Below are 122,665 nucleotides of genomic sequence, written 5' to 3'. Positions count from 1 at the left end.
CAGTGCTGTCTGCTAAAACTGGCCCTCTCTGGCCGCCGGGGAGCAAGACCTTGCCACGGACACCAGCACCTTTCTTGCCACAGCCAATTTTGCCTGGTGGGTTGTTGGGGCAGCCCTGGCACTGTGTGAGCTGTGCCCCTGTTCTTGCTGCGGGATGAGGGAGGAAAACGCCTTTGTCAGGGCAGCGATGGAAAGGGGGTCGCCTTCCCACTCCCTGGGGAGCCGGGACCACGGCTTTATGGGGGGGGTTGATGTGTTGGGGGGAAATGGGATCTGTTGGTGACACTGGGGAGGTGACGAAGCAAACCTGGCAGCAGAGAAGGACGCCCTGGGCTGCTGTCACCACCACTCCATGGCCAGTGTCGCTCCCACTGCCCAAGGATGAGCGCATTGCTGCTGCGCTGCCGAGGGCAGGTGCTGCCTGCGGGCTCTGTCGCTGCTGCTGCGTGGAACCTGCTCTGCACTTGGCCCTTGGCCCTGAGCTGCTCCGTGTGCCGGGCAACAGCAACACTGTCATGAGAGGGTGAGGGCAGGGAGTGGGTGGCAGCTTTTGGAGAGGCAGAGCAGCCGGCAAGCGCTCCAGGCCCAACAAGAGCGGTGCTTGCATCTGTGATGAGTGGGCAGGTTACTGTGCGCGCCTCCCCCGTTGCTGCAGAAGTGCCTTGAGTAATTTTGGGACGCTGCAAACAGCACGTGAGCCTCTGTGTGCTGGTGTGGGACCAGCTCTGAGGGGCAGAGCAGCTGGACACTGGCAGATCCTGGTTCTTGTGGGGTTGCCCTTCCCAAAGCTAAAGGACCTTGTCCCTCGCAGCTGCTGGCTCCTGCACCAGCTCCCACGGCTGAGGCAGCGGCAGGACCAGCAAGCACTGCCCTGCGCAACTGCACCGTTCATCAGCCTGGAGCTCCTGCGCTGAGATCGGGTGGCAGCCCGGCCCGACAGGCACCTCTCAGCCACTGCGCCCTGCCCTCAGGACCAGCTCCCACGCCAGAGGCTGTGACACAGGGAAATAGCCGTGCAGACAGCCGAGCTACCGCAGCACAAAATCTGGCTGTGGCTGCTGCTGGAGAGAAGGGAGGCACTTTGGAGGTGATGGAAACGGAGGAGCATGGTATGAGCAGGCACAGATGGGGGCTTGGTTTTGTTCTGGGAGTGTGTCTGAGAAGGATCGTAAAGCAAGAAGAACGGAGGAAAGAAAAGGAAAAGAGGAAGGAAGGGAGGAAAAAATAAGAAAATCATCAAAACCCCACTCCTTTTTATCCAAGCAGTCCCAAATAGCTTCGACCTGGATGAGCAGGGGAGGGCTGCAGAGGGCGCGGGGCACTGGTACCAGCCAGGGCTGCTGGTGCCCGGCCCCCCCGGGATGCTGCAGCACCTGCTCCCTCTGTGCCAGCTGGGGTCTGCGGGTCCTGCTGCGCTGCGGGGCTGGGGAGCGGTTTGGGTGGAGGAGGCGAATGCTCCAGCGCGGGGCTCAGCTCTGGCGGGCACAAAGCCGCTCACAGCCAGGCTGGTGCAGAGCAACCAGTGCTACCGGGAGAGGGCAACTCTTAGCAGGCTACACTTCAAGTGGAAGCTCAAATCTGCTGTGAAACAAGTTCAGAAAAGTCTGTGACTTCTTTTCCCTGAAAACTCTTAAGAAGCAAAATTGAGAAGAAAATGAACCTGCGACCTGGCCCTTTTCCAGGGGTGCCAGTGCTGGCTGCAGCCGCCAGCACCGCTCCAGAGCCCGCGCTGTGACAGATGGGCGCCCGTTTGGTGCAGGAGCAGCCTGTCTCGGCTCTCCGTCCCCACGGCTTGGTGCTAGCAGAGCCCTGCATCTCTCAGAATAGATATAGATCTCTATATATAGACTTCATCTGGTTCTATTAACATAAATATGATCACTTTAAAAATACACTTACTGTATTATGTACACTATGTACATGGGACCAGGGCGGGTGCCCGCAGGCACCCTGGCTGCCCTCGGCACCGCTTCCTGCGTGGTTCCTGGAACCGTTCACATTTGTTAAAAGCTCCTCAGTTTCTCTGGCATAAGAGATGCTGGGGGGGATGAGGGGTGACCCTGCAGCTGCTGCCAAAAGTAAGACGCCTTTAAACTAACCTGGCTGCCCTGCTGCTTGCACGTGGGGGCTGCAGCATGTGCTGGCGGGACAGGACGGGCTTTGGGCTGCAGGGGCCACAGGGCCAGTGCCTGGGCCAGCTGGGGGAGGTGGGAACCCTACAGCCCCTCGTGCAGGGTCCAGTTGGACCCCTGAGCTGGCACAGCAGGGCTGTCAAGACCAAGCAAACAGACTTTCATATGTTAAAAACTACACACAGATCCAGACATTCCTACAGCTCCACTGCAGTGTCTACAATTGCCTGGAGCTGGGTTTGGAGTGAAGCCCTGGGGACCAGCAGCGAGGTGAGGGAGCAAGTTGGGGTACAGACCCCCACATCCCGGCCAAGCACTGGTGCCCCGGGGGTCAGTGGCCCCCACGCAGCTCCAGGGGCTGGAGAGCAGCTCCAGCTCACGCTGCGCATGGCAGGGCCACCACCTGTGTCCGGACACCGCAGCTCCACGCTACGGCTGCAGCACAAGCACCAGGAGAGCACCAGGGCAGAGAGAGCCTGGAGTCTGAGGGAGGAGACAGGGAACACCCCCCACCCCAGGCTGGGGCTCCTGTTGTCGCAAAGTTGCTGCTTGCAGGCCCCACGCCCCCGAGGCTGCCCCCCACCCTCTGCCCCCTCCAAACCATCCGCTGCATCTCCAGCAGCTCAGCCCGGAGCCTCCAGCGACGGGCAGCACCGGCGGGGGGGGCGCTGTCCGGGCCCAGGCGCTGCCAGAGGCAGGAGAGGAAGGTCTGGTGAGGAAAGCTGGTGGCCTCTCTCTTCTCCCGGGACCAGGGTGTGAGCAGCGGGTACGGGACACGGGCGCATCCAGCCAAACTCCGCGCAGGGGCAGCAGCACGGCCAGATGCCCATCTTGGTGCAGCCGCCCTCCTGCCTGGCTGGGCTGCGAGCAGCGGTGCGGGGCTGGCCCTGCTGGGGACGGGTGGTGGCAGCAGCGCTGGGCTCTGGTGCTCAGTCCATGGAACAGTGTATATATTTATATATAAACAAGGACAGCAGTGCTGTGATGTTGCAATGAGGAACAGCTGCTCTGGTGCTGGATGCTCCCGGAAGATCTGGTGCTGCAGTTCGAATGGAGAGATCAGGGCATGGCCAAAGCCAGGTGAAGTTTCTGCACATCGGCTGCCATCAGGCCTCCCCTCCTCCCCTCCAGGAGCTCGGTGCAAAGGGGTGGCGGGGCTCTCAGCGTGCAGACAAACCTCTCTTGCGCGCCGTGTTTCAGGAGTAGATGGTGATGACCTCTCGGCCCCCACCACGCACAAGGAGTACTCGGTCCAGGTGCTCCGTCAGCACCTCAAGGAACTCCATGTCTGCACGACTGTCAAGGAGGACCAACACCACAATGGAACACAGGGACTGCCCCGTGCTATCCCTGTCCAGCCCCACGCCCAGGGAGCTGAGCCCGCGGCACAACAGCCCAGCATGGGGAGCTGGTGGGGTCAGGCCGGAGCTGCCCACCCGTGCGACAGGGACGGTGGCTGAGCCCAGCACACAGTTGAGCCCCATGGATCTGGCCACAGCCTCACAACGTGCCATCGTTCACATGTGCGGGTGTAATGTCACATGTCCCGCATGTGTCACCTCTGCCAGACAGGCAGGCTGGTGCCAACAATGGCTGTCAGAGACAGTGGGAGGTGTGTGGGGGGGTCAGGCTCAGTCACTGAACCTGGCAATGGACCATCACTCACCTGCAAGATCCAGCAGCCCTGGGGCAGTCGCATCCCCCGGCCCTCAGCCCACCCTGTGGAGAGGCGTCAGACACCCACCCCATGAGAAGGATACAGTTCTCATCCCCTTTCCGGTTACGGGGGGGCCCTGGCATGTTCAGCAGGACCAGCTTGGCATCCTGTGACTTCTTCACGATCACCTCGTTGAGCTTCACAGCCGTGTGCATCCTCCGCACGTTGGACTGGTTCCTGGGGGAGAGAGCGCGCATGGGCACAGGGATGGGCACAGCTGGCATCCAGCCCCACAGCAGAGCCAAGGGGCCATGGTGGGGACTGGCCTCCTGCCCCAGCGGGTCCAGGGCTGGGCTGCAGCATGAGCTCAGAGAGCAGTGAGAGCTTTGCCCAGCACAGCTGCTGGCAGCTCTGAGCCTGCGCTGGCGGCCATGAGCTGCATGGCCATGCATGGTGCCTGGGGCAGCAGCGCACCACACTGCGCTGGGCTGAGCTGGGCGGAAGCATACAGGAGAAGACACTGCAAGTGTCACCGTGGGCGCCCCAGCCCAGGCTTGTGGGATGCTGCCAGCAGCAGTGCAGGGCAGACGTGGCGCATGTGGTGGGGCACGCACAGTGCAGAGCCTGCGCGGGGCGGGCAGCCCTGGCCCCGCAGGCTGCCCGGGTGAACCGTCTCGCACGGTGCCGGCAGCAGCTGTTGCAGCACACTGAGCCGCCCTCGTGCACGGGGCAACCCCGATGGCGGCGGCCCAGCTCCCCCGCCCGGGACCCGGCACCCAGCCAAACCCAGACTTACAAGTTCTCCCACTCCCTGCCAGGATCACCACGAGGCCAAGGGAGAGAGAGAGAAAGAGAGAGAGAGGAGGTGAGTGCCGGTGCACGCCCCGCGTCCTGCAGCGCACACCGCACGGGTACCTCGCCCCCCACACGCACAGGGAGCACACCCACCCCCCCAGCCCCACACAGGCCAGAGCTCAGGGATCCCCGCCCCCTCAGAACAAGGACTGCACGGTGCTGCTGGGGAGGGCAGGGCTGGCTGAGGCCCAGAGCACGGGTGGGACAGGATGGCAGCATGCGGGGCCATACGGCTTCATGTTGAAGAAGTCCTTGATGCCCTCAGGGCTGACGGGGCTCTTGCTCTTGTTCTTCTCCGCAACAGACTTCTCCTTGGTCCAGGTGAGATGCACCTTCTCAGGGGCCGTCTCCACCTCATCCCCAGGTGACTGGGAGCTGCTGGAGAAGGTGGTGGCATTCTTGTCATGGATGAGCTGGACCTGCAGAGTGGAGAGGGGGATGGTGGGCAGGGGCCAGGGACAGTCGCCTGCCCGGGCCCCATCCTGGTGCAGCCCCTCACCTCCTCCTCCGGCTTCTCCTCGCCATCGCCCACCTGCTCCTCAGGGACATTCAGGCGCAGGCGCGTGTTGGCCGGGTTCTTGCGCCGGATGGAGCCACGGGACTCATCTGTGATGCTCTGGATCTGAGCAGGATGGGGTCAGCCGTGGGATGGGGCAGGAGAGGCCCTGGCTGGGCACACACCAGCCTGCAAGCCCCAGCACCCCAGCAGGATGAGTGCGCAGCCTGGGGGCAGCTCTGTCACCGGGGGGCCAGACCCAGCCAGGCTGTCCTGCGGCCTCACCTCCCGCTCCCGCTCGTTCTTGGTGAGGTGCATTTGCTTGAGGATCTGGGAGCGCTGCTCCATCACTAGCGTCTTCTCGTAGGTGTAGGCAGAGATGTCACTCTCGTGCTGCAGTAGGGAGACAGGAGAAACCATGGAGCAGAGCGAGCTGCACCCACCGCTCCCAGTCTGGCCATGCGAGTCCCTGTGAACCTGTGAGTCCCCACCTGGTGCTATGCCTCCCTGTGTCACAGTCTATCTGGCCCTCCCACAGGCAGCATCCCAGCCCGGAGCATGTGCCCCCATCCCAACACTCACCATCTCCACCACCTCCACCTCGGCAGTGATGCGCAGGTGGTACAGGAACGTGGTCAGGTCCTTCTTCATCTGGATGCTGTTATCGTCCATTTGTGCCACCGTGAAGATGCGCATCTTGCACTTGCGCCAGACCTGGGCAGGAGGGAGGGAGAGAGGCATGAGCACGAATAGGTGGGGACAGCCCCGGACCCCCACTCCACAGCATAGGGCCAAAGCTACCTTGTGGTGCCGCAGGAGGAAGGGCAGCAGCATGAGCATCCCCCCATCGTGGACGATCCACCACACGTCAATGTGGCCCTCTGAGAACCGTTCCTGGTTGCTTGGGAACATGGCGACATTCTTGGCCACCAACAAGGCCAGATGCCCGGCCGTGGTCTCTCGCACCAGCTCTGGGAGGCAAAGGGCCACGTCAGTCAGGGGGGCTCAGCCCTCCCCAGCCCAGCAGCCCCGTCCGTCCCTGCGCAGTGCCTACCAATGAAGTTCCTCCAGGTCTGGTGGTCCTCCTTCTGGCGCCAGCTGCGGGGCCAGCCCACCAGCACTGTGTTGTGCTGCAGCCCACCCAGCCCGCTGGACTGGATCAGGTGGGACATGCCATCCCGCAGGTTGGAGGAGATCACCACCTGGCAAAAGCCCTTCACCTTCTCTGCTTCCATCAGGCGGCGGATGGACTGGAGGTGGGAGAGGGGGGTCAGATGGAGCCAGGGATGGCAGGCACAGTGGCCACCAAGCCCCGGCAGCAGCACCCTGGCCAGGGGAGGTGTGGGGTGCCAGGCGGGGGGCACGGGGTGCAGGTCCCCATGGGGTGCCCGGGTCCCCCTGCCCCCGGGGAGGCTGGCAGCTCTGGGCAGGCAGCGGTGACACGGGTGGTGAGCAGCACAGGCACGTGGCTCTGCGCCGTGCAGAGCAGAGGGCGTCCCCGTGCCAGCGCTCTGACAGGCAATGGAGCGGCAATTAGAGTTATTTACTCAGAGAAATTATAACATGTCTGCATGGGAGAGAAGCTGTTTGCTTCCAGGGGCTTAATCTCATTAAAGTGCCGCCCAGCTGGTGCAGCGGTGCAGGGCAGGGGTGGCTCCTGCTTCAGCGAGGAAAGGCCCTCATCTCCTACCCTGCCTGGCACCAGATCCATGGGAAGCGTTGGGGCTGTCGTGCCCATGGGGTAGCTTAGAGACTGCTCAGCATGGCAGCCCCCGGCAGGCACGGTGCGGTGCCAAGCTGTGCCGTGACCTGCAGCAGCTGCGCAAGACTGGAACCAGTGCCCAGATGGTGCTGGTGTCTCTGGTGCCTGGGGAGGAGGGCAGGGGTCCCGAAGTCCCCAGGGTGCCCTGAGCACTGGTGAAGTGTGGAGTCTCCAGGCTCTGCCCTGTGTCACCCTGGATGCTCTCCTGGCCAGCCGGGGCCACCAGCTCTGGCCACAAGGCAGAAACACTCCTAGGGAAGCCTGTGGGCACCTTCTGCTGGCAGAGCCCTGCCCAGGGCAAGCAGCAGCGCGGCACGGGCAGCTCTCACCTCCTCTGCCCTCTGTGCCTGCGGGTGGTTGTCCAGGAAGGTCCCTTCAAGCACGGAGGCCACGATGGTGAGGCCCTTGCCAGCCTTGAGCTGCGACGTGAAGGACAGGAGCTGCGGGTGCACCACATTCTGCTCCTGATCCCCACGGACCAAGACCAGCAGCTGCGGCCTGCAAGGATGGTCCTGCGGTCAACACCTGTGCCGTGGCCCCCCGGCCCCCCAGCCCAGCTGCGCCTCACCTCCAGTTCTTGGTGTGGGGGGGGCCCTCCTCCAGCCGCAGCAGGGCGTAGCGGGCGGCACTCAGGGACAGTCCCCGGATCCCGTCACCCCACTCCTTCTCCGCCCTGCGGGAACAAGCAGCACGTCAGGGCTGCCCACGGCTCTGGGCACAGAGCACTGTGCCAGCACCCAGAGCGCCCCAGGGGCTGAGCAGCGACTGCCAGTGCTGCGCAGGGTCTGCGGTCCCATGGCCGCCCTTACCCACGGTACTCGATGTATTTGTAGATGAGGCCAGCGATCAGCATGGCGACCAGTGCGTAGTACCAGGAGCAGATGAACATCAGCGCCAGGCAGAGGCTCATGCCCAGGAAGGACAGAGTCCTGCAGAGAGTACCGTGCTGTCACAGCAACCCTGGCCCCCGCAGCTGTGCTGGGGTCTCCAGGGCAAAACATCCTGTCTTATCCATTCCTGTTCCATCTTGTCCCCGCTCACCAGTGGTAGTAGCGGAATCTGGGTCGCCAGTTGGGTGTCCGCAGCAGCGTCTGCACCGCGCACGCCAGGTTGACAAACATGTAGCACATGAGGAAAAACCTGCAGGAGAGAGCGTGAGGCTGAGCCGGGTGCGCTGGGCCAGCCTGGAGACACAGTCAGGCCCCGCTGAACCTCCCGGCCCCGGGGCAGTCACCGCCAGAGCGTGCCCCACTGCCAGACAGGGGAGCCAGGGCTGTGGAGCAGCCAGGTCCCAATAGCAGCCAAGGAGGGTCCATGGGCTCCCCCCTTCCTGGGTGGGGCTGGGGTGGCAGGAGTAAGGGCCATTGTGTCCCCCAGAGACCCGCGTGTGCCACCCGCCTGGTGAGGGTGAGGGGGCGCGCGCCTGTCGGCTGCTCGCGAAGGTGCAGGTGGACAGAGCATGCTGCCTACATGGAGAGGATGGGAGCCACCTCGTCCAGGGAGGCGATCAGGATCCCAATCTCGCAGATGCAGGCTGTGAGCAGCAGGGCCCACGTCGGCTCCCCATTGGCTTTGCCATGGCCGAAGACCTGGGAGCAGGATGGGGAGAGGGGAACATCAGGGCTCTGAAGTGCCAGTGCCACGCAACCCTGCACAAGGGTCCACGTCACAGCTCAGTGCCAGCCCTGGGAGCAGGGACCGGGACACAGGGGCTGCACGAGTGCCACTGCGAGCTGGCACATGTCCTGAGTCAGGTCTCCCCAGGCTGGTGGGACTCACCTCCTCTGCCAACATAGCCCCACTCCTGGCAGATCCCACAGCCCCTCCTGCATCCAGAACCACCTCTGCCTCCCTGGGACCCCCACCCAGGGACAAGCCCCAGCTTAGCCTGGCCACAGCCAGTGTGGAGTCGAGCACCTCATGCTCAGGACAGACACGCTGCCCATGGAGAACAGGTCCTTCTGCGGCTGGGGGGACATGGAGAGGGGACGGGTGCAAGGGCAGGGGCTGGGGGTGCATGTCTGGATGCATTAGAGGGCACAGGCAGCATGAGCGAGTGAGAGCTGGGGCTGGCAGGGCAAAGGAAGGAAGATAAAATTAGCCCTCTCTTCCCTGGGGGGAGCTGTCGGGTTGGATTTGGAGAGATGAGGTTGTGAGAACACATCTTCAGAGAGCAGATAAAATACGAAGCAGCACAGCAGCAGGGGGAGGCAATCCTGACCTTTCCCAGCACTCTCCTCCCACCGACACCACAGCCAAACACACCACAGCTGCCCAGCACCAGGCCAGTGCCGGCGGGACGGGCAGCTGCGCAGCTCTGGCTGGCAGTGGTGCCGGGAGGAGGCAGCACGGGTGCCCGCTGGTCTCCTGTGCTGGTGGGAGCCGCAGCCACCATAGGTGCTTGGGGCCAGCAGTGCTGAGCTCAGGGAACACCTACCCTGAGGAAGGGCACGATCCCGTCCCTGGAGATGGCTTGCAGGAGGCGGGGGGCTCCAGTGAGGCTCTGCAGTCCAGCCCCACACGTGGAGAAGAAGGAGCCAATGACAATGACCCATGGAGACGGCCATGCCAGGGTGCCAACCACCAGGTTCCCGTTGACAGCTTCACCAAACCTGTGGGGCACCAGAATCATCCGTGGCTCCAAACCGTGGCTGAGCCCCAACAGAACATCGCTGCAGCACAACCCAGCCCCCCGGGGCAGGTCGGCCACCGAGGGACACCGCCTGGGGGGGACAGGACCAGAGACAGGCCCGGCCCCAGCTGCCGATGGCCCCCACTCCCTGCGAGGGATGAGCAAGGGACAGAGGTGTCAGGTAGCTGGGGTCTGTCCCCATCCCCGACCTGTGGCACTGGGGCGGCCGAGGGGGAGGTGGGAGGCAGAGGCTCCCCATCCCCTGTGCCGAGAGGAGGCCAATTAAGGCTGCGTGCAGTCGGATCCTGTTTGTGTTGGTGCTGGCGACCCAGAAGTGTCACCTGCCGCGTGCAGCGAGCTGGGCTGCCCCAGATACGCAGGCAGCACAGGCAGCCCTGCCTGTTGACAAACACGCACGCTGCCTGCAGCCCCGGAGCGGGAGGGAGCACTGCGGATGTGCCGCAAAACACGGAGGGGATCGGTGCACACACGAGCCCCCAGCGCCTGTCACAAGCTCTGGCCCCCGAGAGCCCCCCCAAAACGGGAAATCACAGCACTTTCCGTCTGTCCCCCCACCGGCCCCGCGGTTGCCGCTGCCCCTGCCTGTTCCCTGGGGCTCCACCCACGCCGGCCCCGCACGACCCCAGGGACACTCACTTGTCGCGCAGGACGACCCCCTCGATGCACGCCCCGAAGAGCACGACGGAACTGATATCTGCCAGGCGGTCAAGGAGAGCTGGGGGGATGCAGAGGGTCCCCTGGCCCGGCGCACCCCCGAGTGCCCGCCCCATGCAGCGAGGAGCCCGCCCGCCCCCAGCCCCGGTGAGCTCTGAAGGATACAGACCGCGGAGGTGGTGGCGATGGCCAGGATGGTGCCCGTGGGGATGGACTTCTGGGCGTCCCGCAGGTCCCCGGAGCGGTTGGAGCCGGCCATGATGCCTGCGGAGGAGCAGACGGTGCCAGGCGGGCAGAGCCGCAGCCCTCGCCCGGCCGGGGCAGAGGGACAGCGGGGCAGAGGGACATTAGCTCGGCGGACGCTGGGACCGGCGCTGCCGCGGCTCGGGTCCCCCAGCCCACTCCCCGCCTGCCCCCAGCACTTGCCCCCGAGCCGTAGCCTGAGGCTACTCAAGGATTCAGCTCAAAACGCTCCTGACTGACTTGCTTCATGAACTCTTAATTAATCGAAGCAGGGGCAGGGAAGGGTCCGGCCCCGGCACTGCGCTGGGGGGTGGCCGGGCTGGGACGCAGCCGGCGCCGGCAGGTCCCGTGGCTCGACCCGCGGGACCGAGGGACACGCACCGTGCACAACGGGGACCTGCCGGGTCGCCGGCGTCCCGGTAGCGCCAGACCCCGCCAGCGACCGCCGTGCCCGGGGCAAGCCCTGGGAGGTCCCACCGGCTCCGGCGGAGCTGCAGGCGGGACGCGACGGCTGCGCCCTGCGGGGGCTCCGTGGCAGGATGGGGCGGGTGGGGCTCTGCTGCCCCCGGGGAGCTATAAATACCGGAGCCGCGGGACGTCAGCGCCGAGCGGCACCGTCAGATCTGTAGTGCAGGCGGCTGCGTGGGAGGCAGCGCCCCCGCCCCCCCCTCCGCCCCCCGCCACCGGCGCACGTGCGGCTCGGCGGAGCGGGCCCGGCGGCACGTGCGCGGGTCCCACCTGTGACCGAGGGGAAGTAGATGCCCACGAGCAGCGTGAAGTACGAGGTCATGTCGCTGAACACGTAGGGCTGGTCCATGTCCACCGGCGTGTCGGGGGGGCTCACGGACGGCAGCCCCCGCTTCTCCACGATCACGCCCTTGGTCAGGTACGAGCTCCACAGGTTCTCTGCGAGCAGCAGGAGGTCGGGGTGAGGATGCACCGGGGAGCGACCCGCAGCCGAGCTGCCCCCTCCCACCCCACAGCCCGAGGGGATGGAGTGTGGGGGCATCCTGCACTGCCACCCCCCGGCCTCGCTGAGCAGCCGGGGCCGCTGGCATCCAGTGAGCAAAAGACAGGGCGTCCCAGCCCACCACCGATGTGCAGAAACACCCAGGCTGGGGATGCGCCTGGCAGCACAGGTGGGAGCCTGGAGCAGGTACATCCTGCCGCTGGCATCATCCCTGCAAGATACTGGAGCAGCTGACATGGGATTGCAGTAGCAAATAATTAAGAGGGTAATATAATTAATGCTGATCAACACAGGTTTAAGGGAAGTGGATCGTGTCAAAGTAACTTGATAATGTTTTTGATGGGATTACGAGTGCAGGGCTGATGTCACAGGCTTAGTGTCCCTCCACGTGCTGCCTTGGCCACAGATCACAGTGAGAAACTGGAGCAGCAGAGAGCCATCAGCACCAGGGCACAGCACAGAGAGGACAACAGCATTGCAAAGAGGCTGGTGATTGAGTCCAGAAGGGCCCCACAAGGACCAGCCCTCAGCATCCAGCATCAAGCACACCTCTCCAGCTGTGTAACATCCCCTGCCCACTCCTAGGTGATAGACGGGCCTGGCAGCCACCACCAACACAACTCTGCCTGGCTTGTCCTCTCAGAAGGCACATTTCTCCCCATAGGGAGAGCCAGTGCCTTGGGCACAGCCAGCCTGACCTCTGCTGTGGCTGCACGGTGACACCCTGTCCCAAGACACTGCCAGCTCAGTCACCCTCGCCATCAGCCACCCCAGAACAGGGTCCTGGCTTTGCCAGGAGCATTCACTGTCTGCTACCCTAACAAAGACTACCCTGGCTGGACAGAGGGTCCATGTCCCCCCCCCTACAGGACTGTCACCAGCAGGAGCAGGCTGGGACTCCTTATCTGCCCCACAGGACCTCAGCATGGGACACAATTGCAATCAGAGCCTCCCAAACACCCAGTGAATGTGCTCCATCACATCTCCATGACACAGCCCAGCATCTGTAGCCCCAAGTGCTGTGTGATAAGCGACAGCCGAGCTCCCACACCTGGGTCTGTGCAGCCACCATGGGAGGGACAGGCTGGAGCAGCCGCAGAGCACAGCCTCATCACCGGGGGGACACATGGCCCTGTGCTGCCCTGTGGCAAGCACCAGCTGTGCCCAGGCACCCCAGACCCTCCCCAGCTCCATGGAAGCCACTGGATTTGAAGCTGCTGCAAGGTCAACGCACATACACCACATGCCGCACAGCCAGCACAGCTACCACCCAACACCCAGCCTGGCACCACAGGAGCACCCGGCCTGGCTGTTGCACTGAGGAAGGTCTAATCCTGCTCATGGCTGTGCAGGCAGGGAAGCCCAAAAAGGCTCTTTGGTCCTGAACCCGGACACCCATCCTGGCGTGGGAGCACCCAGAGCAGGTCCTGCCAGCACAGCCCCATGGAGCAGGGGTCTGCAAACACCCTTTGAGTGTGGCACTGAGCATCATCCTCCACTGCCCAGCCGCAGAGCATGAGCACCTGGCAAATGCACCAGCAGCTCCAGAAAAACAGGTCAAAAGTGGCTCCTCCCAGCCAATTCATGAGTTTTTCTGCGGCCCTGGCCACTCTCCTGGCACGGCTGTGGCCGCAGCAGCAAAGTGTCCCCAAGGGACAATCACTCCTCACAAAACCTCAGATCGATACCAGCCTTTCTCAAGCAGAGGGAGGATTTATTCCTCCCCAGCCTTTGGGCATCCTTCAGAGTCGAGCTGCTGCAGTCCAGCTGGCACAGACCACATGCGGGTGGCTGGAGCACCCAGCTTGGTCTTATGGTGCAGGAGCCCATCCTGCTGCCTGGTACGGCGTGAGCACAGCTCACCGTGCCCCAGGGGCAGAGCACCCATGGCAGGATCACCTACGGTGGGATCACCCACAGGAGGAATCACCCTCAGCAGGGATCACCCACAGCAGGATCACCTATGGCAGGGATCACCCTCAGCAGAGATCATCCACGGCAGGATCACCCATGGCAGGGGTCACCCTCAGCAGGGCTCACCCGCATACCCTCTCATCTGGACCCAGCACTGCCATCCGCCCGCCGGGTGGCTCCCCCAGCACTGGCTCCCCCAGCACTGGCTCCTCCAGCAGCAGGCACAGCCACTGCCCCAGCCACAGCTCCCCTGGGGCTTGTCCTGCACCTCCGTCCCCATGATCACGTCCCCACACCCACATTCCCACGCCTGCATGCCCACTCCTCCGCCCCCACGCTGTGCCCACCTTGGATGAGGCCACTGGCAGCGCCGGGGATGCCCTCAATTTCGGTCACGTTGTTCATGGTGAAGTACTCATCACAGGTGGCGTTGAGGAAGCGGGAGGTGCAGAAGAGCTCCCAGAGCTTGGAGCCCACTGTCTCATTCCCCTCCACCACCATCTTGGTGCAGAGGTCGAAGCCGTGGCGTGAGAGGGTCCTGTTGCCCAGGAGGCAGATCCTGGGGAGGGCAGGTGCTCAGCCGTGTGCCCGTGCACCCCGGCCTCGCCGCAGCTCCACGGGATGTTGTACTCACGGGAAGCTCGGTGGGTCGAAGGCTGACTTGATGACTCCAGCGTAGATGGCGAGGATGGAGAGGATGACACAGCCCAGGAAGACCAGGGCAAACTTGTTGACGTACTTGACCCCCACGAACACCACGGTGGCCATGCAGGTCAGCACACAGGTGCCATACACACGCATGTTGTTGAGCATTGCGGCTGCCTCCCCGCTGGCGTCCTCTGCCTTGAAGATGGCCATGGCTGGGAAAATGTAGGCCTGGGAGAGAGTCAGGGCATCAGCAACCAGCTGACAGCCCCAGGGAGGTGACCCCAGAGAAGGGTCCCTTAGCCCCACTATGAAGCCTCAGCTCCCTGCTGGGCTGCAAGACACAAGGCTGTCCTGCCAGGGCTTGAGCCATCAGCACCATGCAGGCGAAGAACCAGGCACGTACCAGCAGGATTTCAATGGTGCCCAGGATGTACATGGCGCCAGCAAAGGTGGTTCCCAGATAGAAGCAGAGCCCCACGGCCCCACCAAACTCGGGTCCCAGCGAGCGTGAGATCATGTAGTAGGAGCCACCCGCTGCCAGAGAGAGCAAAGTTGGGTCCCAGTCAGAGCCCAGCAGCAGCCCCAGCCCTGCCAGAGGTCCCAGAGGGCAGGACAGGGCCGGGGCAGCCCCAGACTCAGCTCCAGCAGGGAGCAGGGTGCAGTCTCCAGGGTCCCAGAGCAGCCGGAGCAATCACACAGGCAGAGCCATTCCCTAGGAGCCCAGCAGCCAGGTGTGATGGCCAAGGGGACACATGTCCCCTGGGATGCCAGACAGGTGCTGGAGCTGCAGGGACACAGGCCATGCCCTGCTCCATCCTCCCAGAGGAGCCCTTAGAGCTGGGTGGCCAGGATCGATGGTCCTGCCACAGCAGGATGATAAATAGCTTTAATTATACCCTGTGCTGGCGCTGCCAGAACCATGCCCAGTGCATCAGAGCTGCTGGGCCAGCACAGCTCACCCGCTCCCAGCTCTGGGGCTGGGCACACTCGGGGGGAGGCAGTCTGGGGGCACCCGCATGGCCAGAGCCCACCAGTGCCTCTCTGGGGATGGAGAGGGCACAGCAGTGTCCTCGTGTCCAGCACAGCTCGGGCAGGCTGGCGGGAGAGGCCACCCCACTGCCCAGCCCCTGGCAGCCCTGGCTCCCCATCCTCCTGCCGGCATCTCTCCCTGGCTCCCCTGCGGCCTCTCCAGTCTGGCGGAGGGAGGAGCCGCGGCTGGCGGCTCTCGCTGCCATCTGCACCTCGCGGCTCTGGGGACGGGTGGCAGCTCCAGCTCCACGCTCTCCCCAGGCGATGGGGAACCTGCGCGGGCTGGTGGCAGAAGGCCTGGGAGCGGCTGGTGGCGACATCCACCTTCCCGTGCACGGCACTGGCACAGCCCAGGGAGCGGGATGGCCTCAGGGGGTGCCCTCTGGGCAAAGCCCTTTGCCAAGCTCAGCCCAGCTCTCCGGTGGCACAGGGACTCCCACAGGCACCCAACCCAGCAGGAACCAGCTCCTTTTGCCCCAGCACACACACAGGCACTGGCGCAGCTCTACCTGGCACTACACCATTGGTGGCGATTGCACTCATGGAAATGGCAGTCAGCATTGTCTGCAGGAAGAAACACAGTGTCGGTACCCAGCAGAACTCTCTCGTCACTGGGGCAGAGGGACAGGGGAGCAGGAAGGGAGAGCTGGGGCTGTGCTGGGACATGGGGCTCTCCAGGGATGTGCTGGGACATGGGGCTCCCCAGGGCCGTGCTGGGACATGGGGCTCTCTGGGGCAATAACTGGGACATTCTGCTGGGCTGGGACACCCAAGGGATGGACGGAGGAAGGGAGGGAGGGAAGGAGGGATGGATGGAGGGAGGGAGGGATGGATGGCGGGAGGGATGGATGGGTGGTCAGGCAGGGTTGCTCACAGGCAGCATGGCAGGGGGGGCTGAGTCCCTCAGAGGAACCACAAGGGGCAGGGGGTCCCTGGGCTGCTCAGGACACTGCCTGCGTTCAGCCCCCACAGCCTCTGCCCTGGGGTCACTGTCGTGGTGTGATGGCTCACTACAACATGGCACACATGGCGAGGGCAGGGGACACCCCTGCCCGCACAGCAGCTCTGATCTGGGTCGCCATATGAGCACCATTCTGCTGCTGATTCCTTTGAGAAGCCAAAGGCTTCTCCTTGCTGTAAGTGGGGCAGGGGCAGGAGCAGGGGCAGGGCAGGGGCAAGGCAGGGCAGGCTGGCAAGGGTTGCACCTCTCTGCAGTCTGGCCAGCCCAGCTGGTGCAACTCCAGACCCGGGGGGTCGCGGAGGTCCCACTGGCTCCGTCACTCACACAGGAGCAGCAGAGGAAGACCATGCAGAAGGACTCCATGATGCCGGCGATCCCCACCACCCAGGTGAGGCGCAGGAAGAGGATGACCCCAAAGATGTTCTGGAGGCAGGGCAGGTAGACGCCCATGAAGGTGCCCATCCGCGGGGCCTGCGAGGGAGCAGGTGGTCAGCAGGGCTCACAGGCCTAGCTGGCAGAGGACAAGGGGTCCTGTTCCTGCAGTGCAGCCAGAGACCCCGGGTGACACTGCCCCCCGACAGGGGCCAGGGTACCTGGCTGTCCCCAGGGCAGCCTGTGGCCATGTCCCTTCCATGTCTCATACCTGCACTGGCTTCTTCTTGCCTCCGTCATTGTTCTCAGCCTCCTCGTGCTCCCGGCTGCCCTGTGGCAGGTTGGTGTAGTTGGCCAGCCCACTCAGCAGGGACGAGACCATGGGGCTTGTGTCCATCTCCTCCTGCAGAGAGCAGAGCCCCAAGCAATGAGGACAGTCCCTCGGGACCCCAGCCAGCCATGGGACATGATGACTTTGCCAGTTGCCACCTCACTGCCAGCCCTGCTGGGCACAGCTGTGGCAGTGGGGAGACCCTGGTCTGTGGGTCCAGGGTGTCATGGTGCCCAGGGCGCAGGTCAGGGTGTGGTGGGCCAGCTGTCCAGCTTAGCCCCCTCCCAAGGACCCTCCCTGCCTGGCCGCACACGTGCCCTACCTCGAAGAGGGCCATGTTCTTGCCATCGTACTCTTTGCCCTTCTCCAGGTCCGTGCTGTTGATGAAGGGGCTGCTCTCCTTAGGGTTGCCATCACCTGCAGAGATGCCACCAGGTCAGCCAGGCAGCCCCAGCCCATGCCAGGAGAGCATCTGCACTGCGGGGCTGCAGCTGAGGGGTCAGAGCTGCACCTCAGCTCTCGCAGGAGGGCTGCCACGGGCTTGGGCATTGTGCTCACACCTGATCCCAGGACAGGTGATGGCAGCCCCTGTGTCCCAGCTGCCAGCATCACCTCTTGTGCAAGGCACAGACAGGGGCCGCCTGTCCCCAGGAGCCACGTGCCACCCTGGCGCGTGCACCCGCCGGAGCGCATCCGCGCAGTGAGGTGAGCAGTGTGGATCCAGGGGGAATCCTCCCGGCAGGACAACTGGCAGCAATAACTCACAGCACAGGGCGGGTGAGGGGGCAGGATCTGGCCAGCTGCTCAGTGCAGGACGGTCCCGGCATGGTGCCTGGGAACATGGGCAAGCAGCTGGATGTCTGGTCCTGCTCCCCAGCATGCACCACAGGAGCAGGGGCTGTGGCCTTGCTGGCTGTGCCACAGGGTGTGGAGCCGTCCGGAGGTGCTGCCAGCTGAGGCAGGTGCTGCTGCTCTGCCGGGGCAGAGAAGCCACCTGCAGTGACACAGAGCCTGCAATGCTGCTGGGACAGGGCCGCGGCTGCTCGCTGCATTAACGACATTGTGCAGAAGAAACCTGGAGTCGGCTTAATAGCAAGGAAAACAGCCGAGCTGCAGAGCAGCAGAAATAAATCAGGCTGGAAATGGAGCAGCAGTGAAGATAGTGCCACGGGACTGGCACAGCCCTGAGCAGAGGCCCAGAAGGCACAGGGGCAGTGGCTGCAGATGGCCAGGGAGCCAAAAGACAAGGTGCTGGGCAAAGCGACAGCCCCCACAGCACAGGGAAACCTGAGCAGGCAGGCCTGGTGCCCAGCCCTGGGTGGGAGGAGAGAGGCTTCCCATGCACCCATCCCCAGCACCATGGCCCTGCAGCCAGGGCAGCTGCACAGCCTGTGGCAGCAGCACTGCCAAGCAGGTTGCCTGCATGGACAGGCTTATGGACCTGCTCCGCACCCTGGGCCCAGGGCAAGAGCTGTCCCCTCTGACAGCCTTGAGTACAGAACTCAGGAGCGCCCATGGGCACAGGGACAGCACAGGGGCCACCTGTGGGCCAGGGTGACACGGCCACTCACGCACTGTGACTGTCCTGGGACAGACCCCGGCCACCGTTTGGAGCAGCCCGGTCCTTTGAAGACCGCCTGCCTCCTGCCAGTTGACTCATATTTGGCATCCTGGGAGCCGGTTTGCCTGTGTGTGGTGGTGATTCACCATCTGCAATTTCCCCAGCGGATGTGGTGCTCCTGGCTGACCAGGAGGCGTAGCCCCAAGCACCACAGGTGACACCGACCCACAGGGTAACCCCGCACCTCCCATTGGTCCCCGGCCTCCTCTGGTGCCGGGCAGCGGGGTGGTAGTGTCCCTGACGGCTCAGGTAAACTGCAGGGCAGAGCCCACAGGCTCCTGTGCAGGAATGGCCTTGGCGGCAGCACACAGACACCCTGGTCTGCAGGTCTGGCCAGACTCACTCCAGGGCCCCCCTGGGCACACCCCCAGTGCCACGTGTTGCACCTCTGGCATGTGCCCAGCCCCATGTCCCCCACTGAAGGGTGCATGGGGGGTTCTCAGTCCGGACCCAATGTGTTCCTTTCTCCAGTTTTGTCTAAGGCGATGCTCCCAGTGCTCGTTAGGTAACAGCAGCGGCACAGGTTGTCCACTGCCTGCTCACCGTGGCTCTCGCCCACCCACACTGGCTCCAGGGACTGTGTGCATGTGAGATGTCCACTGTGAAAATGAGGATGCCCTGCAGGCTGATGGCGGGGCTCGTCCCCAGCACAGGGGCACGAGGGCACAGGACCAAGGGAGGCCAGAGCGCATCCCACCCACTGGGACTGAGCAGGACTGGGTGGCACCTTGGGGGCTGTGCTTGCAGCCTGGCGATGCCCGGGGACCCCACCGGGAGAGTGGAGCCCACAGGGGCCTCGCCTCACCGCCTGGTACCCGGCCGACGACATCACCGTGCTGGTTTCCATGGCAACGCCGAGCCACGGCCGCCTCGGCTCCCGCTCTTATGTAACGGCGCAGGCGACCGGACGACGGCCCCGCGCGGATCCGCGCCCCGGCCCCGTCCCGGCCCCCGCCCGCCCGACCCCGCGGGCTGGCACTGCCCGGCTCCGCACGGCAGACACCAGCAGCACCCGGCGTGCCGGCCGGCACCACAACAGCCCCCAAACCTCGCCGCCCCTCCAGCCCCCGCCGGCACCGCCCGTCCCCGGCACCGCAGGGACCTTGCGCGGGCACCGCTCGGGCCGGCCCGGGGCACGGTAGCCCGTCGCCCGGCGGTGCCGTCGGCAAGATCGGCACCGGGACAGGCCCCGAACTGGAGAGAGGTGGGGACACGGGGACCCCCGGCCACCCGCCTCGCCCCTGGCCCCGCAGGCTGGAAGGAGTTAAGTGCCAGGGCCGCGGGGTCCCAGGTGACGATGCGCTCCCCGCTCCATTTTGCCGCAGAGGGGCTGGTGCAGCATCTCCCCGGCAGCTGCCACAGGATTTGTGTGTCTGTGAAGGCAGAGGCAGCCAGGGCCACCGCAGCCCGCCCCGGGCAGGGTTCGCCCCGTCCCCACCCGCCACTGCCACGGCCGGTCCCTGCCCAGCCTTGGGGACCCGTGGGACACTGCCAGCTCCCCTTGAGTCCCCCCAGCGCCCGCCGAGTCTGCAGGTGCCCCGCTCTCTCCACACAGCCCGGGGACGGGTGGCAGGGGGGCAGGAGCGCAGGACGGGACGGGGCAGCCCGACGCGAGAGAGCTGGCGTGAGCGGAGCCGAGCCGAGCCGTGCCAGGCTTCGATCCGGGCGCACAGCCGCCCCCCTCCCCAGGGATCACTCAACATGAATCGGCCTTTTAATTTGCCGCGGCGGCTGGAAGGGCTAGCGGCGGGATTGCTGGCAGGAACCCGCAGCCCCGCTGTGGGCATCGCTCAGCCCCGCTCACGGCAGGCTTACCGCTAGCCCTGCCTGCCCGGGGCATCCCAAAGCCGGCCCCGCTGCCCGCCCGGCAGCCTGGGGACCCCAAAGCCGAGGGACCGTCCCTGCCTCCCCGGGAGCTCGCTCACCCCAACAGGGCAGCGCTCGGGCTGCAGCACCCGCCACAATGTGATCTCCTACTGGCTTTTGCTCAGCCCTAAATTGGGTTGGGAAGCGTCATGTCCCTTCTCCCAAATCCTCCCTAATCGCTTTACATGGCGCAGGGCACCGAGCACTGGCTGAGGGAGCCCAGGCAGCCAAACCCTACAGGCTAATTAACCAGAGCTGATGACGGGGCTGCTGCCTGCTCCCGCCTGGCCGCGGCCAGCCTGTCCCCTCCACGGCACACCGGCAGGGCCGGATTCCTCTCAGCCGCCGCGCATGGCGGGCCCTGGCCAGGGACATCGGGCTCTGGGGCTGCGGTGCCGCCTGTGGGGAGCACCGGGCAAGAGGAGACAGGCGAGGGCAGCCCCAGCCCCACACCCACCCTGTGCCTCCGTTGTGCTCCTGCAGAGCCCCAGGGCCTGCAGGCACAGGGGTGTCCTGGCACAGGGGTGCTGACAGCTCAGGGACCTCCTGCAGTGGCCCCTCCGCACCCCAGGGGTAGCAGCAGTGTGGTGGCTGCTCATGGCGCCTGGGGACGCCCCGGGACACTCCTGGAGGCGCACAGGGCACCTTGAATTTGCCAGAATGCTTGACAGCACTGGCTGGTGAGCAGCCTCCTCCCACTCCCTGGGGCTCTGCCTGCGGCCACAAGGAGCACCCCAGGGTGACCCCAGCAGCCCAGCGAGCACATAGGCGAGCACGTGGCCCTGGCTGATGTTCCCAGTTTCTGCTGTTTTGCAGGAGCTGCAGGACGGGGAAGCCATGGTGCTGTTATGTCACCCCCAGCCACCAAAGTGACTTGGCTGCACATCCACTGTTGGATGTGCTCTGGGTTGCTGGCCTGGAGGTGCCTAAGGCAGATGGGGATGGCTAAGGGGCTCTTATGGTGGCTGGCACGTCTGCTCCCACCCAGGCTTCCTTCTCCCCTGAGCAAGGGTGTCTGCCAGCTGCCCCTGGTAGGGTAACCCACAGACAGGCCACAGAGCACCAGCAGTCCCTGCAGAGGCAGGGACCACCGGTGGCCGGAGCAGCACTGGCTCATGCTGGCAGCACATGCGGCAGTGCCAGCTCCTGGCTGCAGCGCAGTGGTGGGGTGGGATGGGGTGGGGATGGGTGGGATGCTCCCCCTGCCCCAGGGCTGTGCTTTGCCCCTCTAGCTGGTGGGCACAGCGAATGGCCTTTTGCACTGGATTCTTTCACTGCCTGACCCAAATGGGAGCAACTGCTACTTCAGACCTATCCTCTTCCTTCCTAAACCCGGGATTATCCTTCCTTTGATCAGCTGGCCCTGCAGGCGCAGGATTTCCAGCACAGGCGCTTTGGCTGGCTGCGTTTAAACAGCTTCCCAGATTCCCCAACAGCCCGAACTCTGCCTTGGAAATGGCCACGAACACAAGCTCCAGCAAAGCCTCCCAATCCCAGGTCTGTGCTCCTTGGGCAGCCCAGTGCCTCCAGGCTGGAGCACCAGCATGGCAGCCTGCAGCGGGGCTGCAACTGACCTTTCCACACCCCCAAACAGAGCGATGTAAGCTGCCAGCCTGCACAGTGTGGACAGCAGCACTGCTTGCTCCCCACCACCTCCCCAGAGGGTCTGCCACCAGCCCAACCCTCACCAGGCTGCCAGGACTGGAGCCCTTCCAGCCCTTGTCATGGAGCTCTCACAGGCTGTCCAGAGCAGGTCCTGTGCGGGGACACTGCTTAGCCTTTCTGACAGATATGGCCTAAGTGGCACCGGGGCTTCAGTAGCTTCACTGGGCTCTGCAAGTTGCCAGCCGGCCAGTGCTGGAGCAGCCAGGATGCACGCAGCTGATCCTCGCTGGTATGCAACAGCTCTGCCACCCCCTGGGATGTCCATGGTCCCTCAGACAATCCCATGCAGGGCACTCAGTGAGACCCTTGGCAGGGGAGGCAATCGACCCCCCTGCAGCAGCTGGCCTTGGCATGTGTGCGGGGGCTCTACCATGCCCCTCCCTGCACATGCTCCCCTGCTCTCCCAAGCCCCCAAGGGCCTCCGCCACCTTCAGCCTCACAGGGTGCCATCTCAACTGGCCCCAACTAGGGGACAGTCTGCCTGATCCATCCCTAGTGGCACCGTGTCCAGCCCTCCTGCTAGACCCCAGCAAGGTAGAAACGCCTGCTGCTGTGCCACTGGCACTGCTGCGATGGAAATGCAGTGAGTGGGATGGAACCTGGTACTGCAGAGGGCAAGGGGAGGGTGACATCCCAGGGAAGGGCAAAACCAGAGGCCAGCTCGGCTCCCTCCAGCCCAGCAAGGTGCCCCCAGAAGACTCCTGCCAGCCCTGACCTTGAGTAGCACCATGAATAAACAAGCAAATAAACAGGCTCAGGTTCATGGAGCAGAGCGAACACCAAAAGCCTCTTGGTGGCTGTGCCCAGAGCCTCAATGCAGACAGCTGGGGACTTCTGCAGTGACTGCCAGAGCCAGTTGTCCCCTCGCAGCCCTCCTGGCTGGGGCTTTCAACCGATTTTGCAAGGGGACCTGTCAAGAGAACCTGGTGAGGGGCTGCAGGGGGTCAGAGAGGCACTGCAGGTGCCCTCGGGCACATCGCTGCATTTCCCTGGCTCCGACCCATCCCTGTGCCCAACAGAAGCACCTGCAGGAGCGGCTGCTGCACTGCCCCGGGTGCCCGCGTGCCTGGGGCGGGACGTGACCCTGCAGGGACCCCAGGACCCTCTGCAGCAGCTCGGCTGTTGGCGGGTGCCCCGGGGAGAGCTCAGCCTAAAGTACCAGCAGTCAGGCGGCTCCTGTCAGGGCCTGGCGGCCCCATAACCCGCGGGGCTGCAGCCCCGGCCCGTCGCCCGCCGTTCGCAGCGGCCCTGCCCGCCTGCACTGCGCCGGGGCTGCAGCGGGCCCGGCCGGGGTGGGCAGGAAACGGCCCAGATCCGGCTGGCAGCGCACGGTACAAGCGGGGCTGAGCGGAGCGGTCCCGGGCCGAGCGGCTCTGGCGGCCCCGGAGCAGGGCCCGGGCGGCCGCTTCAGCACCGCGGACAGCGGCGGCGGCCCTGGAGAAGGCAGTGGATACGGGGGCGCGGCGGGGGGGGCGGCTGCCGGGGATGGGGGGCGGCAGCACGGAGGAATGGGGGGGCGGCTGTCGGGATGGGGGAGCCGGTAGGGAGGGATGGGGGGGCGGCAGCCGGAGATGGGGGGGCGGCAGCAGGGAGGGCTGGGGGGGCGGCAGCGGGGGTGGGGGAGGCGCTAAAGAGGAATGGGGAGGAGGTGGTCGCGGGGGGGGGGTGGCGGCAGCCGGGCGCGGGGTCCCCTCCGGGGGTCCCGGGCTGGCGGGAGCGGGCCGGTGCAGCGGCCGCCGGGGACCGCCCGGGAGAGGGCGGGTGCCGGCGCCCGGCGCGATCGCCCAGCGCGCAGCCCGCAGCCCCCGTCCGGGAGGAGGCTCCCCGGTAAGCCCCGGGTACGGCTTGGATCTGCCGCGGGCGCTGCTCCAGCCGCTCCGCCGTTTTCCCGGGCTGCCGCAGCGGCGGGAGAGGGGCCGGGGCTGCGCGGAGGCGCCCGCCGCGGGGAGCCGCAGCCGCGAGTCGGCAGCGGGAGCGAGCAGCCCCGCACCGCCCGCCGCAGCCCCGCGGGGCCGCGGACCAAGAGCCGCCGTCGCGGGCGGCGGCGGTGCTGCCCGCCTCCTCCGCGGTGGGGTCCGGCGGCCGCGGCACCCCCAGCCTCCGCAGCCTCCGGCTCCGCGCCGCCTCTGCCACCCGCTCGGCGCCGAGCCCCGACCCCCAGCCCGGCGGGAGCGGTAGCCACGGGCTCTCCCGGTCCCGGTCCCCGATTCCTCACCTTGGCTAGCGCCGCCGTCGCCGTCCTCGCAGTCGGCCAGGTTGTTCAGCATGGCGCCGGCTGCCTGCGGCCGCACGCTGCTGCCCGGGAGCTGCGAGCACCGCGCTCCGCAGCCAGCCGCGTCCCCGCGCCGCCCCCCGCCGCCGCTGGGAGGGGGCTGCAGTGCGGAGGCGCCCGGGCTTTCGGCTCAGTGCTGCCGGCGGAGCCCAGCCCGGCCGCTCACTTCATCACGTATGCAGGAGGCATTGCCCCCGCCGCTGTGGGGAGGGGAGCAGCGGCGGGGGGAGGGCGCGAAGCAGAGCGCACGCCGCCTCCCGGCGGAGTCAGGCGGGGGGAGGAACTAGGGCACGGCAGCGCTGCGGGCCCGGCTGGCGCGGGCGGGACGGCCCCGCACTGGGCCCCGCACTGACCCCACACCCCGCCGCCAGCCCCGCACCGGCCACCGGCGAACCCCGGGACCGAGCACCCGGTTCGAGGTGTGCAGTGGGGCAGACCCAGCGCCTGTGGGCCCCACGGCTCCCCAAGGGACGCTGAGGCCTGGGGTCAGGGCAACACGGGCAGTCGCAGCTCCGACCTGGGTAGTGCCAGCCACACCGAGGATCCCTCTGCAGGCAGCAGGGCCCCGGACGGGAACGAAGTCGCCCTGCCCCAGCAGCAGGACCGGCCTGCAGCCACTGTCATCCAAGCCCACCCTGCGGAGAAGAGCGGTGGCCAGACCACCTGGCAGTAGAGCCAGCAGTCCGGCAGAAGCTGCAGCAGCCCTGCAGAGTGGGAAACACTGCCCACAGATGGAAGTGTGCTCAGCCTGATCCCCCCAGTGTCTCCAGGGGCCAGGGCTCGCAACACACCCAGGAACACCCTGGCACAGCTTCCCCTCAGACCTGCAGCCCGGCAGGTTGGGGGCTGACCCTGGAGAAGGGCTGCGAAGGGGCCAACCCTCGCGGGCCCCGCTGCCTCCCGCAGAGCACCCTGTCCTCGCAGCTCATTCCCCAGCAGGGCCGCAGGGTTCAGGGCCACACTCGGGCTGGGGGCTGCTGACAGGACCCTGCACTGACCCCGGGACCGCTTGCAGACCCCCTTCTCTCAAACACTTAATCCAGGAGGAGCCCAGAGCCGGAGCTGGCTGCAGCTGCCGGCATCTCCTCCAGAGCCGGCTGAGATCATGACAGCCCGCTGGCGTTAGTTACTTCTTGACGGCTATAATTAATTGTTTACTTTCTCCTGGTACGGGGCCAGCTGCTCTGCAGCGCAGAGGCTCCCCGGCCCTCACCTTGCGGGGCAGGAGGGCTCGGACCCCTCACAGCAGCCTCACTGGCAGCCCCAGCCCTGCCCTGCCCACTGCAGCCAGGACCCCTGGGCCTGGTGTCCCCCAGGAGCTGCACCAGCACAGCCCCAGCTCCACGGCAAACCGTGCAGGACGGCCGGCAGCATAGCCAGCACGGGCAGAGCGCTGACACCCCTCCCTCACTCGGCCTGTGGGTCCCTGTCCCTGCCCAGGACTCTGCGCACGGGCCGTGGGGGGTGGCGGCCCCTGCCCCGCCGCAGCAGCACCATCCTGTCAGCCCCGCATCCCTCAGCCTTGAGCGGGAGCCAGTGCTGGAGCAAGGGGCTGGCCCGCTCCCAAGGGACACGACTGCCCCCCCCAGCTGCCTGCACAGACAGGGCTGCAGGCAGGATGCAGTGGGCAGAGCTGCCCTGCCTGGCAGGTTCTCGGGGGTCTGCAAAGCCCACCCCTGCACAGGGACCATGGCTGGGCAGAGGGGCAGCGGGCCGGAGGCTGCGCAGGGGCCAGCCCGCCACGGCAAGTGCCGAGAGAGTGGTTTTGCGCAGGAGGCCGCAGCGCGTGGGCACGGCACAAGAGGGATTTTCCTGCTAAAACAGATGGGGGGAGGGAGCACGTGAAAGACCACTAATCCCCTAATCCCTGGATTATGGCTCCATTTCAGGGACTGGGATTTGACGGCAGCACAGGGGGGCTACGCTATCAATAACGTTTGCTTAGCCCATGCACACCACCATCAGGGGGGCATATTGGGGTGTCCCTGGGGCAGAGCCAGACCGAGGGGTCTCACCCCCCCAGCATAGCAGTGGCCTAACCCTGGCCTGTGAGTGTGACACCTTGGGACTGGGGTACATGGCCCCAGTCCATCAGGAGCAAAGAGGCTTGGCATGGCTTGGGCAGTGCCCATGCCTGGGGGCTGCAGGCAGCCCCACACCAGACCCTTCTCCAGAAAAAGGGGTCTGGCACGGGGGGCTGCAGGGAGTTTGAGGGCATGGGCAGAGGAACCAGGGATGGAAGGAGGCAGGTGGCTTTCCCTGGGCATGACAGGGAAGATCAGCTGCAAGTGGCCCCGGAGCCTGGGCACAGGCAGGATGCTGGCATGGGGCCAGGCACGGCATCAGTGCCCCACTTAACTGCAAGAGGCTGCCCAGGAATGACGAGGTAGAGCTGCGCAGCTCCTCTGGCAGGCCGAGGGGTTGGCACAGCGCAGCTGGACAACCCCTCACAACACCTCTGCACTCACCCCTGGGGTGGAGACTGCTGAGCTGTGTGACACCTCCAAGAGCCAGAGCCATTCCCGTACACACATCACCCCTGCAAACCGTACTGTATCACTCCAGACCCCACAGAGCTCCCCGAACATGTTCCAGTCTTCCTTGCACCCACCATGCCATGCAGAGCCCGGATGTGGGGAACTGTCCCTGCAGCCTTTCCTGGGGAAGGTGTCCTGGCAGCTGGCCGCAAGCCCTGTCCTGTCCTGTCAGCTGCAGCGATCACACCTCCCATGAGCAAGACACGTGCGGAGATGCTGGGAAACCTCCTGAGGGCACAGAGCGGGCAGCCAGGCAGTAGCCGGCTTGGGCAGCCGTGATGCAGAGATGCCAGTCAGCACACAGCGATCCCTGGGCACCGTCAGCAGCCTTCCCGATCCCCCACCCTGCCTGGATGGGACATCCTGTGGTCCCAGCTCTGCAGGGTGCTCCCGACAGCACCAGGGGCTTGAGAACACGAGGCCAGGCAGCCCTCGGGAGAAAGAAAAGTTGGGGTGGGAGACACCCCAGGAGGACATGAAGGGAGGGAGGGAGCCCGGAGGCACAGCAGGGCGTGGAGGGCAGCGACGCTTACATGCAACCAGGGGCCATGCAGATGATTTGCATTAGAGTGTGCCCTGCACCACTCTGTCCTGCCAGCCCCATGAGCCCAGGGGCACGTCCTGCAGCACCTTGGTGGGATGAAGGGGTCTTGCTTGATCTTGTCCAGACAAGTCAGAGCCCTGCCACCAGCATCAGGGCAAAAACAGAGCCTGGAGGTGACATGAGTGCCAGCTGAGACCTGCCACCAGCTTCAGCTGTGGGACAGGATGCGGAGGGAGGGGACAGTGCCCCATGTATCTGTGAGCGGAACACAGGCTGGTGCTGGGAGCTGGTGCAGCTGCCCAAGGCCAAGAGCAGAAGGGCAGCAGTGGGGCAGGCAGGAGGCCATGAGCTCCTATGTCACAAAATCCCCGCACCACACACAGCTGGCGAGGTGTCCCTGGCTGCCCTATCCAGATGTTTTGCCAGCCACAGGGCTGGGCAGCCTGGCCCATGAATCAGCCACGGGAGTGAGCCCCTCCCGCTGGGCCCCGCTCCCAGGCAGTGCAGCCAAGGAGCCCCCAGGCAGCCCCATGCTGGCTGGAGAGCCCCGGGGACGCCAGGCTGCCGCAGCTGAGGGCTGCAGGGCACGGTGCCGGCTGCGGAGCAGCTGCACAGCTATCGCTGGCTGCTCCCAACAGGGTTGGGCGCAGCAGCGCAGCTGGCTGAGTCTCTGGGGTGCCCCGTGTCCCACACAGCACCACTTGCCCAGCCCACATCTCCAGCCCCCAGCACCCCATGGTGGAGCAGCCTACGGTGGGTTCAGTGACACAGACAGGCCTTGGGAAGACACCATAGGCAGCAGTGGGGGCTTGGGCTGCCTCATTTCCTCCCGGGAGCAGTCCCACAACCCCTGTGCCACATGGTCTCTCCACAGCGCAGCCCCTTGGTGCTTTTAATGACATCTCCCAACAGTGGGGGCTGCAGGGGTCCTGCGCTGGCACCTGGTGGGGGGTTCTGCCCCACCTTTGCCCCCCGTCCTCCCAGGGAGCAGCCACATGGCCAGGACACAGCCACCACCCAAGCCCACGCTTCTCAGGTGCCCACCCTGCCCGGGGCTGGCCCCCAGCACAGCTGCCCCACACAGCCCTGCCCGCCCCACACAGCCCTGCTACAGCCCCACACAGCCCTGCTACAGCCCCGCTACAGCCCCACACAGCCCTGCTACAGCCCCACACAGCCCCGCTACAGCCCCACGGCCTCGCCTGCCCCTGGCAGGTCTGGGCGAGCAGCTGAACCCCCCAAGCATCAGGAGCCGCCGGCAGGGATGACACCGGGCCCGGTTTCCATGGCAACGAGAGAGGCTCCTTAACCAGTTGGTTGCCATGGCGACTGCCGCCGAGCCCGCCTGCCTCGGGACACGGAAGAGCTCCGCTCCAGGGATACCCCGCTGGCCCCCAACTCAGGGCCGCTGCCCCACGGCCAGAGTCCCGGGGCGGCGGGCAAGCTCCAGGGCCAGCGTCCCGGCGGGACCCAGCCCCGCACAGATGGGTCCCGGGGAAGGCCCACCCGAGCCCCCACGCCACGGGTTCTGGGAGAGACCCTCATGCGCGGCGGCCGCATCCGCGGGTCCTGCGAACGGCTGCGGGACGAGGGACCCGGCGGGGCGGGGCCGGGCGGGGCACACCCACCCGGTAGAGGCCGTAACGGCAGCGCCCCCTGGCGGTAGCGAGGCCCGGCACTGCCCCGGCCGACCCCGCACAGCCCCCGCACAGCCCCCGCGGCTGCACCGGCCCGACCCCCCGGCCCCGGCCGAGCTGCAGCAGCAACGTGCGCCCGGGCCCGGGAAGTCCCTTCCCGTGGCCGCCCGGCAGCCTCAGGTTGGCCCAGCCCGGGTCCGCAGGGCTGAAACCCCTTCGCAGTGCCGGCTGCATGGGGCCGCCCGTGGGCAGAGGCGACCGGGAGAGGCGGCAGCAAAGAGGCTCCACGGTCCCGCCACGGCGCAAGGAGTGCGGCACCGACCCGCCGGGCAGGCTGCCCCTGTGCAGGGCCAGCTGGGAGCGAGGCCCCACGGGGGCCGGGTGGTCCCGCAGCTCCAGCATCTGTGCCGGGTCCCCATGCTGCCGCGGCACGGTGCAGCACAGCCGGCTGCCGACCCACCTGCTCCAGCCCTGGGACCCGCTCCATGGTCCCTGTGTCTCCGTCATTGCAGCCCCACTGCCAGCCCCATGCGTGACACTAGGAAGGGCCAAGCAGCACCCAGCATCCACCTTGGACCTGGTCCCTCCCCGGTGCAGTGCAGGCAGCTCTGCCGTCTGTAGCCTCACACCAGCCCTGCGGGCACCCAGCCCCACAGCACCCCCTCCCATCCATACCCTGGGAGGCTGCGTCCGCAGCCCTGGGGCCACAGTGCAAAGTGGGACATGAATTGGAGCAGCCTGGGGTCTCTCCTCCATGTCCTCTGTGCCACCCCAGCTCCTCAGCACACACCCTGCCATGGCTGTGGCTGACCCATGGTGCAGGGTCCATCCTGGGGCGCCTGCCGGTAGGGCTGAGCCACTGACTGTCCTCTGCAAGGGCCAAGGTCACAGCTCAGCTGACGAGGGACATCGTTCCTGCACCTCCCCTGATGCAGCCCCTGTGCCATGCCCATCCCAGCTCCCCCCTGGCCAGGCCTGCTCCTTGCCCAGCCCACCTGGCCTCCCACTAGTAGATCAGCTGCCGAGCAGATAAGCTGATCCTGGAGGGCCACAGGCCCCGGCCGCGGCTCCAGCTCAGCACCGGCTGCTCTGCCCCCAGAGGAGCCCGTGGTCCTGGCCTAGCCACCCCGGGATGCCGTGGCGTGACAAGCACACCCGCTCGCCACCAAGTCCAGCCCCTCACCACCTGGCCATAGCCATGATGCCGCGGACCAGAGCCCACTCGCGGGAGCAGAGCCCGGCTGGGCCATTATGGTGTCCATCCAGCTGCTCGCTGCCTCCCACCAGTGCCCTTTGCCAAGGGCGCAAGGTCACAGCTCCACACAGCACGGTGCTGCCATCGGCTGGGTTTCTGGGATCGATACGGCTCCAGTGACAGCACAGCCTTGCTGCCAAGTCCCCCAGGCACTGTGAGGCGACAGCCTGCCGGCCCCAGCGCCGAAGCCCACTGCAGCCCAGTGGGCCGCCACCACCACCACCACGGGCTGGCGCAGCCTGTCCCCTCGCGCCTTGGGACCTGCAGCCCACCCTCCGTCACAGCTCCCCAGGGAGCAGCATGTAGCCTCACAACCCACAGCTGTCCCCCCATGTCAGCCGCAATCCCAGCTCTGTCCCGCTGCCAGTCCTGCGGGAGCAGGGCCTTGTTCCAAAAGATGATGGGGATGGCGATGGGGCAGAAGAGCTCCCTGAGGGGTGGGGGCAGCCCCTGGGGAGAGCCCAGGGATGAGGGGTCCTGCCCAGGCAGCTGAGATCCACTCCCCCCTCTGCACCCATGTCCCAAGCCCCGTAGCCCCACGCCAGCTCAACTCCAGGGGTCCCCGCAACCTCTGAGGTGCCCAGCTGACTTACAGCCGTCCTGAAGCCACTCTGCACACCCCCACGGTGCCCCGACGGCCCTGCCCTGCCCTGCTCCGCAGCCCTGTAACGGCCCCTGCCCTGCGAATCCTGCCCCGCCGCCCCTGCCCTGCACCGTGGACCCTCTTCACAGACCCTGTCCTGCCCACAGACCCTGATCCGCCGGCTCTGCCCCACAACCCCCCCCCCGGACCCTGCCCACGGACCTTGCCCCAGAGACCCTGCCCCACGCAGCCCCCCGGCCGTGCCCGGGCGCTCACCTCTGCCGTCGCGGCCGGGCAGGCGGTCGCTCCCCGCGGCGCGGTCGGGCCCGCGGGCGGGCGCAGGGCCGTGGCGGGGCAGCGCGGTGACGGTGAACCGCCGGCTCATGGCCCCGCCGCCTCCACAAGTGGCTCCGGGCCCCGGCGGCCGCCGAGCGCGGCCCCGCCGGGCGCTGACCGGGGTCCTAGTGCCCGCGGCACCGCCCGCCGCGCCGCCCCCGCGGCTGCAGGGCTGGCACGGCTGGGCCCGACTCGGATCGGCTGGGCACGGCTCGGCTCGGCTCGGGTCGACGGGACGAACCGCGAGTCGCTCTGCCCCGCCCGGTCCCGCAGCTCCCGTCGCACGGAGGGTGCTGGGACCGGACCCCGCGGGACAGGACGGGACCGCACTCTGCCCCCGCCCTGCGCGGAGCCGCGACTGCTAATTACAGCTAATTATAGCCTCGGGACTGCGGCCGCCCCACCCTGCCACGGCCCCGGCCCCGGCCCCGCTGCGCTCCTCGGGCCGCGCTGGGACGGGTCTGGACCGGCTAGGGCAGGAGGCACTCTGAAGGGGAGGCGGGGCACGGGGGCTGCACAGGGCGTGGGGCTGGTGGCGGGGGATGTTGGGACCGGGGCCGTCCTCCCTGGTGGGCCCCAGTGTCCCTTAGGGATCCCAGAGCCCTCTGCAGAAAGGGGGCTTGGCTGCAGCCCCCCCACCCAGTGCCCCCTTCCCCACCGACGCTGGCACCCCACACCTTAGGGCAATGCCCCCGGCCTGGCACCTCAGGTGTTTGCTATGCCATGGCCCCAGACAGCTAACAGAGCACTCGGAGGCTGTATCGAAAGGATTGTCTTTATTAAAAATGGGCAGGTGGAGGCTGGCAGAGTGGGCAGCAGGCAGAAGGCAGAGCCCCGAGCCCCTGCCTTGGCCAAGTCCCCGGGCACCACCTCCCAGCGGAGCCCAGCCTGACCCAGCACGGCTGGCTCAGGAGAAAGACAAAGTCGTTACAGATCTGTGTGCGGTTTGCACCAGGCAAACGCCTTTGTGCAGCACATCCGGCGCTGGCACAGGCGGCACTGTGCTTGCTGCAGCGAGAGTCCTGCTCCCCAGCCAGGGCACCGCAAGGGGCAACCCCAGGACTCCCTGTCCCTTCCTGCCAAGGAGACGGCAAAGCCGCCACCTCAGTGGGGGCTGCCCCACGGCTGCCGGGCTGTGCGGCCCCCAATGCCCCGGGGGGTCAGGCTGTGAGATGGGAACCGAGCGGTCGGGAGCAGTGGGCAGGGAGCAGTACACTGGCTGGAGCCAGGCAGCCAGTCAGGTCCTCAGTGCTCGGGGCACTGCAGGATGTCATACTTGACGTAGCCCACCCGGTCCACCTGGTAGCGCGGCGTCATTCTCCAGTAGAAGCTGCCCCGGCAGAAGTGGTACTTGTCTGGGTGAGGAGGGAGGTGGAAGGAGTGGAGGGTCAGCAGGTGGCCAGCCATGCGGGGATCCATCCCAGCAGCCACTCGAGGGGCACATGAGGATCTGGTCCCCTTATGGGCCCTGCCGGCCCCACCACAGGCACTGCAGGGCTGACGGTGTGCCCTGCCCCAGGGCCGATCCCCACGGTGCAGACCCTGCCCTGGGGGTGACAGCCTGGGGGTGACAGCACGGCCCCCACCCAACAGTCCCCACTCACCTTGGTAGAGGAAGACATTGTGTGCGTCGAGGGGGACACCGGTGAAGACATCATCAGTGGCACGGGGGTAGCCCTTGTCCACCCTCTGGACCTTAACATCCAACCTGTGGGGAGAGAAGAGCTGTGCTGAAGGCTGCTGGGATCCCCCCATCCCAGCCCCTCACTGCAGGGAGCCAGCGGGCACCGCTGTGGCAATCCAGAGCTGCTCACCTCCAGTAGCTCTCCCCACTGAAGAGCAGCACTTTGCCGCGGCCCCGCTGCAGGGCCCCCGAGATGCGGGCAGCTTCCTTCCCGATGCCCAGCTTCTCAATCCCGCGGGGGCCCTGCATGCTCTTGCCAGAAAACACCCAGAACTGCCGACCTGCAGCCGGGAGAGAACATGAGAATCAGCTGGCCCTGAGGGTGCCAGCACAGCACCAGGGTTGAGTGCGGCAGGAGCAGAGCTCACCAGCAAAGAAGAAGACCCTCTTGGTGAGTACATCCTGGAAAGCAGCATCGATGACAGCTGGGAGGCCGGGCCAGGTGTCTGCAACGGTGAAGGCACCCTGGATGCCTGACTTCCAGAAGGATGAGTGGGTCCAGTATTTCCTGGTGGGGAAGGTCAGCCGTGCTGGTAACCTTGGCCTGGCACAGCCCCCTGTCCCCCACACCGCTGGCACAGCCCCATGTCTCTCTGTTCCCCCTTGTCACCCTGGCACTCATCAGGGCAGGAGGTGCTGGGCACTGCCACTCACCCATTCTTGAAGAAATGCAGCTCCCCATTGATCTCTGTGATGGCATCAAAGTTCTTCTCCATGCAGGCATCCTGGCTGGGATCCACAGGAATGGGCTGGGCTGTGGGCTCCGGTGTCTGCTCTTCTTCCTCCTCCTCAGTGGTAGAGGCACTGCCAGCCTCAGTGGGCATAGGCTGGGGCTCCTCAGTGGGCATGGGCTGGGGCTCCTCGGTGGGCACGGGTGAAGGGGCAGTGGGCTCAGGGCCAGAGCCACGACCTGAGCAAAAACAGGGGAGGATGTAAGGCTGGGGGCTGGCCCAGCACAGCGGGACCCCCACCTCATCAGCTGCAGTGCAGCTGCTCACCATAGAGGTACTGGATGCCCTGGACATCATCTGGGTCCAGCTGGAAGTCCTGGACGTAGCGGTACATGGGGTACATCAGGGCCTCCCGCACACTGGAGTGGTCCAGCCCCAGTGAGTGCCCAAACTCATGGGCAGCCACCAGGAAGATGCTGTAACCTGGGAGAAAGTGCTGGTGAGACAGGACACACTGGCCAGGGACTGTGACACCCACAGGGTGGGTCTGGAGGGCACGGGCAGGGGGGCTGGTACCTCTGTCTGGGCAGAAGCCCCACTTCTTGTCGGTGTCATAGTTGCTGGTGGTGGCACACCAGAGCTTGCCGTCCTGCCGGCCCTCGCTGGTGCAGGCACTGTACGACCGCCCCAGGAAGGTGAAGGGGAAGACACACGGGTCCCCCTGGGAGTTGCCGCCAATCACCGCCGTGTCTGCAGCATAGTGTAGCGTCAGTGGGGCTGGCCCTGGCCATGCCAGAAGAACCCGGGACATCTCCAAAAGCCCTTGGGAGCCCACCCTGTGCACCAAGGCTGGGGATCAGCCACCCTGCGCACCCCTTCCCACTCGCACCTCGGTTGGGGCAGAAGCCGTATTTCTTGTCCTGGTCGAAGTTGGCGGTGGTGGCACACCAGCGGTAGCCGTCGGAGCGCCCGTCCGTGGTGCAGCTGTTGTAGGAGGTGCCGTCGAAGATGAAGGGGAAGACACAGGGGGACCCATCGCTGTTGCCACCATTGGTGTAGAGGACTGCAGGGCGAGGAAGGGTGAGGGTGGCCCCCAACACCCTTGACGCCAGGCAGGGGCTGCAGCCACGGCTGCCGCTACTCACGTTCGCTGGGGCAGAAGCCGTATTTCTTGTCCCGGTCGTAGCTGGCGGTGGTGGCACACCAGGGCAGCCCATCCGTGCGCCCCTCTGTGATGCACCGGGAGTAGGAGTGGCCCTCAAAGACGAAGGGGAAGTGGCAGTCGGCCCCATTGGCATTCCCGTGGCGGGTCTTCACCACTGCTCGAGAGAGGGGCAGCTCAGTGACAGGGCTGGTGTGGGCACCACCAGCCCCTCCCCTGACCCGCCAGGCCCTGCCCTTACCTAAGCCAGTTCCCAGCGTCCAGAACTCATCGTCATCAAAGTGGGCATCGCCCTGGATCCCCTGACCCGGAGGAAAGGCGTGCGCCAAGAGCCCATCCTTGCCATCAAAGGGGTACCCGTCCCCATGCTCTACGGGAACAAGCACTTTCAGAGCCAGCCCACTCAGAGGAGCCCCCACATGCCCCGTACGCACACGGACCCTGAGCACATGAGCCCTGTGCAGCCCCTGTGTGGCCGGAGGGACACGGGTGAGACCTCCAGGCAGGGCACATGTCCCCGCGGCTGAGCCGGGTCCTGGCCTTGCTACGGGACGTCACCTTGACTGCCAAACATGATCATGATGTCTGCCTCGCCGCTGTATATTTGGGTGAAGGTGAGGGGGGTCACGTCGCTCCACACTTTGAACGCCCGCTTGAAAGCATCATCGATGACAGCACGGTCCAGGTCAGGGGAGTAGTTCATCACCCTGCAGGGGGGTCAGCACTGCCAGGTCCCAGCTTGTGCCACAGGAGTGACTCTGCTCTGGGCATGCAGCTGGGATGTGTCCCCGTCCCGGGAGGGGACAGCAGTGCTGGCACGGCTGGGCAGAGCAGCCGGCCACTGCCCTTAGGCCAGGGCTCAGATGCTCTCCTGGGCACCAGGGAGCAGATGTTGCCCCTGTGCCGGCATGGCCAGCTCTGCTGAGACCCGGCTGTGCTGCCTGGCTCCGCCGAGGCTGCTGCCCTGCCTGCACCCTCAAGCCCGTCTGCATCGCCTGAGGACCATCGCCCCACGGGCATGAGCCTGATCTCCTGGGGCAGAGACTCACCGGTACGTCAGGTCCGTGTGTTCCCACTTGAGGTCCCCCTCGAAGGTGAGGAAGGTTCCCACGTCGGGGACACCGCAGCGGGGGGCTCGCATGGCCTCCAGCGTACCGGCATCCAGCTCCCCTGTCTCCTCCAGGCCCAGCTGCTTCTGCATCTTGCGCAGTGCCTTGGTCAGGGACACCTGCTTGTCACCTGTCCTCGCCTCCCCCTCCGTGGTGTAGCCGAAGCGCAGCAGGTAGTTCTGGGGAGGAAAGGCACCAGAGGGCTGAGCAGGGCAGGAGGGGGCTTGGGCAGCTCCGGGCAGCGCATACCCTGGTGCCCACCCCGAGGCCAGGCAGCCCCGGGGCACAGGGGGACGGGCAGCACTGAGCTTGGCCCACAGCGCCACGCTGCCGCTCCAGGAGCTGCTTGGGGTGCCAGGAGGGGCAGTCCGGCCGTGCTCCCCTCACCTCGGCCAGCTCCACATCTGACAGGCCACTGAGCAGCTCTCCAGGGAAGGTGACCACTGCCCGTGGCTTGTTCTGGAGAGGGGCTGCGCCACAGGAGAGGGCCAGCAGCCCCACGGCCAGTGGGGCCAGCAGGACAAGGGCCATGGTGGTGGCAGGAGGGCTGTGGCTGTGCTGGGTCCCTGCCGCTCTGCTCCTGGAGACGCTGGGCTCCCGCTCCTATTTATGCATCGGGGAGGCAGTGAGTCACCCTCAGACCCCCCAGCGCCGACTCACGCTTCCTTCCCACCGTGACGAAACGCACACTCAGGCTCCTCCGTTCCTGCCTTAACTGTTTCATCACCTTGTTTACTAAACACGCTGGGTCCCACGGCCATGCACGGTGTGAGGGACAGCGGCCGGGGGCTGTGCTGGGGTGCAGCACAGCCCGGCTGCCCCATGGCAGGGCAGCGGAGAGGGGCATCGTCCTGCCAGCTCCACGGCCGTGGTGGCAGCGGGGACAGCAGTGGGTCATGGAGGCCGGACAGGTACTCAGGACACTGCAGCCATGTCACTGCACCAGCCGACACCAAGCTTGCTAGCTGAGGGCTGATGCTGCCGGAGCTGGAGCTGTGGGGCCAGAGCAGCTGCCAGGGCTGCACAGGCAGAGCTGGCGGGAGAGCTGCCCAGAGCCCCAGCACCAGCATCTCCTCTGCACCAGAGCTGTGCACTAGCGCTCAGGCCCTCACCGGGACACAGCGTCCATCCCCACATCCCCACCACAGCTGCATCACCCTGGTGGGCAGAGCACTCCTGGCGCAGGGGGTCCCTGTGGCTTATCACCCCATGGCTACTTCCAAGCCCCTGACGGTGCCGTGGGACATGGGACATGGGGTGCCCTGTCCTTGCTGTTGGCTGTTTCGCAGGGCTCTGCTGACTCAAGTTCCCTGGCCCAGCACAAACCTCGCCATTGGTGTGTGTTTTCCTGCTTCTCCCAAAGTGCCGACGCTTGTGGGAACCCGAGTGGTGAAGGGGAAAGCAAACAGGGACAAGGAGCGAGGGGAAAACAGATGGCAAAGCGGAGAGAAAGGTGCAGTGTCAGCGAGAGAGGTGGGAGGGCCAGTGCAGCCCAGCAACACTGCCCAAGATACGGGTCCCAGGACAGGTCGCCCTACCCCAGCTCTTGCTAAGCCCAGCCTTGCGGGATCTCCTTGAGCCCTCAGCTGTCCCCAGCAGGACGATCTCCCCAGCGCAGCCCTGTTGCTGCCCTGCGCGTCCTGGGACCCCAGCCTGTGCCCCTGCAGCCACCCCCTCCCTGCATTGCCCTGGCTCTGGCTGAGCCAAACACACACCAGGGCCGCAGCCGGGCTCTCACAGGCAGTGCGAGCCCCCCCGGGAGGAATCGGAGCTGAGAAATTGCGGCGTTGCCTCACTCCCCGCCACAGCCATGCAAGAGCATCCCCGGTTCCCAGGCAGAGGAAGTTGCTCCATAAGCATCCGCTGTCCTGCGCCCCGATGTGACAAACACGTCTGGCCCATGGTGCCCGCACACAGCCCCCTCCTGCGGGACGCAGGCCATGGACCCCTCAGCCAGGCCACTCCCACTGTCTCCCCCCCGACGGGGTCCAGCCTGCTGCCCCTCATGTGCAGCCCAGCTCCTTGCAAGGCAGGAGGCAGCAGCTCCCCATGTGAGGATGGGACTCTGCCGGGGTGTCCCAAGGTCCCTGAGCAGCGCTGGCCGGAACGGGCTGGGAGTGAGCAATGGCAGCAGGAGCCGAGAGCCACGGCCCCGCACACCACGCAGCCCATCCCGCCAGCCCCCATGTGCCTGGCCCCGGCTGGCTCTGGGGTGCACTGGTGGGTCCGTGGCAAATGGCCCCAAGCACCCTCGTGCTGGACACCTGGGGTCCTAGGGGGGCTGCTGGCCACAGCTCTGCCTCTCGGCGCAGCCTCTCCCACTGACTCATGGCCCCGCTCGCCAGCTTCCTCATGGCACCAGCACGGGGGAATTTCTGGTGACTCTCTGGAGGCTCCGCAGGGAGCAGGGGCAGGGCTGGGGCAGGAGGGAAACCCCCGCATCTGCAGCACCAGCAGCCTCAGCGCTGGGCAGGGGAACTCCATGGGGACGGGCTGGCACTGCCAGCATGAGCCCCACAGGCACCCCCAGCCCTGCGCGGGGCAGCTCTGGCCAGGAGCGCGTTGTGGCACACCTCCCGGCACCGACAGGTGCCCAGGGTGCTCAGGGCAGCTACTGGTGGGAGAGCCGGGTGCTGGGGAGCAGGGACAGTGCAGGGGATGGCTTTTGGCTGCCAGGGACATCAGGACCACTGAAGGGCTCTGCCCAGCCTGTATCTGCACCGGGGCTCCGTTTGCACCCAGAGCCCCGCGAGGACGGATGATATGGAAAAACCCACGCAGACATCCTTGGTCCCAGCTTCTACCCGAGCCACGAGGCTGGCTGTCACCGCCGCGGCTGCCGAAAGGGGAAGGAACAGCCACGGTAGCCCCTTCCCACGCCCTTACTCATGATCACCATCAGGCAGACCCCTGTGGGAAACTGCTCTGGGACCCTGACTGGGGTGGACGACTGCCTGGGTCCCTGCCCACGGAGCTGACGGGACATGGTGGCACCGCTGCCATGCTGTGGGTCTCCAGATGGGCCAGCAGCGAGGTCTGGGGGTCCTGCATGGAGACAGGGACCCCCGAGCTGAGCCCGGACCCTCCCCAGCTCCACTCCCCCAGCTTAAGCAAGCAGAGTGGGGCTCAGCTGGGGAGGGTGCTGGCACCAGCCGGCCAGGGGAGAGGCCCGAGAGTCACAGTCATGGGGTGCACCAGGGTGGCAAAGCTGGAAGCAGAGCCCAGGAGCGGGTGGGCAAGGGGACACCCAGCTGTCACAGTCACTGCCCCGCAGCCGAGCACCCAAGGAGATGCGCGGGGAATGGTGGGGGATGCGGGAGCGAAGGGCAGGCCCTGGCAAGGGCCGGGCAGGAGCGCGGCAGTGTGCGGTGGCAAGGGGAAGCGGGGCTGAAGAGAGTCAGCATCTTGTGCGGGTGAGACAGCACCGGGTCGCAGAGAGCACAGCGCTGGCACCGTGGGGAGGCACGGCCAGTACAGAGGGCAGGGACCGTCCGGGCCTGGCAGACCCCATGGCACAGCCAGGAGCCCTGGCTGCCAGGCAGGGCACCAGCATGAGCCCCCAGCCCCAGCACAGCACCCTAAGTCCAGTGCTGCCCCATGCCACAGGCTCTGCAGTGCCCTGAGCCCAGGGAGCAGAGCTGCCACCCCCACCAGCACCCGCCTGCCCCACGGCGCACTGGCACCAGGATGCTTGGCGTGGGAGCAGGACTGAAGGCAAAGGGACCAGCTCTGCGTCAGAGGCTTGGAAGCCCCACTGCTCCTACTCAAGGGCTCCAGACAGAAACAACATTCCTGCACACACTTCCCGTATCTGCTGCTCCGCCGCCGGGCCGTGCATGGGCTGGGTCACATCCTCCAGCTGCGCCCAGGACCCTTCTTGGCAAAGTGTGCTGCATGCCACGGCCCCGCGCGCTGCCGGCCCCGCTTTGCCCCGTTCCACGTGTCCCCTGCTCTGCGGGTGCACCTGCTCGTCACCCTGCCCGTCCCTGCCAGACTCTGCCTGCCGGTGCCTCACCTGGGAAACTCCCCACCCCCTCACCAGCTTCTTGCAAATTGTTTGCCCGTTTGCCCAGGCGGGAGGCTCGTCCTGTCCCCAGCCCCAGTAGCGCTGCTCCCCACAGCTGCTCATCGGGGTGAGGATGAGGAGGATGACGCAGCCAGTGTCACCTCTGCCCTGCGGGCACTGAAACCAGTGCTGCAGTTTCACCACGCAGCAGCACCAATCCCAGCTCCTAACAGCACATGGTGGATCCCCCGGCTGTCACACGGCACCCAGGTGGGTGGCACAGTCACCCCCTGCATCAGGCTGGGACATCCCCCCTCCACACCTTCCCAAGCCCCTTGGCACCCTGCAAAACCCCATCTGCTGGGGTTCCCTGGGGACGCTGGAGCCGGGATCTCCCACCTGTGCTCTGCTCCTTGGGGTGGCGGGGCCGGCGCCCGGCCTGCTGGACACAGCCGTGCCGATGGCAGAGGGGACCCTGCGCCTCGCAGAGCCCGCACGGAGCCCTCGCTGTGCAGCACAGCCCTGCGCTCACCTGAGCTTGCACACCTCTGCCGGATGGGGAGGAAACCACACACCTCTGCCGGATGGGGAGGAAACCACACTCCTGGCTGCCAGGAAGTGCTCCGGTCAGGAAATCTGGGAAGAAACTGAAGAAACCAGTCAGCCTCTTTGAAGAAACTAGAGGCCTCTGAAATGGCTTTGGTTTTCGATCCAGATGGAAAACTGCCCAGACCGCTGCATCTGCCGGGGAGCAGCAGAGAGCCCGGCAGCCCCAGGCAGCCCCAGGCTCCAGGGAAGGGCTGCAAGAGCTCCCAACGCCGAGCGGCTCTTGTGTTTCATGACTTGCTTCACTCTAAACTCACCCCTTGAACCTCATCCCGGCTCAGCCTTTGCCTCCAACTTTGACCAACCCGTGTTCCACCGAGCTCTCCCTGGCTGCGGGAGGTTCAGACATGTCGGGGGGCACAGGGGCCGGGGGCTGCCCTGGCTCCCCCAGGCTGCATGGAGCAGCACTGAGACTTTGTCACCTGCGGCGGCTTTGGGAAGGGGTGTTCATGGGCAGCCCTGCTGCCACTGTCCTCTCAGGCACCCGGAGCCGTCCCCACCTGGGGGACCCGCAGGATCAGGCCCATCTCCTGCACCCCATGGAGGCTGGGAGGGGAGCAGGATGGGGCCGGGCGGCTGCGGGCTCCTGGCGGCACAGCTGCTGCGCCAGCACAGCACGGGTGGGCAGCGCTTTGTTCCCTGGGGGCGAGATGGGCACGGCAGCTGCCTGCTAAAACGGGAAGAGCAGCAATTGTGTGACAATGACGGCAAACCTGCCTGCCTGACCAGCGCACGGAGGGGACAGCGCGGCGCCAGGAACCCGCCGGTTGCCAGCAACAAAGCGGCTCAGGAATAAGAAGCGGGGGTTTGTAGAAGGTGAAATATGGGCAAAACTGGTTGTATTTAATTGTAAACTACAAGAAGCAGAAGGAAGAGTGGTAGATGCAACATGCTCGAATTTCAGTAAAACATTTGACAACTGTTCTAATGCTCGCTGCCAAATTAATTCAGAGCGGCTCACTTGTCAACACAGGCATATGGACAAAGCCCAGGCAGCCAGGGATGGCAAACAGCCCGACGGTCGGGAGCTGCCGGGCTGCACCACTGCAGGGTCTCCTAAAGCCCCTTCTGCAGGCATGGGTGCCATGGGAGAGGGGATGGCAGTTGCTGGGCTACAAGGACACAGGAGTGGCAGCTGCTGGGCCGCGGGGACATGGGGACAGCGATAGCTGCCGTGCTGCCAGGTAAGAAGGGCTGGAGAGCAGAGCCAGAGCCACCAGCCCTGGGGAGCTGCTGCATCCACAGCCCCATGGGCATGTCCCAGCACCTCGTGGCACAGCAACTCCACAGCCCGGCAACCTCCTCTCTGGGGCAGGGGGCACTGACCAGACCAGCAGCATAGCCAGAGCTGCCGTGGGGCTCAGGGCGGCTGTGCTGGGTCCTGGCAGGCCTGGGGGGCTGTGCAGGCCAGCAGCCCCCGTGGCAGCACTGAGGCCAAGCTGCCCCGCGCGTGCGATGGGACCGGCCTGGCACTGCACATACACAGCCTGCCTTGTTTTTTTTTACTTATATTTCAGTAATTTGCTGATTACCCTTTTTTAACTAACCAGCAGTGATGAATCAGCAGCGGAGGACAGGGTGGAAGCCAGCGGCCTTGGACCATGGTTCCGAGGTCTCAGGTTCTGGGAAGGAAACCACAGGATCCCTCCAGAAGGGAAAACAACAGCCAGCAGCAGCGGTGCATCTGGCAGTGCGGAGGGGCCAGCAGGATTGTAGCTGTTCCCGTCCAGCAGCTCCCAACCCAGCCTGGAGTGGCTGTCGGTGGCCCCAGAGCCTGGTGGCAACGGCAGCCACGGCTCTGGCTGGGCAGGATGAGATGAAAGGCAGCACACAGCTTGGCACCATTGCTGGGGCCACGGGCAGGAGGGCACCAAGGGCCCCGGGAGCACCAGGACACACGGACAGAGCAGGGACCCTCCACGGGCAGGGTGGCAGCGGAACACACGGACAGAGCTGGGCTCCAGTGAGCCACCTCCTGCCAGATCTCACTGGGGTCAGTGGCCTCAGCCTGGCCCTTCGGCAGCTCCTGAGCCTGCGGAGAGAGGGAGCAGCTCCTGCTATCTCGGGAGCGCCCCAGGGTCCATCACAGGGTGCCGCGGCAGATGGGTGTTTTCCTCCCATTGCACCCTGGCAGCGCAGAGCCCAGTGCCGCCAGCACCATGGGGACGCTGCTCCCCGGGCACACGCTGTCCTCCTCGCTGCCACTCCGGCACGGAGCGATCCCCCGGGAGCTTCCTCGGGAGCCGCCGGTGCTGGGAAGGATCCGGGCGGTGAAGCAATCTGGGGTGAAGAAAAACCCATTTCCTGCAGCAAGGGCTGTTTTGCTCAATGTTTTACAAAATGTGCTGATGCAACCGCCCGTCCCAGGTGGGATATAAACACCAGCCTGGTTGATGTGGATCCGTGCCTTGCAGCTACACAAACATTGCCAGCAATGTTTTCTTTAAAAAAGGAAACAAGGAGGAACAAACAGCGCGGACATAAAATCCCTGACTGCGGAAGGGCTCGGGTTGCGGGGGGGGCCTGCGCTGGGCCCTGCGCTCAGCACCGGCCACCACCTAATCTGGGACAATGACCGAGGCTGGGAGCCCACGGGCAGTGCAGGGGACAAACTGCCATGGGTACCAGCGTTCCCACCCTGGTACAAATCAGCTTCAGATCCCACGTGAGTCTTATCGCTTTGCTCTCCAGGCACAAGAGGTCGTGTTGTCATCTCAACCAGTTCCCAAAAGGCGTCTATCCTGGCGCTCCCCGCATCAAGATATTTGGACACACAACCAACGTGTGCCGCAGCCATTTTTGGATTCTTTTAAGCCTCTTGCCGACATTTCCTTGTTTTCTTTGGCCGTGAAAGGATTTCGGGCATGGGAGCTGCAATGGCAGAGCACTATCACAGGAGCTGTTCTTGGAAACTCCCTGCTTACCCCTGCCTGGGGCCTCGCAGTGTTTTTAAAAATAGCAGGTGACCATCCCAGCAAAGCTCCTGCTGGTACAGTGCTGTGAGGCAGAGGACACGGTACCTCTGCATGGAACAGGGAAGCTTTAGGAAACTTTCCACCAGTCGCGCCAGCATCAGGAGGGTCCGTGCGAGCCCCTGGAGCCACCATCCGTGGGGAATATCCCTCACCTGGCTCAGCGGCTGAGCACAGGCACAAAGAGAGGAACCTGCCAGGCCCATGGGATCCATTCCGTTCCCTTCACCCAAGAGGCAGCTTCTGCCAGGGGTTCCTCCTCGCCCCCCCAAAAGATGGAGCTTCCCCCAGCAGGGAGCACGGGGATGTCCCAGCACTCAGCCAGCACCAGCTCCCCTGGCCTGAGCCACAGAGAGGGGACATATGGGGAGGGGACAATGTCCACAGGGGCCTCTTGTGTCCTCCCAGCTTCACCTCCCCCACAGCAACTGCCAAGCTATGCAGGGTTGCTTGAAGAGGAGAAATAGGAAAAAAACAAACCAAACGCAGCTCCTTGGTCTCTCTCAGCTCAGACTCAACAGTGATGGCAGCAGTTGGCTGGGCACAGGGACTCAGCACCTGCGTCACCGTCAGGCACAGGGACTTGGCACCCGCATCACCGCTGGGCAGCGCTGCCGCAGCCTGGGGTGGGTCCCACTGGCGCTGCCTCCCTGGGACAGGGAGGGCACGAACCTGCCGAGTGTGGATGTAATTAGCTTGAAAACGAGCCAGAAGATGCAAGTGCACCAGGATGGTGGTTCAGCAGCACACAGTGCCACTGGGACACCTTGCCCGGGGCAGGAGGTGCTGGAGGGACTGAGGCAGCAGCAGTCTGGGTCTGGGGGGCTGGATCCGTCCCCCTCCCCTCACCCTGGAGACGCACCATGGCCAGATGCCAAGTGCTGGCCCGGCCCACCCACTGTCCAACACTGGCCCTCGGCTTTCTGGCAGGCCAGCTCTGCACTTGCAGACTGTGCCAGATGACACAGTCTGTCCTCCTGCCACTGGCACCGCGTCAGCACCAGCACTGTACCGGCCACTCTGGCCAGCAAGATCAGGCACCTGCCCGCCCAGAGCTGCTCTGCATGGAGCCGCAGTGCAGGTGATGCAGCCCAGTGGCCCCGGGGCCTGGCCAGGGCACGCAACCTCAGCCCCACACCCAGCGAGTGTGTCCGCGTACAAGGACCAAGCAACAGGTCCAGCCCAACATGTCCTGGCCTCAGGAGAGCACAGGCACAACACAGCTCCTTTCTTCCAAAAAACCCAACGTAAAGACGTTCTCAGTCAAGCACTGCAGCATGAGAAACCCCAGTGAGAGTGAGGAGCCGCCCGAGCTGGAGATGGTTAAAGCCGTTGGTGCGGAGCTGGGCCGAGCCTGGGGCTCTCTGCGCACAGCTGCACGCAGCTCCAGCGCTGGCACGCCGCGGTGCTGCCGTGAGCCGGGGCAGCTGCAGGCCCGAGCGCAGCCCTGCGAGGACACGGCGGCGGCAGGGGGGCTGGGAGCCCCGGCCAGGCCGGACCTGCCCCAGCCCGAGCGGGTGCGGGAGGTGCGGACAGTCCGGGCACCCATCGCCACCCACCTGCGGTGACGGTTCAGTCAGAGGGAACAGGGGACGGCAGCTGCTGTTCAACCGCAGAACCGCCAAGACAGCGACGTCTGGGCTCCCAAGGGAGAACGAACCCGCCCGGCCTGGCAGAGCTGGGGGAGAGCTCTGAACGGCCCGGGCTGTGCAGCCACCAGGCGGGCCCGGGCCCCTCATGGAACGCCCGGCGGAGCCTCCGCAGCTCGGCCGCGCCGCTCCAGCGCCGATCGGCGCCGCTGGGCCTGTGGACGGGATCAGGAGCCGAGCTGGGCCCCGTGCCCTCCGCGGGCACCGAGCGGCGGCGAAGCGCCGGGGCTGGGGGCACCGCAGGACAGGACAGGGCCGGGCGCGGTGCCGGTACCGCAGAGCCGCCCTCCCGGGACGGGACGGGGAGCGCTGGGGCTGCCGGCGGGAGGGCGCGGAGGGGCCGGACCCACCCGAGACCCCTGTCCCGTCACGGCCACTTCCGCCTTCTCGTCACGTGACGAATGCAACCGGCGCGACGCCGACGCTCAGGGCCCGGGCGCCGCTTCGTGACGCCATGACGCAGGGTCACTGCACCTTCCCCATGATGCTTCCGCGGAGAAAGTAGTCCCCCGGCGGGGCGCCGAGGCCTCCCCCAGCCCGCGGGCGGCTAGCTCGGTACCAGGAGGCTGCGACGGCGGCCGGAAGGAGCAGCGCGTCCCGGCAGCGGCGAGCGCTCAGGCCGGGTGTGGAGCCGGGGTAAGTAGACCCGGCGCGGGGCCCGCGCGGCCGTACCGCTGCGCGGCGCGAGGGCGGGGGACATGGCGGCCGCCGTGATGCCGGCCCCGGCGGAGGCGAGGCGAGGCCGCGGCGGGGCGGGTGAGGGCGCGGGCCGGCGGGCAGGCGGCAGCGGCGGGATCCCTCGCCCTGGCGCGGCGGCGGCTCCCTCCTCCCGGCGCACCGGGGCCGCCCCGGCGTGTGCGCGCGCGCGGAGGCAGCGGGGGGGACCCCGCAGCAAGATGGCGGCCGAGGGCCGGGCGGGGCCGCGGGGCATGACGGGAGCGGGGGCGCCGGGCGGTGCCGGGAGCCCCCGGGAGCGCGGCCCGTCCCGCCGGTTCGCTCGGGACCCCCGGCCATGGCGCCGCGGCCCCGCCGGCCCCTCCGCGGGCGCTCCGAAGGGCGGCCCGGGTCGCCGGACCGGGATGCGCGCAGCCGGGACCCCCCGGAGCGGTGGCGCTGACGGCGGCGGCCTCTCCCCGCAGGTGCGGCGTAGGCGGCCCTGGCCGGGCGGGCATGGAGGAGGATGCGGTGCCGAGCAGCAGCGACGCGGCCCCGCAGGCGGCGCGGGAGGAGCCCCCCGAGAGCGGCGTGGGCAGCTCCGAGGCCGTGTCTGCCGACAGCAGCGACGCCGCCGCCCCCGGGCCCCTGTCCCGGGCGGACGATTCCGGCGTGGGCCAGAGCTCCGACAGCGCCAGGGCCTCCGGGGTACGGGCTGACGGGGAGAGCATTGAGGGAGAGCAGCTGGTTCTGGCTCCAGAGTTTCCTCTGTGTGTTTCTGGACCCCAAGCTCCGCAGCAGCCCTGCAGCTCCGTGGGCGCTGTCACGACGGCCGGGTGTCTGGAACTCTCCTGGTAGCAGGAGCAGCCCTGGGGGCCTTGCCAGTGCCCAGCGAATTGCTCTGGTGCCTCTCCTGGCAGTTCCACAGTGACACACCAGTGCCCCTTGCTGTGCTGGCCCTCTTGACCCCATAAACGTCTCCTAGCTGAGCTCTTCTGGCCTTTCTTTTCCTGCTAGGAAGAGGTGTCAGAGAGCAGCTCCAGCACAGATGCTGTTCCCCGGATTTACCTACCAGACTCATCCTCTATCGCCCAGTCCACCTTGGTCTCCAGTGTGTCCACTGTGAGCCAGTCCATCATGGTGTCAGAGTCCCCGCAAGTCCTGGTCCACTCCAGCGTCATCACTGATGGAGCCACCATCGTTTCAGACTCCACTGCGTCCACTTCCTCAGACCTGGGCTCTGCCATCGACAAAATCATCGAGTCCACAATCGGGCCCGACATCATCCAGAGTGAGTGTGAGCCCTGGGCTGCTGGCGTGGCAGAGCTGCCGGCTCCTGCATCGGGCTGGGGAGGGGGCTGTGCTACGCCAGACCTCGGGAGGCGAGGGGGAGCATGGGCACGTGGACGTGTGCACCTCAATGTGTGGAGGCTTCACTTCTTGCCTTGCTACAATGGCTGGTGGTTTTGTTGAGGAGCCCGAGGCTGCTGGACGGCCCCTCACTGTGCACCAGTGCCAGCAGTGCCGGGGAGGCTCCGTCCCTGGAACTGGACCTTCCTCATCTCTTTTGTGCCTGAGCCTAGCAGAGCTGCAGTGACTCTGCAGTCCCCAATGCATGGCACTCACCTCTCTGCTCTCCTTTCCCTCCAGGCTGCATTGCTGTGACCAGTGTGGAGGATGGCGGTGCTGAGACGACACAGTACCTCATTCTGCAGGGCCCTGATGATGGTAAGGGAGCGCCCCAGCCCCTCTGCTGCGGAGCCTGTTTGCCAGATGGGGCTGCAGCGGGTGTTCCGAGTCCCTGGGATGCGCTGACCCTGGGAGCTTGTGCTCAGCCCCGTGCCCAGGTTTGGCTGCAGACTGTGTCAGAGAAGTTCCTCTTCCCTCAGTTTCCTGCAGCAGAGACTCAAGCATGAATTCCAGGAACTTTTCTAAACATTTATTTGCAAGACACAGCATAGAGCAGCTCGAGCTGGTGCCTCTTGAAGAGAGACACTCAGCAGAAATATGCTGGGACAATTCTACCCCCACAGTCCAAGCCCCACCATCTATGCGTCATGCTGGGCCAGTTGTAAAATTAGAGTCTGGGGTCCGCCTGCTCTTCACTGGATCTCTGCATTTTTGTCAGGCGGCTGTCAATCAAAATTCTGATCTTCAGCTGCTATTTTGCACCTCCAGCTGGAGAAAATAAGTTATTGGAAATGGGCAAAATATTGTTCTGTTTTGTCTTCTGTTAGAGGCGGTTCTGCCCCTTCCTTATCTCCGGGGCTGCAGCTCCCCTTATCTCCCAGCTCCAAGACCCTGTAGCCTATTTTATTTAGTGAAGCAGAATGTTCAGGGGTTCACAGCTCCCAGAAGTTCTGCTGAGCAAACTCTCTTTTGCCAAGGGAATTCTACAGAGCAGTTTCTGACCAGGTTCTCTGAGCAGCAGGCCACCCACTAGTGCAATAGCTGCGTTGGGCTGTCCCTGGCAGCATGGGCGGGTCAGGATCTGCGCCCCAGCTGAGCAAGTTCTGGTGTTTCAGGTGCCCCCATGGTGTCCCAGGTGGCCACCTCGGCTCTGGCCAGCAGCTTGGCGATAGAGGCTGCTGCTGATGGACCCACCTCCACATGCCTCGACCAGCCCGGCCCTTCGGAGCCTCCCAAGCGGCTGGAAGTGCTGGAGCTGCCGGCGCAGCCAGGTCGGGCCCGAGAGGTGGATGGTGAGGAGGAGCTGGAGCAGCCGGACATGGAGACCCTGGAGGAGATGATGGAGGTGGTGGTGGTGCAGCAGTTCAAGTGCAAGATGTGTCAGTACAAGAGTGTCTCCAAGAAAACGCTAATTAACCACATGAAAGAGCGGCACTTCCAGCCAGGTGTGTGCTGAGACCTGAGGAAAACTGATCTTCCTACAGATGGGCTCTGCCCTCTCTGAGGAAGAAACAAGGGGAGGAGTGTGAGCGCAAGGACATGTTCCCCGTATGGTCTGGTGAAGAGTTTTCGTTCTGTTCTCTGCGGCAGTGGGTTCAGCTCTGGCTTTGAAGAAGGGGCGTCCGCGAAAGGGGGGATCTGCTCCAAAGACTGCGGAGGAGGAGGTTGCTGAAGAAGAAGAAGAGGACGATATCATGGATGCTGGTGCTATTGATGACCCTGAAGGTAGGACATGTCTTCCCTGCATTTGACATAGCGTGGCCTTTTCTCAGGCTCTGATGTTTTGGGCACTTTCCTCCAGAGGACAGTGACTATAACCCAGCTGAGGATGAGCCCCGTGGGCGGCAGCCCAAGTACGGCCACACCGTCCCCACGTCCAGCGAGGAGAGGCCGCGGCGGCGCCCGGGGAGGCCCCGCAAGTTCCCTCGTCTAGAGGATGGGCCTGAAGGTGAGGCTGGAGCGGGGAGCGGTACAGGAGCTGCCGGGAGCTGCAGGGAGGGTGCGTGACTCGGCTGTGCTGTGTCCTTTGGAGCAGGAGGGGATGTGGAGCCCCTGGTGACATCCCAGAGCACACCGAGCCGTGAGCTGCAGAACGGGGAAGCTGCCAGTTCCTCTGGGCTGGAGAACGGCAGCGGCGAGAGCCTGGCGGAGCCCAGCATCAGCCAGTCCGACTCGGAGAACAAGGACCCATCCTCCAACGCCAGCCCCGAGGAGGCAGATGCGGTGCCGCGGCGGCGCGGGCGGCCCTCCCGCCGCTTCCTGGGCAAGAAATACCGCAAGTACATGGGGCGCAGGTGAGGGGGTGTGCCAGGCGGCGCTGGGCCCTCTGGCTGCTGCCCAGGGCCAGTCCAGCCCGGTCACGCCCCAGCGCTGAGCCCACTCCCACCCGCAGGTATTACTACAAGTCCCCCAAGCCTCTGATGCGGCCCTACCTGTGTCGGATCTGCGGCTCGCGGTTCCTCACGCACGACGATCTGCGTTTCCACGTTAACTCGCACGAGGCCAATGACCCGCAGCTCTTCAAGTGTCTGCAGTGCAGCTACCGCTCCAGGCGCTGGTCCTCACTCAAGGTGAGCGCTGTCCACCCTGCTCCCCGCGAAGGCAGCTGGAGGCCCGGGCTCATGCCCGTTCTGCTCCTCACAGGAACACATGTTCAACCACGTGGGCAGCAAGCCCTACAAGTGCGAGGAGTGCAGTTACACCAGCGTGTACAAGAAGGACGTCATCCGGCACTCCACGGTGCACAGCCGGGACAGGTGAGGAATGTGCCAGTCCAGAGACTGTCCTGCGGCCTGGCTGAGTGGCACTGACACTGTCCCTTCCTCTGCCCCCTTCCCAAAACGGGTAGTTTTGGTGTCTGGGTACAAGGGGGCTCAGAGCTGGGATGTGGCTCACACAAGGGGCTTTTCTTCTTTCTCTTGCAGGAAGAAGAGAGCTGATCCGGTGAGTCTGGGTGCCGTTGTCTCAGCACTGTTGTGCGGGAAGAGGCACATCTGGGTGTTCACAGCACGTGGGGCCTGGTTCAGGGCGGTGTTTCTGCGTCGGCTCAGGAAAAGCAGCGCAGGTCCTGCGGTGGGGAGAGGGGGGGTAGCTGCTCAGCCCCCCCAGCTGAGCTCATCCTCCTGCTCTCCCTCCAGCCCCCAAAGCTGAACTCCTTCCCATGCCCTGTCTGCAACCGCATCTACCCCATGCAGAAGAGGCTCACGCAGCACATGAAGACACACAGCACGGAGAAACCTCACATGTGTGACAAGGTGCGGGGGGCACAGCCTGGGGAAGGGCTGGCAGTGAGTAGGCCTGGATGGGAGGTGAACGTGGCTTTGCTTTCCTCCCCCACAGTGCGGGAAGTCCTTCAAGAAGCGCTACACCTTCAAGATGCACCTGCTGACGCACATCCAGGCCATCGCCAACCGCAGGTGGGAGGCTGGCGGCAGCTTGTGGCGTGCCCTCCGAGAGCCTGTGTCCTACTCCCCCTTGCAGGGGACAGAAGGTCCCTGCTGCCCTGGTGACATGTGGCTTTGTTGTTGTCCTGGCAGGTTCAAGTGCGAGTTCTGTGACTACATCTGCGAGGACAAGAAGGTCCTGCTGAACCACCAGCTGTCGCACATGAATGACAAGCCTTACAAGTGCAGCTTCTGCAAGTATTCCACCTTCCGGGAGGACTTTCTGGTCTCACACATGGCCATCAAGCACACGGGTGAGCAGAGCTGCCTGCCCCGCGCCCCCACATCCTGTGCCCCGCATCTGCCATCCCTCGTGGACCCCCGCCTGACCCCATGTCCTGCAGGGGGGAAGCCATTTGCCTGCGAGTTCTGCCACTTCACCACCAAGCACAAGAAGAACCTGCGCCTGCATGTGCAGTGCCGCCACGCTGACTCCTTCGAGGAGTGGGCACAGAGGCACCCTGAGGAGCCGCCCTGCCGCCGCCGCCCCTTCTTCACACTGCAGCAGATCGAGGAGCTGAAGCAGCAGCACAGCCAGGCTCCAGCCGAGCTGGGGGCCAGCCCACCGGTGAGTGCCGCTGCCCACGCCCCAGATCCTCCTGGTGCTCCCAGCACCGCGCTGTCAGTTCTCTCTCACACAGACGCCTCTTGGCCCCATCACACACTGCATGGTCCAGGCTGCCTCGGGAGCGGAGCCCCCCGTCCTCTCACAGGATTCCCTGGGAGGAGCCACGATAATTTACCAACAAGGTGAGTGAGCTCCTGGGGAAGGGGCGAGGATGGGGAGGAGGTGGGAACGTGTGCCTGACCCTCTCCTGACCTGGCAGACGTGGCTGGATCGGCAGCGCTGGCCACGCAGACTGCGCTGGATCTGCTGCTGAACATGAGTGCCCAGCGGGAGCTGCAGGTGAGGGGTCGTGCTGGGGGAGGCTGCCCAGCCCTGCTCCACTGCAGGGGTCTTCTGCAAAAGCCTCGCTGTCCTCGGCTGAGCTGCTGTCCCCGCACAGGTGGCAGTGGTGAAGCCGGATGATTCGGGGGAGGCGCAGCCCCCTCGTGAGCCGCAGGCACAGGAGGAGGGTGCAGAGATGGACTCTGAGGAGCAGCAGAAGCTGGTGACACTGCACGTGGCAGAGCGTGGGGACACGGTACAGGAGGCTTACGAGGAGGTGACCCTGGGTGGCTCGGAGCTGCAGCAGATCACTGTCCCGTTTGGCGGGACGGCCGAGTACAGCATCATTGCACCCGTCAGCGCAGAAGCCCCGGCTCCAGGCGCACTGTACAGGTCGGCCGTGCACAGCGCAGGGAGGCAGAGGCTCTGCCAACCTCAAGTGAGGAGCTTTAGTGGTGGGGATGAGGCGGATCCCCCCTGACACTGTCCTCTCCCGCAGCGAGGGGGAGAGCCCTGCAGAGACGTGCCACGCAGTCGTGGTGGGTGATGCCGTGATGGCAGAGGAGGCCCTGAAGGACGAGAACAGTCACTATATTGTGTCATCCGGTGCACTGGGGAGCCAGTTCCCTCCTGTTGAGGTAAGGAGCTGAGCCCTCTACCGTGGTGGGCAGAAGTGCACAGGTGTGACTGGGTGTTTCTCCCGCAGCCCGGCAGCGGGGACGCTGCCTTTCCCTCACCGATGGAGGGCCAGGAGGCACAGCGTGCTGGCGTCAAGTTGCCCCTGGTGCAGTGTGTCACCAGGCAGCTCCAGAAGGACTCGTCCTTGTCCCCAGCCTCCGAGGGGCAGGAAATCTCATCCCCAAAGGTCAAGTGGCCTGCGCTCCAAGGCGTGGCCAAGAAGCTCTTGTGCAAGGTTTCCACAGCCAAGAAGCTCTCATGCAAGATTTCCACAGCCAAAAAGTTTTCCTGCAAGATTTGCACAGCCATGTTCACAGGCAGAGCAGAGATGGAGAGTCACAAGAGAGCCCACGTTGGGCCCAGCACCTTCAAGTGTCCCGACTGCCCGTTCACGGCCGCGCTCTGGCCGGAGGTTCGGGTAGGTTCCCTGCACAGTCAGCCCTGGAATAAGAAGTTTGGAGAAACGGGCTCTCTGACCCCACACTTGTCCTTCTGTCCCCAGAGCCACATGGTCCAGCATGCCAGCCTGCGGCCACACAAGTGCCCCCACTGCAGCTTTGCCTCCAAGAACAAGAAGGACCTGCGCAGGCACATGCTGACACACACCAACGAGAAGCCCTTCGCCTGCCAGATCTGTGGGCAGAGGTGAGGGAAGCCGCTGGGTTGTTATTGCTTCGGGAGATCCCGTAGAGCTCCGAGGCTCCAGAGGAGACAGGACATGGGCAAAGCTGCCCCAAGCCTGCCCCTGCTAGAGGGGACCCTGCCCTGGGGAACAGTTCCTGCTGCAGGAGGACCCAGCTTTGTCTGCACAGGAGTGTTCAGAACTTGGGCACTGATGGGAACTGATGGGAACGTTCTGGGAGCAGGGGCAGGCTGTGCGCCAGTGACTGGGGTCTGTGCGGCGCACACAGCCCCTGTGCTGCCCGTGGCAAACTCCACCCCGCTCTGTTCCTCCTGTAGGTTCAACCGTAATGGGCATCTGAAGTTCCACATGCAGCGTTTGCACAGCGCGGAGGAGAAGCGGCCAGGGGCAGCTGCTGCCCAGCAGACCATCATCCTGAACAGTGACGAGGACACGCTGGCCACCCTGCAAAGTAAGAGGGTCCCTGTGAGCAGGGCTGGCTGTGGGGACTTGTCCAGGCTGTGGGGCAGGTTCTGTGCAGGTTTGATTTGCCCATGGCAGGGCCGGGGCAGGAGCTCTCCTGGCGAGGCACTGACTTGGGTGTCTGTGCAGAGCTGGGCCCCGGTCTTTCCCCAGGCAGGTCCCAGTTGCTGTGGGAGCAGGGGTGCTGCAAGCAGCTTAGGGCTGAAATAGGAAGTGGAGTTTGCAGCCTGACTTGGGGGTTGTGTTTTGCCTACAGTGACCTCTCGTATCCCTCGTGTTGGCAGTGCTTGTTTTAGTGTCTGACCGCGAGCAGAGCTATGAGCCTGTCTTGTGCTGCACGCTGGGGTGGGGGCTGCTGGGGAGCAGCACTGGTGGGACCCTGGCAGCGCCCATACACCAGCTCTCTCTGCGTTGCAGCGGCTCTGCAGGCCGGCCAGGCAGTGCTGGCTCCCGAGCAGCTGCAGCAGGCCCTGGGGCAGGAGCACATCATCGTTGCGCAGGAGCAGAGCGTCACCAGCCAGGTGAGTTGGGCCCATCAGTCTCATCCACCCCTCTGCGGCTGCTCCTGCCAGCTGCGTGGGCTCCCTGCTGGGGGCTGGCAGTCAGGCTCCCCCAACAGCACTGGGCTCCTGCTTACCTGCAGGAAGAGGCTACGTACATCCAAGAGATCACAACCACCGACGGACAGACCGTGCAGCACTTGGTGACCTCTGACAACCAGGTGAGGGGGACACATACAGGTTCTGCACAGCTGGAGCAGGGCAGAGAGGTGGGCTGGAAATGGGCACAAAAGATGGACAAGAACCAGCCCTGTGCTGGTGTGGAGGGTGGACAGTGGTGACCATTTGGGTGTGAATCCGTGTTTGCAGGTTCAGTACATCATAGCCCAGGATGGCGTACAGCACTTGCTTCCCCACGAGTACGTTGTGGTGCCAGAGGGACATCACATCCAGGTGAGCGCCAGCTGCTCCCTTTGCGTGGTGGATGGGGCTCAGTGTGGTGTTACCTGTGGGGCTTGTGCTTGCTCTGTTGAGTCACAACTACACTCAGAAGCAGGGATACCTGTGAGCCCTAACGCAGTGTCACCGTGGCTCTTGTCCTTAGGTACAGGACGGTCAGATCACCCACATCCAGTACGAGCAGGGTGGGCAGTTCCTCCCGGAGCCACAGGTGAGGGGTGGTGCTGTGGGACAGGCTCTGGGTGCACAGTGCGGAGGGAGGGAGTTGGAAGGAAAAGGGGATTGGTGACATGCTGCAGCGCCTGTGGCTCGACCCCTCCGCTTTGGTCACCCCCTGCAGATCCAGTACATGCCAGTCTCACCAGAGCAGCAGCTCGTCACCCAGGCACAGCTGGAGGCCGCTGCACACTCAGCAGTCTCAGGTAGGCCTGTGCAGGAGCTGCTGCGGCTGCCGCGGGCGCAGACACCCTGGTGTGCATGCAGAGCGAACAGCGCCCGGCTCCCCGCGCACACGTGGTGGCCCTTGTGCTGCTGTCATATGCCTGGAGACGGGCAAGTGTGGAGGGGGCCCGGGTGGAGGTGACTCTGACCCCCCCTCTCTCCGCAGCAGTGGCCGACGCAGCAATGGTGCAGGCGCAGGGCGTGTTCAGCGCCGAGGCCACGGCCGAACAGCTGCAGCAGCTGCAGCAGGGGATCCACTACGACGTCATCACACTGACGGACTAATGCTGGGCCACCCCGCTGGGCAGGACCGCGGCCAGGCAGGAGTCGCCTCAGCCAGCAGTTGCCTTATTGCTTCAGGGCTGCCAGCGCCGTGGCCATGTGCCATGGCCGTGTGCCGTGGGGTCCTGCGCATCCCCCGCACGGGCAGCCGTCTCCAGCAGAGACTGCTCTGTGGCGAGGCAGGCCACGCAGGATGGCGCTCTCTCGTTTGGACGGTCTTTATACCTGTTGCACTTGAGAGTCTGAAATACCTTTTCCTGGATCGCATCTGTGTGCGCCAAACGGGGATCAGCATCTGCCTGGCAGAGCCATGGGGCTGAGCGCAGCGATGGGGTGCAGTGTCAGGGCTGTGCAGCCGCGACCACGCACTCCCTGCTCTGCAGCACCGGGGGCAGGGGCAGCCACCCCCCTTGGCTACTCTGGCCTGCAGGCAGGCACCAGCGGGGCTTTGGACTGGAGGAACCGGAGCAGGGAGGTGGAAGATACTCTATTTTTCCTCTGAAGAGGGATGGACTCTGCAGTTGGTTCGTCGGTGGTTGTGGGAGGGGTTTGATTCTGACATTGTCAAGCTTTGACTCTGCTTATGAATAAAAAGGGATTGAAACCTGTGCATGCGTGGTGGGTCTGTGGTCCTGCAGGGTCCTGCTGCTACCTCCCGTGTGTCCCCGAGTGCTGGGGCCGGGCGGTTGCTGCACTGTGGCTGCCCTCCTGCCTGGGTGACCTTGACTCCAGCCATGAACCGGGCAGCTGGTGCCGGGCTGGGTTTGGGGCTGGAGTCATGATTTAATCGAGTGGTAAACAGCCCAAATCCCGTGTAACTCTGCCCCAAACTACACACGCTGCCCCTCCCTGAGCGGATTGTCTGGGAGTGTTTACATGTGATTATAACAGCTAATCTCGGAGTTTTAGTTCTGTGGTTTTGCATTAAAGCGATTATCCGTGGAGGGGAAAAAGGGCTGGAACCACCCAACTTCGGCAAGAGCTCCGTGAGGCCCGAGCCCGCGGCTGTGGGACTGCGGTGCCAGCGCTGGGCTGCTGGTCCAGCCCGTGCCGGAGACAGGGACAGCACTGGGGACAGCACTGCAGACACAGCCCGTGCTCTGCCTGGGGTGCCAGCAGCACCCTGGCTGCCAGTGGAGCTGCCACTGTCCCCAGGCTCAGGGCTGCAGGCACCCGGGGAAGGGAGGGGGTGGCCCCACACCTCCCTTGGGCCAGCAGCCATGTGGTTTGTGACTGTCCTGGCCACGTCCCACTGCCCTCAGTCTGCTGCAGCCCTGTCCGTGCCCGCCGTGTTAGTGTGTGCCTGTCCCTGTCCCTACTTGCTGTGCTGGTGTGCGACTGTCCCTGCTCACTGTGTTGGTGTGTAGCTGTCTGATCTAGATGATCTCCAGAGGTCCCTTCCAAGCCCAACCATTCTGTCCTTGTCCAGCTGTGCCCAACTCACCATGGCTGCCCGCAGCCCTCCCTGTCCAGCTGTGCAGCGCAGGGTTACGGCACGCTGTGGCAATCCGCAGGCGCTTTCCTAGATTACAGCCCCATTATCTAATAAAGCGGATCCGCAGCACTGATTAGGGCTGGAGGAGTCCCACGGGGACAAGGTTACGGGGCTGCTGTGGGGCCGTGGCCACGGCTGGTCCCAGCTATCCTGCCTGTCCCCTCCTGTCCAGTGACATGGGCTGCGGGGCTGAGGTGGATGGGACCAGCCCATGGTTGGGACAAGGCTGGGACGGGGCCAGGGCACAAGGGGAGCTCCAGGTGCTGCGAGGCTTGGCTGTGGGGTGCAAGGGGACATGGGGACTCAGCCCTCTCTGCCGACCCTGCCACCTTGGCCCTCGGACCTTGTGCTGTCACCGGGGGCCTGTGGGGAGCCCAGGGACACCACAGGGCTCATTAGCACCAGTGACCTTCCCCTTCCCGTCCCCAGCCAGCGCTAAGCGGGTTTGTTACATATTTAATATCCTGAGAGCGTTATTAGTCGGTATTTAATGACGGATACAACCTGTGGGATAATCCTGGGCTGAGCGGGTGGCGCAGCGGTAGGAGCCGGGCAGCTCGGGGGGTCGTGGGCTCCCGGGGCCCCTCACACAGCTGCCCCCCTACCCTGCCCACTCCGTCAGCAGTCAGGAACGCCGTGGACTCTGTGGGTCGCCCCTGGCAAAGGGTCCCTGGCCCCTTCCCCTTCGCTTCCCCCAGGAATCCAGGGGCTCAGATCTGGCCGAGCTGGAGGAGCAGCGGGTGCCAGGCAGCAACTCGCACCACCCGTGTCCTGCTGGGCCGGGCACAAGCTCCCTCACTAGCCCCCGGTGTGGGGGGCTCTGCTGACCCCTGCCCAGGGCCAGAGCAGCGCTGGGCTCAAGGACGGGGACTGATGACTCCTGGAACTGAAACAGAGCCAGGTGTGCGGTGTCCCAGCTGTGTCCCCGAGGCTGCGGGTGTCCATGGGGCCCACGTGGGTCCCGTGCACCAGCCCCCAGTGCCGCTGCAGCCCATTGCTGGGGCTGCGCAGGGTTGGGGCGCTGGGGGAGCCGGGGTCCTGGTGTGGGTCAGGGACACGTCCTGGCTGGTGACGGGCAGGTGGGGAGGACGGTCCCTACCCAACAATAGCAGGGGAGGGGGAGGCACCGGCTGCCCCGATCCCTGCTGCCTGTGGGTGCTAATACCCCCTAATCAGCTGTCAGTCACCATGGACCCCGGCAGCTATAAAACCCCCGCGAGTGGCTCCTCGGCTCCTCTCCGCAGCATGGCAACTCCTCGGGGCGAGGGAAGCTCACGCCAAGAGCTGGGGGGCTGCGGGGGACCGTGGGGTGCCCTGCAGAGGCACCCCCAAGCGCTGCTGCCCTGTCCCTGCCCCTGTCCCGTGCTGGGGGGCTACAGTCTGCTGCCACCCGCTCTCAGCCTGCTGGAGCCCTCGGTAAGTGCCACACAGCAGCTCCTGGGGGCCAGGACACGGGACTCCTCCTGGGATCGGGCTGTGAGGTGGTGGGGGGTCAGAGATGGGGAGCTGCTGTCCTGGGTCCCCTGCACACCCCTGGCATCCCCCTGTGACCCCCCACACCCTGGGTGTGCACAGTGCTGGGCACGGGAAAAGATGAGGATGGGCAGGACCCAACTCTTCCCCTTCCTGTGTGCAAAGGGATGAGCCCCCATGTCCCCCAGCCCCTTTCCTCTGGCCGCGGGTGCCCCCACCCCATCCTGCCCTGACACCCCTGTGTCCCCTTCAGGTGTCACCAGCCTACGAGGTGCCCCTGGGGCTGCTGCCCAGCGCGGGGCTCTGCCCGCCCTGCTGCCGGCAGCCCCTGCCCGCAGAGCCGGGGCGCACCAAGGCGGCGGCGGCACGGGAGAGCACCGGGGCGCTGAAGGCCTGGCTGGCGCGGCACCCCCGGAACCCCTACCCCAGCAAGGGGGAGAAGGTGATGCTGGCCCTGATCAGCCGGATGAGCCTCACCCAGGTCTCCACCTGGTTCGCTAACGCCCGCCGGCGCCTCAAGAAGGAGAACAAGGCCGGTTGGGCACCGCGCGGCGCCTCGGACAGCGAGGACAGCGAGGGGGAGGGGGCCCCATCGGGTGCCCCCCAGGTCCCCAGCCCTGGGCAGGACAGGTGCGGGGGCAGCCCCGAGGTAGGGCCAGGCCCTGGGCAGGACAAGGAGCCTCAGAAACCCAAGATCTGGAGCGTGGCAGCCATGCTGGCATCTCCCTCCAGCGAGAGCAGGCGCTCCCCGGGGGTGTCAGAGCAGGGATAGGGTTGGGGCACTTGCGCCCTGTCGCTGAGGGCCAGGTAGGGGCCAGGGCTGCGGCTGTGGGCTGGGGAGAACCCCACGGCTGGGCAGAGCAGGACACACAACACAGGAGCCGGCAGCTGCCCAGACGAAGCGAGTGGGAGGTGTGGGTAGGGGGGGACATGGGGCACTAATAAACATGGCTCTGCCTTGGGCCTCCCAGTGTCACCTGTCTGTGGCGGGGAGGCCAGCAGGGATGTGGGGGTGCTGACAGGGATGCGGGGGTGTCATTGGGGATGGTGACAGGGATGTCACTGGGGATGTCAGTGGGGACGGGTGCATCTCCACTGTCAGTGCTGCTGCCGGCAGCTCCACCACTGCGGGGAGCAGGGCAAGTTCTGCCACGAGCCCCTGGGGCTGCCTGAGCCCGGCTCCTTCTGCCCGATGGTGATATCCCCATGCTCCCCAACCTGCTGTGTGCCTGGCCAAGCTGCCAGGGGTTTGGTGGCCCCATCACCAGCGAGGAACCCCAAGGAGGGTCCCCTGTTCTGCAGAGGAAGAGCTGCAGCATTTTCAGGTGATTCAGTGCCTTCCTGATGCCTCCTCCCATGGGGTGGCTGTCACCACCGGCACAGCCCTGCGCCACGGGGAAGCACAAGGAGGGACACACAGGGAGAGAGACGTGCTGGAGTTGAAACAGAAATCAGAATTAGACTTTGCTCTTCTTGATAAAAGTAATAAAATGGTTAGCGGTGTTAAATTAATCCTTACAAAACAAAACCCAACAAAATTAAATAAAGGCCAGAGGCTCCACATAAAAACCACAATGACTACAAAACAGCTGCAAAGACATCTTTACACACAAAGAAACTCCTCTGCTCCGCTCCTCCCCTCTACGGTACACAGCGTCGGCGAACATGGGACACACACATGTGGGAAAGAAGCACGGATGCGATGGGAGCGGCCCTGCCAGGAGCACGGGTGCTGCGGACACAACTATTTACACTATGGACACGGAGCTGTGCTGGTTCCGGTCCGGCTCTGGGAGCCCCCGGGCTCTGCCCGTCCTTGTCCCGTCAGTGCCAGCTGCGGCAGCTGCCGCGGCCCCTCCAGCCGCGGCGCTGAGTTCTCGCATCCTTAGCTGAGGTTTGTCCCCCAGCTGCTGCTTTGCTCTCCGCCTCACTCCTGCTCTTTGCTGCGGGGCAGGACAAGGAGCTGAGGGTCTGGCTGAACGCCTGGAGGCTACACTGAGCCCCTGCAGCCGCTCCGGTGTGGGCTCCCGCTTGGCAAAGCCCACACTGTTCTGCAAGGGAAGGCAACAGGCACTGAGAATCTCCCTGTGGTCCAGGCACACTGTCACGCTGTGGGTCAGCCATGGGCAAGGAACACTTGTACCTCAAGCGACAATGATCCAAGCTGCCCAAAGCCTCCCTGGTCACACACAGGGCTCCACCGTCAGGGTCAGGAATGGGGGAACCCAAAGACCTCCCGGCACAGACACTGGCAGAGGCTGTAGACAATGCAGAGGAGGAGGGTGGAGGGCACAAGGCTGACCAGGACGATGCCCAGGCCGTGGTGCTCGATGAGCAGGAGGTAGATGCCGAAGGGCAGGGAGCTGAAGTAGAGAAGGCAGAGGACACCCAGGATGAAGCGGGGGACAGCTCGCCACCCCCAGGAGCGGCACTTCAGCCCAGGACCGTGGCAGGGCAGCGTGCCCAGGCTGGCGGGGCGGTACAGCCGCACCACCTCCAGCCCGCCCAGGCCCTCCGGTGGGGCCATGTCCTCCGGCACCTCCAGGATGGTGACCACCAGGCAGTCGGGGCTGGGTACCGGCTCCAGCACGCTGGGACAGAGAAGAACCTCAGGGGACTGAGGGGGACCCCGCTTCTTGGTCCGCTCATGGCCTCTCAGCAGTGCCAGCGCCTCCCCATCATCCTGCAGCCGCTGCACGTCCCCACCAGGCACCGGGCTGTGCCGGCGGCAGAAGGGGCAACGGAGCTGGTGGGGTGATGCGTCCCCCAGTGTCACCATCTTGCACAGGCACTTGGCACAGAGGCGGTGGCCGCAGGGGAGCCGCTTGGGTCTGCGGGCACGGGCATCGTAGCGGCTGTAGCAGATCTTGCACTCCAGCTCGGGGGCAGCGGGTGCTGGGGACCGCGGCCCCCGCTGGGCCATGCCCGGGGCTGCGGGAGAGGGAAGGGACCGTGAGTGAGGGCTGAGGGGGCGGGTTCCCGGGTGCTGCTGCACACACGGGCTGGGTCCTGGTCGCCCCTCGGGCCCGGTGTCAGAGCGGGGGGAGCAGCACCGGCCGCAGCCCCGGGCAGGAGCGGCACAGCCCGGCCCGAGCACCGCCCGGTGCCGGCGGCGCCGGGACTCGGGCCCTCCCCATCCCCGCGTTTTTCCCGGGGCCCCGCCGCGCCGCAGCGTCCCGCTGGGTTTGTCCCTCCGGTGCGTGCGGGTTCCCGGGCACCCGCAGCCCCCGCGCAGCGGCCCGAGCCGCCCGCTCCCCCCCGTACCTGCGCTCGGCGCCGGCTCCCGGTCGGGCCGGTCCGGTGGTTCGGGCTGCGGTCCCGGTGCGCGCGGGCGCTGCCGGCGGCGGCGCGAGCCCCATGAGCGGCGTGAGGCGCGCGCTGCCCGGCACGCCGCGGGGGCGGCACCGGCTGCCGGCAGCGCCGTTGGCCCGGCAACGCGGCCCGGGGGCGGCTGCTCCGACCGGACCCCTGCGCTGCCGGGCAGGAGAGCGGCAGCAGCACCCCCCACACACACATGGGGTGACGGTGGGGGCCCCAGTGCCGCAGTGAACAAGCTGGGGACATGCCTGAGCCAGGGGCTGCAGCCCCTCGCTGATGGGGTCACCCCTTGCTGCTCCCTGCCCCTTGGGTACACAGAACAGGGTGTCTATGCCGGTTAACAGGAAAATTACATTTTCTCCATGCAGGGCTCTGTTCACTCAGTTGCATGAGATGTCAGCAATGGCAGCGCCCACGAAACCCACGCTGGTCACCCTGATCCTCCCCTTGTACCATCTCTTGCTTTGCCAGGATGAACAAGGGGTTCTGGAGAGGAGGCCCTGCCATGGGGCTGTGGGCTGCTGTTGGCACACTTCCCCTGTGACACTACAGCAATTAAACACTTAACAAGGTAATTAGCTACCAGCTACAGGACTCCAGGTTTGCTGACATTTCCCAGCACCAGCGTGTCTCTGGTCACCTGCACTTTGTGCGCAGCCTGCCTTGGCTAAAAACAATGAATAAATGGAAAAAAAGGCTTTGCAAAAGGCTGCTTTCACCACTAGAGCTCCCAGGAGGCCCCAGTGCTGTTAAAGGACAGCAGTGACGACCCATCTCCGCTGCTGAAAGCAGCTCTGGGAGCTGTGGAGAGCAGGATCAGGGAGCACATGGGGCAAGGTTGTGCTGCCCACCCCAGAACAGCACCAGCACTACCATAGCATCAGCACTACCACAGCACCAGCACTGCCACGGCACCAGCACTGCTGGTCACAGAGCACCATGTGCATGACCCGGACCCAGGATTCACACCACTTCCTCATCTCCCAGCTTTTAATTAACAAACCTCACAACCCTTTAGATCCGTGTGGAGACGCAGCCCCACAAGGCTAGATTGAGCAGCACCAGGGGCTGCCGGGCAGCACTAACCCACCACGCAGCTCTTACCAGGGGGAAGGACTCCCACCGGCGCACAGCCTGTCCAAAGGCAGCGGAAGCTTTAAAGCTGGGACATTCCCAAACTCCAGAGCAGCTGGGTCAGAAAACAACCGCACTGGTTTCACCCCCAGAGCCATGCTCACCTGGACAGGCCACAGGAGACGGTTCTTCAACCAGCAGCTCGGGACAGGGCGAGGTCAATGACGGCAGCTGAAGCACGAGCAGCCCAGTGGGACAGTCTGTGCATGGACAGCACAGAGCGGCCCCAGGACAGCCCCCTTCCACCACAGCCCCCAGCAGAGCGTCATCGAGCCCCCAGCTGCTCCTCCCATCAGGGCAAAGGGCCCAGCCAGGAGCACTGGGTGGCTCTGCTCTGAGCAGGCTGAGGGTGACTGCTGCGTGTGGGGTGGCTGCAGGGAAGAGAAAGCCAAACTCCTCACAGCAGTGCAATGAACCAGGAGGGTGGTGGTCATGTTGCTTTAGGGGGTGCACACTGGTCATTAGGAAAAAAAATTCACCAGGAGGGCAGCACAACGTGGAATGGGTCTGATGCCAAGTAGTTCTGCAAAAAAAACCCAATATTTTTCTTCCTTTCAGCCAGAGTGAGACAGAGGTGAGGGCAGGGGGTGACCAGGAAGGAAAGGCAGGAACACGGGGCAGAGCTGTATGCTGGTTTTTAATGTTCCTAAGAACTAGGAAACAGAAATCAAAAATAGACTTTGCTCTTCTTGATAAAAGTAATAAAATGGTTAGCGGTGTTAAATTAATCCTTACAAAACAAAACCCAAGGAGGTTAAATAAAGCCCAGAGGCTCCGCATAAAAACCACAATGGCTACAAAACAGCTGCAAAGACATTTTTACACACCAAAGAAACTCCTCTGCTCCGCTCCTCCCCTCTACGGTACACAGCGTTGGCGAACACAGGACTCACACACGTGGGAAAGAAACACGGATGCGATGGGAGCGGCCCTGCCAGGAGCACGGGCGCCGCGGACACAACTATTTACACTATGGACACGGAGCTGTGCTGGTTCCGGCTCGGCTGCGGGAGCCCCCAGGCTCTGTCCATCCTTCTCCCGCCAGTGCCAGCTGCGGCAGCTGCTGGGGCCCCTCCAGCCGCGGCGCCGAGCGCTCGCGCTTGCCATCCGTCCCTTCGTCTGTGCTGACGTCCTTCCACCCATGTGTCCCATCTCCAGCTGCCCCTTCCCTTGGCTCCAGCATGGAACAGGCCGCCAGCTCCTCCTGCTGCGCCGGTTCCCTGCTCTGGGGTGGGAGACGCAGCCTCCTCCCCTTGGGCAGCCGGACGCTCCTGGTGCTCCCGCGTGCAGTTCGCAGGGAAAGCAGGTGCCGCAGAGCTGCTGCAGAGTTCCCGGGCCGGCGCTGCACTGCCAGCAGTCTCTCCGCCGCCCGACCGGCCTCCTCGGGGCCGCCAGCACCTCCCCTGCTGCCTCGCACCTCCCCGCCTTAGTTGGGGTTTGTCTCCCGGCTGCTGCTTTGCTCTCGGCCCAGCTCCCGCTCTTTGTCTGCTGTGGAGGAGGAGGAAGAGGACGAGGAGGAGGAGGAGCTGAGGGTCCGGCCTGAATGCTTGTAGGCTGCAACGAGCTCCTGTAGCCGCTCCGGTGTGGGCTCCCACTTGGCGAAGCCAGCGCTGTTCTGCAGGAAGAGGACGGCTGTGTTGTGCACAGCCTTGTAGTACATCTCCTCCCTGCAATGGAACACAACAGGCACTTGGCATCTCCCAGCCCAGACGACACACAACTGCCACCCAGACCTGCTTCCTCACACCCCCTCCTCCTCCTTGTGCACGCTGTGTTTAGGACAAGTATTTGTCTCTGTCTCCTTTTCCCTCAGTATCCTGAGGAACAGAGCAGGCAGAGAGCAGCCTTGGGCACTTGTGAGTAAAGGCTGAGGCTTGCAGACTTTCAGAGAAGAAGCACTGAAGCTGCACAGCCACGATGCTCCCTACCAGCACACGTGCTGGGACACCACTGTCCCTGCAGGAGACTGCGCTTGTTGCTTAAACAAGTTGCTTGACCAGCAGAGTAACAGCCAGGCTGCTCCGCTGAGAACCAAGATCCACGCTGCCTCCTGCTCTGCCCAGTGCTGCAGCACTGGCTGGCTCAGCTGCCTCCCGGGCCGGGGGCACAGACCGTCCCTGCAACACTGCACTGTAACCCAGGGAATACACCACTCATGAACCTGTTGTCAGTGAAATACTTCAGTAATCAGTAAACAAACATGAAACTCACACCACCCTGTACACCTGTCTAAAAACTTCAGGGTGACTGTGTATTTCCTTGCCTGCTCCTGCTTCCCATCGGTTTCAACCTGGGACAGGATATTTCTGTCACACAGCTCCCGAAATGCATCCCCAGAAGGAGCCAAGAGAAAGCCCTACTTTTTGCAGACGTGCTGAGACCCGCTGCGGTACTCGTGATCAAAGGCTGGCAGGATGAGCTGGTGCCGTTTGAACTTGCTCTGCTCCATGCGGGTCAGCGCTGGTGTCGGAGGGTCCCGCCACTCGGGGATGAAGACGATGAAGGAGAGCGGCTCGCTGGAGTTCTCCAAGAGTTTCTAGTTCAATGAGAAAAGAATCATCTCAGCACTGGCTGAGCAACGGCGTGTCTCACAAGTTTTACTGAAAGGAACGTTCCTGGCTCTTGAGTGGCACCACAGCCGTCACCGGCCTTTGCCTTTATGTGACAGCCCTGCTGGGGAGAGCACCATCTGCACGGCTCCCTTCAGAACAGCCCCACGGGTCAGTGAACTTACCTCAAAGTGAGACACCATGGCATCCATCAGCTCCTCACAGAACGGAGGATTTGCCTCAAAAGAGCCACTTATAGGGAAGAAATCCAGGCATGGGCTGGAGGAAAAAGGCAAAGATCGCTGTCAGAGAGGCCAGAATTCTATTTTTCATGTGTTAAAAAGCATCCATTTCCTCAGAAAAGGCAGTCACACTCTCAGAAAGCCTGAACCCCCGGACTGGGGACACACTTGGCCTATGGTCACTAGAAGTGACAGCTGATTCAAGCTGCCCAGCCCTCCCCTTCTTCAGAACACAGGCACGCGCTGTTAGACCCCAAACTGTGTCACTGCAGGGACCAGAGCTGCACAGCCAGACTAATGGCACCCTGGGCGGCTCACACGCGCTGCCTGAGGCAGCCGGGAGCAGCCCGCACACGCCAGCTCCCGCCCCGAGCCACTGCATGGGCATGCACCCACGGAGAACATGGCAACACAACGTAAGACTCACCCCCTGGATCCAAAATACCCGTCTGTATCCAAGAAGGCCGAACAGTACTGTTTAAAATAGCAATTCAGGGGCGAGGCAAAGCATTCAAAACTCACTCCAAAGAGCTTGTGAAGGGCTTCGAAGACATGCACGGGCAGAGCCCCCTGCAGACCAGTCCCTTCGTACAGCCCCACGCCAAACATCATCTGGGGAGAACAAACCCCGTCAGCCGTGCCCACGCTGCTCTGCCGCTCCCTCCAGAGCACAGCCCTGGGCCACACGGCCACGAACCCACTCCCTCATCCTTTCTCAGATTTGTGTAGGTCCCCTGCACGTACCCAAAAATGCTCTTCATATGTACTCATCCAACTCAGGCCCCACAAAGCAACTGTCAGTTTTCAGATCTATCCCCCAGGAGCCTTCAGCTGGCACTCAGAGCCAACAAATACTGAAGGTTTCTTTCATAAAAATTGATTTTTACCCCCTCTGAGATCTCCTGTGAGCTCCACAACTGCTGCCCAGTCCGCAGTCCTACCTCAAAACACAGAGAGCAGACCAAAAACCCAGTTCAAGCCCTGTTTTGCATCAGCCCCCAGAGCTGTGGGCCCCTGCAGAGCAAAGCCTACTCATTCAGCTCCCACTATGATCGGGGCTTTCTGATGTTTCACAGCTGCAGTGATACGGTACCTGGTATCGACGCAGAAGGCACCAAACCCTGGGCAGAAACTTTTCAAAGCCAGAGTCATCAATGCAACTGTACCGATAGAGGAGCCACTGGAAGAGAAAGCCCAGCCATGAAACAGAGAATGAGCAGACAAGACAGCACCCGAACCCCGGAGGGGACCCCAAGGGACCCGAGGAGCCGGCGAGGCTCTGCGTGGTGGCACATCTGCCTTTGCCGTTGGGGGAACGACAAGTGTGAATGAACGTACCCCACCAGCATGTGTCCTGGCAAGAGCTGGAGTGCCACCAGTGCGACCATCCCCGCGGCACAGCCCACACCCAAGGCACACATATTCCTGCGAGTGTTCCCAACAGAACCCCAACCCTGATTGAGGCTCCTCATTTCTGCTCTGGGGGCAGCGTCTGAACCCCTGCCAGCTCAGCGCCCTGTCCCTCCACAGTCCCTCCTCTCAGAAGACACACAGAGGTGACACCTCCGACCAGCACAGCTGGTGGTGAGTCCTGTGGGATGTGCATCAGCCCTTACCAGCTTGCTGAAGTAGTTGCGGCTCACTTTGACCATCTCCCCCTTGTACCGCACACATGCTACATTGTTCTCCATGTGCATCTCCACGCTGGGCAGCGGCGGCGAGGGGATGGCCAGTCGCACTGGGTAACAGTACACGAGCCTGTCCTGGACCTCAGGAGCTTCCACCTCAGCTATGGAGAGCAAAAGGAGAGAAGCCCATCAGGATCCAGGGACATTTGGGATAACTTCCTTCCACCTCAAAACATGCGGTAACAGAATAGGGCTGAGGAGCAGACTGGTCACCCCAAACCACCGCTGTGATCCTCCACAGACCCTGTAGGCAGCTACCGAGGTTCAGAGCTGATTTCCCAAATGTATTCCATCACCCACTGCCAGAGCACAGGACCCATCTCACAGCACCTCTCCATCTCTTACATAGATCTGTAGCCTGTACACAACCATTCCAGCAGCATGAGCCACGCTCCAGACAAGTAAAATGCTTTCCTTGTCATTAATGTTACTATTTCAGTTTAACCCAAACTCATTCGAAGCACAATAAACATTCCCGGGCTGTCAAGTGTGGAGAGGTGGGACCCCAAACAGAAACAGACTAACAGAATGGGAGTAATCAAAGAGGCAGGGGTCACAGAAGAACGAAAAGGTGACTAGAGGCAGAACTACAGACATAAACTAGGAAGAGAATAGAAAAAAAGATCAAGGAACATGAATCCTCTGCTGGGAAAGGAAGAAGGGTGCATGGTGACACGCTGGTAGGCCGGGGAGTGCAGCAGGTGCTTGGAACCCCAGAAACACGGCAGAGGAGAGTACACAGAGGAGAGGGCTTGGCATTGGGGAGTGCCAGCCGTCCTCAGGAATCCCTGCAGCAGCAGAGCAAAAACCCACAGTCTGGGTAAACGAACTAACGCCCGTTCAGTGTGCTCAGCTCCTAACGAGCTACTTCATCCTGACAAATCACAAATTCATATTTGGTATTCCAGCTGGTAACTGTACCTGAGGGAACACACCTCGCCGCTGCACAGGCGCTGAGTGGCTGGCAGCTCCGGCCTGTGCTGAACCAGCGATTTCCAGCGCCACAATCTCAGCCTGGTGTGCTGAGCGCAGCCCCACAGCTACTGCTGTCTGCGTGGGACACGCTGAGCGCGGTTTTACACCACAGCGCTGCGGCCCTACAGCTCCCCAGAGCTGGCTGCATACCAGATATATTGTTCTCTTTGAGGATGGCGAGATGCTTCTCCCGGATCCGCTTGACGTATTCGAGGGATATGTAGTAGATCTTACTGCAGATGCCTTCCACAGAGTCCTTTGCTGCCGCAGACACATGGGGCCCACACTGCTTGCGTAAGTGCTCCAGGCGATCCTGCAGAATGACACCAGAGTCCCTCACACAACCTGCGCTGCCTGCAGCGGTGCAGTCTGCGTGCCAAGGGAAATCCCCAGCTCCCTGCACCACTGCCCAGCGGGGACACTGACCATATAGTCCTCCTTCGAGGCAGAATGGTCCCGCCGCAGCCAGCTGAAGGTGTCCTCCACGTTCCACTTCACCACCTTCCTGCTGTCCGGTGAAGCACTCCTGCACAACACAGAAGTAAAATTTAACTCAGGGCTGCACAGCAGCGTGTTCCACCCCACCACCAGACTTCTGCCAGTGGGGAACACGGCTGCAGGCACTTCCTCAAGGCCCTGCCGCTCTCCCCTGGGCCTCTGGAAGGTGCTTCCAGACACTTGTAGGACAAGTGACTGTCATGTTCTCTCCAAAACACCGTGCAGCCGCCCACGGTCCTGTCTGCAACAGGAGGGGCAGGGAAAGCACTGACCCACCACAGAAACAGCCCACTGGGATCTTGCCTCTCATTTTCAAATGTGGTCATTGGCAGGAGCTTCTGAGAGAACTACCCTGTTAACAAGCTTTTTATTCTCCCCACGTTTCCCCTGCAGAACTTGAAAGAAAAAACACGCACGGTACAATAAAACACCACTCTGAGCTTGTTGCTCTTTAATAGCAGCAAGTGCCCAAGCACCATTCGTCTTTTTTTCTCAGGGATAAATGACAGAAGGCATTTCCATGTCCAGTATTTCACAGATTCTCACGTCTCTCTATACATTCATCTTTTCAACATTAGCTTTTATTGTAACGTGACTATCAACAGATGACTCCAGCGCTATTTTGTTGTTGTGTACATTCCTAGCTCTGCTTTTCCTCAATAAGATGATGACCAGCACTGAATAAGGTGGGATCCAGCAGACTCTTCTCCACATCCCCCTAACCTTTTTCTCTGTTCTGAACACGACAGTACTGTGAGAAATCCCACCTGGACTCAATCAGCCGTTTTGCAGCCTCGGCGTACTTGAAGAGCAGCCTCTTGGCTTCCTCACGGAACTTGATTCTGGACAACCTGCGGGAAGTGTAAATTCAAATGCATCAGTTCCAGAGCTGCCAACAAGGTGTGCAGCTGGGTCCAGGTCCCAAACTTACACCACCAGTACCCTACCAATTACCCAGTGCACACAAAACACAAAAGCACAGAACTGCAGCATGGAAATCACTGGACTAGCCCAAGACAAAACCACTGCAGCAAGGTGCCCTTTGAACAGTACCTGATGGGAATGTCATTCATGATCTCTCTGAACATGGAAGGAGACACCACTGGTTCGCAGTCACTCGGTAAAAGAGGATCTGTCCCTTTGTCAACCACCTTCCTTTCCAACATCCAGCGATTAAAGGACTCCCTTGGGGGGTCAATCCCTGGAGCAGCAGAGGAAAACGGTTGCATCAATACCACAAAGAGATGCCCAGAAGCTCTGACAAGGACCATCATGTTGGAGCTTGGCCCAGTGAGTTCATAGCCGACAGTGTCATAGAGTATAGCCATCACAAAAAAGAGATCACAAGGACAAGACAGATGCTAACCAGAAGGAAAAACCCCACAAAACTGCAGGACTGATAAGACCAATAAGGGGAGCCCAGCAGAAACTCACCTTCTCGCTGCTGGCAGAGCTCACGATAATGCTGCCGCAGCTTGAGAATGAGCTGCGATCGAAGCAGCTCCACCTCGGGGTGTGGAGAAAGCACTTCGGATGGTGCTCTCTGCTTAATCACTGCGTTTGTCTGAATATCCAGGTCCCAGTATACTCTATGGCAGAAACAAATGTCGTCACTGGCTAATTATCAAATGTTACTTCTAAAGATGCCTCCTGGGGCTGTTTCACCAGTCAAGAAATGGAACGATCAAGATTCCTTACAAAGACACAGGGGGATGTTACATCCCTCAAGTTCTCCTTCAAAGATGTCTGGAAAACCACATGTCTCTAACCTACCACCAAGAAAAGAATGGGAGACAAACAGAGACAACTCACTCAGTTGGTCGTAGCAGCGCTGCCTGCTGTTTATCTTCAGGTGAAACACACCACGCCTTCAAAACTGAGGTGCCTGGAACGCTGGGAGAGCTGGGGATTGGCTGAGCAGCTGTGTTCCCTGGGACATCCGCCTGCACGTGTAAAAGCTGAGTTACTGCCGCGCAGAGACACGTAGAGGGAAGCAGCCCCATGCAGCCAGCGATCCTGCACCCGCACTCCAGCCAGGACACCCCGCTCGCCTGCTGCTGGTGTCAGTTACGATGGACGTGCAAGCGACCGCAGGTCTCAGCCACAATCTCTGACCTCCCAACTCCCACACTCCGCCCCCAGCTGCAAGAGAAACGGCTGCTGGGCAGCACCTGAGTCTGCTCCCACTTTTACACGGCCAGCTGTCACAGCTGGAGTTGTGCTATGGTGCCCTGACCTCGCACAGTTCAAAAAAACTGGTCCAGGCTCCAGACGCCCCCCAGGTTTTAGTTTGAGCACCATCCTTAAGCTTATTTGTTGCAAAACAGAAGACCCACCTTGGGCTTTTTCACACTGTTGCTGCTCAGTGGAACCTCCTCAGAGAATCTCCTCTTCCTCTGCTTGCTCTCCAGAGAGGTATCGATCATTCCACCCTCCAGGGGCATCGGGGCTGCATTCAGTCCCAGAGGGTCTGACTGTGAGTGTCCAAACAACAACAGCACGTTAGTTCATCCGCTGCCACCACAGAGTCCCGAAGTTCTCTTAACTGCCCGTTTCACTGCCACAGACTCCCACATAGATGGAAAACCAGACACAAATACACCTGCAGAAAGCTAAAAAGTTCTCTTCTAGACCTGTGCCTGTAGGCTTTTTTTCTTTTTTTAAGATTTAGATGAGAAAAATGCAACACAACATCCCCAGGTTGAGTGTTCTCTGCGCAGCGCACTGCACCCCAACAGCACAGCCTGAGCGTGCGCCTGATGGAGGAACATTTCCCCAGAGCCAGCTGGAGGATGGACTCGGCCAGGGGTTCAGAGGGCAGACAAGACCCTCCCACACGGGCCATCCGGAGTCCACAGACCATGGCAACTGCCCCACAGAACAGCCCTGAGAGACAAATCCTTACTCACAATCACATCGTGCTGCCCCAGCACGGGCATTTCCCACAGGGACTGGTTAGTGAAGCGGTTGAAGTAGTAGGGGCGGTTCTCCCGCTTGCTCCAGCACTTCTCCCAGCCAGCCTGCACCAGCTCATCTGCAGGGACAGAAAGAGTCAGGACTGCCCTCCAGCTCCCCAGTACCGCCACACGCGCCCTGTCCAGCCCCACTTGGTGCCCGTGTCCCCCCCTCCCCGCACCAGGGCCCCACAGACCCTGTGCTGGGACCCCAAAAGCAGGGTGGGTACCTGGCAGGTCCTGCACCAGGCGCATGGGTTTGGGGGAGCTGGGCTGGTTCTGGTTAGAGGTGCCGGGTGAGTGACTCATGAGAGACGCTTCCTCTGCGGGGCTTCCGTGATTCTCATTGGCCATTTCTCAGCAACCACACTACAGAAAAACAGACGTCAAATCTGCATTACAGGAGGAAAGATCCCAGCTCCACTTGGCCACTCAGCTGCACCACTACACATTCATTCTGACAATAACACAGCGTTTGAACAGGCAAAACAGCATCTAAGCCATGAAAAATACCCGTTATTCCAGATCCAGCTGGCTGGGAGGAATGAGGAGCTTTAAACAGTGCCAGCCAGGGAGTTCTTCGGGCCAGCATCCCAAATACTCACTGTTCAGCTACATCTCTCCCAGACGTGCAGCACCTGGTCCCACACACTCAGACTGAGAGCGTAAAAGATAAACCACACTCCTCTGTGAACACGTGCCATCTTCTGCCACACTGGCACTGCTTCAGCCCTACCTGACCCGTTACCCTCAGAGACAGCTTAAACCAGTGATAATACACACATAACTGCATGGAATTGAAACAAAAGACTTGTATTTAAAAAACTGCTATATAAAATATCATTAGTGCTTGAACTATCATAGTGCTCTGAACTTGTGGGTTCAGAGAACCACAGCGTTGGAGTCAGGATTTTCCCCTGTAAGGCCTCAGCCAGGTTCTTTTAGCCTTTGGTAACTTTATCATCTGCATAACAACAGTTATGCAAAAAAAGGTCTGTTGAAACAATAAAACTCATGTTAATCATAATTTAAGGCTGCCAGCTGGAGAGAAGCAGCCCGTCTTTTCCTCTCTTAGTCACCACTCTTCCCCCCCGGGGAAGTTTCTGAAACGGCACTGCAAATCACTCCTGCCCGCAGATACAACGGCAATGAACTGGGGGGAAACACGGCATTTTAAGTAATTACTATCTAATTCAGTTACTCAATTCTGTTCAGGCCTTTGTAGACACCCTACACAACACCCAAGTTGGGGCTGCAGCAGCGTAGTCTAATGCACAGAGTGTGTTTTCAACAGCAGGTTGGTACAGCAGCTCTTAAGTAACAACCCAGGTTTGGTTTGCATGCTGAGTTATTTTGGATTTATTCCCCCTTGCTCCTCTTGTTGCCCCTAACAATTCTGCCAGCTGTTCCAGAGGAGAAGGGCCGGAGCTGACAGTGATCAAGGATCAACAGGCGCCCGCTCAGCGTCTGTTCAGCTGTGGAACCGGTGCTGCTGGCTGGGCTGGGGAACTTGGCCCTTCCAGCCCCTCGGGAGCCGCTCCCAGCCCCGCGGCCAGGCTGAGCAGGGACAGCGGGACTGCATGAACCTGGAGTTCGGTCTCTGCTCAGAGCAGGCAGATAACGATAACCGAGCCTACAGGCAACAGCGGCTGCTACAGCGTGAACCAATGCAACCATTTACTGCCTCAGCAGGTGAGTGCTGCGCAATGTTTGCTCACGCTTACTTCCCTGGAAGCTCCAGCCCCCTGTGCTCTCTGCAGCCCCCTCACTGCAGTCAGTGCCCAGAACGCAGCCCAGGAGCCCAGTCAGCCCTGCGGCAGCAGCGGGACAGGGGTCAGGGTGTCAGAGGGGCCCTGGGGCAGCAGCACTGCCCAGGCAGCAGCTTTGGGAGGACGTGTTTGGAGCCCCTCCCCAAAACCAACGCAGACATGCACATGCTGATGGGTCCTGCACATCACACAGACACAATAATGAACCAGTACATACTGATGGACCAGACCTCCCCAGGTGGGGATGTACAGGGATGTATTCTGAGAAGTTACAAACAGCACTGGTGAGCAACACCCTCCTGACAGGACAGACACAAGCTGCAGCTCCTCACCAGTGGTTTTCACCACTGATCAATAAAAACAGCTGTCAAACAGCATTCACTGGCTTTGTCTTCACCCACTTAAACTAGAACGGTGAAGTAGAAGTTTTATCACTTGATCAGTGTTGATGAGTATTAAAACAAAGTACCCTGAAGGGCTGGGAAAAAGAAAACAGCAAACTAAGGGGACTCCTGACAGAGGCAACTCTACTTTTATGTAACTAGTACTGCCACTTTAGATAGTGAAAGGGAGCTAGGGTGAGCATTTTGCAGTGATGAGGGTGTTGTTTTTATACACCACAGCAACACACACAGGCAGAGCCCGCATGGCAAACAGGCACGCAGTAAAGAGTGCAGCAAACGGGATCACTACGTGTTCCCATCGCAGCAAGTGGCACCTTACACCAGCCACCAGCGGACAGCCGAGGCAGAGCAGCGGCAGCCCCGGGACACGGCCAAGGGCCGCCCCGGCGGACTGGAGCGGGACTGGGACAACGCCAGAGCTCCCGGGGCAGAGCTGGAGCTCCCGGGGCAGCGGGCCCGTGTGTGCCGGGGCAGCCCGCTGCCGGGCAGCGCGGAGGCAGCCCCCGGGGATGCGCTCCCGGCGGCGGCGGGACGGAGCTCCTGTGCGCGGCGGGACCGGCGGGCAGCCCGGGACAAAGGGGTCCGGCGAGTGCGGAGCGGAGGCGGCGCTGACAGCTGTGCCGGCGGGACGGGAGGAGCCCGGGGCGGGCGGTACTTACGGGGCCGGGCTGCCTGGCGGGACGCGGGGCCGTCGCTCCGTGCTGGCCGCTGGCGCGCCGGGGCCGCATCCTCATAGCGGGACGTCCCGCTGGCCCGCGGGGGCCGCTGCGGAGACACGAGCCCGTTACGGCGCCGCGGGGAGGAGCCGGCGGGCGCGCGCAGGCGCGGCGGCGGGAGCGCGGGGCCCAGCGCAGTGGCGGCGGCGGCCGCGCTCTAAGATGGCGGCCGCGGGCCTGCGCCGCCTCCCGCCCGTCGCCCGCACGCCACCGTCCTCCCCCGCGTCCCTCCCTCCGGGCCGGTCCGGGGGCCGCGGGAGCGCCGCTTACCTGGGCGCGAGGTCGGGGACTGCAGGCACCGGGCACCGCCGCGTCTCCCGCCGCCGCCCCACCTCCGCCTCGCCCGGCCCGCCGCCGCCATCTTGCGCCGGGACCGCGGGCCGCGGGTGCGCAGGCGCGGGGCCGCCCCGCCCTCAGCACTGCGCAGGCGCTGCCGCGCGGCCGTGCTCATGCACATGCGCACTCGCGGCGCGCCCCGGCCCGGCGGCAGAGCGGCTGCGCGGTCCCTGGCCCGCGCCCTTCGGCGGCCGGGGCCGCGCACGCGCGGAGGGGGACGGAGGCCCCGCCCGCCCCGGCGCCATCTTTGGTTTGGCGCGGCGGCCCCGCCCCGCTGTGGGCACGGCCCGCCGCCGCCGCCGCTATTTCTGGCGGCGCAGCCTGTCATTGCGGGCCCGCCCGCCGCGGGCGGCTCCGGCACAGGGAGGGCGCGGCCGCCAGCAAAAGGCCCTTTGAAGTGGGGCGGCGCCGGGCGGAGCGCGCCCGAGGGCGGCGGCAGCGCCTTGATGTGCCGGCGGCTGACGGCGCGGCCGGGCCCGCAGCGGGAATCTGCGCGGCCGCTCCCCCGCCCCGGGCGCCGCGGGTGCCGTGTGCCCGCTGGCAGAGGCGGCTCCGGGGCCTCCCGCCCGCACGGCCCCGCCGCTCGGTGGGTCAGCTGGCCACGGTGCTCGGGTGCCGGAACGGCCGGCGCGCAGTGCCGGGGGGTGTGTGCCCCGAACAGCCGTTGCAGCCGGGGCTGCCCCGCTCGGTGTCCGGCCGTGGGGCACCCGCTCCCTGGTCCGATGCACGCTCTGTGTTCGCCCGGTCTGGCGGGGCAGACGGGAGCCGCCCGCCCGCAGCTCAGGGCGGGCTGGAGGACACGGGGCTGTTGCTGAGTCCTGTCCCCTGCCAGGCTGGGCCAGTTCCTGGGGGCCGCAGGAGCCCGTTCCCGCAGCCGCCCCTGTCCTGCCGCGGGGCCCGCGGGCTCGGCTCGCTGCGCGGACAACGACCAGCGCTGTGTCCCGGACCCGTGGGGATGGACCGGGCTGCCGCGGGACCGACACCGCCAGCCGCAGGGCCCCGTCCTGTCCCTTGCCTCAGCATCCCCGGCCCGGCTCCCCGGCGGTTCCCGGGAAGCAGCCCGACCTGCGGCTTGGCCGCGAGTCCTGCCCTCTGCTCCGGGAGCAGCGGGGTCAGTTGTGCATTAGTGCTGGCAAAGCACTTCTGGGGAACAAGTGCTGTGTAAGCATGAAGCCTCCGGGCTGCCCCGCGTCCGGCACTCGCAGCTCTCGCAGCTCCGCTGCCCCCGGCACCGGTAACTGCCCGGAGCGCCCGGGGCTGGCCCGGACCGAGCCCTGTTCTCTGGCCTGGGGTAGAGGGGACACTGCGGGGGGACAACGAGACGGGGGACAGCGAGAGGCCTCGAGCGGGGGAGGGTCAGAGCAGCCGGGCGGGTTAGAGCAGGGGCAGCCCCTCGTCTGTTCCGGGACAAGCAGCGGCCCGAGGAGCTGCCGGTTCTCTCCGTGCCGGGGCTGCAGGGCCGGGATGGAGCAGGACGGCAGCGCGGGCACAGCTGGGACACTGGCAGTGCCTCTGGCGGTGCCACCAGTCCGGCTCCGGCCAGGCTGGTGCAGGCTGAGGCAGGTCCTGCAGCCCCCGAGCTGCCCGGCCACACCAGCGCCGAGGATCCGGCAGATTCAGCATCGTCTGCGCCCGGGGCTCGGGTCACAGATGGGCACAAACAGCGCCCAGCACCCCGGGGCGGGGGGGCCCTTGTTGAGCTCAGAGCCGGCACAGCCCCCGGGCAGGGCTGGGGCGGGCAGGGGGAGCTGGAGGCTCCGTGATGCACACGGGGGGCTGCCCCGACGTGAGGGACCCCGTTTGCCTCCCGAGCCCTGCGGGTACCGGGGAGGCCCAGGGACGGGATCGTGCGGGACCCGGGCGCGGTGCCCGCGGTGGGGAGGAGGCGGGCGCGGTGGGTGAGCAGCCCGCTGTTGGGCCGGAGCTGGCAGGCGGCCGGGGCTCAGCGGGCAGCCGGGCTCAGCGCCGCAGACCTGCATCCTCCCCGTCCCGCTGTCTCCTCCCAGCTGTGGGCTTGCGAGGAGTGGCGGCTGGGGGGGGATATAAAGGCAGGGGAACCTCAGCCAGCCCAAAGAAACTCCTGGAGCTCCTGTGTTCTCTCTCCCTCCCTTCACGTGATTCAGCCTCCCCCAGCCGAGCATAAGCCTCCCTGTAAGTACGGAGCGGAGCTGAGCAGGCGAACCCCCCGTATCCTACTCTGCGCACAGCGCGGGGGGACGGCGACTGCAGGCACTGGCAGGAGGGTCCCCGGCCTCCTGTGCAGAGCCCTGGGGGGAAATGCTGTGTGGGGACCCGGGGCCGTCCCCCAGCCCCGCAGGCGGCTCTGCCTGTTGCTCCGGGATGAACAGGCTCCGGCTGCTGGCCCAGCCAGCGGGCAGGCGGCGCATCCCACAGCGGTGAGCCTGGGGGGGGCCGGCCCCACAGGAGAGGGATCCCTTCTCTGGGGTGCTGGGGCTCCCTGGGGCTGCACCAGCACATGCTGGGCTCACCTCGCTGGGCGTTTTTGGGAGCTGGTGCGTGCGGGGCAGGTCAGGATGGTGCTGGGTGGCAGGGGGTGTCCCCAGGGTCTGTGGGACCCCACGGGCCCCATGTGGGGGCTTGTGCACAGCACCCCAGGGTGGGGCCGTGCCACTCGTGGATACTGGGCTGTCGGGGGTTCAGGCATGGGGACCTGTGCAGCACCGTGAGGTTTTGGGGTGTGAGAGCAGCGTGTGGGAAAGAGCCCCCACCCCGGGGCTGCAAGCAGGTTGGGCAGCAGCCACCCCCGCAGTGTCCCCAGTGTCACTGTGAGCCCCTTCAGGCCACCCGTGCTGCCCCTGCGCTCTGTCCCTAGGTGTGCGATGGCTGCCAGCTGCTGCCTCCTGCTCCTCCTGCCCTGGCTGGTGGTGGCCCCTCACAGCCCCCCCGGCTGCAAGATCCGGATCACATCTGCGGGGCTGGAGCTGGGTAAGGGGCTGCGGGAGAGGCATGTTGGGCACCGCTTCTGGGTCTGCGCTGGGGGAGGCAGCCGGTGGGGAGGCAGCCGGTGAGGACCCTGCCTGCCCCGCCTGCACCTGGGGCGGCCAGAGGGGGCCGAGGTCTGGTGGGGTCGGTGCTGCTGAGGGCAGCCCAGCCGGCGGTGGCCAGCCCAGGCTCGCTTTGCTCTGCAGTGAAGCAGGAGGGGCTGCGCTTCGTGGAGCAGGAGCTGCAGAACATCACCGTGTCAGACCTGCATGGGAAGGAGGGGCCGTTCCACTACAACATCAGCCAGTGAGTGCTGCCGGTGCCTTGAGCTCCCCGTGTCTGTCTTTCCATCCAACGATCTCCATCCTGTCCTCACAGGGTCAGGGTGACGGACCTGCAGCTGGCGTTGTCCGACCTGAACTTCCAGCCCCAGCAGCACCTCGCCTTCGACATCAACAACGCCTCCATCAGCCTGCGCTTCCGCCGGCAGCTGCTCTACTGGTTCTTGTGAGCTGACTCCCGCCCCGCTCCCGGCACCAGCCTCCCCCGCGGTCGGGCTGTGCCTGCTAGGTGCTGTGGGTGCCTTGCTGCCCCGCAGCTGTGTGCACCTCTCATCTGCTCTCCTTGCCTCCAGCTATGACATCGGGTCCATCAACGCCTCTGCAGATGGTGTCCACATCCACACGGTGCTGCAGCTGGCCAAGGACGGGGCTGGGCGCCTGAAGATCTCTAACATCACCTGCAATGCCTCCATTGCCAGAATGCACGCGGGCTTTTCGGGCACGCTCAGGTACCTCAGGCCTCTGCGGCAGCCCCGTCCTTGCCCAGCACTACTTTTTGCACCCACGGGGCTGGAGGGGCCGGGCGGGGGCCAGAGAGCTGCTGTGTGTCCTGCAGGAAGGTCTATGAGTTCCTGAGCACCTTCATCATCTCAGGGATGCGCTTCCTCCTCAGCCAGCAGGTATGGCTAATAACAATGATGGGCGACAGCGCCTGGGGAGCCCGGCCTCAAACTGCCCCAGGCCAGGAGGAGGGTCCGGGTCCCTGATTCCCCTCTTAGCCCAGCCCTTGCCTTGCAGATCTGCCCATCCTTGGAGCACGCCAGCCTGGTGCTACTCAACTCCCTGCTGGACACGGTGCCGGGTGAGTGGGGCCAGAGGGAAGGGCCCGAACCTGCTCGCCGCAGGGAGGGCAGCGCTCAGCAGCGGCTCTGGGCACTACAGCTCATCTTCCCTGGCAGTGAGGAGCGACGTGGATGAACACATTGGGATTGACTACTCCCTCCTGCGGGATCCAGCTGTCTCCACAGACACCCTCGACCTGGACTTCAAGGTGAACAGTGGATCCTGCACTGCCAACCCTCCTTCAGCCCTGGGAGTGGCTGTGCCAGCTGCACTGCAGGCACCACTGAGCGAGCCCGGTGAGCTGCACTATGGCTGCAGAAACCGCTCCTGTTCCCTGCCCAGGGCATGTTCTTCCCTCGTGCAAGAGAGGACCAGGAGCTGGAGAACCACGCGGTGGAGCCGGTGATCAAGGAGACCGAGCGCATGGTCTACGTCGCCTTCTCCGAGTACTTCTTCGACTCAGCCATGCATGCCTACTTCCAGGCAGGTGTGCTGGCCATAGAGCTCCAGGGCGAGAAGGTGAGCTGTGCCAGGACAGGCAGGTGTCTGTGGGCAGGAGGGAGGGCTGGGCTCTTCCTGCAAGGTGAGGAGCTGCATCCAGGGAGCAGCTCTACTGGGATCCACAGCAACCACTCACTCACCCTCTGGCGCTTCGGCTTCATCCTCCCTGCAGGTGCCCAAGGACCTGGAGGTTTTGCTCAGAGCCACCTTCTTTGGGACCATCTTCATGCAGGTGTGAGAAGCACCCAGCGGGAGGCTCAGGGTGGCCTCGGGACAGGGCACAGCCCTGTGCAGCTCTATGTCCCCACTCACTTGCCATCCCCAGAGCCCAGCCGTGGATGCTCCCCTGCGGCTGGTGCTGCAGGCATCAGCTCCCCCCCGCTGCATCATCAAACCCTCGGGCACCTCCGTCTCTGTCTCTGCCTTCCTCAACATCTCGCTGGTGCCACCAGGTCGTCCCGCAGTCCAGCTCTCCAGCATGGCCATGGTGAGGGGCACGCAGGGCTGGGGCTCCAGCACACAAAGAGCATTTCCCACACACATGGGATAGCTCCAGTGTCCCAGAGCCAGGAGCTGGCTGGGCCATGGCACAGGAGCAGCAGCCTGGCTGCTGTGGCACCGCAGGGCTGTGGTTCAGCCCCCTCTCTCTCTAGGAGACCAAGCTGAGCGCCAAGGTGTTCCTGCAGGGGAAGGCGCTGCGCGTGCAGCTGGACCTGCGGCGGTACGGGCGCACAGGGCCTGCGGGGGCTGTGGGGAGGGTCCCCCTGCACCCTGCTCACAGCTCCTCTCTCCCCGCAGGTTCCGCATCTACTCCAAGCAGTCGGCGCTGGAGTCACTGGCGGTGAGCGGAGCCCCTGTGCCCAGGGTCCAGCCCCACGCTGCTTCCTGGGCGCAGCACAGGCTTGGGGGGGCTGCGCGTTGCAGGACCCCGCTTCCCGCCGGGGCAGGCAGCTCTGCCGCTGCACTCACCCGTGTTTGCTCTCCCGCAGCTGTTCTCGCTGCAGGCGCCCCTGAAGACACTGCTGCAGTTGACCATCATGCCCATCATTAATGGTACACACCGTGGCTGCCACACAGGGGCTCGGGCAGGGGCAGGTGGGACTTGGCTTCACCATGTCTCTCCCTCCCTGCAGAGAGGACTAAAAAGGGGGTGCAGATCCCACTGCCAGAGGGCATGGACTTCACCAAGGAGGTGGTCACCAACCACGCGGTATGCGGCAAGCACGGGTGCCCCCAGCTGGGGCAGGGACCACGTCCTGCTGGGCAGGGCACAGTCACACTAGACTTTCATTGATCCTCTTCCCCTCTGCAGGGATTCCTCACGGTGGGAGCTGATCTCCACTTCTCCAAGGGGCTGCGGGAGGTGATTGAGAAATACCGCCCGGCCCCCACTGCCCCAGCTGAGCCCAGCGCAGAGCCCAGCGCAGAGCCCAGCGCAGAGCCCAGCGCGGGCCCCCGCCAGCTTTAACTCTCCTCCCCATGCGCTCCCGGACCGAGGGCAGAGCCTGGGCTGGACCCGTGGGCTGTAGGTAGGAAGCAGTTTCCCCGGTACCGCTGGCGAGGGCCCTGTGCCCAGGGAGTGGCAGCACGGTGGAGACGGCTGCTCTGGGAAGCCCTGCTGCATCTTCTCTTTATACCAATAAATCACTTCACCCCAACCCATGTGGTCTCCTTGCTCATGGTGGCCAGCACGGGGGAGATGGGGAAGGAGGCAGCACCCATGGGGCAGACACAGCTGGGAATGGCAGCAGAGGGCTCCGAGCTGCCCAGCTCTGGGGGGCTCATTTCCAGCCCCCATGAGCCCTGGCAGCAAGGGGGGCACTGCCCCAGCCCTGGCTCCTGTCAGCACTCATCTCTGCTGGATCCTGGGCACGCAGCCACGCTCCTCAGAGTGCAAAGAGAAGCAAAGTGGGAGGAGCAGAACAGTACGAGGAGCTGGGCAATGAGGAGCAGAACCACCTTGTTCAGAGAGTTTATTGTGAGTGCCCAGAAGAACTTTGTGCCTGGGTCACGAGCAGAGGGGATTGTCTCTGTGCTGAGCCTCCTCGGGATCAGGTACGGTGCAGCTTGGAGCAGAAAGCCCCACAAGCAGCACCTGCAGCTGCCAGCGAGCTGTCGTTCCTCAGAGCCTGCCCAGGGCTCCATGCGGGCAGAGGGAAGTGGTGGGGGCTGGTCGTGCCCAGAGGGAAGCAGCTGCCACCCCAGACAGGGAGGAGGCACGACAGGAAAGCCACAGGCGAGGAGGCGGCTGCAGCAGGGCACAAATCCTCACCCAGCAAGGACAGAGCCCCTGGGACTTCTCACCCCTTACCCAGCCCCATCCTCCCCCCACTCAGCAGGCGCCGTCCTGCAGGGCCGGGCAGAGCCCCCAGGCTGGCAGGGGGAGCGGCTCGTGTCGTGGTGCAGGGAGCGCGGGCACGGCAGTTAGGACGGGCTGTGCGGGAGGTGCCGGGGTGAGGGCAGCCGGCCGCTGCCACCGCAGTCCCTAGTACGGCTCGTTCTTAATGAAGCGGCTGAACATGGTGAAGGCAGCGAGCGGCCGGTCCGTGGGCACCATGTGCCCGGCTCCCTATGGGGAACAGGTAGCCATAGGTCGGTGCTGGCGATGGGGCTGCCGCAGCCCCCCAGCACTCCCAGCCCCAGCTGCCGCAGCCCTGCGTCCCTCTGACCACAGCACCGGTGTCCAGCATGGCCAGCAGCCCCATCCCAGCCCTACCTTGATGGTGAGGAAGGCGATGTTGGTGAATTCCTTCACAAAGCCCCCGATCTGGTTCTCACCCCGTTCAGTGTAGAGCCAGGGCCGACGAGCCACCTGCACCTGGGATGGCAGCAGCTCCCTCAGTGCCCAGACTCGTGCCAGAACCAGCACAGCTGACGGCACAGCCTGGAGCTGGTGACCGGCCTGGCCTTGTCCTGCCCTTTACCTTCTGGCACAGGGAGTCCACGAACCACTCATCCCCGAGGAAGTTGCAGGCCATGTCAACATCCCCGTTGTACACCAGGATCCGGTATTTCTGCGGAGCAGGAGGAAAGTGAGTTGTGCAGGGCAGCAGCCCCAGCCAAGCAAGAGGCCAATTTGGCAGAGCCAGTCACGGGGTCTGTGGGCTCCTCTGCACGCACCGTGGCTCCCAGTAGCTTCAGATACTGGTCGTTCATCTGCATGTACAGGCGCTTGTAGCCACGGTTCACCTCGAAGCTGTGGAGGAAGCATCGGTGTCAGACAGCGGCTCATGCTCACGGGACTGTCCCTGCCTGGAGCTCACTCACCTGCACACTTGCCACTCCTGGGCATCGGGGGAGATGTGCAGAGCCTTCCTCACCTCCGGCGAGTTCAGGTACACCCTGAGGTCTGTGGAGTTGGTGCAAGGAGGGTCCATCCGCACCTTCCGGGCTGTGGGCATCCGGAACAGGCTCTGGGAGAGAGTCAGGAGAGTCCCTGCCATAGCAGCACCCACTCCGTCCCCTCCTGCTCCCATGCAGGGGACACTCGCAGCCGAGTGACACAGGCACCGGGGCTCACCTGCCGCCAGGAGAACTTCATGGGCACCCGGATGAAGGAGTTGCCCAGGTCATGTGTGACGAGATAATCACCATCGTACCTGCAGCAGAACAGGGATGGGCTGAAAGCTCTGGAGGAACAAGTGCTCAGGGTGCCCCTGAGGAGCCCTTGACAGCAGCCAGACACAGCCCACTAGAGTCCCAGAGGGTCTCTGTCCAGCCCAGCACGTCCCTGCACCACCTGGGGCCACTCGCTGCCAACTACAGCGAGCTGGTGCTGAGACCTGCCGGCCCTCGGGCCGCCTCACCTCGTGCTCCCCGGGACGCCACCCTCACACGGGGCATAGAGGTTGTAGATGTTGAGGCCGGACTCCTCTACGATTTGAATCATCTCCTCCATCTGCAACATGGCATGAGGGTTTGGGACTCAGCTTGGGGCCCATGCAGAGCCAGGCGGGGGTGCTGCCCACAGACACTGGCGCCTGGGGCTCCAGTCCCCTCACCTTGAGTGTGCAGTTCAGGTTGGAGTTGTCATGGAAGTTGCACTTCCCCTGGGAGCAGCAGAAGGCCTGCAAGTCCTTCCACAGTCTGTGGGCAGAGACCGGGGGTCAGACGGTGCATCTGGCAGCAGCTCTACCCCCCTGACTGCTCCCCTTGGCCTTACTCAGTCCCTAGCAGCCCGTGGTAATAAGCAAAGTAAACCAGGGAGTTGTCATTGATCTCGTAGGAGGAGAGGCCATTTCCCACAGCGATTCCCTGTGAGGCAAGAAGAAAACAACTCTGTTGTTCCAGCTCCCTGCAGGGCGGCCGCCACGGCAGCAGGAAGCAGATGTGACACTGTTTACTCAGCAGAGGGAACAGGAAGGGTCGGGGGTGCCTGAGAACGCTCCCCTGGTGCCACTCAGCAGGGATGGACACGTCCACCAGCAGCTGCTGCCAGCACCCCAGGAGATGAAAGAGGATGAAAGGCCACAGGGCCAGACCCACCCCACGTCCTGGGGGTCCCATACACATCCCCACCCGCTACTGCTTGGAGCCCTGCAGGGCTGTGCTGAACACGCCAAGCCCTCAGCTCCTGGCTCAGTCTGGTGGTGGCAGAGCCCCCTCTCACCTTCAGGTTGAGGCTGGGGTCCTGCATCACCCACTCTGCCAGTGTGGGGATGTAGATGCCCCCATAGCTCTCCCCAGTGAGATAAAGATCGTTCTTGGAGTACTCAGGGTAGAGCCGCAGGAAATCCTTCAGTGCCAGGTAGTTGTTGTGAGCGACCTGCAGGCAGGAGGAGGGGGGTCAGGCCGGGCCCCCGTGCCCAGGCTGCAGTGGGCAGGTGCAAGAACACCCCTCCTGCAGGACTTGCCTCAGTGTCGTTTGTGCTGTACTTCTTGTCCTCAGAATAGGAGAAGCCAACGCCAGCGGGGGACTCCAGGTAGAGTATGTTGGCAATCTGCAGGACAGTGGAGCAGCCGGAGATCAGGCCTGACCCTCTGGCTCGGCGAGGTTCAGGGCCGATGGCCTCGCCAGGGGCAGCACCCACAGGTGCCCAATCTGCCCCAGGGCTGCCTCAGGGAGGGCACATTCCTGCCCTGCTCAAGCAGAGGCGAGAACAGGGTGTGTTGGGTCTATGGAGGCTCTGGCTCAGGGCCACCCTCTCCCCACGGCCACGGAGGGCAGCAGTGCCCGCACCTTGTTCCAGGCGTAGTCGTTGTACTTCAGCGTGACCCCATCGGGCTGGATCTGGAGAAGCACAAGGCAGTGAACCACAGAGCCTGCCAGTCCTGGTGTCCCCGAGCCACAGCACGGCTGTGCCCACTGACCTGGAAGGGGCCGTGCTCCTTCAGGAATCCTTCCATGGAGCTGCAGCCCGGGCCTCCGTTCAGCCATAGCACCAGGGGGCTGCTCTGGGGGTTGCTCTGGGCCTCCACGAACCTGCGGGTGGGCAGTGTCGGTACCCGGTGCCTGACCAGGGCCCCACCCGGCACCCAGCGTACAGCCTGGCCCCAGCCCTGGTCCCGGCCCCGGCCCGGTCCCACGTACCAGTAGTGCAGGTGCTGGCCCGGCCCGGCACAGAGGTAGCCCGAGAAGTGGCGGAAGGCTGGCTGCTTGGCCAGCCCCGGCAGGAACGTCACCTCGTGGTCCTGGGGGGCGGCCCGGCCCAGCCCCAGCAGCAGCGCGCCCAGCAGCAGCGGCCCCATCTGCGGGGGCACAGCAGCAGTTGGGGCGCTGCTCGCCGGGAGCGGCCGCAGCGCCCCGAGGCTGTCCCGGTCCGGGCCACCCAACCCGGCCCGCCTTTTCCTCCGGTGCCGGGACGGTCCCTCCAGCGGTTCCGGTCCGGTCCCTCCCAGCCCAGTGCCGTCCCCCTCTCTCCCCCCGGCCCGGTGCCGGTGCCGCCCCCGCCCTCTCTCCCCCCCGCTCGGTGCCGCCCCCGCCCGGCCCCGCGCTCCCCGTCCCGCTGACCGCGGCCGCTCCCGGTTCCCGCAGCGCCGATGCCGCGGGCACATGACAAGCGCCCATATGACCTCCGCTGCTCACGTGCGCCGGGCGGGGCTGCGCGGCGGCCAATCAGCGCCGCGGGGGTGGCCGGTCCCCGCCCCGCTGCCACGTGCACGTGGGACGGGACCCCCGGCGGGGCGGGGCCAGGGGCGCCTCTCCGGTACCGGGGGAGTCCCGGCCCGGGGAGCGCTCAGCCCCGGCGGGCGCGGCGGCGGGGTGGGGCGCACCGGCGGGCACCGCCGGGGGTCAGCAGGCACAGCGGTGATGGCCGGGCACGACGGTCACGGCTGGACGCCGCCGGGCTGCACCGGGCACAACGGCAGCACCAGGCAGGTTGTGCGTGGAGCGCCTGCGGCCCGGAGAGGCCGGGGGGCCCGGCTGCCTCCGGCACACGCGGGGTCCCCTCCCGCCCCCCGTGGCACTAGGACCCCCGGGAGCCCTGTCCCTGCCGGGCTGTCACCACCCGGCTGTCACCGCCGCAGCAGCTGTGACGGGGGCGGTTAAAAATAGCGGTGTCAGCGATGGCCGCCCGGTGCCGCCTCGCCGCTCGCTTCCACCGAGTCCACGGCGCCAACGTGCTCCTGGACGCCTCGGCCACGCGGGCCACGCGTGTGCGGAGCTTCGCCCACGGGCTCTGCTTCAGCCAGGAGCCGCTGGCACCCGGGCAGCCCTTCCTGGTGGAGATCGAGGAGAAGGAGCTGGGCTGGTGTGGCCACCTGCGCGTGGGGCTGACAGCCCTGGACCCCCAGAGCCTGGATGTGGTGCCCGAGTACTCGCTGCCAGACCTGGTCAACATGGGGGACACCTGGGTGTTTGCCATCACCCGCAGCCACAACCGCGTGGCTGTGGACAGGGAGGAGCCGTTGGCACAGGGCCCCCCCCAGGAGCTGTTCCCACTGATCGAGCGGCTGCGGATCCCCCGCGACACGCTGGTGGGGCGCAGCCGTCCCAGCCGCTACAGCCACATCCTGGATGACCTGTACAAGACAAACGTGCTGCCCGCGACCGCCCGGCGCAGCCGCATCGGCGTGCTGTATGTGCCACAACCTGACGGCACCGCCGACATGCACATCCTCATCAACGGGGAGGACATGGGGCCCAGCGCCCGTCGCCTGCCCACCGCCCGCCCACTCTACGCTGTGGTTGATGTCTTCGCCTCCACCAAGAGTGTCCGGGTCATCCCGGTGGAATATGGCTGTAGGTATCTGCCCCCCCAGGTTTTTCCTGCATGTCCCTGGGGGGAGCTGCACTAGCATCACCCCACACTCCCCAATGGTGTGAGCATCAGAGCACCCCATGGGGCAGAGCACAGGCAACCCCCACGCTGCCTCTGACATGGGTGTCTGCCAAAAGCTGGGCCATGTGGGGCTGCACCAGGACAGAGCCCCCCAGCCCCAGCTCAGGGCCCCCAGCCTAGTGGCCCTTCCTGAGTGGAGCAGTGGGTGTTCCAGCTAGGGGTGTGGGACCACGGTGCTGTGACCAGACAAACCGCTCAGCCCTGGCCGGGTCAATGCCCCTCTCTGCAGCCCGCACTGCTGCTCACCAAGCCGCTCTGGGGGCTGGCGAGCCCCCACTGTGCCTGGCCTTCCCCCACAGCACATGGCAGTCCCAAGCCCAGCAACCTCCCACCTTGGCACCAAAACATCCAGCTGCGCCGCGCCGCACGCCCGGCATGTCATACCCCGCGCCTGCTGCGTGCCCCAGGCAGACACCCCATGATGCCATCGCAGGTTGGGCAATATCCGCACGTCGCGGCCCACTGGGGAGGGGCTGGGAGGGCCCGTGCTGGTCGCTGGCTATTGTGTACGTTAGGCTAATAAGTGCCTATTAACACTGTCCGGGACGAATCAGCAGATGCTGAGAATCAGGTGAGACACACACCAGGAGAGTGAGCACCTGGAGCCGCTGCCACTGAAACCACTGCCGCTCTTCCAGGTGCAAAGTTCAGCTGCTGCGGTCCCAAGGCTGAAACCCAGGACTGTCCCAACAGGTTAAATGTCCCCGGCCATGCAGGCACCCCCAGGAGCATGCTGGGGTTCCTGGCCAGAGACTGTGGGGGCTACGGAGCCACCAGGGGGGTCACTGAGCCAGTGTGAGAGACCCAGGCCTGGCAGGGACTGGCGCTGGCAACACATACCTCACGGAGAGCCATCCTGTCCTGCTGTGCCACTGGTCCTGCCAGCACCACGGGGCACAGGCACTGCTGCAGGGGCACAATCCGGCAGCCTCCCCTCCGCTCAGATTGCGGTAGCTCCGGTTTCTGCAGCACTTCCGCAGGGTTACAAACCCGTCTTGGTTTGTTTCTTTTCCTGGCTGGTGAAGTGAAAACCAGAAGTGAGAGGCTGAGCCACTGGTGACAGACGGGAGGGGGTGGGGAACAGAGGCAAAGGGCATCTGCCACCCGTCACCCGGCACTCGCAGCGTGACCCCGCGCAACCAAGGCCGAGATAAGCACTCCGACTGCCCAAAACCAGCCCCAAGGTCAGGAGCTGGTCGGGCACAGTGTGACCCTGCTTAGCAGAGCTCTGCCCGCTGCCAGCCCCACAGCCCAGAGGTCCCAGCTCCGCTCCGGCTGAGCTAACGATGAACCAAGTCCAGAGCCTGCACCTAAGCCAGCTCTCATTTAACGTCAGAACGGAGCACTGGCTGCAGCTCATTGCAGCCACACCACCAAGCCACCGAGGGCTTGGGGAGACAGAGCCCCTGGGGATGTGTGTCACAGTGGCAGGAGTCAGGCAGAGCCTGCGGGCAGCCATGGGAACAGCTCAAAGATGCTGTCCCTGCTGTCCCAGCCTGTGGGCACCCACCGGCAGCTGGCACTGGCACTGGGGGACCAAACCACGGGAGCGGGTGAAGGGGAGCACAGCATGGGCGTGTGAGACCTGGGGGAGCCGCTTGACAGCTCCCAGAAAGAACAAACAGAAACCAGCTGTGGTACCTCACAGTTTGGGCACGGAACTGTTCTCCCGGTAACGGGAAGAGCATCACCGCCGGGGTCTCGGGCTGCTGTCCTGGCCAGGCCTCTTGGCACTGGCTGGAGCCCAGGGCGGGATGGTCCCGCTCCTGTCACAGAGCCGGTTCACCTGCCGCTGCCCTAACCCGGTGCCTCCAGGGAGCCCTGGGGCCTGGCTGGTGACCCGCCAGCTCAGCCACATCTCTGTTTCCCCGCAGTCCCCTCCCTGCAGACCCTCTGCCGCCAGGTCATCCAGCAGCACATCGTCCACCGCCTGGCCATTGACGGCCTGGACCTGCCGCTGCCACTGCGGAGCTTCTGCCAACACGAGTGAGGCCTTGAGGGTGCCACCCTGGCCCCCCACCAACCACCCCACCGGTGACAGCTGAATGGCTGCCAGGCCGGACCTGTGCCTCCCAGATCCCCTCCTCCGGTGCACCTGCGAGCGCTGTCCGTGCCGCTGCAGGGTCAGTGTGAGCGTGGTGGAGCATCATGGGGACGTTCCTCTGCACAGACATGTGCAGTGAGGCCAGTGTGTGGGCAGGGGGTGGCAGGGACTGAATAAGTAATAAAGCGCTTACATCCCAAAAACAAGCGTGCTGTGGGGAGCTGGCACCATGTGACACCAGGGCAACGGGGGCTGCTGTCTGCCTTCCATCTCAGGAGGAACCTGCAGCTTCAGGTTCTTTAGTTCCCTTCCATGTCAGGGAACGTCATGTGGCTGCCGGGAGCAGGAAGGGTCCTGCCAAAGAGGGCTCAGGGGGCTGGGACACCCCTGTGGTTCAGCAGATGCTCGTGGAAGCCGTTCCCCCTCCAGTGAGGAATGATGCCAGGACTGTGAGCCCACGAGCACAGCCAGGCTGGGACCTGCTGGTGGCCCAGGCCAGCAGCCAGGAGCGCCCAGGCAGGTCAGGGTGGGGGCCAGACCCGATGCGCAGGCAGGGAATAAATTACAGTGGGTGTGTGCCCCAACCGGGCAGTTTCGCTCTTAGGAAAGATGTTTACCCGAGCGGGGGTGAGTGGTTTCCTGGGCCATGCAGGGAGGGGTCAGGGAGGGAGCCCCAGAACCCACGAGCTGCGCTGGCAGCACCTGTCACCCAGGCACGTGCCTGCAGCACGGAGCTGGTCACGGTGACCCGGCGCAGAGTCCAGCTGTTGCACCTCTGTCCTCCCAGCTGCAGGAGCCAGCTTGGGCCCCCCCAGAGCCTCAGCCCCGGCTGGCAGGATGGCAGCGCCCAGGGGCAGGACCAGAGCTGTGCAGGGCTGGAGAGAAGAGCCCCTTGAGAACCAGAGCAGTGCCCAGGGGTGTCAGGAAGAGACGGTGGGGGCTGGCAGGCAGAGCCCCCAGGCCTTTATGCAGCACAGCTGGAGGCAAACCAAGCAGCTGCAAGGTTACAGAACAGGGTGTCAGAAAACAATACGCTGTATTTAGTCAGAGGGATCCGACAGTATCAGATAATGTTACAGAACCCTCCAGCAGGAGGAAATCCCCAGCACTGCTCCTGCAACGGGCCAACCACACCAAACCTGAGGTGTTAATGAATGAAGAGCTAATGGGGGAAAACACCAATTTTGACCAAACCCCGGTGACCAGCAGGGTCTCCAAGCCCATCACGTCCCACAGACCACAGACTCCGCTGTCGCAGCACAACAGGCTGGAGGGCTGCTGGTGTTGTTCTGGCAGTGGGGGGACGGGAGCTCCTCCAGCCCAGCCTGAGGGCCACCGATTGCTGTTTGTTCTCAGTATTTTTCCCTCCCCCACCCATGTTTGAAGCCTTTGCTCTCCCCTCTAGCTCTGTTTGCACTGCAGTGACCTCAGCACGGAGCTGCTGACAGGGAGGGCAGGTTCTCCTTCCGGAGGAACCGCCAGCAGCTGTGTGACCAGACAGCTCCCCTGCCAGCAGCCAAGGTTGCCACCCTCCGGCTCTGCTGCTGCCTAACAAGCGGGATCACCCATTAACTGGAGGGCACCTGAGACAAGACCCCCAGAAAGTGCCTGGTCTCCTGGGCTGAGCCCCCATCTCATGGGCAGGGAGGGGCAGCCACCACTGGCACAGGAACGGATGCAGCTCCGGTGTGAGACGAGGCCCATTTATTAGCTTAGTTGCACAACTCCTTGCAGCTGGATGCTGGAAGGACCTGCAGGTGCTGGCCACAGATCAAATATTTCTGTCACATGCCATTATCCCATCACATCACATCCCACGCCGCACCGCCCACGTCTCCTGCTCGTCAGGTCAGCGGCTGGTTCCCCATCACTGCAGTCGGTTCCCAAACCGGTTCCTCTGCTGCCATATGCAAGAGGCAACACGCGCTCAGCAGATAAAGAACCCAAACTGCCCCTTCCACCCCTAGCCTGAGGGAGCAACCAGGCTGAGGGGAGCACAGGGGAAGCTGGGATGCCAGTGGGGTGAACAACAGCCCCGAGCACCCAGCCCAGCCCTAGAGCTGCACCTCGACTTGGTGCCCAATCCGGCTCCCGCAGCACCCCACACCTGTGCTCACACTCCTCCCCTGTCAGGACGGACACCACCAGGGATTTACCCAAAGACTTGCTACAGGAGCTCATCAGGACCGCCAAGAGGCCATCAACACTGTCTTGCTTGGCCTCACAAGCATTGCACCCCTGCTGCTCTGTGCTGAGCATCTCTGGCTGCAGGGTCTCCCTGTCCGCACTCAGCATGGCCAAGACGTGCTGGCAGGGCTGCTGGAGAACCTGGCTGAAGCACAGCTGCTCAGGCTGTCAAGGCCCATCCTGTGGACACCCTCCAGGATCTTGCGGTGAGCATCCTCCCTGGTGCTGAGCAGCTGCACGGGCTCCTGACTCACAGCAAACTCGCTCAGGCACAGCCTGGCAGTGGCTCTGTGCAAACACTGCTTGATGTGTTCTTCAGCCCTTTGGTTCATCTTTTCACTGTCACCCTTCAGGTTTTCTGTGGCCCCCAGTTTAGGTGCAGATGAAGGATCTAACAGGGAGTGAGGGCTCTCGGGCTCGCTCTGGAGGAGAGCCTGGGGGGTTCCGGGCTGATGCTGAATTGCTGCAGAGCTGAGGAGCTGCCAGCGAACTCTGGAGAACAGTCACAGGGCTCTGAGCAGCTGTGAGGCTGGTGCTGCTGTGGGGGGGACGGCTGGACAGCTGTGCAGTGGCTCAGCCGGCACACCGGAGGGGCAGCAGGCAAACCAGAGGCAGGTGCGAGGGAGCTGCCCGAGCAGCACGGCGAGCGGGACGGGGAGTGGAGCACAGCACAGCACCAGCAGGGCTCTTGCTGGGCCGAGGCGGTGACGTAGCTCTGCAGAGAGCCCACGGCTGAACACCCGCGTTAACCCCCGGGTGACCATCTCCAGGTCCGCCCCTGCGCGTGCCCCTGATCTCGTCACGGAGCAGCCAGTGCACGTTCCCGCCCCGCGGCCGCCACTACCGGGGGAATGTATCCCGGCGTGCCCCGCTCCTGTGAGGAGGAGTACATCCCGGCATGCCCCGCTCCCCGCCAACCAATCACCGCTAGGTGCTCCATGACGTCAGGCGGCGCGCGGCGCCCCCTGCCTGCCGCGCCCGGCGGGAACGGAGTTGCCGCCGCACGGGCCCGGGGGCCGCCGGGACCTCTCGCCGCCACCACGCGTCTGCTCGGTGCCCCCGTTACCCGGAGCAGTCGGGGGACAGCAGTGAGACCCTGTCCTCAGGAACGTTTTCATCACCACGGCAACCCTGACCAGCACCGAGGCGTTTTCCTGCGCTGCCTCGGGGCATGCGGGAGCCCTGCGAGGAGCGGGTGTCCCGGCCACCGGTTGTGCCGAGACTGCCGGGAGTCCCTGTCAGCCGCAGCAACGCTGTCGGTCCCGCCCGCCGCTGCCGCGGGTCTGTGCTAGGGCTGCCGCCCACCGCGGTGCTCGCTGTGCATGGGGAGGCACCGGACACGCTGTTCTGTTCACTGATCACAGACGGTCTGTGTCCTCACACTGCAGCACAAGATAAGACAGAGATGAGTTGGGCTGCCTCCTCTTCTTGCTGTATTTTTGGCTCTGGGCACAACCAAACTTCACCTGCATGAACCTGCAGATGTTGGGAAAGCGTTAGCAGGGAATGTAGTGCTGTAGGCTACCAGCGTTTAGTTTAGATTTTTCTTGCATGCCAACTCTATTCAATTGCTGAGCACAAAACCCCCACATATGCCAGTCAGAGGTGTAGGTGAGCTGCCTACTCAGCAAAGCCTGGAGAAACAAAGCTCAAATGCAGGAGAGACAATGGGACCAAATGTTACAACACGAGCAGCCACTACAGAGCAGTCCCAGCTATTGCTCCCAGCAGCACCTCTATTTCCAGTCTCCAGAAACAGCAAAGCCGTCAATGAAAACATGATATCTGCATGTTTGTGTCTTACTCCTTTAAAGCACATATAATTTCCACAACTCCTCTGCATCTGGAGGAGAAGGCTGGAATGTCACATGAAAGGCTTCGAGGCCTGAGATTAAGTTGTATTTTAGGAAAGCAAGGGGAGCAGTTGTGTAACTGGGGACTGAGCTGCAGCCTGTGTACACATGAGCAGATCCACTGACTGGGATGGAAACAAGGGCATCACAAGACCCGCTCAAAGGAGAACAGGCTGCATAACCGAGTCCTGCGAGAGGCAGCACTGATGCACCTTTCCACAGCTGGAGGTGATGGCAACAGACACTGATATTTAGTGTCTTGCTACTTGAGCAGAAAAAAGCATGAGCTACATTAGCCAGCCGTGACCCAAAGGACAACTGCAGAGACCAAAGGTACAGGTTTTGCTGCAAGAGGCAGAGAGACCATGGGACTGGAGGCAAAGCAGAACACAGCAGCAGAGGGAGAACAGAGGGCAAGGAGTAAAAGGAGGCGAGTGACAAAGGAACAATGGAAACTACAAAAACAGTGAGTGCGTGAGACAACCAGCAGCACCCGCTCTGCGGGTGTCACCCCCGGGACCGGCCCTTCCTCGGACACAGCGGTCGGGCTGCAGAAGACCCAGCCGGTGCAGACCCGACGCTGCCCTGGGCGCTCCGTACCCAAGCCCCATGAGGCTTCCCCGAGAGCACCGGGACAGGGCCCATAGTGGGGCCGCCTCACCTGACATACTCACGGCCCCACTGGTTAAGGCAGCGGACGGGGCCGGAGCTCCACAGCCCTGCACCAGCTTGTAGTCGCGGAAGCGCTTTATGAAGTCCCCAGCTCCATGCGGTCCCGGAACGCCCGAACCCGGCGGCTCCGCTCCTCCGGAACGGCGTCGTCCGGACCCGCCGCCGGCATTAAACCAGCTGGAGTACCGCCACGCCCAGGATATGGCCAATCAGAAGCTTTCTCTGCGGATTGGCAGAAGAAAAGCCAATCAGCCTAGAGTTTTCTGCCACAACCTGGGCGTTCGGCAGCCCAGCCAGCTGGCAGGCCCCGCCCCGCGGGTGGGCGGTACCTCTTGCTCCCCCGCGCGGCGGCCGGTTGTTGCCGCTCTCAGCGCCGCCGGTTCCGGTTCGCTCAGGACATGGCGGCTCCGAGCGAGGGCGGCGCGGGGCCGGGACCGGGGCGGCCGCCGCCCGGGGACCTGCGGAGCGTCCTGATCACGAGCGTGCTCAACCTGGAGCGGCTGGAGCTCGATCTGTTCAGGTGCGCGGGGCGCAGGGCACCGGCCCCAGGCCGCGCTCACCGCCGCGCTCACCGCCGCCTTCTCCCCGCAGGGGCCGGCACCACTGGGTGCCCGCGACGCAGCGGCTGTTCGGCGGGCAGATCGTGGGGCAGGCGCTGGTGGCGGCCGCCCACGCCGTGAGCCGGGCCGAGCAGGTGCACTCGCTGCACTGCTACTTCGTGCGGGCAGGTGCGCCCGGGCCGGGGGGACCGGGGCGGCGACACCGCGGGGGGAGGGCCGGAGATGGGGGAGGGCGGGGGGCTCCATGGGTCAGAGTGGTGAATGCAACGTCGGAAGGGTTCCCGGGGCTCCTGCAGGTGCCACCATCCCAGGTCTGGCCCAGCACGGAGGGTGCGGGTGGCGCTGTCAGCGCAGCTGCCCGTACCCAGCACTTGTGTGGGGCCCCACCGCAGAACCTCCCTTTTCTGTCCCAGGGGACCCCAAGGTGCCGGTGCTGTACCAGGTGGAGCGGACCCGAACGGGGAAGAGCTTTTCTGTTCGTTCTGTAAAGGCCATCCAGCACGGGCAGCCCATCTTCACCTGCCAGGTCTCCTTCCAGCTCACCCAGGAGAGCCCGTTGCAGCACCAGTTCACCATGCCGGACGTGCCACCCCCGGAGGAATTGCTGACACAGGAGGAGCTCATCCAGAAGTTCCTGCAGTGAGTGGGGCAGAAGGGACACCTCAGGGACACCATCCTCCATGGCTGGGGCTCAGGGGGCCACAGGGATCGAGGTAGCTGCCTGAGGAGTTCTCAAACGTGCCTGGGACGAGCAGCACAAGGCAGAAGCTGTGTCCCTCCTGCCGCTTTGTGTGGCCCTGGATCCCTGGGCTGAAGGTGCTGCGGGAAGGATGTACCCCCAGCATCACCCTCACTTCTCCCTGTTGGCCTACAGGGATCCTAACCTGGCGGAGAGATACAGAAAGCGTCTCAACAAGATTCAAGCCGAAGATGTGCCGATTGATATCAAACCTGTGAACCCACCAGATGTGCGCTGCTCAGAGCCGCAGGAGCCAAAGCAGCTGTTCTGGGTGCGAGCACGAGGCTACATAGGTAGGTCCTGTCAGGAGTGGGGGGTCCAGCTGCCTACCGAGAACATGCGCGATGGAGGGGGCCGAGGGGGTTGTGATCTAGCATCTCCCTGCACCCCGGGCCTGCAGGTCACCTGGGGGTTCCAGGGCCAAGATGTGGGTACAGGTGCTGGAGTGTGAAGCGATGCCCTTGTGCTGTGCTCAGCTGCACAGCCGTTCCCAGTGGTATGGCAAAGGGAGCAGGTCTGAGAGAGTGTCTCGGCTCTGCTGGGCCAGCAGCCAACCCTCAGGTGGGCAGAGCTCCCTGGCCACCCCTGCAGCGCCTGTCGTGTTGCAGGAGAGACTGACATGAAGGTTCACTGTTGTGTGGCCGCCTACATCTCCGACTATGCCTTCCTGGGCACCGCGCTGCTCCCACACCGGCTCTACCGCATCAAGTTAATGGCTTCCCTCGACCACTCCATGTGGTTCCATGCGCCCTTCCGAGCAGATCATTGGATGCTGTACGAGTGTGAGAGCCCCTGGGCTGGTGAGTCCCCATAGTGTCCCTAGGTCCCTACAAGGCAGGGCCAGCCCTGCCTGTCCCAGGGCACCACAGTCTGACCAGTCTCTCTGCAGGTGGGTGCCGGGGGCTGGTGCAGGGCCGGCTGTGGCGCAGGGACGGGGTCCTGGCTGTCACCTGCACACAAGAAGGAGTCATCAGGGTGGAGCAAACACCAAACCAGAGCAAGCTTTAGCTGAGGAACCAGTGGCAGCGGCACTACCACCCCCCCATGTGCTGGTGCTCAGGTACACCAGGACCAAAACTGATGTCAGCATGACAGGACCTGGGTGACAGTGGGATGGAGCCTCGAAGGAGACAGGGCTGGACTCAGCACTGTGGGGAGCTGGTGCCAGAGGCCCTCAGGGACCCGCAGGAACATCAACTGTCACCGGTTACCAGCCGCATCACATCAGCCACACACCACATCAACTGCACACCACATGTAACCACACACCACACGTAACTGCATACCACAATCAGCTGCACACGTAACCGCACATGACAATCGGACACACTTCACCTCCCCTAAATAAATCTGACCCCTGGAGTTTGTCCCCTTGGCCTGTGACTGCGCTTGCCTCAGGGAGTGTCTCTTGGTGGGGGGGTGTGGGGCAGTGGGGCCGGTGCTATCCCCGTGGCAGCTTGGGTCACAGGAGGGGAAAGCGCTGCTACGGCACATGTCCTCCTTCACGCTTCTCCTGCCTGGTGCCGTGGCTGCTGCTCGGGCTCAGGGGCGGCCCTGGAAGTGGGGAAGGGGATGAGTCAGGGTGACCTCAGGTCTTCCTGGTGCTGCCCTGGGGAAAGCGAAGCTGAGCAGATGTGGCAGCCACCTGCTCTTCTTCCTGACAAGACTTTATTTAATAAAGTCCTTTTTATTACATTATACAAGTTTTATGGGAAGTTCCTGGCAAGAGCCTCGATGCTGCCAGAAGCCTCCCGGTCCCTCCCCCTGTGCCAGCACGTCCCAGCTGAAGTTCTGGCCACCCTAGAAGACGGAGCTGGCTCCTGGCAGCACCAGTGTGTGCGGTGAGCACCAGGACAGACTAACAGCAGAGAAAGTGCATTTCCCAGGCAGCCGCGGGCTGTGCTGCGCACGGGAGCACAGCACCGCTCCTGCCCTGTCCCCACCCATGTGTCACCCACGCTGCTCCCGGGCACCAGCCCCACGCATTCCCTGCCTCGCGGCGCAGCACAGTGCTCACTCCAGTGGCTCCTTGATCAGACACTCCTTCAGTGTGGGCTGCGGCTGCAGTGGTTCAGCCTCCCGCAGCCCCTGCAGCCGGGCCTCCGAGCGCCGCTTGTCCTTGCCCACCTTCCAGGCCAGGTGCACGTGTGCGCGCAGGAAGGGCCCCAGCAGCGGGTGGCTGCCCTGCGCCTCCAGCAGCTCCAGCGCCTGCTCGCAGCAGCCATGCGCCTCGCCGAGCTGCTCCAGCTCCTGGTGGCACACGGCCAGCCCGGCCAGCGTCAGGAGGAAGCGGCCAGTGCTGCAGACACCCAGCCGGTCCTGCAGCCGGTAGGCATTGGCCCAGGTGGCCAGGGCCTCGCGGTACATGCCAGTGCAGGTCAGGCGTTGCGCGGTCCGCAAGTCCTGCAGGAAGAAGAACTCGAGGAATTCGGGGGAGCGGCGGATCTCGGCAATGGAGTGCAGGTGGGACAGGAACTGCTCAAAGGCTCGGCTCCTCTTGGCAATGGTCTCAGCAGTGAAGTTGCGGCGCAGTCTCTTCCTGGGGAAGGCGACACCGGCCATGTCGCAGCCGAAGCGGCAGCGCAGGCGGCGGTTCAGCCGCTCAAAGTCCGAGTAGCGCCGGGCGATGGCAGCGGGCGCCTTGTCAAACCGGCCGGAGCGGATCAGGTAGATGGTGTAGAGCTGTGGGGGGAGTGGGTGTCAGGGTGGTGCTGCAGGCACGCTGCTCCCGCAGGGGCCCGGCAGAGCCGGTGTGCAGCTGCAGAGAGGTCAGCAGGGGTTGCTGGTAGGGAGGGAGCAGACTGGGCCACTGCAGCTGCCAAACCCACCGGCAACAGTTACCTGAGGCTCATCTGAGCCGCCAGCGCCATCCAAGCAGCACAGGGAAAGACAGAGAGAAATAAGCGGCAGCTTCGTGGGACCCTGCCCTGGGGAGGGAGTGGGTCCTGCACCCACCCTGCACCCGCCTCGCGCCCACCTAGCCCCACCGGGCGACTCACCACGTACTTGGAGGAGCGCTCGCTGACCACGCTGGCGCTGGTGACCTCGAAGAGCAGCCGCTGCGGGGCCAGGCTGCCCCGCGACCTCCGCCACAGCTCTTGCAGCTGCCGGGTCAGCAGGCTGCTGCTGCTGGGGCGCTCAGCCGCGGGGCCCCACGCTGTGCCGGGAGAGGGGTGTCAGCCCCCGCGGGGACGGGGCTCGCCCGGCACCCCGACAACTCCCAGGCTACCAGCCCCTCCATCGCCTGGTCCCCTCAGGAGCGGGGCTGTCCCGGCTCCCCAGCACCTGCCTCCGTCCTCTGCACCCGCAGCCTGTCCGGGGGGCTGCGGCGGCTCGCCCAGCTCCTCTGCAGCGCCCTCCTCCTCCTCCTCCTCCTCCTCCTCTTCCTCCTGGCTGGTGAAGCTCAGGGTGCCGCTGAGGCGCGTCGACAGCCCCTCCGTGTCGTCCTCCAGCTCTGAGCTCTCCGGACAGTCCTCGGCCTCGGAGCCGCCGTGTCCCCGCTCCTCCCGGCCGCCCTCGCCGGCCAGTGCGTGCCGCAGCCGGTGCAGGATGCGGGCGGCCATCCCGGCCCCGCTGCCGAGGGGAGGTCAGGCCCGGCTGTCCCGGCGGGACGGGCAGGGCCAGGGGCTGCCCCCCCGCCCCGGACCAGCGCCGGAAGCTGCGGGGACCGCACGGGCTGGGCCGGGATCACCCCGGGACATCCCACACCCGGGACATCCCACACCCGGGACATCCCACACCCGGGACACCCCACACCCGGGACAACCCACACCTGGGACCACTTCGCCCCCGGCCCAGCCCGGAGACGCCGCGGCCCCGATCCTGATCCCGTCCCCGCCCCGGTGCAGCCGCGTCCCCTCTGCGGGCGGTGTCGGGTCGGTCCGTACCGTGCTGGCCCGGGCCGTGCGGAGCCGGGCGCTGCCGAGCGATGGCCGCTGCGCCGCGGCTCGTCCCGGGATCCTCCCTGCGCAGCTCCGCCTCCGCCGGGAACCCGGATCGCGGCGGCGGGGTCGGCACCGCCCGGCACGACGGGGTTGGCACGGCCGGGACCGGCACAGCTGCGATCGGCACAGCCCGGCACTGCTCGGCACGGCGGGCCCGGTCCGGCCCGGGGCAGGGCAGCGCTGCCCGGCGCTGTCAGCCCCTGCCCGATCGCGCCCGGTCTCCGCTCCCCTTGTCCTCTGACCGCGCTGTCCTGGTGGGGCCTCGGGTCCCCCCACCTGGGGCCACAGGAGCCCCCCACCCCATTGCCTGGCACTGCGGGGTCCTGTTACCCCAGTACGCCATATCCCGGCACTCCAATACCCCGTTCCCCAACACCCTGGTACCCGGCACCAGGGCTCCCGATCCCCCTGTGCCGCAGCGCCTGGATGTCCCCTGGGCTGCCCTGACACCCGCCGCCCTCGCCCCCCACCGGCCTCGCCACGTGCCCCAGCATCCACGCAGCTTAATTTAGCACCACGCCTGCTGCCTCCTTGTCGCTTTCTTGGGAATGTCTATTAATATCGAGGAACCAGCCCAGCTGCCGCCATCGCTCTGTCCCCGCTCGCCTGCTGTGCCCTGCTTCATGCTCTCACCCTGGGAATGGGGGTCCCAGCAAAACCAGGAGACAGCAAACCTCCTGGATGTCCCCAGCACTGGGACCTTGCGGGACAGGGGGCTGTCAGCCTGACCCTTCTGTGGCCCCAAACCCCATGCAACCCCCTTGGAGCACTGCAGGGCCACTTGACCAGTATGTCCCCAGAGCCACTAGCCCTGGCCGGGCCCTGGCAAAGGTGGCTGGCACGGGCTGCAGTGTGCGAGGGCAGAGCCTTCCAGGAGAAGTCCGGGCAGGTTTCCCACTCTTCCAGAAGCACGGAAAGAGGATGGGGCCTTTTCCGGACCTGGGAGCCCGGTTCACACGTGCTGTGGACCCCATCCTGTGAGGGGATGCTCTGTGCTTTGGGCTTTGTGCCCAGACCCCTTCCCTGTCTGGGGTGGGGTGTGACAGCCCAGCTCTGCCCTGGCCCAGCTGAGCAGAAAATGGGGGTGAAGGGAGGTGGCAGGGGGAGGCTGGAGCCCCTGGGGTATTGCGGGGATGAGGGAGGGGACGTGCTGGGGGAGCCCAGCCTGTGCTGGGCGCCTTCCCCAGGCAGGGCTGCAGTTCAGCAGGGGAGTCGGTGATGGTCAGTGCCCGCGGTGCTGGGGCAGACAGGTTGGTGCAAGGGGAAGCCCTGGCCCCTTGTTTGGGTGATGCTGACGGCGCTGGGGCTATTTTGAACCCCCTCCTTGCTGAGCTGCCCTGGGCGGGGGGGTGCTGCAGGGTGGGCTGAGCCACCCTCCTGCCAAGGCTCCAGTGTTCCTCGCTGGAGGGCTTGAATTTCTATCCTGGCTGCAGACTCACAGTTAATCCCCAGCTCTTGGCCAATAGCGCTTTGGCTAAATTAGGTAAAACGTGCCTGTTGCCAATGAGTGGGGCTGGGTTGCCACCGGGGAGCTGATAGGCTGCTGGGGCCGGAGGCCAGTGGCTGGGGGCACGCCGTGCGTCAGGGGCGCTACAAATTGGGGTGCCAGGACCACCGGGGAGCTTCTGGGGGCTTCTGCTGCAGGAGGTGGTGACTCCCCAGGGGAGGGAAGCAGCAGACATGGCTTCAATGGTAAGATCCCTCATACTGTTGCGAGTTGTGCACCATGTGCTGCGTGCCATGTGCTGCGTGCCGTGTGCTGTATGCCGGGAAGACCTGGCAGGGACGGAGGTGCCTGGGCAATCTGGGCTGCTGAAGTGTCTCTGTGGACGGGAATGGGGAGATGTTCCCCAGGGCTGGGTTGACAGCAGCAGGTGAGGGGAGGGAGGTGTTGGGGCAGTGCAGGGTCCCTGCAGGACGTGCCCCAGGAAGGGACCGTGCCGGTGCCCGGGGCTGCAGGTCCTGGGGATGCGGGTGCTGGGGATGCTGTCTCAGCCCTGGTTGGAGCACAGGGCTGTGTGGCGGTGGTGGTGGCAGGGACAGCTGAAAGCTGAGTGCTGGGTCATGCGACACGGTGTCACCGCCGACTCCACAGCCGCCCCGCGCCTCCAGGAGAAACTCGATCGGGGCCAACAGGTGCCCATGGCTGCAGCCCCACTGCTCCCTATAAGGGGAGCCTAGGAGATCCCAAAAATAGCTCTGCATGCCTGGGATGCCAAGGCTGCACCCAGGGACCACGGCCTCTGCACCCTGTAGCCCCTCCGGCGGGCAGGGGGTCCAGGCAGGGGGTCCCCGCAGCCCCCACCTGAGGCAGATCCGGAGCTGCGGGGGTTGCTGGGGCTGTGGCTCACCTGGGTGCAGCCCCATCCTCTGACTGGGCTGGGGCTCTCCCCTGACCCATGAGGGCAACTGAGTCCCATTGGCAGCTCTAGTGACCCCCTGCTTGCCTTGCAGACAGACCAGCAGGCTGAAGCCCGCGCCTTCCTCAGCGAGGAGATGATCGCGGGTGAGCGCAGGGGCAGCAAGGGAGAGGGACCGGGGCTGGCCAGGCACAGAGCCAGGCTCTGTCCCGCTGCCGCAGCCCTGTCCCACACCACCCTGACCCCCCTTCCCCACAGAGTTCAAGGCCGCCTTTGACATGTTTGATGCGGATGGCGGCGGGGACATCAGCACCAAGGAGCTGGGGACAGTGATGAGGATGCTTGGGCAGAACCCCACCAAGGAGGAGCTGGACGCCATCATAGAGGAGGTGGATGAGGATGGTGAGCACCCCCGGCGGGTGGTGGGTGCTGGGTGCCAGGCGGGACCCTGACCCGCACTGCTCCTCGCAGGCAGCGGTACAATCGACTTCGAGGAGTTCCTGGTGATGATGGTGCGCCAGATGAAAGAGGACGCCAAAGGCAAGTCTGAGGAGGAGCTGGCCAACTGCTTTCGCATCTTTGACCGGTAAGCGGGGGGTGATACCGGCCCATCCTGCCGCAGGGGAGAGCAGGGCCGCATCCTGCCCTCACCCTCCCGCAGGAACGCGGATGGGTTCATCGACATCGAGGAGCTGGGCGAGATCCTGAGGGCCACCGGGGAGCACGTCACCGATGAGGACATAGAGGACATGATGAAGGACTCTGACAAGAACAACGATGGTCGCATCGACTTTGACGGTGAGTGACAGCCAAGGCCAAGCGCCCGCACTGCTGCCCCAGGCAGGGCTGTGGGCTGAGGTGCCACTCTGCTGCAGAGTTCCTGAAGATGATGGAGGGTGTGCAGTAAGGGACCAGACATTCCTTGGGCCAGCTGCTGCGCCCAGCCCCGCAGCCAACGGGGAGCAGCAGCTCCGCAGCGCTCGGACCACCGCCACCCGCACCGGCTGGGACCTGCGCTGTGCTGGGGTCCCGGCCTCGCCCCGCTGGCAGCTGAGCTTTTCCTCCAGCCTGTTGCGCACAGTTTCGGTCTGAGCCTCAATAAAAGGGAAAAAGCTTGAGCTGCTGGTGTGGAAGTTCAGAGGTTTGCACGGGTGTGGGACTGCGGGCCTGGGCTGGTCCCCAGGGATGTGATGTGTCTTAGTGGATGTCTCGCGCCAGCCAGGGTCACCCTGCGGGGCCATGGTTCCCACGGGCTGCTGGGCGGGCGCCAGCACTGAGCTCAGACTTGCTGTGTGAAGCGGCTGGTTCACACGGCAGCGGGCAAGCGGCCCCAGCCTGAGGAATCCCTGCGGGCAGCAAATCTCTGGTGTTTGGGAACCACCACCACCACCTGCCCCGCACCAGGAACCCCGTGTTCCACCCCGAAAGCACAGAGGACCTGGCTATAAGTGGGGGAGGCAGTAGCATCCCCTCCCCGCAGGGTCAGGGCGATGCTGGAGTCTCTCTGTCTGGCCAGCCTGTGCCAGCCCCTGTGCGTCACTACCCCCCAGGGACCCACAGCAGCTCTGCACGGCCTCTCCAGGCAGGAAGAACAGTGCGGAAGATGGGGTACGTCCTCCTTGGGCTAGGGAGGGACTGGCACATGTAGGGACGGTGGGACCGACGGTGGGCAGCTGGTGGGACACAGTTCAGACCCCATCACATCCTGTGGCCCCGCAGCACGGGGGCACTGAGCACCCTGGGGATCTGGGAGCTGCCACAGAGGGGCCTGACCCTGCCCTGTCCTCACGGGGCACAATGGCACCAGGAAGAGGGGACATGTGCCATGCACAGGGGACAGCAAGGACGTGTGCGGCCACCCAGGCTGCGCTCTGCAAGGCCACGGCCAGGCACCGGCAGCTGGTTCTGGAGCTCGGGGGCAGCGCTGACAGCCCACGGCTGCGGGAGGAGCGGCGCCGGAGCAGCGTGGAGGTCCGGGAGCTCAGCGCTGGTAAGGATGGGGCTGCTGCCCCCACCCTGGGGCTGGCAGAGGGTCTGGGGCTGCCCCGGCTCAGTGTCCCCGTCCCGCAGGGCTGCAGCAGGCGTTGCTGGGGGGGCTGCGGCAGGCAGCTGTGAGCCCCGAGGAGCGGCGGGAGCTGGAGCGGCTGTGGGTGCTATTCCTCTGTGCCATGGAGCTGTTCCTGCAGGACCTGTGCCGCGCCCAGCGCCTCTGCCAGCTTTTCTCCGTGCAGGGGGGCGGCGCGGCCCCGCTGCGCACTGGGCTGGGGGGCCAGGGGCTGTCCAGCCGCAGGGGCAGCCGGCGAGGAGGGGGTCCCACACAGCCCCCGGCCGCCCCAGGGCTGGAGGAGGAGATCGAGGAGGTGAAGGCCATGATGGCAGAGATGGAGAGCAGAGCAAACATCCCCCTGTGGACTGTGGAGCCCACGCAGATGGTGGGGACGGGTGGCACCGCAGCCCCCAGGATGGCTCAGGGTGGGGCTCACCTTGAGCACTGCTGCAGGGTGCTCTGAGCAGGGGGGCAGGAGGGGTGGCAGCAGGGCTGGCACCCCCCTCACACACCCAGAGCAGGGTCCTGTGCACCCCCACAGTTCCTGCCTTCCTACGAGGGGGCTGCCTTCACCCTGTGGAGGGGCTGAACCAGCTCCAGGCACCCCAAGTGTTAAATAAAGGCCCTGTTTTCCCACGGGGTCGGTGTCCCTCCCTCCCTGCCCACACTTGTGAAGGGTCCGGTGGGACCCCAGGGCTGGGCTGACTGAGCAAAGGTGCCTCCAGGATGCAACAAAACCCTCACAAAAAGAGTTATAAGCATGCATTTATTTATACATTAACCGTGGCTCGCACCGCAAAATTAACTTAAAACTAGCCTATGATACAGAAATTCAGGGGAGTGGCTGGACAAGGGATGGGCAGAGACCCGGCTGCAAGGGGCAGAGGGGACACAGGGGGTCAGGTTTCCTGGCTCTTGGCCTGCTTGGCGTATGTCTCCCGCACGTACTTCTTGTAGGCTGAGGAGAAAGGGGGGCATGAGACTTAGGGTCCTGGGGCCGCCATGGGGGCAGTGGAGTGGGGGGCTGCACCATGGCCCCCCAAAGGGAAGGGGGGGCCCCTTGCATCCCAGGCACTCACCAGTTTGGTTCTTCCAGAGCTCAGCGGCATGTGTGTTCAGGGGGCTCTCAATGTTTGGCTCTGGAGACAGGGGCTGGGTCAGTGGGGAGGCGGTCTGGACCCCCAAGGCCCCCCAGCACCCACCTCAGCATGCCCGCAGGACCCACCTGCCAGCAGGCTCTGGATGGAGAGCAGGATGGTGCGCACGTCGTAGAGGGCCGACCACTTGTCCTTGAGGATGTCGAGGCAGATGTTGCCCTGGGTGTCGACGTTGGGGTGGTAACAGGGTGTCAGGAACCGCACGGTGGGCGCAGTGTAGGGGTATCCACTGGGGAACTCCAGAGACAGCTTGTACCGCAGCTCCTCGTAGGCCTGGGGACAGGGGTCAGGGGGGCATCGCAGGGGGGACAGGCAGCCCCGGGGAGGACCGAGGTCACCCTCGGTGCGGGGAGAGCCAGGACCCCACGCTTACCGTGCCAGCGGCGCCGTCGATAGTCCCAATCCATTTGAAGAGGTTGTCGGACTCAGGGAAGGCGGAAATGCCTTTATCACCGGACATCTACGGGGACAGCGTGTCAGGGCGGCCCGGGACCCCCGGCTCGGCCCTGGGACCCCGGCCCGGCCCCCCACTCACCATGAGCGCCATGAGCTCTTGCTGCAGCCTGCGGGAGAAGGACACGTTACCGGCCCGGCCCGGCCCGGCGGGGCAGCCCCGGCCCCCCCGCCCCCGGCTCACCTCTTCCCGACAGCGCCGCGGGCCGCCGTGGCTCCCGCCTCAGCCGCTTTGCGGGCGGCGGCGCTGGGCACGGCGGCGGGGTCAGCGTTCTGCGAGGCCATGGCGGCTCCGGGACACCGGGCTCCGCTCCAGCCGCCGCTGCCCGGTGGGTCAGGGGCGCTGGGCGCGGCTGTCTCTCCCGAGCTGCGCCGCACCGGCCTTCACTCCCTCCCGCCCGCCCGCGGCGGCGCTCGGCGCAGGACCCGGACCCTGCTGCGGCTGCCCCGGAGGCTCTCCAGTCGGTACAGGGCGCTCCCGGTGCGGGCTCGGGGGGCTCTCCGCAGGGCTCAGGACTCTCCGGTGCGGCGATACCGGCTCGGGGCGCTTCCCACTCCGTCCGGTCCCGCCAGCTCCCGCGCTCCGTTTGAATGTTTCCAACGTGCGGCCCCTCCTCCAATCGGCGCGCAGCCCCATTCGAGCCAGCCAATCACCGCTCGGCGAGGATGCGGCTGCCGCGGTAACTGCCGGAAGCCGCCGATTGGCCGCTGGGCGCCGCCGCGGAAACGTCGCGATTGGTCCCGCGGATCCTTAAAGGGCCAGAGCCCTAAAATTCTCTAGGACGCGGTGGAGGCGAGTGCGAAGCGGCTTTATTGGGGGCCCTCAGGGCTCGGGGGGACCCTCAGGGACCGGCACATCCCCCCCGCGGCGAAGCGCCTCCATGTGCTTCTGCATCTTCTCCGTCATCCATGCAGGCGGGATGAAGGGCTTCAGCTCCTCCAGCCGCAGGTCAACGGAGTCCCTGGTGAGAGGAGGGGGGATCAGACTGGGGGGGCCCCAGCACCAACCCACAACCAGCTCCAAACCCCGGACACCGACCCAACCAGCACCGAGCCCCCAAGCCCCAGCACTGAGCCCCCCACCCAATGCAGAGCAGGATCCCTCCAGCATGGGGGCTCTAGGACAGCACGCCCCCCTTGGCAGCACTGCGACAGCTCTGCCTGGGGCCTCACCTGTAATCATCACTGGCTGCCAAGTCACGGATGTCCTCCTCCACAAGCAGGTAGGCCTGTGGCACAAGGGGACACAGCTCAGGGTGGCCACGCACCCCCAGGCACCACGACGGCAGTGCCGCAACCCGCATCCCCCCCAGTTACAGCTGCACCACTTGCCCGAACCTGAGGGGCAGCCGAGGGACCTCTGTGGTCCCCACGGCTCCCTGCCTGCGCACCCTGCCTGGCCTCCTGCCCGCTGCTCCTCCGCCCGTGCTGGCCCTGGGGGTCCCTGCGCGGCCCCGCCGGCTGCAGCAGCCCAGCCCGGCCGTACTCACCATCTTGCCCCCAATGGCCCTCATGTGGTGCTGCTCTGTCAGCCACTGCTTATCCTGCGGGTCGGCTGCGTACTGCAATAAAGCAGCGAGGACCTGGCTGAACACAGGTAATGCCTCCCCCTCTGACCCCCCTCCTGCAGGATGCTGCACCCCACGCTCCCCCAGCCCAGCGGCCCCGCCAGGGGGCTCAGCCCTGCCTGCTCCTGCTGCAGCCTCCAGCCCTGGCTCCTCGCGCACCCACCACCTCGGTGGCTGTGCTAAGCCGCTACTTCTGCTCCAGCCTGAGAGCCAGACTGTGTGTGCACCTGCTCCAAACAACAACCAAGGGCGTGGGAGGGAAGAAGATGAGCGAGCCAAAGCACGTGCTCCCAAATCCCACCAGGAACCGTTCCCGGACAAACCCCAAAGGAGGATGTGTCCTGGGTGGCAGCTGACCTTAAAGAGGTGGGGATGCTTGATGTAGAGTCGCCCTCTTGTTCCTCCCATCCCGAGAGCTCTGCAAGAGGAACAGGGAGGTCAGATCTGGGCGGGGGGTGGCTGTGGCAGTACGGGAACACCTCCTCTCCTCCCCAAGCCCTTCCTACTGCTGTGAGGCACAGAAGTGAAGTGACACAGGAGGAGCCTTATGGGCTCCTGCCTTGGAGCTGCCACCCTCCATCAACAGGGCCGTTCCTTACTTGTTTGCTCGAGATCCAAGCACAAAGGTTGTGGTTTCAGTCAGTCGGGATGGATCCCACTACAGAGCAATTGGAAAAGGGGCAACATTAGAAATGAAGATGGTGCTGGCGCATGCTCCACGAGCTTCAGCGCTCTGACAGGAACCTTGGAACCGCCCCAGCCCAGGATGGAGGGAGCTGGTCACAGAGCTGGGGACCTGCACAGGAGGGAGGTTACATCCCTCTGGGCTGCTCTGAGCAGTTTCCCTTGTGGGAAGCACTGTGGGATCCTCCTGGCTACTGCTGCTCTCCGCAGGCCTCCTAAGAGCGGCACCACAGAGCTACAGGCTGCAGTGCCTGGGAGACAAGCAAAGGCCTCCGGGCACTTGGCTTCTCTCCTTGCTTCTCTCCTGCACTGCGGGGCCATGAGGGCAGCACTTGGCTCTGCACCGTCCCCGCTGCCGCAGCCGTTGGGGAGGAGAGGGGGAGCCCAGACGTGTCGGCCAGTCAATACCTTTGGTCCATCTCTTCTCACGGGCTCTGAGACTTTGAGCTTCCACCTGAGGGGAAGGAAAATGCGGTAAGAACAAGTCCCATTCGAGCAGCTTTGTTTCCCCCCCACTCGCCTCAAACAGGGGATCTGGCTCAGTACTCATACTCACGCAGCCATGCCTGAGATGCCACGATCGTTCGACAGGCTCTGTCCTGGAGGCCGCCCCTTTCTCTGCACAGAGAAAACCTTCAGTGGCTCGGCTGTGCACACTGGAGACCCTGCTCATCATCCTTCCCCTCCCAGGGAAGCTGCTCATTTTGTCATGAGCAGAAGTGCCAACTGGCACGAGAGCCACCCCAAAAGCTGCCCATGCACTTGCACGCCCTCATACTGTGGGAATGGCCAAGAAGGAGGTGCAGGCTTCCTGGATCATAAAATCACTGTGCAGAAAAGCCTCCTACCTTTTTGGGAACAGGGCTCCCTCGACGGCTCAGCTCCTCATCCATCTGCCGGCCGCGCTGCAGGAGGAATGGCCGCAGGATGAGGATGAGCAGGGCTGTGTGGGCCCTGCACACTGGCCAGCTGCTCGCGCCTTCGCTGCGCCAGAGGCAGAGAGCATGAGGGTGCAGGGAAACACCAACGCCAGCCTGTCTCAGTGAGGGGCACCGAATTGCGAGGAGCAGCGGCTGCACCCGGGATTGTCCTTGTCCTGTTGGAACTGTTCCCCCCCGCCCCACACCCCAGCTCTGCCTCCTCACCAGTGCACTGACAAAGGGGCAGAGAACAAAGCAATTCCAAGCCCTTACAGGTCACTCAGACCCCTGGAAACAGTAAAAACTTTTACCTTTGGTCCTGCCTGCTCATGGGGCAACCTGGGAACAACCTTTTTGCCATCAGAAAAGAGCAGTTTGGCCTGCAGGAAGAGAAAGACGGGTCACCCAACTGTGGGCTCAGAGAGGGACCTGCCAGCAACTCCCACTGCTGCGTGTCTGCCGAAAGCCCCTTAACAACCCCTCGCTAGCAGGGACGGGATGACGGGGGCAGCCCTTCACCTGCTCCAGGCAGCTCCGACAGGTCTCCTGGATGAGCTGCTCCGGGTCCACCTCCTCCCCGACGTTATCGCGCACATTGATTGCTGCCTTCTGGAAGAACTGGAGAGACGTGGCAGGAGAGGTTAGACTAGAGCCTGAGCGGCCAGGCAGTGCTGGGGCAGGCACAGGCACAGCTTCCCCACTGCAGGCAGGGGACGGGTGCGATGGCTTCACACAGCACCCACAGCAGAGCTCTGTCTGGGAAGCCACAGCCAGAGGGGCCTGTCCCTGCAGCTCTCACCTTCATGTACTTGTTGAAGACGCCCTGGATCTCCTCGTTGATGCTGGGCTGCAGGACGGCTCGGAGCAGGTCCATGGACACGGCCGGGTCCGTGAAGCTGAAGGTGCAGAGTCAGGGGGGGCGGGACCCCCTGCCCGCTCTGCTCTGAGCCAGCCCGGCCCCGGCTGTTCGCGCTCCCCGGCCGCAGCCCGCCCGTACCTGGTGCTCATCTGGGAGCGCCGCCCGCGCCGCTGCACCTGCCGGTGCTTGATCATGATGTTCCAGGGGCTCTGCGGGACACACGCGTCAGCCGCGGCCCGCCCGCCGCCCGCCCGCCCGGCCCGGCCCGGCCCCCGCCTCACCGTGCTGACCAGCTGCTCCTCGGCGCCGCCCGGGCCCTCCTCGCCCGGCGGCCCCGGCTGCTGCTCCGCGTCGCGGGCGGCGCCCATGGCGGCGGCCCCGGCTCCGCTCCTGGGCCGCGCCACCGGAAGCGCCGGGCCCCGCGCGCGTCATCGGCCCGCGACACGCGTGCCGGAAGTGACGGGCTGCCATGGCAACGGCGGCGGGAGCGCGGGGCGGGGGGACACACCGCGGGTTTGGGGACGGAGGGACACACCGGGGTTTGGGGACGGGGGGACACACCGCGGGGTTTGGGGACGGAGGGACACACCGGGGGATTTGGGGACGGGGGGACACACCGGGGGTTTGGGGACTGGGGTGCACACCGGGGTTTGGGGAGGGGGGGACACACCGGGGGTTTGGGGGCGGGGGGACACACCGGGGGATTTGGGGACGGGGGGACACACCGGGGGTTTGGGGACTGGGGTGCACACCGGAGTTTGGGGAGGGGGGGACACACCGGGAGTTTGGGGACGGAGGGACACACCGGGGGATTTGGGGAGGGGGGGACACACCGGGGTTTGGGGAGGGGGGGACACACCGGGGGTTTGGGGACGGGGGGACACACCGGGGTTTGGGGACGGGGGGACACACCGGGGTTTGGGTGTGGGGGGACACACTGGGGTTTGGGGACGGGGCCGCGGTGGAGCAGCCTCGGTGCTGCCGGCTGGGCTGCGAAACAGGAGCCTTTGTCCCTCCACGGGCTGTGGTTCCTCTCGTGTCGTTTTGTACGTCTGCAATTGACTTTTTCCAACACGACTTTCATCCTCTGGAACCTCGTTGTTTACCTGACGAAACACTCTAACCCCGCTGTTCCCACCCGCCCGCGCCGAGGGGGCAGCGCGTTCCCCTGCTCCTCCTCCGCTGGTTCACGGACGCCCTGGACACGGTGGAGGGGCCCCCGGGGACGGTCTGGTGGCGTCTGTCACCGTTTGCCACTGCAGCCCGGGGCTGTGTCCCCCGCTGTGACCAGCGTGATTCCTCCACCGTGGCTGTTCCACTCTGGGCACCCGGGAGGCCAGGCCGGTGACTCGGGCTCACACTGGAGCTCCTGCCCCATGTCCCGTCCTGCCGCGCTGGCCGGGCCGTGTTGCCCGTCACACAAACCCGACCTGTGCATGTGGGGCCCGTCGAGTCATCAGCGGTGTTGCCAGAACTTCATTATCATCATCACCGAGCTTTTAATGGGCTTATTATAATTGCTCTGGATTGTTAGCAACAAAAATAGGATGTTGTCCAGAACAGAGGAGAAATAAGGATGGATATATAAACTCATGGGAAACGTGAAACGTGGTTCCGTTCAGCCTGCAAGAGCTCATGGAGAGAGCTCAGGTCTCTTTGTGCCGCAGAGGACAGCGGCTGGTGGCTTTGCATCCACTGCGAGAGGACAAGAAGACCTTGCGTTGGGTTGAATCAGGTGAGACTTGGATAGACCTTTGGAAAATCTTCCAAATTATGATAACACTTAAATCCTGGAACAAATTCTCAATAAAGGAGTCCATGTCTTTGCAGGGGTAAGGCTGTCTTTTTAAGAGCACATCAAAACAATATCTCTTAGGGATCACCTAAACAAGGAGGTGACTTGTTTGGTTCCACTCCAGCCCCCGGTTTGTGCTGGTAATGTTTTGGTGTCTCTGTGCGGTAGGTGCACATGACAGAACATGCCAGCCTGTGAATGTCTGCCAGACACAGCGGCTGCTCCTCAGCTGAGGTTACCTGAGTGCTTCTTGGATTCCCAGAGGGACGTTGGACATGTCTCTTCTGTCCCTCAGTGTCCCTCAGCAGCAACGGGAGCCTCTGGAGCATGGTCCTGGTCCTGGCTTGGCCGCCAGGCTCCTGCAGCCAAAGCTTTGTGATCCCACCGGGTCCCCACAATGGTGTTGGCTCTGCCCATGTCACCGCAGGGCTGCGGTGTGGGATGGGCAGCACACGGGGTCAGCAAACTTTAGCTGTGTAACGTCACTTAGCATCAAACACGAAAATCGCACCAGTCTCTACAGAAGGAGAGCGGGCAGGACATGACAGAGGAGCCTGTTCAGTGGGTGAGGGGCAGGGAGGGAGAAGCCGAGCGGTTTGAGCACCGAGAGCCCCTTTCCTGTTGGGCAGTGTCAGCCGCAGGACGTTCTGTGTCTGCCGTGGCTGCGGGTACGGTCCTGGTCCTGGGGCTGGGTCTGGGGCAGGACCTGCCAGATTCCTCTCTCCCAGGAATCTATTTCAGTAGAGAAATGTGCTCGTCAGACATTCTCCTTTATTAGTTCCGTACAAGTTAACTATAGCCAGACTATAGTCAGCTAGGACAGAAACATGCCAAAATGACGGCGTTGTTCCCAAAGGAGGAACCGCGGGAAGTGCGGGGGCAGGGGCAGGGGCAGAGCTCCCCGCCATGGCCGTCCCGCTTAGAAGGAGCCTGCGGTCCCGCAAGTTGTTCCAGATGGTTTCCGGTGCGTGGAAGGGAGTCAATGCTACAAGCACAACACTGGTCCATAGGGCATCCTACTCGATGGTGATTAAAAGCGATGGCAACGTGCGATAAGCATTGGGCTGCCGGGCTGGGCCATGGAGCTGTGAGGTGTGAAGCACCGGATCTTCAACAGACATGGGCGGTTCGTGTAGAAATTGCATCTGAATTGAGTCACGGGCACGAGGAGAAGACTAAACCTGTACTTAAAGCATATTTCTTGCAATGAGCCCTCTTCCCACACAGGTTTTCATTGTGTGCAATTCAAGAAGAAATAATTAAGTAGGGAAGGAAAAATCTGCAAAATCAGATTCCGACTAGCACTCCTGTGTGACCTGAGAATAACTTAATTTAAATGGGTTGACACTCACATAATTGAAGTTACTACTTAATCTGTTATTTCAAACATATTAAATAAGTCTTTACCCTGAAATGAGATGCAGAGAAAAGGGAAGTTAATGTGGCATTACGTTTAATTTTTCATTTAACCTTAATGTGAGTCTCCAGCGAAGGTCGGCAGTTTGGACAGGGGGTTGAAGGCAGATTCCTGTGCTCTCCTCAGCTTGAGTGAGCTCTTGTCCTCAGAATCCCAAGACTTCTCCCTCCAGGGAGCCCCTCTCACCATCACCCTGTCCCACTGGAGCAGCCCCTTGCTCTGGCCCCGCGGCTGCCAAGGGAAGTGGCTCCAGTGCCCGCGGTTCCATGGGGGCCGTGGGTGCTCGGGCAGGTGGGGCTGCTCAGCCTTGTCCTCAGCCCGGGCAGCCTCGGCCATGGGCAAAACAGACATGACTCAAGGGAATTTTTAATTAATTTAAGCTATTGCCAGTTAACGCAAAGTTCTACTTGCTGATTAGACACAACAGATGCTCCCAGCGGCTGCGGCTCGGGGCAGCCTGTGGCCTCTTCCTGCACAGGCTCTGCTGCCCAAACCAGGCACTTTGTGCCCAAACACTCCGAGGTGGCGGAATAGGGTGCTCATGTTGCCCTGGCTGGTGGCTGGTGCTGCCCATGGACTCTGTGTGCTCCCCAGGTCTCTGTGTCCTGTGTTTGGCTGCTCCTACGGCAACCAATCTGTTATTCATGCATGCCATAACTGTGTGCTCCTGCATGAACTCATTGGTGCTCGTGCATGCCATTATTGACAGCTCATGTGTAAATTAACTGGGCATTCATACGTGGACACTAAACCCTGCAATTTATGCTCCAGAGTTCCCAGAAAGCTGCTCTGAGGACGCCTTGATTATGTCTCGGTTGGGATGGATGAAGAATCACAGGGAGCGCTGCTGCTCTTGGTGTGTGCCCAGGTCTGTGCAGGAGAGGAATAGGACCCAATGGGGCCAGAGGACAATGTTAATTTTGTGTAGAGACTTTGGTCTTACTCATTTGGATGCCAAACCTTGGCGACTTACATTAGTACCATTGAAAGAGCAGGAGTACACTGCTCATGAACAGAACAGACAAAGAAAATATTGGATTTAGAGCCAGATATCCAGAAGAATCCTGAATATTTGGCCTGCAGAATTGTGGCAACAGTGGCTTCTGTCCAAAATGGCAGCCTTGGGAACCTGGGGTGTTTGCACGTGCCCCCCAGTGCTGCTGCCCAGCGGGGCTCGTCCCCTGTGCCCAGTTTTGGCTGGGGCTGGGCAGAGCTGCTGGCGAAGCCCACTCGCGTTTCCCAAACACCTTCCCCTGAGCAGCGGCTGCTGCCCAGTGCTGGGAGATGCCCCGTCTCATCTTTAACGCTGCTCTGGGTTTTGTGTATAAGCGAGTCCCACTGTCCTGTCCCTCATGGTTTTCACAAGGCAGTGACATGGAGGAAAGAAATGGGTGGTGGGGGCTGGGGAGGATGGTTTGTCACCGGGTGCTGCTGGTGGTGGTGGTGGAGTGGTTGGGCACAGCCCATGTGAGGCAGTGGGGGGGTCACTCAGGAGCAGTGGGGAGGAACCCACATGCCCATACACGGGGTCCCCTGTCCCCCTTCCCATCCCCACACCATCCTCCCCGTCCCCGCACTGTCCTCCCCATCCCCACACCATCCTCTCTGTCCCCACACCATCCTCTCTGTCCCCACACCGTCCTCTCTGTTCACACACCATCCTCCCCACTGTGTGTGGCCGACTCTGGATCCTGCTGCTGCCTTGGCCGTGGGTGGAGAGAGGCAGCTGGAGCAGCTCTTTAGAAAACAGAATTACAGCAAAATGTGGGAGGTTCCTACAGGTCACCTGTGAGCCGCTTCCTCCCGTTCCTGGACCTGGGCTGCTGGGCAGGAACTTTAAATTGCTGCCCGGCTCAGCCCTGGCCACTGCTCGGGCAAAATGATGGCGAGAGGCACCTTCCTGCTGGGGCTCCTGGCCCTGTGGGCAGAGCTGCAGGCTGCACCCATCACAGGCAAGTATGGGCTGGGAATACCCAGCCTCTCTAGATCTCAAGAGTATTTTCTGTATTTTCATGGCATCATAGACTGGTTTGGGCTGGGAGGGACCCTTAAGGCTCATATAGTCCAAGCCCTGCCATGAGCAGGGACATCTTCACCCAGATCAGTGTTGATGATGACGTTCAGTGGTGTGTGTTTAAATGTCTGTTTTCATGCTTGTTTTTATGAAAGCTTTCTGTGAGGAGTTGTAATACTTGTGAGGTTTAGCCCTTGCTTAACTTTTATAATCTTCAAGATGGTGGTGGTACCGGGTGCAGGCGCAGGGATGCTCGGGAAGTTTGTCAGCTGAACCGTTGACCGGGGCAGGGACCGGTGGAAACATCAGTCTGGCCAAAGCCTGTGGGTGCCACGGATGGGGCTGGGATGGGCTAAACCAGACCCGTGAGCATGTGTGGGGCTTGCTACGGGTGTCGGGGTGGGCTGTGGCACCATGCCATCTGTGCCAGGCTCCCCCATGCAGCCGGAGCTGCGGGTGGGAGCAGTAGGTGGGAGCTGTGGGTGGGCAGCAGCACGGGGCTGATGCTGCTGCTCTCTGCTCTGTTCCAGGGCTCCTTGGAGCAGCCCCTGCCTGGCAGCCGCAGCCGGGGCAGCCTGGATGCTGTCGGCCGGGGATGAGCTCGGTGCCCGTGGAATGGCTCGGTGCAGTGCCTGCTCTGCCGCCCGGCAGGATTGCCCCGGCCGGGGTGTGGGAGGTGGGTGCGGAGCAGGGGGGTGAGGCCCAGCGCCCACCTGGGCATGAGCTGGTGGCTGCTGCGACACCTGTGTCCGGGAAGAATCCAATGAGCGGAGGGGAGCCTGCAGCGGGGAACAAGCCCAACATGGGGAATAAAACTAGCTCAGGGCAAAAGCCAGCATGTGGGAGACAGCCTGGGACCAGGGAAAAAACAGATGTTGGAGTAAAGCCAGAGAATGGAGTGAAGCTGGAAACTACAGAGAAGCCGGTGACTGAGAAGAAACCTGAGGAAGAAGAGAAGCCTGAGGAGATCCACCATATTCACATCCACCATGAGGAGATAGAGGAATCGATGAAAGAGATGGAGGAGGGGGTGGAGGAGGGGATAGAGAAGGTGGAGGAGGAAGAGGAGAAAAAGATGGAAGAGGAGGATGAGAAGGAGGAGGAGGAAGACAAGAAGGAGAAGGGAGAGAAGGAGGAAGAGGAGGATGAGGGAGAGGAGGAGGAGGAGGAGGAAGATAAGGTGGAAGAGGAGGAGGAGAAGGAGGAAGAGGAGGAGGCAGAAGACGGTTATGAGAATGACAGCTATGATGACTACAGAGATGATGACAGCAGTTCTGATGCTGTTGATGATGCTTGGTGAGCGATGCTGCCGGGTGTGTGAGGAGTGTGTGGGACGAGAAGAGCCCACAATGGGTGCGCATGGGGCAGCCATTCTTGGCCTCCTCTTCTGCCTCGCTCTGCCAGGGCTGGTCCTGGGCACCAACAGTGACTTTGTCTTTCCTAATAAACGCCACATTGTGCCACTGATTCAGTGTGATGAGCTGTCCCTGGTCAGTGCCTGGCCTGGCACAGGCTCAGAAGGGCCCTTTTCACAGTGACATGACTCTGTCCCCCATGGGAGAGCCACAGGGGCACTGCTGGGACCGTGGGGTCCCATGGCAGCTGAGGGCGTCACCAGGAGAGTGAAGCAGCAAGAGCCAGCCAATGTTCATCACAAACTGGTTTTACTGGGAGCACAAAGACACCTGTGCTCAGCACTGAGCTGAGGTCAAGAGGAGGGAGGTGGGATCAGGGGGATGGATCCTCATCCAGCAGCTGATGGTTCCCTCCATGTCCAGCTGTCTGACTGTCTGGCTGTCCAGCTATGTGATGTAGGGTGGTGCGGGGTGGCTCCTTGGTCCAGGTCCAGGCGGAGGCTAAGTGAATCCTGGGGAGAGACAGGAGCATCCTTGTCCCAAGCCCTCATCTTCCCAGTGGGGCCCTGGGGACAAGGGGTCCCATGACCCTGGTCACCCCTCCTGGGGAGCCATCAGGGAATTGCTGGTCACTTCTGCCCTGTGCAAGGACATGTGGGGAGACAACACTACTGTGCGAGACATGGCACCCCGGCCATGGCTGCACTTGTCCCTTTGCATGTGGCCATGGTCCTCCCACAGCCATCCTACTGGCTCCCCATGTCCATCTCGCACTCATGCCATCCCCACCCCGTGTTCATCCCGCACTCATCCCTTTCCCACCCCGTGTCCGTCCCGCACTCACCTGCAGACACCAGCCGTGCCCAGAGGCAGCAGAACCCCAGGAGCAGCAGCAGTGCCAGCAGCCGCATGGTGCAGGGCGGGCAGTGCGGGGGCTGCTGGCCTGCGCATGAGCAGGGGTTTAAATCCTCCCAGGGCTGGAGGTTGGTCCCACTGACCCTGTCTGTGCCCCAATGCCCAGCACGCTCCGTCCGAGCATGAACCCTCCCACCCCCTCCCTGGCATGGGTTGCTGCCACTGGGCAAGCTGGCAGGAAGGCACGAAGGTGATGCTGCTTGGCGCTGGGCTTCATGCAGCCCCAGAAGAGCTGTGCCACGCTGTGTCACTCTGTGCCATGCTGTGCCACAAGCCAAGAGCAGCCAGTGCAGCTTCCTGCTGTGGGGGACAGGTACAGGCCAGGTGTCAGCAAGGGGCTGGGGGACCCCAGCGTGGGGCTGGCCCTGCTTACGCAGCGGAGGTGGCTCCCAGCCGGGCTCGGTGGAGCAGCCCGTGGTGCCCTGGCAGCTCTCCGGGCATTGTTCTGCCTCCAGGAACAACCGCTGGCTCCCGAGGGACATCCTGTGACCTGACACGGTCCACAGCCCCATGTTGCCACCAGCCTCTCAGCCCCACACCCCTCGGCCAGCTGGTGTCCACCTGACCCCACACCTTGGGGTGGCACTGGGGTGCAGGGCTGGCTGAGGGACACAGCGCCTTGGTGCAGGGGACGAGGACCTGGAGGCCGCATGGGGAAAAGGGCTCTGCCCATGGGCCAGAGCTGTGGAGCCATTGCATTGAGTCCTGTGTCCTCACCAGAGCTGGGGCAGATGCCTGGTCCCTGTCACGTTGTGCCAGAGCTGCCTCTCACCTCCCTTTCCCTTCCATGAGGCTGGCAGGACCAGCCACCCTGGCTCCTGCAGCCACTCACTGCCAGGAGCTCCAGGCGCAGATCTGCACCAGCACCATTGCCTGGAGGGACGCAGCCATTCCCAGGGTCTGGCTGTGCTTCCACCCCTGCTCTGCCCATGCCCAGGGCCCCACGGCAATCGCTCAGGCCCTGGCTTTCCCAGGGGGCCCGAAGCCGCCCCCAGCACTGTCCTGGGTGGGGGGTGTCTGCAAGCATTCTGCAGGCTGCGCTGGTGGTGGGGAATGTCCCGGGAGCTGTTCCCTGTCCCCGGGTTGCACCATGCCAGTGTCCCATGGGGCTGTGGGTGGCTCTGCCCGTGTGGGTGTTGCAAGGCTGGAGGCTCCGGAGCTATCGGGGCTTTCCCAGCTGGTTCCCTTCCGGGAGCCCAGGTGCGGGGAGCGGCTGGACAGCTGGGCTGGGCAGGCTGCCCACACCTGCCCGTGCGTGTGTGTGTGCACGTGCCAGCCAGACGTGCACACGTGTGTGCGTGTGCAGCCCACGCTCCCCATGTGCGTGTGTGCGGGGGTGTGAGCATAGCTCATGCTGTGTGTCCATCCACAGGCTGTGATGGCTGGGCGGCACTATGCGTGTGCCAGCAGCCGGCTGTGTGAGGACCCTCTCCTGTCGGTATGTCCCCGTGTACAGGATGGAGATGACATGCAGGAAGGATGACCCATCCTGGGAGCACACAGAACCATGAGAAGGGGAGAATGGGGAGCGCTGGCTCAACTATGACGGGATGTCTCTGCTTTCCACAGGGCAGGGGACTTGTGTCATCCCCAGGGAGCATCAGTCCCCACAGGCCAGCGGGCTCCAAGCAGGGCCAGCCGGGTTGTGCCACAGCCGGGGGGACTCATTCTGTCCCTCGGCCGGCCCAGTGCCCCTCCTGCCGCGCATCCTGCTCCGGGAGGTGACACTGCGCCGTCCCTGTGCCCCTGCCGCTGGGTGCCCGCCCTGGGCGATGCCACATTCCTGGGTGCTCCCGGGTCCAGGCTGCCCGGTCGCTGCTTCTGCCGCGGCGGGGCCCTGCCCGGCAGCTCTGTCCGCACGGAGCCTCTACTCACGCTTCGTGTCCCCATGTGAGCTGGACACGGGAATAGAGCAGGGGACACAGACACGGAGACAGGGCAGGGGGCACCGACACGGGGTCTCTGCCGCAGGTGCGCGGTTTTCCGTCCCGTGCAACATCAGGCTGACAGCAGCCCCTTCGGTGCCCCGAACCCCCGCACCCCGGGACCGGCTCCGCCTCTGTCGCCGTGTCTGCCCAGCGTGGCCGCGGCGCTACCGGCAGTGCGGGAACAGCAGGGGCTGCTCTGGCAGAGGGTGTCAGTCGTGACAGGGATCACCCGGAGAGCTGAGATACCGCGGAGAGATACTGGAGGAAAATGTAGCCGGGGCTGGGACTCTCCGTGCCATCCGAAATATCCCGGGCAGCCCAAGGTTGTGGGAGAAGCGGCCCCAGGACCACCATGGTCTCCGTGGAGGGGTCCTCTTCCCACCGCCCGCCCTGACCCTGCGCCCCTTCACTGCCACCGGCACCTCCCTCCAGTTTGGCTCCCGCCCCGCTCAGGCTTTACCCCGTGCCGGGGACGCTGCCGGAGACACTACCGAGGACAGTGCCGGGGTCTCCGTGCCGGGGTCTCCGTGCCGGGGCTCTGGCGGAGGGACTGGCAGAAGCTGCAGTGGGGCGCGGGCGGGGCGGGGCGCGGCGCCTCCCTCCCCATCCCACCCCGGCTCCGACTTTCCTGGCATCTCCCCGCAGAACTTTCCCCGCCCTCCACTTCCCTCTTGGGACAGTAATTACGGCAGTAATTAGGAAGACAATCATTCCTGTTGAATGGGAACAGCTTAATCTGTTTCTCCGTGCTTTCAGCAGGTTTCACCTCACGCCCTCCCGCAGGTGCCGGCGGGATGCCGGGGACCCACCTGTCGCCCAGCCCATCGCCGGGAGCCCCGCGCTGCCGGGCTGCGGACCCCGAGCTGTGTCCCGTTTCCAGGGGATGCCCCCCAGGCCGGCACGGTGCGGCCGTTGGACCGTTCTGCGAGACCTGCCTTCCACAGCAGCGATGGCTGGCAGGCGAGGTGGTACCCACGGGCTCAGCCCCGTGTGCGGGACCGTCCCGCCCGGGATGCCCGCCGTGAACAGGGAGGGAAGGCGGGAGGAAGCGGGGAAGGGGCACGGCCGTTCCCCGAGGCTCCGCAGCGCAGGGAGAGCAGTGCGGTGCCCAGCCCTGGCTCCGGCTGATGATCTGCCGACCTCCCACTGCCCGTCCCCATCCCCAGCTCGTCCCCAAGGGGCTGCGGGCGGGTGCCGACGATGCCCCCAGGCCACGCCCGGCGATGCCGCCCGGCCGGGCTCCCCGCGGGCTCCGCCGGGGCAGCCGTCCCGTCCTACCGGTTGCCCCGGTGCAGGGCTGCGGCCAGGACGCCGGGCCCTGCCTGGGTGCGGCTCGTTACCCGCACGGCAGGAATTAGCCGGGCTCGGGCGCCGGCCCCGCTCCCTCCGCCCTGCCGACGCACCTTAAATCCCGGCCCGCCGCACCCGGGCCCAGACCAGGCTACCATGGAGCTGTCGCCCGGCCTTCTCCTCCTCCTCCTCGCAGCCCTGCTCCCCCTCGCTGCAAGGTCTGGCCCGACCGCCCGCCCAGCTGGAAAAGAGGAGCCGGGGACAGGTGAGTGCGCCCGGGCTCGAACCGGGACAGAGATGCTGCAGCTGCCGCTGCCACTCGGTGCTCCCCGCAGCCTTACGTGGTGCCGGGGGCCGGGCGGGCACGGGGCTGCGGGCGGTGGGGGGCCGGCCCCGGGGCGTTGGGGGGGCTACTTGGCCCTCCCCAGCATCCCAGCCGCTGTGTCCTGCAGCCAAGCCCGGGTATTGCTACCACAACGCGGAGGTGGAGGACCTGCTGGCCGAGGACTGCGGCTCTTGCCGCACGGACACCTCTAGTCCCCACTGCACCGGCGACGCCAGCTGTCCCGGTGCCACCAAGTGCTGCCCCAGCAAGTGTGGCTATACGTGCCAGGACCCAGTGATGGGTGAGGGCTCCTTGCTGAAGCGGTGGGGCTCTGGAGTGGCAGCGTGGTGAGCACAGGGGTGAGCCAAGTAAACCAGGAAGGGGGTTCCCTGAGGTGCCTCTGTGCCAGGGGGCACCACACTGTGCCGTGGGGGAGCACCTGGGCTGCGGGTGTGTGGGACTGTGGGGCAGGTGGGGACAGAATCGGTTGCTAGTGGGAACGGTTCAGCGGTGAGAGGGACTGGAGCTGTGTGGACTTCTCTGGGGAGCCTGGGAGCACTAAGCCCGGCAGTGTCCCTGTCCCACCCCCAGCTCAGCTCAAGCCCCTTGGCTGTGCAGATTTCTGCTACTTGCCCTCTGTCTGTGGGAACTGCAAGGCACTTTTCCGCCGCTTCTTCTTCAACACCACCAGCCAGCAGTGTGAGGAGTTCATCTACGGTGGCTGCGGTGGCAACAGGAACAACTTCAAGACTGAGAGCGAGTGCTTCCAGGCCTGCTCCCATGCTGGTAACTAGCTGGGTGCCAGGAGCCACAGCTGGCGGCTGCTCCTGTCCTGGCGATGCCCACCCCATCCCTAGTCCTGACCAGCCATCTCTCAGTTCCAGGTGCTGGATAGTGCCAGCCCAGTGAGTGCTGTGGCCTCTGCACGGCCCCTGCCTTGGGGAAGCTGCTGCTGACGGCCACATCCCTTTCCCCACAGGGAGCCATCCCCATGTGGCTGGCAGTGACGGGCACTGCTGCTGGGGATGGCTGTACCGGGGGCCGTGGCCTGCCTGGGGACACTCACCGGCCCGAGGGCAGTGACATGCACTCGTGGTGCCTGGCCAGAGGAGCCCAGCCCTGCCCTGGGACTGTGACATTCAATACAAGGACAGGTCCTTGGATGAGTGCGTCTGGGTCTTGTCCTTCCTGCCTGTGCGGACAGGAGTAGGCAGTGCCCGTCCCTCTGGGTCACTCTCCCTTGCTGGGACAAGCCACCACCACACAGCTCCTGCTTCGTCTGGATGGGCTCCCAGCCCCAGCTCTGGACTCAAGCTGCTGATGTGACCTGGCTGTGCACTAAAGCAACCTAATGGAGGAACAGCTCCCACTTCAGTGGATGCCTGGGGTGGTACCCGTCCCACAGCCTGCCCCAGGGCTGTGCCTGCACTGCGTCACTGGCCCCGTAACACCACCCCTGGTGGGATCATTCCTTCCCCAGTGAGCCCCAGGTGCTGCTGGGGCTGCTCCAGGAACACAAGGGCCTGTCCCAGGGCCTGGTGGTGCTGGCCTGGTACTGCTGAGAATGAGGAGCGGCTGGAGGCAGCCATGTGTGTGCTTTATTGCTGGAGGTGGTGGGGAGGGGACAGGCCAGCTGGGGCCTGTGACCACCCTTAGTCCCCCAACGAAGGTGTCTGCCTGCCACCAAGCTGCTGCTCTTCTGTCACGCAGGATCTGAAAAGGAGGATGTTATTTTAGGGAGCCCCAAGGCTGCAGAGGTGAGGGGCTGGGGTCCAAGGTTGCAGCTAAGCACAGTCAGCTCTGACAAGAGCTTCCTTCTGCTGCATGTCCCTTTGGCTCCCCTCGCTCCAAAGGCACATTTCTGCCAGGAGCAGAGTGATGGGGCAGCAGCAGGAGCCAGTCCTGTGGCCATGCTGAGCTAGAAGCGTGCTGAGGGCTGTGTGCTTCACACAGGTCTGGCTGTGACCCCATGGGCCCCAGTGGCAGCCCCAGTGCTGGCCCTGGCTCAGCGGCCATGGACCTCCTTACCACCAGGCACCCGTGTGCAGATGTGGCCACAGCCGTTGCTGCAGCACTTGTGGCCCCAGGGACACTCCTCGTCGAGGCTGCACAGCTCCAGGCATCTCCCACGGCCCCTGGGGACAGGGCATGCTGCTTCTCTGCCTGCAAGACAGAGCACCCCACTGTGGGGTACCTGGCATGGGGCACCCCAAGACTGCTAGGGCAATGCCTGGGTCCTGTCTGGCTGAGTTGCATCTCACCTCCAGGGGTGTCCGTGCATACGCGGCCGCAGCTGGTGCGGGTGCATCTCTGTCCCCAGGGACACTGCGAGTCAGCCTCGCACTCCTCTGTGCACTGCTTGGCACCATGCTGTGGCACAACTGCGGCATCATATTCTGTGAGAAGTAGAGGTCAGTCGCATGGCGGCTCTGAGCTGATGCTGTGCATGCTCATCACTTGCATGGAAGGAGGGGGAGGCGTGGAAAGAAGGACAGGGACAAATGTGTTCCTGGAGCCAGGGAGAGGCAGGATCCTGTGGGCACAGCCACCTCGACAGCCCCTGGCACAGGGCTCTGGTGAGGTGATGATGCAGGGTTGGGGAGGGAGGGCCAGGATGCTCTAATGGGGTCAGCGCCAGGGAGACACCAGGCCCAGTCCCCAGTGGGATCAGCTGGGCAGGGGGGCCCACACCTCGGTGCAAGGGACTGACCTTGCAGAGAGGCTGGTGTGCAGACATGGCCGCAGCCGTTGCTGCAGCACTTGTGGCCCCAGGGACACTCTTCATCAAAGCTGCACAGGTCCAGGCACGTCCCCCCCTCCCTGGGGATGGGGCACACTCCCACTCTACCTGCAAGGCAAGCACGGGGCTGGGGAGCACCGGCTGGGGACACCCACCGCGGGGCACACCTGGGCAGCCCTGCACAGCTCCGGGGGGCCTGGCTGGCTCTCACCTCCGGGAATTTCCATGCAGACGCGGCCGCAGCCGGTGCTAGTGCACCTCTGTCCCCGGGGACACTGCGCATCGGCCTCGCACTCCTGCACACACCAGCTGCTGCCCCCGGCCCCGCTCTCTGCAGGGACACGGCAGCCGCTGTCACACATCCGCCCCGGGGGAGCTGGCGGCCGGGACGTACCGGGGGCTGCTCCCGCTACCTCTGGGCATGGCCACGCAGTCCCAGCCGCAGCCGGTGTCGCAGCACTTTTCCTCTCGCCGGCAGACGCTGTCGTCCAGGCACCGGCTCCTGTGCCTGCGCCGGGGGTCCCAGCAGGGCTGTGCCGGGGGACACTCCCCGGAGTGCTCTGCTGCAGGAGGGGACACGGGTGAGGGCGCGGGGTCCCCATGGCCCCGGTCCCGCTCGGACGCCGGTGCCGCTGCCGAGGCTGCCCGCGCTCACCTCTGGCAGGACGAGCGCAGCGCATGGTACAGCCGGAGAAGCAGCACTTCTCCTGCCGGGGACAGTCCC

General features: G+C 64.2%; 14 protein-coding genes across 22 annotated transcripts; 6 read left to right on the top strand and 8 right to left on the bottom strand.

The window, feature by feature from the left end:
- Positions 1–3,328: 3,328 nt before the first annotated feature.
- SLC12A5 (solute carrier family 12 member 5) lies at positions 3,329–31,042 on the bottom strand (the record flags this gene model as incomplete). Of its 2 annotated transcripts, none has more annotated exons than XM_080354560.1 (26): positions 3,329–3,420; positions 3,893–4,026; positions 4,586–4,600; positions 4,876–5,063; positions 5,144–5,266; positions 5,426–5,533; positions 5,723–5,854; positions 5,942–6,111; positions 6,195–6,390; positions 7,232–7,400; positions 7,471–7,575; positions 7,712–7,831; positions 7,944–8,042; positions 8,373–8,491; positions 9,340–9,514; positions 10,192–10,249; positions 10,375–10,473; positions 11,191–11,358; positions 13,684–13,895; positions 13,971–14,212; positions 14,388–14,518; positions 15,523–15,577; positions 16,299–16,445; positions 16,618–16,749; positions 17,000–17,094; positions 30,934–31,042. In XM_080354560.1, the coding sequence occupies 26 exons, from the start codon at positions 31,040–31,042 to the stop codon at positions 3,329–3,331; spliced, it is 3,393 nt and encodes a 1,130-aa protein (XP_080210686.1). The 2 variants fall into 2 exon arrangements, with proteins under 2 accessions (XP_080210686.1, XP_080210687.1); XM_080354561.1 differs by lacking the exon at positions 30,934–31,042 and adding an exon at positions 24,045–24,096.
- A 755-nt stretch (positions 31,043–31,797) lies between these two features.
- Positions 31,798–36,150, bottom strand: MMP9 (matrix metallopeptidase 9; the record flags this gene model as incomplete). The annotated part of the gene is made up of 13 exons (XM_080354562.1): positions 31,798–32,348; positions 32,598–32,701; positions 32,808–32,958; positions 33,046–33,185; positions 33,332–33,587; positions 33,676–33,831; positions 33,925–34,098; positions 34,238–34,411; positions 34,494–34,667; positions 34,752–34,880; positions 35,069–35,217; positions 35,560–35,798; positions 36,007–36,150. 13 exons carry the CDS (start codon positions 36,148–36,150, stop codon positions 32,239–32,241), a joined length of 2,100 nt encoding a protein of 699 aa, XP_080210688.1. The 3' UTR covers positions 31,798–32,238.
- An 8,641-nt stretch (positions 36,151–44,791) lies between these two features.
- On the top strand, positions 44,792–55,321 carry ZNF335 (zinc finger protein 335). 3 transcript variants are annotated; one of them, XM_080354431.1, is made up of 28 exons: positions 44,792–45,488; positions 45,992–46,214; positions 46,524–46,797; positions 47,157–47,234; positions 48,032–48,361; positions 48,507–48,641; positions 48,718–48,864; positions 48,952–49,195; positions 49,309–49,486; positions 49,560–49,672; positions 49,841–49,859; positions 50,054–50,170; positions 50,256–50,332; positions 50,453–50,613; positions 50,704–50,927; positions 51,001–51,109; positions 51,187–51,266; positions 51,367–51,641; positions 51,748–51,886; positions 51,955–52,344; positions 52,429–52,571; positions 52,887–53,020; positions 53,449–53,552; positions 53,675–53,752; positions 53,901–53,984; positions 54,136–54,201; positions 54,331–54,412; positions 54,598–55,321. In XM_080354431.1, the coding sequence occupies exons 2-28, from the start codon at positions 46,023–46,025 to the stop codon at positions 54,714–54,716; spliced, it is 4,092 nt and encodes a 1,363-aa protein (XP_080210557.1). In that variant the 5' UTR covers positions 44,792–45,488; positions 45,992–46,022; the 3' UTR covers positions 54,717–55,321. The 3 variants fall into 3 exon arrangements, with proteins under 3 accessions (XP_080210557.1, XP_080210558.1, XP_080210556.1); XM_080354432.1 differs by having other exon boundaries at positions 48,952–49,210; positions 51,037–51,109; XM_080354430.1 differs by having other exon boundaries at positions 48,952–49,210.
- A 4,523-nt stretch (positions 55,322–59,844) lies between these two features.
- Positions 59,845–61,245, bottom strand: LOC308046704 (E3 ubiquitin-protein ligase RNF182-like; the record flags this gene model as incomplete). The annotated part of the gene is given in 3 exon segments (XM_080354702.1): positions 59,845–60,612; positions 60,779–61,040; positions 61,042–61,245. Coding segments are annotated over 3 exon segments (1,188 nt in total). The 3' UTR covers positions 59,845–59,890.
- A 1,167-nt stretch (positions 61,246–62,412) lies between these two features.
- Positions 62,413–74,324, bottom strand: PCIF1 (phosphorylated CTD interacting factor 1). 3 transcript variants are annotated; one of them, XR_013922910.1, is made up of 18 exons: positions 74,199–74,324; positions 73,872–73,977; positions 71,270–71,408; positions 70,995–71,119; positions 70,422–70,559; positions 69,898–70,028; positions 69,520–69,674; positions 69,139–69,286; positions 68,853–68,936; positions 68,014–68,113; positions 67,738–67,900; positions 66,541–66,713; positions 66,018–66,104; positions 65,352–65,536; positions 64,868–64,961; positions 64,494–64,669; positions 62,961–63,800; positions 62,413–62,656 (listed from the first exon to the last, which is right to left on the bottom strand). XR_013922910.1 is itself a non-coding variant. In XM_080354655.1 (17 exons), exons 3-17 carry the CDS (start codon positions 71,391–71,393, stop codon positions 63,560–63,562), a joined length of 2,124 nt encoding a protein of 707 aa, XP_080210781.1. In that variant the 5' UTR covers positions 71,394–71,408; positions 73,872–73,977; positions 74,199–74,324; the 3' UTR covers positions 62,752–63,559. The 3 variants fall into 3 exon arrangements, 2 of the variants coding, with proteins under 2 accessions (XP_080210781.1, XP_080210782.1); XM_080354655.1 differs by lacking the exon at positions 62,413–62,656 and having other exon boundaries at positions 62,752–63,800; XM_080354656.1 differs by lacking the exons at positions 62,413–62,656; positions 73,872–73,977 and having other exon boundaries at positions 62,752–63,800; positions 74,199–74,277.
- Positions 74,325–77,104: 2,780 nt separating this feature from the next.
- PLTP (phospholipid transfer protein) lies at positions 77,105–80,300 on the top strand (the record flags this gene model as incomplete). Its single annotated transcript, XM_080354701.1, has 15 exons — positions 77,105–77,210; positions 77,414–77,513; positions 77,586–77,714; positions 77,842–77,997; positions 78,105–78,168; positions 78,287–78,350; positions 78,448–78,539; positions 78,674–78,850; positions 79,005–79,064; positions 79,158–79,319; positions 79,486–79,553; positions 79,631–79,673; positions 79,822–79,885; positions 79,966–80,042; positions 80,145–80,300. 15 exons carry the CDS (start codon positions 77,105–77,107, stop codon positions 80,298–80,300), a joined length of 1,518 nt encoding a protein of 505 aa, XP_080210827.1.
- Positions 80,301–80,797: 497 nt separating this feature from the next.
- On the bottom strand, positions 80,798–87,048 carry CTSA (cathepsin A). 2 transcript variants are annotated; one of them, XM_080354870.1, is made up of 15 exons: positions 86,956–87,048; positions 84,363–84,520; positions 84,143–84,254; positions 84,012–84,062; positions 83,686–83,772; positions 83,442–83,597; positions 82,995–83,086; positions 82,834–82,918; positions 82,639–82,730; positions 82,353–82,431; positions 82,100–82,245; positions 81,953–82,028; positions 81,757–81,846; positions 81,549–81,650; positions 80,798–81,401 (listed from the first exon to the last, which is right to left on the bottom strand). In XM_080354870.1, the coding sequence occupies exons 1-15, from the start codon at positions 86,968–86,970 to the stop codon at positions 81,318–81,320; spliced, it is 1,425 nt and encodes a 474-aa protein (XP_080210996.1). In that variant the 5' UTR covers positions 86,971–87,048; the 3' UTR covers positions 80,798–81,317. The 2 variants fall into 2 exon arrangements, with proteins under 2 accessions (XP_080210996.1, XP_080210997.1); XM_080354871.1 differs by lacking the exon at positions 86,956–87,048 and adding an exon at positions 84,783–84,791.
- NEURL2 (neuralized E3 ubiquitin protein ligase 2) lies at positions 85,340–88,105 on the top strand (the record flags this gene model as incomplete). Its single annotated transcript, XM_080354872.1, has 2 exons — positions 85,340–86,015; positions 87,990–88,105. 2 exons carry the CDS (start codon positions 85,340–85,342, stop codon positions 88,103–88,105), a joined length of 792 nt encoding a protein of 263 aa, XP_080210998.1.
- Positions 88,106–93,243: 5,138 nt separating this feature from the next.
- Positions 93,244–95,524, top strand: ACOT8 (acyl-CoA thioesterase 8). The gene is made up of 6 exons (XM_080354738.1): positions 93,244–93,391; positions 93,463–93,599; positions 93,845–94,070; positions 94,306–94,463; positions 94,779–94,970; positions 95,060–95,524. Exons 1-6 carry the CDS (start codon positions 93,270–93,272, stop codon positions 95,176–95,178), a joined length of 954 nt encoding a protein of 317 aa, XP_080210864.1. The 5' UTR covers positions 93,244–93,269; the 3' UTR covers positions 95,179–95,524.
- Positions 95,525–96,183: 659 nt separating this feature from the next.
- On the bottom strand, positions 96,184–97,733 carry SNX21 (sorting nexin family member 21; the record flags this gene model as incomplete). Its single annotated transcript, XM_080354654.1, has 3 exons — positions 96,184–96,852; positions 97,170–97,327; positions 97,460–97,733. The coding sequence occupies 3 exons, from the start codon at positions 97,731–97,733 to the stop codon at positions 96,184–96,186; spliced, it is 1,101 nt and encodes a 366-aa protein (XP_080210780.1).
- Positions 97,734–100,574: 2,841 nt separating this feature from the next.
- TNNC2 (troponin C2, fast skeletal type) lies at positions 100,575–101,431 on the top strand. The gene is made up of 5 exons (XM_080354629.1): positions 100,575–100,620; positions 100,733–100,876; positions 100,946–101,060; positions 101,136–101,272; positions 101,350–101,431. Exons 1-5 carry the CDS (start codon positions 100,611–100,613, stop codon positions 101,379–101,381), a joined length of 438 nt encoding a protein of 145 aa, XP_080210755.1. The 5' UTR covers positions 100,575–100,610; the 3' UTR covers positions 101,382–101,431.
- An 840-nt stretch (positions 101,432–102,271) lies between these two features.
- Positions 102,272–102,984, top strand: LOC308046625 (regulator of G-protein signaling 9-binding protein-like; the record flags this gene model as incomplete). Its single annotated transcript, XM_080354609.1, has 2 exons — positions 102,272–102,464; positions 102,545–102,984. 2 exons carry the CDS (start codon positions 102,272–102,274, stop codon positions 102,982–102,984), a joined length of 633 nt encoding a protein of 210 aa, XP_080210735.1.
- A 358-nt stretch (positions 102,985–103,342) lies between these two features.
- Positions 103,343–104,458, bottom strand: UBE2C (ubiquitin conjugating enzyme E2 C). The gene is made up of 6 exons (XM_080354559.1): positions 104,316–104,458; positions 104,214–104,241; positions 104,052–104,138; positions 103,747–103,951; positions 103,601–103,660; positions 103,343–103,479 (listed from the first exon to the last, which is right to left on the bottom strand). The coding sequence occupies exons 1-6, from the start codon at positions 104,414–104,416 to the stop codon at positions 103,421–103,423; spliced, it is 540 nt and encodes a 179-aa protein (XP_080210685.1). The 5' UTR covers positions 104,417–104,458; the 3' UTR covers positions 103,343–103,420.
- A 365-nt stretch (positions 104,459–104,823) lies between these two features.
- DNTTIP1 (deoxynucleotidyltransferase terminal interacting protein 1) lies at positions 104,824–108,576 on the bottom strand. Of its 3 annotated transcripts, XM_080354556.1 has the most exons (13): positions 108,444–108,576; positions 108,301–108,371; positions 108,103–108,199; positions 107,823–107,921; positions 107,615–107,683; positions 107,232–107,288; positions 106,940–107,001; positions 106,792–106,837; positions 106,299–106,357; positions 106,057–106,117; positions 105,622–105,693; positions 105,305–105,360; positions 104,824–105,093 (listed from the first exon to the last, which is right to left on the bottom strand). In XM_080354556.1, the coding sequence occupies exons 1-13, from the start codon at positions 108,528–108,530 to the stop codon at positions 104,955–104,957; spliced, it is 975 nt and encodes a 324-aa protein (XP_080210682.1). In that variant the 5' UTR covers positions 108,531–108,576; the 3' UTR covers positions 104,824–104,954. The 3 variants fall into 3 exon arrangements, with proteins under 3 accessions (XP_080210682.1, XP_080210684.1, XP_080210683.1); XM_080354558.1 differs by lacking the exon at positions 105,622–105,693 and having other exon boundaries at positions 104,829–105,093; XM_080354557.1 differs by lacking the exon at positions 107,232–107,288 and having other exon boundaries at positions 104,934–105,093.
- Positions 108,577–122,665: the final 14,089 nt, after the last annotated feature.

The sequence above is a fragment of the Nesoenas mayeri genome (assembly GCF_963082525.1).
Source record: "Nesoenas mayeri genome assembly, chromosome: 16".
Lineage (NCBI taxonomy): Eukaryota > Metazoa > Chordata > Aves > Columbiformes > Columbidae > Nesoenas > Nesoenas mayeri.
The sequence above is the reverse complement of the archived record's forward strand: the minus strand, read 5'-3'. Positions and strand labels throughout refer to the sequence as shown.

What these genes read in the sequence shown, in the direction of transcription:
- ZNF335 (XM_080354430.1), top strand. Translation starts at nt 46,023, where the DNA reads ATGGAGGAGGATGCGGTGCCGAGCAGCAGCGACGCGGCCCCGCAGGCG. An exon ending in CGGGCCCGACATCATCCAGA is followed by an intron (nt 46,798 to 47,156) that starts GTGAGTGTGAGC and finishes CTTTCCCTCCAG; the next exon opens with GCTGCATTGCTGTGACCAGT. An exon ending in TGGTGACCTCTGACAACCAG is followed by an intron (nt 53,753 to 53,900) that starts GTGAGGGGGACA and finishes CCGTGTTTGCAG; the next exon opens with GTTCAGTACATCATAGCCCA.
- TNNC2 (XM_080354629.1), top strand. An exon ending in AGAGGAGGTGGATGAGGATG is followed by an intron (nt 100,877 to 100,945) that starts GTGAGCACCCCC and finishes TGCTCCTCGCAG; the next exon opens with GCAGCGGTACAATCGACTTC. An exon ending in TGGTCGCATCGACTTTGACG is followed by an intron (nt 101,273 to 101,349) that starts GTGAGTGACAGC and finishes ACTCTGCTGCAG; the next exon opens with AGTTCCTGAAGATGATGGAG.
- PCIF1 (XM_080354655.1), bottom strand. Translation starts at nt 71,393, where the DNA reads ATGGCCAATGAGAATCACGGAAGCCCCGCAGAGGAAGCGTCTCTCATG. An exon ending in CCTGGTGCAGGACCTGCCAG is followed by an intron (nt 71,120 to 71,269) that starts GTACCCACCCTG and finishes CTGTCCCTGCAG; the next exon opens with ATGAGCTGGTGCAGGCTGGC. An exon ending in GCGCTGCTACGACCAACTGA is followed by an intron (nt 69,675 to 69,897) that starts GTGAGTTGTCTC and finishes TTTCTGCCATAG; the next exon opens with AGTATACTGGGACCTGGATA.
- UBE2C (XM_080354559.1), bottom strand. Translation starts at nt 104,416, where the DNA reads ATGGCCTCGCAGAACGCTGACCCCGCCGCCGTGCCCAGCGCCGCCGCC. An exon ending in CGCGGCGCTGTCGGGAAGAG is followed by an intron (nt 104,242 to 104,315) that starts GTGAGCCGGGGG and finishes CTTCTCCCGCAG; the next exon opens with GCTGCAGCAAGAGCTCATGG. An exon ending in AAGAGCTCATGGCGCTCATG is followed by an intron (nt 104,139 to 104,213) that starts GTGAGTGGGGGG and finishes CTGTCCCCGTAG; the next exon opens with ATGTCCGGTGATAAAGGCAT.
- CTSA (XM_080354870.1), bottom strand. An exon ending in ACCCCAGCCTCAACCTGAAG is followed by an intron (nt 83,087 to 83,441) that starts GTGAGAGGGGGC and finishes CTTGCCTCACAG; the next exon opens with GGAATCGCTGTGGGAAATGG. An exon ending in TGAAGTTCTCCTGGCGGCAG is followed by an intron (nt 82,246 to 82,352) that starts GTGAGCCCCGGT and finishes ACTCTCTCCCAG; the next exon opens with AGCCTGTTCCGGATGCCCAC.
- ACOT8 (XM_080354738.1), top strand. Translation starts at nt 93,270, where the DNA reads ATGGCGGCTCCGAGCGAGGGCGGCGCGGGGCCGGGACCGGGGCGGCCG. An exon ending in CTGGAGCTCGATCTGTTCAG is followed by an intron (nt 93,392 to 93,462) that starts GTGCGCGGGGCG and finishes TTCTCCCCGCAG; the next exon opens with GGGCCGGCACCACTGGGTGC. An exon ending in GTGTGAGAGCCCCTGGGCTG is followed by an intron (nt 94,971 to 95,059) that starts GTGAGTCCCCAT and finishes GTCTCTCTGCAG; the next exon opens with GTGGGTGCCGGGGGCTGGTG.
- DNTTIP1 (XM_080354556.1), bottom strand. Translation starts at nt 108,530, where the DNA reads ATGGGCGCCGCCCGCGACGCGGAGCAGCAGCCGGGGCCGCCGGGCGAG. An exon ending in CGCTCCCAGATGAGCACCAG is followed by an intron (nt 108,200 to 108,300) that starts GTACGGGCGGGC and finishes CTGCACCTTCAG; the next exon opens with CTTCACGGACCCGGCCGTGT. An exon ending in GGGCCATTGGGGGCAAGATG is followed by an intron (nt 105,361 to 105,621) that starts GTGAGTACGGCC and finishes CTTGTGCCACAG; the next exon opens with GCCTACCTGCTTGTGGAGGA.